The 140208-nt window shown below is 40.6% G+C and overlaps 50 non-coding genes and 5 pseudogenes across 50 annotated transcripts; all 55 read left to right on the plus strand.

Annotated features, from left to right (window-relative positions):
- Nucleotides 1-6317: 6317 nt before the first annotated feature.
- On the plus strand, nucleotides 6318-6389 carry LOC115517489. The gene has a single exon (XR_003969935.1). It is a non-coding gene; the product is annotated as a small nucleolar RNA SNORD113/SNORD114 family (small nucleolar RNA).
- A 2885-nt stretch (nucleotides 6390-9274) lies between these two features.
- On the plus strand, nucleotides 9275-9346 carry LOC115517490. The gene has a single exon (XR_003969936.1). It is a non-coding gene; the product is annotated as a small nucleolar RNA SNORD113/SNORD114 family (small nucleolar RNA).
- A 2598-nt stretch (nucleotides 9347-11944) lies between these two features.
- Nucleotides 11945-12016, plus strand: LOC115517497. Its single transcript, XR_003969943.1, has one exon. It is a non-coding gene; the product is annotated as a small nucleolar RNA SNORD113/SNORD114 family (small nucleolar RNA).
- Nucleotides 12017-16783: 4767 nt separating this feature from the next.
- On the plus strand, nucleotides 16784-16855 carry LOC115517500. Its single transcript, XR_003969945.1, has one exon. It is a non-coding gene; the product is annotated as a small nucleolar RNA SNORD113/SNORD114 family (small nucleolar RNA).
- A 1736-nt stretch (nucleotides 16856-18591) lies between these two features.
- On the plus strand, nucleotides 18592-18663 carry LOC115517485. Its single transcript, XR_003969931.1, has one exon. It is a non-coding gene; the product is annotated as a small nucleolar RNA SNORD113/SNORD114 family (small nucleolar RNA).
- An 8702-nt stretch (nucleotides 18664-27365) lies between these two features.
- On the plus strand, nucleotides 27366-27440 carry LOC115517486. Its single transcript, XR_003969932.1, has one exon. It is a non-coding gene; the product is annotated as a small nucleolar RNA SNORD113/SNORD114 family (small nucleolar RNA).
- A 3418-nt stretch (nucleotides 27441-30858) lies between these two features.
- LOC115517481 lies at nucleotides 30859-30933 on the plus strand. The gene has a single exon (XR_003969927.1). It is a non-coding gene; the product is annotated as a small nucleolar RNA SNORD113/SNORD114 family (small nucleolar RNA).
- Nucleotides 30934-33862: 2929 nt separating this feature from the next.
- Nucleotides 33863-33938, plus strand: LOC115517487. Its single transcript, XR_003969933.1, has one exon. It is a non-coding gene; the product is annotated as a small nucleolar RNA SNORD113/SNORD114 family (small nucleolar RNA).
- Nucleotides 33939-36414: 2476 nt separating this feature from the next.
- On the plus strand, nucleotides 36415-36488 carry LOC115517479. Its single transcript, XR_003969925.1, has one exon. It is a non-coding gene; the product is annotated as a small nucleolar RNA SNORD113/SNORD114 family (small nucleolar RNA).
- A 2115-nt stretch (nucleotides 36489-38603) lies between these two features.
- Nucleotides 38604-38676, plus strand: LOC115517484. Its single transcript, XR_003969930.1, has one exon. It is a non-coding gene; the product is annotated as a small nucleolar RNA SNORD113/SNORD114 family (small nucleolar RNA).
- Nucleotides 38677-40551: 1875 nt separating this feature from the next.
- On the plus strand, nucleotides 40552-40626 carry LOC115517466. The gene has a single exon (XR_003969914.1). It is a non-coding gene; the product is annotated as a small nucleolar RNA SNORD113/SNORD114 family (small nucleolar RNA).
- An 859-nt stretch (nucleotides 40627-41485) lies between these two features.
- LOC115517441 lies at nucleotides 41486-41560 on the plus strand. Its single transcript, XR_003969890.1, has one exon. It is a non-coding gene; the product is annotated as a small nucleolar RNA SNORD113/SNORD114 family (small nucleolar RNA).
- A 933-nt stretch (nucleotides 41561-42493) lies between these two features.
- On the plus strand, nucleotides 42494-42567 carry LOC115517470. Its single transcript, XR_003969917.1, has one exon. It is a non-coding gene; the product is annotated as a small nucleolar RNA SNORD113/SNORD114 family (small nucleolar RNA).
- Nucleotides 42568-43714: 1147 nt separating this feature from the next.
- Nucleotides 43715-43789, plus strand: LOC115517444. Its single transcript, XR_003969894.1, has one exon. It is a non-coding gene; the product is annotated as a small nucleolar RNA SNORD113/SNORD114 family (small nucleolar RNA).
- A 965-nt stretch (nucleotides 43790-44754) lies between these two features.
- Nucleotides 44755-44826, plus strand: LOC115517464. Its single transcript, XR_003969913.1, has one exon. It is a non-coding gene; the product is annotated as a small nucleolar RNA SNORD113/SNORD114 family (small nucleolar RNA).
- Nucleotides 44827-46158: 1332 nt separating this feature from the next.
- LOC115517442 lies at nucleotides 46159-46233 on the plus strand. The gene has a single exon (XR_003969891.1). It is a non-coding gene; the product is annotated as a small nucleolar RNA SNORD113/SNORD114 family (small nucleolar RNA).
- An 841-nt stretch (nucleotides 46234-47074) lies between these two features.
- LOC115517443 lies at nucleotides 47075-47149 on the plus strand. Its single transcript, XR_003969892.1, has one exon. It is a non-coding gene; the product is annotated as a small nucleolar RNA SNORD113/SNORD114 family (small nucleolar RNA).
- Nucleotides 47150-48057: 908 nt separating this feature from the next.
- LOC115517454 lies at nucleotides 48058-48132 on the plus strand. Its single transcript, XR_003969903.1, has one exon. It is a non-coding gene; the product is annotated as a small nucleolar RNA SNORD113/SNORD114 family (small nucleolar RNA).
- A 3448-nt stretch (nucleotides 48133-51580) lies between these two features.
- Nucleotides 51581-51655, plus strand: LOC115517456. Its single transcript, XR_003969905.1, has one exon. It is a non-coding gene; the product is annotated as a small nucleolar RNA SNORD113/SNORD114 family (small nucleolar RNA).
- Nucleotides 51656-52563: 908 nt separating this feature from the next.
- Nucleotides 52564-52638, plus strand: LOC115517459. Its single transcript, XR_003969908.1, has one exon. It is a non-coding gene; the product is annotated as a small nucleolar RNA SNORD113/SNORD114 family (small nucleolar RNA).
- Nucleotides 52639-54127: 1489 nt separating this feature from the next.
- LOC115517461 lies at nucleotides 54128-54202 on the plus strand. Its single transcript, XR_003969910.1, has one exon. It is a non-coding gene; the product is annotated as a small nucleolar RNA SNORD113/SNORD114 family (small nucleolar RNA).
- Nucleotides 54203-55101: 899 nt separating this feature from the next.
- Nucleotides 55102-55173, plus strand: LOC115517493. Its single transcript, XR_003969939.1, has one exon. It is a non-coding gene; the product is annotated as a small nucleolar RNA SNORD113/SNORD114 family (small nucleolar RNA).
- A 936-nt stretch (nucleotides 55174-56109) lies between these two features.
- On the plus strand, nucleotides 56110-56177 carry LOC115517498 (annotated as a pseudogene).
- A 922-nt stretch (nucleotides 56178-57099) lies between these two features.
- Nucleotides 57100-57171, plus strand: LOC115517455. The gene has a single exon (XR_003969904.1). It is a non-coding gene; the product is annotated as a small nucleolar RNA SNORD113/SNORD114 family (small nucleolar RNA).
- A 5059-nt stretch (nucleotides 57172-62230) lies between these two features.
- LOC115517495 lies at nucleotides 62231-62305 on the plus strand. Its single transcript, XR_003969941.1, has one exon. It is a non-coding gene; the product is annotated as a small nucleolar RNA SNORD113/SNORD114 family (small nucleolar RNA).
- Nucleotides 62306-63541: 1236 nt separating this feature from the next.
- On the plus strand, nucleotides 63542-63619 carry LOC115517463. The gene has a single exon (XR_003969912.1). It is a non-coding gene; the product is annotated as a small nucleolar RNA SNORD113/SNORD114 family (small nucleolar RNA).
- Nucleotides 63620-64830: 1211 nt separating this feature from the next.
- LOC115517469 lies at nucleotides 64831-64908 on the plus strand. Its single transcript, XR_003969916.1, has one exon. It is a non-coding gene; the product is annotated as a small nucleolar RNA SNORD113/SNORD114 family (small nucleolar RNA).
- Nucleotides 64909-66474: 1566 nt separating this feature from the next.
- LOC115517499 lies at nucleotides 66475-66549 on the plus strand. The gene has a single exon (XR_003969944.1). It is a non-coding gene; the product is annotated as a small nucleolar RNA SNORD113/SNORD114 family (small nucleolar RNA).
- A 910-nt stretch (nucleotides 66550-67459) lies between these two features.
- Nucleotides 67460-67532, plus strand: LOC115517496. Its single transcript, XR_003969942.1, has one exon. It is a non-coding gene; the product is annotated as a small nucleolar RNA SNORD113/SNORD114 family (small nucleolar RNA).
- A 1348-nt stretch (nucleotides 67533-68880) lies between these two features.
- On the plus strand, nucleotides 68881-68952 carry LOC115517445. The gene has a single exon (XR_003969895.1). It is a non-coding gene; the product is annotated as a small nucleolar RNA SNORD113/SNORD114 family (small nucleolar RNA).
- Nucleotides 68953-69882: 930 nt separating this feature from the next.
- Nucleotides 69883-69957, plus strand: LOC115517482. Its single transcript, XR_003969928.1, has one exon. It is a non-coding gene; the product is annotated as a small nucleolar RNA SNORD113/SNORD114 family (small nucleolar RNA).
- Nucleotides 69958-70833: 876 nt separating this feature from the next.
- On the plus strand, nucleotides 70834-70904 carry LOC115517477 (annotated as a pseudogene).
- Nucleotides 70905-71808: 904 nt separating this feature from the next.
- Nucleotides 71809-71880, plus strand: LOC115517457. The gene has a single exon (XR_003969906.1). It is a non-coding gene; the product is annotated as a small nucleolar RNA SNORD113/SNORD114 family (small nucleolar RNA).
- A 907-nt stretch (nucleotides 71881-72787) lies between these two features.
- LOC115517501 lies at nucleotides 72788-72850 on the plus strand (annotated as a pseudogene).
- A 557-nt stretch (nucleotides 72851-73407) lies between these two features.
- Nucleotides 73408-73471, plus strand: LOC115517502 (annotated as a pseudogene).
- A 903-nt stretch (nucleotides 73472-74374) lies between these two features.
- LOC115517467 lies at nucleotides 74375-74442 on the plus strand (annotated as a pseudogene).
- A 931-nt stretch (nucleotides 74443-75373) lies between these two features.
- On the plus strand, nucleotides 75374-75448 carry LOC115517468. Its single transcript, XR_003969915.1, has one exon. It is a non-coding gene; the product is annotated as a small nucleolar RNA SNORD113/SNORD114 family (small nucleolar RNA).
- A 2050-nt stretch (nucleotides 75449-77498) lies between these two features.
- Nucleotides 77499-77570, plus strand: LOC115517447. The gene has a single exon (XR_003969897.1). It is a non-coding gene; the product is annotated as a small nucleolar RNA SNORD113/SNORD114 family (small nucleolar RNA).
- Nucleotides 77571-78471: 901 nt separating this feature from the next.
- On the plus strand, nucleotides 78472-78543 carry LOC115517446. Its single transcript, XR_003969896.1, has one exon. It is a non-coding gene; the product is annotated as a small nucleolar RNA SNORD113/SNORD114 family (small nucleolar RNA).
- A 905-nt stretch (nucleotides 78544-79448) lies between these two features.
- Nucleotides 79449-79523, plus strand: LOC115517473. Its single transcript, XR_003969920.1, has one exon. It is a non-coding gene; the product is annotated as a small nucleolar RNA SNORD113/SNORD114 family (small nucleolar RNA).
- Nucleotides 79524-81077: 1554 nt separating this feature from the next.
- On the plus strand, nucleotides 81078-81150 carry LOC115517476. Its single transcript, XR_003969923.1, has one exon. It is a non-coding gene; the product is annotated as a small nucleolar RNA SNORD113/SNORD114 family (small nucleolar RNA).
- Nucleotides 81151-82230: 1080 nt separating this feature from the next.
- Nucleotides 82231-82305, plus strand: LOC115517491. The gene has a single exon (XR_003969937.1). It is a non-coding gene; the product is annotated as a small nucleolar RNA SNORD113/SNORD114 family (small nucleolar RNA).
- Nucleotides 82306-83444: 1139 nt separating this feature from the next.
- LOC115517480 lies at nucleotides 83445-83521 on the plus strand. The gene has a single exon (XR_003969926.1). It is a non-coding gene; the product is annotated as a small nucleolar RNA SNORD113/SNORD114 family (small nucleolar RNA).
- Nucleotides 83522-85448: 1927 nt separating this feature from the next.
- Nucleotides 85449-85523, plus strand: LOC115517471. Its single transcript, XR_003969918.1, has one exon. It is a non-coding gene; the product is annotated as a small nucleolar RNA SNORD113/SNORD114 family (small nucleolar RNA).
- A 1172-nt stretch (nucleotides 85524-86695) lies between these two features.
- Nucleotides 86696-86768, plus strand: LOC115517475. The gene has a single exon (XR_003969922.1). It is a non-coding gene; the product is annotated as a small nucleolar RNA SNORD113/SNORD114 family (small nucleolar RNA).
- Nucleotides 86769-89180: 2412 nt separating this feature from the next.
- On the plus strand, nucleotides 89181-89252 carry LOC115517453. The gene has a single exon (XR_003969902.1). It is a non-coding gene; the product is annotated as a small nucleolar RNA SNORD113/SNORD114 family (small nucleolar RNA).
- Nucleotides 89253-90168: 916 nt separating this feature from the next.
- On the plus strand, nucleotides 90169-90243 carry LOC115517488. Its single transcript, XR_003969934.1, has one exon. It is a non-coding gene; the product is annotated as a small nucleolar RNA SNORD113/SNORD114 family (small nucleolar RNA).
- Nucleotides 90244-91656: 1413 nt separating this feature from the next.
- Nucleotides 91657-91728, plus strand: LOC115517451. Its single transcript, XR_003969900.1, has one exon. It is a non-coding gene; the product is annotated as a small nucleolar RNA SNORD113/SNORD114 family (small nucleolar RNA).
- A 1108-nt stretch (nucleotides 91729-92836) lies between these two features.
- LOC115517474 lies at nucleotides 92837-92911 on the plus strand. Its single transcript, XR_003969921.1, has one exon. It is a non-coding gene; the product is annotated as a small nucleolar RNA SNORD113/SNORD114 family (small nucleolar RNA).
- Nucleotides 92912-94302: 1391 nt separating this feature from the next.
- LOC115517492 lies at nucleotides 94303-94376 on the plus strand. Its single transcript, XR_003969938.1, has one exon. It is a non-coding gene; the product is annotated as a small nucleolar RNA SNORD113/SNORD114 family (small nucleolar RNA).
- Nucleotides 94377-95274: 898 nt separating this feature from the next.
- On the plus strand, nucleotides 95275-95346 carry LOC115517458. The gene has a single exon (XR_003969907.1). It is a non-coding gene; the product is annotated as a small nucleolar RNA SNORD113/SNORD114 family (small nucleolar RNA).
- A 715-nt stretch (nucleotides 95347-96061) lies between these two features.
- Nucleotides 96062-96134, plus strand: LOC115517478. Its single transcript, XR_003969924.1, has one exon. It is a non-coding gene; the product is annotated as a small nucleolar RNA SNORD113/SNORD114 family (small nucleolar RNA).
- Nucleotides 96135-98152: 2018 nt separating this feature from the next.
- On the plus strand, nucleotides 98153-98224 carry LOC115517462. Its single transcript, XR_003969911.1, has one exon. It is a non-coding gene; the product is annotated as a small nucleolar RNA SNORD113/SNORD114 family (small nucleolar RNA).
- A 1200-nt stretch (nucleotides 98225-99424) lies between these two features.
- Nucleotides 99425-99499, plus strand: LOC115517452. Its single transcript, XR_003969901.1, has one exon. It is a non-coding gene; the product is annotated as a small nucleolar RNA SNORD113/SNORD114 family (small nucleolar RNA).
- Nucleotides 99500-100392: 893 nt separating this feature from the next.
- On the plus strand, nucleotides 100393-100468 carry LOC115517450. Its single transcript, XR_003969899.1, has one exon. It is a non-coding gene; the product is annotated as a small nucleolar RNA SNORD113/SNORD114 family (small nucleolar RNA).
- The last annotated feature ends 39740 nt before the right edge of the window (nucleotides 100469-140208 follow it).

The following is a 140208-nucleotide window of genomic DNA, read 5'->3' on the forward strand; positions in this document are numbered from 1 at the left end:
CCAATGGTAGTTATTAAAAAACAAAACAAAACAAAACAGAGACAAAGCCCAGTAAATACAAAGGTGTTGGGATGGCGGTAGGAAGTGTATCAATAGTCCTATAGACCAGTCATTGGTCTTGAGCTAAATGGTGGATTCAAGTGTGTTCGTTGTATAGTTAAATATGAATTAGATGAGTAAATAAAAGAAATGACAGAATGAAAGAGGGCTGATAATGAACCACCAAAGATGATGTTTTATGAATTATGGATTCAGATGAATCCACTTAGGTATAATTGTGGACCACTTAAAACCATAAAACGAAAACAAAGCTCTTACCTCTGTGGATAAGAAGCATTGGTATATAAGTACTAACATAAGTATGGATCGCTGTTTTGGTTCTGCATTAGTGCTGACCTGATGTGTTTATTGTATTTTAAAAAATAACTAAAAACAGTAAAAGGGATAAGTAGAAAACAATGACGCGATTATACCTGGAATCAAAGATTGTTATTACTTCAACTCTGCATATCTGAGTCCATTAGGAAGAAGATCTGGGCTGTTTCCTTTGTGGGTAAGAGCATAGAGACAGATACTCGTAATGGGCGTCATTCTTTTTTTTTTTTTTTGATTAGGTCTTGCATGTGTCTTATAAAATTGTTAAGTAAGAAGATGTGTACAATGAGACCTACGCTTAGGCCAATGGTGATCCTGTGTCATGAACCAAACTGTGATTTAGTCCTGTGCTGCTCACCTGATGACCATTAAAAAATACCTGGGTTGTTTCATCCTTTTTAATAACTGTCTTGTGTTCCACAGAACAGAGGCCCCAGAGTGGGTCTATTGATGCTCTGTTGATCAAGATCTTGGCTATGACCTCTCTGGCGAGTGAACCATGGATCAACCAACATGAGTGATGGTTCGTGTTGTTGTTGTAAGCTGGGTGGTTGGCTGATGGATGTGTCTGTATTATTAAACGTGAATAGGCACAAATGAAATCCAAGATGGCCAAGCATAGACCAACGGGGAGACTGTCACGAACCAACGTGATGGATCTCATTTGGCGTAAATCATTGCTATCTGTAAAAAGAAACAGTTATATTCATGTACATTAATTGTAGATATGTGTATATGTGTACACAACATGTATATCTCTTTATATAAATATAATTGTTGCCTTTTCTTATTAATCTTGGGTTGAGGGGTGAGTTCATGTGTGTTTATTGATTTATTAAAAATAAATGAATGCATGCCTAAATAAAATAGGAAAGGATTAAGAGTGGACTAATGAAGACAAGATTTGTGATTTATGATTACATAATCATACATATTTGAAGGACATTAAAACAAAAAAATCTATGCTATTTTACCTAACTTAATAGCATTTTACTATTAATTCATACATTATGGTTTATATAGACACTTCCGCCTGGATAAATTTGGGGTGTTTACTTGGTGAAAGCGATGCTCGTAGAGGCATAGATATTTGTAGTTTTTCTATTTGTTGGGTAAGATTCATAAGTATTGTTTTGTGATTTTTTAAAGGCTTAAATTAAAAAGGGCCAAGTGTAGATGAATGAGGATAATGTTTCATAAACTAAGGCTGATTTTTTTAATTCTATACAGGTGAAAGCCATTGAAAATGATCCAGGCTGTTCCTTTTTTAAACGGTTACTTTCTCTTGCACGAAATGGGCATGCCATAGTTCATTTAACCATGCAATATTTATGAGAATTTTGAATCTTATTTGGATGGATAAGGTACATTAAGAAATGTAAGTAACAGTTGATGTTCTTAAATCTTTGGCTGGAAAGTTTTTGAGGGTGTTCAGAAATAAGTAAATGAATGAATGAAATGAACAGATGAAGGAATAAAACCAGAGATGGCAAACATGGGCCTATGACAATAATCTCTCATTATCCCAGAATTAAGATTATTCAGATTCTGTGCAGTCGGTGCTTCAGTTCAAAGTCCAGACCATCATGACTCACTTCTGGTTTGGATGTGACTCTCCTCATGCAGAAACTTCTAGAGATGGGATCTCTGTCCTCATGGGGTAAACAGGTTGTGTTGGAAACACCTCCATACTTCCCTGTTGGAAAGGAAGAGAATAGGAGACAGAGAAGTGTGGAACCCTACCGGGGAAATGATGTGAGGTCTCCCTACCTGTGGCTGTCACTGTATAGGAAAAAAAGAATAAAGACAGATGTTGGTAATAGCCATCATTCTTTTTTTTTTTTTTTTGTCCTTCTTTTTTTGTCCATCAAATTTGGAATTAGTGGGGTTTTTTGTTTATTTATTTTTGGTCATGGTCATCATTCTTATTTTAGGTGATCAATTCTATGGTATTCACCAGAATAACCATTGAGAACCATTAATCGGTCAAGTCAATTAAAAATAGAGTGCTGTTTTTGGGTCAATGATGAGAAGGAGGGCCAAGCATGGACCAATATTGAGAATGTGGTACAAACCATGGATTATAGCTAATCTGGGATTTCACAATTAACATTGATTTACAAAGTTTTAAATCTAATACCTTTCATTTTTTTTAATGCTTGGTTTCTGTTCTACAGAAAGAATGCACTAGAGCTGGTTAGTCATCTGTAATGATAAACAGCTTGCCTCTGTGGGTAAGAAGCCTGGAGGCTGATGTAAGTGACAGTTCTTGCTCTTGGTTGGAATGGTTTGCTCATGGATGTTGACTGTATTACTTAAAAGAAACAGATAATTTCATATGTTGGTAATACAGGAGGCCATGCATGAACCGATGATAAGTGTGCTATGAACCAAAGATCATGGGGAATCCAATTCAATACGACTTAATTCCATTAAAAATATGCTAACGCCTTTACTTGTGTTATTGGTATTTTAATGTTTCAGTATTAAATATTGTACCACTGTTGATTTAAACATTCCCCTATTGATATAAAAACTCTATGCCGTTAAGTGGTTGAGAGGATGGCCCATGGAGAGATGGACAAATATTATCAGTTTTCTATTCTGAACGATGGTGGATTCATAATAGTTCATTGTGTTATCTTTGAAATACAAATGAATTAAAACAAAGAGGTATGAACAGGCCAGTAATGAATGTGGGATTGGTATGTAGAAAGCATGTTAATAGACTCATCTGCTGTTGACCTTTATAGAGAGATATATAGCATATTATTTCTGTGGGAAATTAGCCTATGGACATGTGCCATCCAATAGAGTGGCCACTAGCCACAGGTGGCTACCAAGCACCTAGAATGTGGCTAGTCTGAATTGAGATGTTGATCTATTTTGAAAATACATACCAAATTTAGAAGATGCACTCCAAAAAATGTAAAACATTTCATTAAAATGTGTTTATATAGATTACACGTTTTATTTTTAAATTTTTAAATATTTTTTTGTTTTTGAGAGAGAGAACACGAACAGGGGAGGGGCAGAGAGAGAGAGGGAGACACAGAATCCGAAGCGGGCTCCAGGCTCTGAGCTGTCAGCACAGAACCCGATGCGGGGCTCAAACTCACAAACTGTGAAATCATGACCTGAGTTGGAAGTCAGATACCCAACCAGCTGAGCCACCCAGGCACCCATATAGATTACATGTTGAAATGATAGCATTTTAAGTTTAAATAAATTTGGGTTAAACATACAATTATAACTGATTTCATCTTTTTCTTTTTACTTTTAAAAATGTAAAAGATGTAGATTCTACTATTTTATTTTAATTTTTTTATTTGAGAGAGAGAGAGAGACAGAGAGATAGAGAGAGACAGAGAGAGATGGGGAAGGGCAGAGAGAGGGAGAGACAGAATCCCAAGTACGCTCTGTGCCTTTAGTGCACAGCCTGATGCGGTGCTCGAACTCATGAACTGTGAGATCGTGACCTGAGCCAAGATCAGGAGTTGGTCGCTTAATCGACTGAGCCACCCAGGCACCCCTAAAATATAGATTCTAGAAAACTGACAAGTTTATGGGTGGCTTGCATTATGTTTTATTGGCCGGCACTACTATGCAACAATGATAGCAATAGTCAAGGATCTTTTCCTTTATGTTTTTCTGACCCACGGATATTGATTTATTATTGGTCAATTAATGGATCAGTGGAAAGTAAATAGACAAATGGGAAAAACAGGGAAAAGCACACACTTACTATTAATGTATTGAAGTGAGCATTATTTTAAAATTTTTTATGAGGCACCGGAACCGTAAAAACAATGTGCATCGGTTAATCCCCGTGGTTAATGAACATATGAATAGATGTGTGTACTAATCAGTGCTGTTGTATTGGGTTGTTGGTGTCCTGCTGTGTTTCGTTTTTGTTTTTAAGGAAAATGACCTGCAAGGAACAAGTAGCTGAGTAAATAACTAGATAGAAGAGACTGAAACATGGTAAGTGCTGAGTGAGCACAGCATTGTGAGCAAAGGTGTTGGTTAATGCAGATGGGCACCAATGGAATCCACTGCAATAAATGCCTGGTCTCGGTTTTGTGGGAAATGAGCCTGTCATCAGAGGTTAGAGAGATTGCAGGGTCTTAATCTTAGACTTTTGAGGCTTGTGGGTATTGATTATGTTATTATTGTGTAAGTGAGTCAATGAGTAAATCATTTAAATAAATGTATAAATGAATGAAAAGAGAGGCCAAGTATGGACCGATGATGAGTGTGTAACACGGACCAAGAAGTATTATTAATATGTTTTTGAAATACTGAAGTCCATTAAGAAAAGAAAGCACTGATGTCTGTTTGTTAAAAAGGGATGTGAGAAATAAAGAAGAAATAAAGAAGAGAAATACATAAGACAATTGAAGATGACCAATGTTGAAATTATGTCACATGATAAGAATTATGATTAATCCAATTTATTTATTGAGTGCATTAAATGACAACAAAGGTCTGGTTGGTTGCCTCTGTAGGTAATGAACAAGTGGACAGATACTAGTTTTATTGAGAGTTTTTGACCAGTTTCTTTAGATTCCAAGCTAGGGATTGTAAGGGAATGAATATGTTTATGACACGTTCGGTTAATTAAATTTTTTTTTTTTCAACGTTTATTTATTTTTGGGACAGAGAGAGACAGAGCATGAACGGGGGAGGGGCAGAGAGAGAGGGAGACACAGAATCGGAAACAGGCTCCAGGCTCTGAGCCATCAGCCCAGAGCCTGACGCGGGGCTCGAACTCACGGACCGCGAGATCGTGACCTGGCTGAAGTCGGACGCTTAACCGACTGCGCCACCCAGGCGCCCCTCACGTTCGGTTAATTAAAAGGGGACAAATCATAGACCAGTGATGGACATAACTCATAAAGCGAGGGTTAGGATAAATACAGTCTTTGTTACCAGTGTCCATATAAAAAACAAAAAGTCTAGGCTCCAACCTATTTATTTCAGGTTGACAGATAGATTCATGTCATATTATTTCACTTTGGGCTGCAGATAGATTTACTCTTGTTAATTATCTTCTCAAAGATAGATAAATCATGAGTTAATCCATAACTACTCAAATTAAATAATAAATAAGCAAATAGACAAATACGTAAAGAGGCTTAAGAATGAGCCCTTGTGAAATGTGCCATGAAACAAAATTTCATATTAATCTAACTTTGAACACACAAGGTCCTTTTTTGTTTGTTTGTTTATTATTTTTTAACTTAAATTTTCATTTGTTAACATTGATGGGTATTAAGCAAGGTCCTTTTTTTTTTTTTTAATTTTTTTTTTCAACGTTTTTTATTTATTTTTGGGACAGAGAGAGACAGAGCATGAACGGGGGAGGGGCAGAGAGAGAGGGAGACACAGAATCGGAAACAGGCTCCAGGCTCCGAGCCATCAGCCCAGAGCCCGACGCGGGGCTCGAACTCACGGACCGCGAGATCGTGACCTGGCTGAAGTCGGACGCTCAACCCACTGTGCCACCCAGGCGCCCCAAGCAAGGTCCTTTTTAAAGTGCCCCAGAGATTTGGATTTCTAACATGTTGAGAGAGATACACAAGTAAAGATGGAAAATTACTGGTAAAGTAAAATGAGATGTTCCTGGGTTTTCTTTGTTATGTATTTTAAAATTTGAACAAATTAAAGAAAAGGAGGGCCATGCAGGGTTATGATGAATGTGGGTTTGCAGAAAGAATGACTGATCTGTATGTGCGACATTAAGTCCACTGTAGAAAGAGATCTGGGGGATTAGCTCTGGGGGAAATTAGACAAAAGACAGACATTAGTAATATTCTTACATCTTATTCTTGCTTTGTTGTGATTTATGAATATGAACAAGTGATTTTTAGTCAATGAATGAATGAATGGATGGATGAATAAACAAATGTATAAATGAGTAAATGAAAAAGTCCCAAGCCTAGACCAATGATGAGTACCCTGGGGTGTCTGAACCAAGGATTTTGATTAAACCCTATAACTCTGAGGTCTATCATAAAAACAAACCTAATTTCTTTCCTTGGTGGGACATGAACCGGGGCAGAAATCAGGAATATAGGTGTCTTGCTTGTGGCTTTGTACACCTTGGGTAAGGGTCTTTTTATTAGTGACTCATTGTTTCAGTACGTAAAGAAATGTATCTATGAACAAAGACAACGAGGGCTAGGTCTTTACCAATTATGAGAGTATCTAATGAGAAATAAATTATTATTAAAACATTTCTGAGGAGCTGAGTTCCAGTAGGTTAAGAGTCTAAGACTTTTTTTTACCACGTTTCATCAGGAATATGTAGGCAGGTATCAGTATTGCTTCTGGGTTGGTGGTTGTTAATTTTATTACAAATTTTATTAAGAAAAGGCGGGGGGGGAAGGGAAACATAATAAATGATTGATTACAGATGTACTTAAAGAAGATCGAGCATGGGCCAATGAGAGATACGGTTAGATGAGTTATTCTCAATCAGTATCATTTTTGAAAATGACCCATTTAATTGTTTTTCTGCGGGTATGGAGTTTATGGGAAGATGTTAGTATTATTTAGGTATGTCCAGAGATGTAGTTTCACAGAGTATCGAGGATACTATTATAAGTGAGCCAAGGAAGAGATTATTTAAAAGAGGGCAAACATGTATCAATGAGGATAATACGTTATTACAAGAAGATAATTATTACTTTTGTTCTACCCTTCAGTATCCATATAAGTAAAAGGGGTTTCTTTGAGGCCCTGCTCACTTTAGGTAAAGGGTGTAGAGATGATTACTTTTCATATTTAGACCATTTTGCATTTTTTTGAAAAAAAAAAGAGAACAAATTTTTACATGAGTAAATAAATAAAAAATCAGAATAAATTTATAAAGTAAGGCCAGGCACAGATCATTGATGAAAATATGTGAAGAAATGAAGATATAAATTTATAAAATTCTTATCAAGGAAGAACCATAAAAAAAGACAGTTTAGACGAGGACCTATGCGGTTGGGGTTTAACAGACAGAATATGGAACAGGTATAGTTCTGAATGTGGAACAGGTGTCGTTCTGAATTCTTCCACTAGGTTGTCGGTTTAAGCAGTTGTCATTGTATTACATGCATTATAACTAAAGAGGTCAGTAAGGGGTGCCTGGGGGGCTCAGTCGGTTAAGCATCTGACTTAGGCTCAGGTCATGATCTCACAGTTCGTGGGTTCGAGCCCCGTGTTGGGCTCTGTGTTGACAGCGCAGAGCCTGGAGCTGCTTTGGATTCTCTCTCTCTCTCTCTCTCTCTCTCTCTCTCTCTCTGCTCCTCCCCTGTTCACACTAATGTGTGTGTCTCTCTCTCTCAAAAAATAAACATTAAAAACTTAAAGAAGTCAGGAAGTAAGAAGGCCATTTGTGGGCTAATAATCAGAATATGGTAAAAAAGGGATTTATGAGAAATCTACAGTAGGACTGAGGTGTCTTGAAAAAAATCTAAATCCATACTGCTTCTTCCATTTTCTAAAATCTGCTTGTTACTCTGCAGAGTCAGCATACCCAGTCTGATTTATCCACTATCCCGTGATGAAGATCTTGGCTGTCACTTTTATGGATAAGGAGCAAAGTGACTCATGTAAGTGACAGAGTTTGTGTTCTTGGTTTGGAGGGAATTCCTGTGGTCCATGGGATTGTTTCAAAGGAGCAATGGCCTGTGGACACATAAATGCAATCAAAGCACACCACACGTGCAACACGACTGGGAATGTGTATGAACCATGAATTAAGAGTAGCCCACTTCAGGGGCACCTGGGTGGCTCAGTCGGTTGAGCGTCCGACTTCGGCTCAGGTCATGATCTCACGGTTTGTGAGTTTGGGCCCCGCATCGGGCTCTGTGCTGACGGCTCAGAGCCTGGAGCCTGCTTCCGATTCTGTGTCTCCTCTCTCTCTGGCCTTCCCCCACACGTGCTCTCTCTCTCTCTCTCTCTCTCTCTCTCTGCCTCTCAAAATAAAGAAAACTAATGAAAGAAATGTAAAAAAAAAAGATAAGCCCATTTCAGATGGAACTGGAGAGTGTTATGCTAAGTGAAATAAGTCATACAGAGAAAGACAGATACCATATGTTTTCACTCTTATGTAGATCCTGAGAATCTTAAGACCATGGGGGAGGGGAAGGAAAAAAAAAGGTTAGAGAGGGAGGGAGCCAAAACATAAGAGACTCTCAAAAACTGAGAATAAACTGAGGGTTGATGGGGGTGGGAGGAGGGGAGGGCGGGTGATGGGTATGGAGGAGGGCACCTGTTGGGAAGAGCACTGGGTGTTGTATGGAAAACAATACGACAGTAAATTTCATGTTAAAGAAAAAAAAAAGATTAGCCCACTTCAGTATAATTGAGATCCATTGAAAACAAAGTTTGAGGGTTTTGCGTTGACTTTCACAGCTGCTTTAATATTCTGTTTTATTTTTGCACCCCGTTTTAAGAACATTCTCTATTGATAGCTCTCTAGGTTGTTACGTCTTTGAGGAAGGAGCACCCGGGAAGCTAGAGAGTATTGTCCGCATTCTAGTTCTGGAGTCAAATGGTAGGTTCAGGGCACTAGTTTCAAAATACGAAGAGCGTAAGCGAAAGATGAGCAAGCAGAGAGCAGTGAAGTGCGTGGGATGGATGGCAAGTTCATTGATTAATCCATATGTGCAGCACTGAGGTCCAATTAAAAAGAGATCTTGTTTAGTAGCTCTGTGGGAAATAAGCTCGTACACAGCTCTCTGCAATATTCAAAGATCTTGTCCCTGGGTTTCCGTGATTCATAGGAAGTAATTTTTTTTTTTTTTGAACCAGTGAGGCCATGAAGGAAATAATCAGTAAGTAATGCATAAACAGTCAATACACAATATATACATAAATAAATGAGGAAAAAGAATGTTAAGCTTGGATCAATGATGAGTGGTTCTGGGGTATATGAATCAAGAATTTTGATTAAACCCTAAACTCTGAGGTCCATAGAACACTGTGTATTAACTGTAGAGGAACTAGAATTTACAAAAAAAGGAAAGAAAAAAGAAAGAAAGAAAGAAAGAAAGAAAGAAAGAAAGAAAGGGAAAGAACGAAAGAACGAAAGAACGAACGAAAGAAAGAAAGAAAGAAAGGGAAAGAAAAGAGACCTAGTCATTCTCTCTAAGGGAATAGAGTCCAGGGCAGAAGTTCAAGCCCATTGGGGATCTGGTTCTTGGGTCTTAGTGATTTTTGGGTATGGATTGTATCGGTATAAGTGAATCAGTGAATGCATGAATAAATAAATGTGTCATTGAATGAAGACAAACATGATCACACGTGAGTGTCATGGAACAAGTATCACTGGTGATATGTTTGTTTAACACCATGTTTCAATAGAATACATGGGTAAGACCTGTTGCCCTCTTCAGAACACACGGGAGGTCCAGAAGCGTAAGAGTGCACCCAACTATATGTACATGGGCATGTAAGTCTGGATTGCTGGGAGTTTGCTGGTGGTTGGTTTCATTAAGAAGAAGGAAGGGTCACCTGGGTGGCTCAGTTGGTTAAGCGTCCACCTCTTGGCTTCGGCTCAGGTCATGATCTCATGGTTTGTGAGTTCGAGCCCCGTGTTGGGCTCTGTGCTCACAACGTGGACCCTGCTTGGGATTCTCTCTCTCTCCCTCTCTCTCTCTGCCATGTAAAAGTTATAAGCCTTATTCTTTTTCTTTCTTTTTTTTTATAAGAAAGATTTTCTTTTCTTATTTTAATTTTTTAATTTTTTGTTTTATTTTTTAAGTTTATTTATTTTGAGAGAGAGAGAGCGAGCGAGCAAGCAAGAGGGAGAGTGAGCGTGTGAACACAGTTGGGGAGGGGCAGACAGAGACAGAAAGAGAGAATCCCAAGCAGGCTCAGTGCTGTCAGTGCAGAGCCCCAAAGAAGGGCTGGAACTCATGAACTGTGAGATCATGACCTGAGCTGAGACCAAGAGTCAGACGCTTAACTGACTGAGCCACCCAGGTGCCTCAATTTCCTTTCCTTTCCTTTCCTTTCCTTTCCTTTCCTTTCCTTTCCTTTCCTTTCCTTTCCTTTCCTTTTAACATTTATTTATTTTCAAGAGACAGAGTGCAAGTGGGGGAGGGGCAGAGAGAGAGGGAGATACAGAATTGGAAGCAGGCTCCAGGCTCTGAGCTGTCAGCACAGAGCCTGACGCGGGGCTTGAACCCACCAACAGGGAGATCATGACCTGAGCTGAAGTTGGATGCCTAACCAACTGAGCCATCGAGGTGCCCCTCAACTTTCTTTTTTTAATATTTATTTATTTTATTGGGGAGAGTGGCAGAGGGAGGGAGGGAGGGAGAGAGAGAGAGAGAGAGAGAGAGAGAGAGAGAGAGAGAAAATCCCAAGCAGGCTCCACGTCTAGCTGTGATGTGGGGCTCGATCCCACGACTGTGAGATCATGGCCTGAGCCAACATCAAGAGCTGGGCGCTTAACTGACTGAGTCACCCAGGCTTTATTCTTGAGTTGAGTCTTAGATTCAATGATATTTACTACATTGCTAAAGAATGAAAATAAAATAAGCTGATAAAATAGAAGGGAGTTGAGTCTTTGCACCAGTAATGAGAATGTGATATGATCCAGCTTTGTTATTAATTTGGCAGTGTGAAACTCATGTCCACTTAAAAACATCTCATAGAGACTGTTTAGAATTGGCTTTTAATTTACAGCATGAACGCACCACAGCCAACTGAATAATTCTCTAATGAGGAAGATCTTAGTTGTTGCCTCTGTGGGTAAAGAGCGTAGAGACCAACATAAATGTTACAGTCCCTGGTCTCTGGCAAGTTTGTTCATGAATTTTCCAAGGACTTATTTTACAAAATTTAAAATAGCATATTAATAATAGCATAATAATAAATATATTAAATATATAAAATATACTTATATGTAATAAGTATATATAAATACATATGTAATGAAATATATAAACATAAAACTGGTTATAAAATATGTAAATGTGTATTATTTATATATATAATATGTAAACTATAAAACATTTGTATATATATAAAATTAAAGAACACCAAGCATTGGCCAAGGATATGAATATGTTATGAACTGTTCATGATTAGTCATTTTCAGGGCCACATGATAATATATATCATTTTAGTTTGGCACCAAAGTACATTTAGAAGTATATCCCTTCCTTGCTAAAGCTCGAGGTTATTTACTTGTTGAGGGAGGGGGATGTAGGATGATGGAGAAAATTACACGTTCTAGTTGTGAGGGAAGACGATGGTTCATAGTTGTTTATTTCACCCTCTTTACAATGAGGATACGTAAAGAGACGAGCAGAAACTTCTTATCAATATGATGTTGATGTGAAACAGCTGTCAATCCCTATGTGCAACCCAGAGGTGCACTAATAAAAAGATATCAAGTGTATTAGCTTCGTGGGACAAATGCAAATAGACTTACCTTGGTAAAAACCATTCATCTTATTCTTGGCATTTGTGATTCATGGATATTGACCGTGTTATAATTTATGCATGTAAAAATGATCCAGAAAGGAAGATATGAATGAAGAAGGCAAAAAAATGCCAAGTTTGGATCAATGATGAGTACCCTGGGGTGTCTGGATTAAAGATTTTGATTAAGCTCTGTAACTCTAATGTCATTACGAGAAGAAATGTAGCCATTCCCTCTATGGTGAAAGTGTTTACAAAGCAAGAAGGGAATAGTAGGGATCCTGTTGTTAGGTTTTGTGTTCCTAGGATGTGGGATATTTTTAATTACACATGAAATGATGCCTGGTTAGGAAAGAAATGAAGGAGTGAATGAGGACGAGGAAAGCCACACATTGTTTAATGATGAGACTATGTTTTGAAACATTTCTGAAGTAATGAGGTCTAGGAAAGTAAGTAGACTTCATTCTGTTCAGAGGGAGCAGATAGGAAAGTATGCCCAAGATTGAATGTTGTCATTATGAATTGATGGCAGGTTGCTGATTTATTTTATTAAGGGAAACAGGTTGGCATCGGTAAATAATCGGTAAATAATTGAAGATCTAATTGAAAAAAAAAAGATTATGGACCACTCATGAGAATGGGTCCCATGACAAGATGGTTTGCTCTGAGCATATGATCTCCTGTTAGTGTTATTTAAAGCGTTGTCCAGTGACTTATAATAATGACATATTATATGTTATTATAACCGAATGAATGGATTCATATCTTATTTAAAAGGTGAAAATCATACACCAGTGAGGAAGGACTCTGATTATCCTGTTTTATTCTACTGCATCTATATTTTTAAAAAGCCAGGCTTTTCCCAGTTTGTATAATGTACAGACAGATGCTTCCCATTTTAATTCACTTTTCTTTTTCTTTTTTTTTTTTGTAAGTCAAAGTGCAGTTAACACACAATGTTACATTAGTTTCAGGTGCACAACATAGTGATTTGACATCTGTGGATGTTATACTGTGCTCACCATAGGTGAAGGTACTGTCTGTGCCTTTATATAATGAACAACAGGTGAAATTATTCTATGAGTAATTGAATGAGTGAATGAATGAATGGATGAATAAGTTAAGTAGAGCCAACCATGGACCATTGTTAAAAATATGCCGTGAAACAAGGATTTAAATTTATCCGATCGGTTTAAGAAAGATCCATGGAGAAGGGTAATGTAGATTTTAGCTATGTAAAGTACCCGGATATGTTTGTAAGAGTCACAGTTATCAGTTGTGAGTGGAGCGATGGATTCAGTGGTGTTCATTTTATTGTTGAAAATTAAAATTAGGGGTGCCTGGCTGGCGCATTCGGCAGAACATGCGTCTCTTGATCTCAGGATTGTGAGTTCGAGCCCTCGGTGGGTAGAGAGATGACTTAAAAATAAAATCTTAAACAACTCAAAATGAATGGAGTAAGTAAACAGTAGTAATATTCTTGAGCCAACGAAAAGAAGCAAGTTTTATGTTTGATCGAGAACTCTACGATTAGTATCTTTCACACATACCTAAATGTGTGTTTTTTTCATTATTTCTAAAGCCTGATTTTTCCCTCAGAATGAAGACACCACGGTTGATTTAATCCTATCTAATGGTGAAGACTGTGGCTCTGTGGGGAAGGAGCATTGAATTCTGAGGTGAGTAACAGTCAAAGTCTATGTACTTGGTTAGGGGAACTTGTTCATGGCTGTGCACTGAAGTATTTCAAGTAATAAAAAGCTATGTAGGAGTGCAAAATTAAAGAACGCTGTACATTACCAATGGCAGGACTAGATTATGAACCAGAGATAATGAGGAGTAATTCAATTCTGCGCAACTGATGACTCCTTTAAAAAGGTGGCAGATGTTTCATACGTTTTCAGGGATACTTACACGACTGCGGATTTTAACATTCATCCCTTCACAAGAGTCAGTGAGAGGGAGCACATGGCCTACGCTGAAGACCACTGCAAAAAGAGACGTAATGGATTAGCTCCACGGGAAATGAGCTTATCAGTAGATCTTAGTGATATTTAAGGATCTTATTTTTGAGCTTTAGTGATTTCTGTGCATTGATTCTATTGTTGGAACAGTGAGCATATCAATAAACCTAAAGGATAAAGGACTGAAGGAAAAGAGTGCAAAGCTTAGGACAATGGTGAGTCCTGGGGTGGGGGTTGAGTCTGAGTCCAGAATTGTGTGGGATGTGGGGAGAGGGAGACCCTCCTGCACTGCCGGTGGGAATGCACACTGGTGCAGCCGCTCTGGAGAACAGCACGGAGGGTCCGCGAAAAATTAAAAATAGAACTACCCTACGACCCAGCCATTGCACTACTAGGTACTTACCCAAAGGATACGAAAATACAGATTTGAAGGAGGACAGGCATTCTGATGTTTATAGCAGCTCTATCTATGATAGACAAATTATGGAAGCAGCCCAAGTGCCCATTGACGGATGAATAGATAAAGAAGATGTGGTATAGATCTGCAATGGAATATTACTCAGCCATCAAAATGAATGAAATCTTGCCGTTTGCAAGGACAGGGGGGAGCTAGAGTGTACTATGCTAAGCGAAATGGGTCAGAGAAAAACAAATGCCATAGGGTTTCACTCATGTGTGGAACTTAAGAAACAAAAATGAGCATGGGGGGAAAAAAAGAGTGAGAGTGGCAAAACAATAATTAACTATAGAGAGCAAACTGATGATTACCAGAGGGGAGGCAGGGACGGGTAGGGGAAATAGGTGATGAGGATTAAGGAGGGCACTTGTTGTGATGAGCGCTGGGTATTGTATGGCAGTGTTGAATTCACTATATTGTACACCTGAAACTAATATTACACTGTATGTTAACTATACTGGAATTTAAATAAAAACTTAAGAAATTAAAAAAAAAATAGAAAAAACAAGTAAATGAAATTGTGTTAATCCCTGTCTAGAAATCTGTGGACTATTGCAAAAAAAAAAAATAATAAAATCAAAGAGAGAGAGAGAGGGATAAAATAAACTTGTAGAGAAGTGAATTCATGAATGAATAAGGAAATGTGTAAATGAATGAAGATAAGGAGGGCCATATGTGGACGAGCTATGAAGTTATGTAATAAAGCAGAAATGATTATTAGTGTATATTTGAAACATCAGGTTCTATAGATGAATCAAAGCTCTGAGCCCTTCCATAAGGACAGTATGGACAGATGTACCCAAGAGTTCATGTTGCTGCCTTGATTCTTTGTTTGGTGGTTTTAATTAAGAAGGACAAAAAAAAATGTTTACATAAATAAACAATTGCTTAAATATTGTCTTATTGAGAGAGGGCCAAATGTGAACCCATACTGAGGATATGTCATGTGACCAGGGTTACAATTAATATAACTGTATTCACTAGTTTAATTAAAAAAATTCAAAAGATGATTTAGTAATCATTTATGTCTATCGGCCATGAGCGTGTAGACTGGATACTTAATATTCCTGTTCCGTGCCTTGGTTTTCATTGGTACTGACATCTTGTCATAAGGGAATGAAGGAGTGCATTTCCCTGTAGATTAATTATTCAAAAGAAGGCTGAGCAAGGGCCAATGAGGAATGTGTGTTGTGAACCAAAGATAATGATTACTCCCGTTATACGCAAAAGTTGTCCAGATGAAGAAATAGAACTCTAAGTTCCTTCCATTTTGGACAAAGTACACATAGAAATATTTTTTAAATTCCAGTTAGCTAACATTAACAGTGTAATGTTAGTTTCAGGTGTACATAGAAATTTGCATGAAGAAATTCTTTAGAAAAATGGGAAGATAATTGATTTATTTTATGCCTAATTATATACACGAATAAGTAAATGAATCAGTAGACATAAATCAGAAAAATGTGTGCTTCATTGGTGAGAATATGCCATAAAACAAAGATTTACATTTATCCAATTTTGTACAAGTGAGGTCCATTAAAAGTAATCACTGAGTTGTTAAATTTATGGATAGGGAGTATGTAGACAGATATTTATGATAGATAATGGTTCTTATTCTCATGTTGGTGTTCATTGTACTGCTTAAAAAGAAAAGTTAAACAAGTCAATGAATAAGAGTGCGATTCATCGGCAATGATGACATTCTTTCTGAAATGACCCGTGTTTATGATTGATCTAATACTACAAGTCTAGCCTCCATTTAAAAAAAAATCTAACTATGGACTCTTTCTTTCTCTTGAAAGTCTGCATTTTCACTAAGCGAACACACCACAGATGAAGTAATCATTCTCTAATGCTAAAGATCTTGGCTTTAGCAAGCTGTGGGGGTAAGGACAGAAGAAATTGATGTAAGTAGCAGAGTTTATATTCTTGGGTTGGGAGGGTGGTTTGTGAGTGTTGCTTGGATTTTTCAAAGTAATCAACGAGTATATTAAAAAATAAAGCCAAATGAGCCCAGCACAGACCCGAATTGAGATTTAGGATGAATCAGATGCAGGACTAGTAAAACCCAATTAAAAAGATGCTGGACGTTTCATTCAGTTTTAGGATTGCTTCACATTGTGTTTTATTTTTGCGTTGCAATGCATTTAAGTACTTCTCCATTGATAAAGATTTAAGCTATGAATTCCTTGAGGGAGAAACACACAAGAAGATGGACAAAATTGTTGTCTCTCTAGATGTGGAGAAAGATTAAAGTTCCCATGGTTACTCACTGCATCATCTTTAAATGTAAAAGGGCCAGGCGTGGACCATTGAAGCTGACATGGAGCGAGAATGTTGGTTAATTTATATATGCAAACAGCATACGTATATATTGCAAAGAATACCCTTGTTTATTAGCACTGTGGGAAATGGGTGTAGAGCCGGTTCTTAGTGATATTCAAGGATGTCGTTTTTGGGCTTTTTGATGCATGAGAATAAATTATATTGTTATGAGTGAGTCCATGAATGAAGGAACAAGGAATGTGTAAATAAAGGAAGAACAAGATGTTCGGTGTAGATTAATGATGAGGATTCTGAGATGTATGAATCAAAGATTTTAATTAAACTCTGTACCTTTGAGGTCCACTGAGAAAAAGAAATCTAGCTATTTCTTCCGTGAGAGAGGGGCTTACAGCACAAGTTAGGACGAGTTAAGATCCGGTTCCTGAGCTTTGAGTTCTTAATGTCTGTGAAATGTATCATTATATTATTTCCCCAGACACTGAATTTCGTAATCTAAATCGATCAAGTCTATCTTACATTTGTCCTTAAAGGATAGATATCCTATTCCATGAGAGTCCCTGTTGTTTCAGATTGGTGGTAGCTAGCTGGTTGTTGGTTCTATTTAGAAAAGGAGCAAATCTGGGGCAGCTGGGTGGCTCAGTCGGTTAAGCGTCCGACTTCAGCTCAGGTCATGATCTCGTAGTTCATGAGTTCGGGTCCCGCGTTGGGCTCTGTGCTGACAGCTCGGAGCCTGGAGCTGCTTTAGATTTTGTGTCTCCCTCTTTCTCTGCTCCTCCCCTGTTCATGCTCTGTCTCTGTCTCAAAAATAAATAAATATTAAAAAAATTAAAAAAAAAAAAAAAGAAAAGGAGCAAATGCTCGACATTACCAACAATTGCTTACATAAGTGCCTAATGGAAAGAAAGCCAAGCAAGGACTAATACTGAGAATATAGTATTATTTAAAAAAATAAAGAAGACTCTAACAGGTTATATCTGTGGACAGTGACGTAGGGACAGATACTAGTATTAGTCAATGTTCTTATCCAGCGTCTTCGCTTGCATTCACTTTGAATGCATCGTTAAAAGTCGATGAACAAATGAGTTCATATATTGGTCAGTTATTTACTTATTTTTTATTTTTTTATGAAAAAAAATTTTTTTTAATGTTTATTTATTTTTGAGAGAGACAGAATGCGAGTGGGTTGGGACAGAGAGAAGAGGGAGACAGAATCTGAAACAGGCTCCAGGCTCTGGGCTGTCAGCACACAGCCTGATGCAGGGCTCGAACTCACGAGCTGCGAGATCATGACCTGAGCTGAAGTCAGACGCTCAACCGACTGAGCCACCCAGGCGCCCTGGTTTGGTCAGTTATTTAAAAGAAGGCAGAGGAGTAGGTGTCATGAAACAATATAATGACTAAACCATTTTAGATGAAGAGGAAGAAATCTAGACTTAATCCCACTTTGGACAAGTGGATATCAGCAATGGCATGACATGGTATTTCAGTTCTGGAGTACTGGTGGGTTTTACTCTTTTTCTTTTAAAAAAATGAGTAGATGATCAAATTATGCTTTGAGTAATTAACTAAGAGAACAACATGAGTGAATCAGTGAATGTATAAAGTAGGGTAAATCTTAGACCAATGCTTCATGGGATACTCTTAGCCATGTGTGAATACGGAACCTTAAAAAAGAATAATGAGGCTACGAACCATGTGGTTAGGGAGTATACAGATGGACAGTAAATAAGTCAGTAAATAAAAAATAGTGTCCTTTTTGAGTCAATAATGAGAATGTGATAGCAACTAAAGTTTATGATTAATCGAGTACCTCATGACTCCAGCCCATTAAAAAAAGGTGTCTATGCTGGTTCGTTCTTTACAAAAAGTGTATTTTAATATCTACAGAACAAAATGCTATAGCTGATTGAATTATTCGACAGTAATGAGAATTTTAGTTTTTACCTTTGTGGGTAAGGAGCCTAGAGACTGTAGTAGGTTATAGTCAAAATTCACGTCCTTGCCTTTGTTATTATTAGTGACTTAATGAGGGAATCAATAAACAAAGGTATTAATGAATGGAGGAAATGTTGCCAAGTTTGGACCAATGATGAGTATCCTGGGGTGTCTGAATCAATGATTTTGATTAAACCCTGTAACTCTGAGGTCAGAGACCTAGTTAATGCCTATATGGTAAATCAGCTTACAGTAGAGGTTAGTAATATTCGGGATTTTGCTCTTAGGTTATGAAGGTTCATAGGTCTGGATTGTGTTGGTAGAAGTGAATTGATAAATGAATAAATAAATTTATAAATAAAGACAAGGAGAGCCACATGTGGCTTAATTATGAGAATGTATAATATTATTATTAATATTTTCTGAAGCACTCAGCTCCAACATAAATTGATTAAATCTGATACCTATGTGGGTCAGGAACATGGAGAGATAAGTACCGGCAAGCAGCGTTATGTTGTTCTGCGTTGTCTTCAAGGTGCTGTTTGCGAGAAAATAGGATCCGGTTGGTTGTATCTGGGAGTAATGAGCATATGAACAGCTGTTAATTCCATACAAGTTTCTAATCCAGTTTGCATGTTCGTAGCTATTGATGATATTGTGAGTGAATGTATATTGCATTCATGTCCCAACCAGTTATTTTGAAGAGGGTGCAGCAGGATTTTCTCAGCCCTTCATGACTGATGTTTTGGGCTGGATAATTCATTGTTGGGAAGGCGGTCCCGTATGTAGTAGAATGTTGAATAACCTCATGGGCTGTGCTAGACGTCAGTATTAACCCCTCCCTCCCAGTTGTGGCAATCAAAAATGTCTCCGGACATTGACAAATGTCCTCTGGTAGCAGATTTTTTCTTTTTGTTTCAGTTGTGTGTGTGTGTGTGTGTGTGTGTTCGTGTGTGCGCGTGCACACACACACACACACGCACACGCACACGTGTTGGCCTCCTTTTTTAAAAGACTATTTTTTTTTCAATATATGAAATCTATTGTCAGATTGGTTTCCATACAACACCCAGTGCTCATCCCAACAGGTGCCCTCCTCAATACCCATCACCCACCCTCCCTTTCCTCCCACCCCCCGTCAACCCTCAGTTTGTTCTCAGTTCTTAAGAGTCTCTTATGCTTTGGCTCTCTCCCACTCTAACCTCTTTTTTTTCTTCCCTCCCCCATGGGTTTCTGTTAAGTTTCTCAGGATCCACCTAAGAGTGAAACCATATGGTATCTGTCTTTTCACTGAACATCACACTCTCCAGTTCCATCCACGTGGCTCCAAAGGGCCATATTTCATTCTTTCTCATTGCCATGTAGTACTCCATTGTGTATATAAACCACAATTTCTTTATCCAATCATCAGTTGATGGACATTTAGGCTCTTTCCATAATTTGGCTATTGTTGAGAGTGCTGCTATAAACATTGGGGTACAAGTGCCCCTATGCATCAGTACTCCTGTATCCCTTGGGTAAATTCCTAGCAGTGCTACTGCTGGGTTTAAAAGACTATTTTTTAGAGCAGTTTTAGGTTCATGACAAAATTGGATGGAGCATACAGAGATTTCCCATAATCCCCAAACCCCCGCACGTGCATAACCTTCCCACTATCAACTGACATCCCCAACCATGGTGGTACATTTGTTACAATTGATGAACCTACACTGATGCATCATTATCACCCAAAGTCCATAGTTTGACTAGAATTCACTCTTGGTTGTAACTTCAGTGGCTTTGGACAAATGTGCAATGACATGAATCCAACATGAAGGTATCACACAGACCATTTCACTAAAAATCTCCTGGGCTCTGCCTGTTCACCCCTCTGTCCTCTCTAACCCCTGGCAACCTCTGATCTTTCTACTGTCTCCATAGTTTTGCCTTTTCCAGAATGTCGTGTGATTAGAATCACTACTATGTAGCCTTTTCATATTGTCTTCCCTCACTTTAGAATATACCCTTGAGATTCCTCCGTGTCTTTTCATTTCTCATTTCTTTTTAGCACTGGATAATCTTCTGTCAGAAGATTATAGCAGTTTATTTTTCCATTCACCTACGGGAGGCCATTTTGGGTGGTTCCAAATTTGGGCAATTATGAATAAGGCTGCTGTAAACATTCACGTGCAGGTTTTTGTGCAGATATTAGTTTTCAGCCCCTTTGGGTAGATACCAAGGAGTGTGATTGCTGGATCACGTGGTAAGAACATGTCTAGTTTTGAAAGAAACTGCCAAACACCTATTGTAATAGGTAGGTAGTGGAATCTCATTGTTGTTTTAATTTGCATTTCCCTGATGACATAGGATGTGGCGAATCTTTTCATATGTGTCTTCTTTAGTGAGGTGTTTGTTACATTCTTTGACTCATTTTTTTTCTTTTTTTTTGATGGCTTAATTAACATATATTGTGAAATGATTATAGTAGGTTTAGCTAACAATCGTCTTCTCATAGAAATACTATTAAAAAAAGGAAAGGAAAAGAAATTTGTTCTTAGGAAGAGAATTCTTAGCATTTAGTCTTAACAACTTCCCTACATATTACACAACAGCATTAGGTATAGTCCTTGAATTGTACACTGTATCCCTAATAGTTATAACTGGAATCTTGTATCTTTTTGTTTTCTTCTTTTAAGTTTTTGTTTTTTCTTTTTTTAAAATTTACATCCAAATTAGTTAGCATACAGTGAAACAGTGATTTCAGGAGTAGATTCCTTAATGCCCCTTAGCCATTTAGCCCATCCCTCCTCCCACAACTCCTCCTGTAACCCTAAGTTTGTTCTCCATATTTATGAGTCTCTTCTGTTTTGGCCCCCTCCCAGTTTTTATATTATTTTTGTTTCCCTTCCCTTATGTTCATCGGTTTTGTCTCTTAAAGTCCTCATATGAGTGAAGTTATATGAGTTTTGTCTTTCTCTGACTAATTTCACTTGGCATAATACCCTCCAGTTCCATCCACATAGTTGCAAATGGCCAGATTTCATTCTTTTTGATTGCCGAGTAATACTCCATGGTGCGTGTATATACATATATATATATATATATGTATATACACACACACACACCACATCTTCTTTTTTTTATTTTTTAAAAAAAATTTTTTTTTCAACGTTTATTTATTTTTGGGACAGAGAGAGACAGAGCATGAGCGGGCGAGGGGCAGAGAGAGAGGGAGACACAGAATCGGAAACAGGCTCCAGGCTCTGAGCCATCAGCCCAGAGCCCGACGCGGGGCTCGAACTCACGGACCGCGAGATCGTGACCTGGCTGAAGTCGGACGCTTAACCGACTGCGCCACCCAGGCGCCCCTACCACATCTTCTTTATCCATTCATCCATAGGTGGACATTTGGACTCTTTCCAGACTTTGGCTATTGTCGATAGGGCTGCTATAAACATGGGGGTGCATGTGCCCCTTTGAAACAGCACACCTGTATCCCTTGGATAAATGCCTAGTAGTGCAATTGCTGGGTCATAGGGTAGTTTTATTTTTATTTTTTTGAGGAATCTCCATACTGTTTTCCAGAGTGGCTGCACCAGGTTGCAGTCCCATTCTTTGACTCATTTTTAAATCAGGTTGTTTCTTTTTTTTTTTTTTTAATTTTTTTAACATTTATTCATTTTTTTGAGAGATGGAGAGAGAGCAAGTTGGGTAGGGGCAGAGAGGGAGAGACACACACACAGAATCCGAAGTAGGCTCCAGGCTCTGAGCTGTCAGCACAGAGCCCGACGCGGGGCTCGAATTCACAGACCGCGAGATCATGACCTGAGCCGAAGTTGGCTGCTTAACCGACTGAGCCTCTCTTTTCTGAGGCGCCCCTCTTTTTTTTTAAGGGTTCTTTGTGTGTTTTGGATAAAAGTCATTTATCAGGTATATCTTTTATAAATATTTTTTTCTGTCTGCGGTTTGTATTTTGTTATCTTGACCGTTTATTTGCAGAACAGAAACTCTTAATTTTAACGAAGTCATGCTCATCAATTATTTCTTTCCTGTATTGTGTCTTTGGTGAAAAGTCATCACCAAACCTGAGGTCATCTAGATTTTCTCCTGTTAACTTTTAGGAGTTTTATTGTTTTAGATTGGGATTGTTTTGAATCTATAAATTGCATTGGAAAGAACTGACATCTCAATAATACTGAATCTTCCTATCCATGAACATGGAATACCTGTCCATTTGTTTAGTTACTCTTTGATTACTTTCATCAGAGTTTTGCTGTTTTCCTTCATATGTTTTGTTGGGTTTATAACTGCATATTTAATTTTATTGGTACTATTGTAAATAGTATTGTATTTTTTAATTTAATTTTTATTTATTTTTTATTTTATTAAATTTATTTTATTTTATTTTATTTTATTTTATTAACTTTTATTTATTTATTTTTATTTTGTATTGTCAAATTGGTTTCCATACAACACCCAGTGCTCATCCCAACAGGTGCCCTCCTCAGTGCCCATCACCCACTTTCCCCCTGTGCATCGTATTGTATTTTTAATTTCAAATCCCGCTTGTTCTTTGCTGGTATCTAAGAAAATGATAGACTTATATATATATGTTTTCTACATTGATGAGCATGTAATCTGTCAACAAACACAGTTTCATTTCTTCCTTCACTAATAATATACTTTTTATTTATTTCTCTTACTCTTATTCTTATAGAGTATATCTCTTATTTCTTTATTCTTGTTCTTGTACTGCAAGTTACAACTTCCAGTACAATGTTGTAAAGTAGTGTTGAGAGGGAACACCTTTGCTTTACATCTCAGTGGGAAGCCTTCGAATTTCTTACCATTAAGTATGTTAGCTGTAGGTTATTTGTAGTTATTGTTTGTCAAGTTGAGGAAATTACTTTCTATTCCTAGTTTGCTGAGAGGTTTCTTTTAAATCATGAATGCGTGTCATAGTTTGTCAAATGTGCTTTTTCTCATCTATTGATGTGATGAGATGAAAAACACATCTTTTGAGGGAAAAAAAATCTTTTGTTTTTCTGAGTTGCCGCTTGGCATTTTACAGTATGATAATCCTGCTCACACTCAGAGTTTGAGCATTTGCGGGGAGGGAGAGGCAGAGAGAGAGAGAGAGAGAGAGAGAGACAGAGAGAGACAGAGAGAATCTGAAGTAGGCTCTGGATGGTCAGCGCAGAGCCCGATGCGGGGCTTGAACTCATGAACCGTGAGATCATGACCTGAGTTGAAATCAAGAGTTAAGACGCTTAACTGACTGAGTCACCCAGGAGCCTCAGAGTTTGGTTTAGATAAGAACTTGACTTTAGGATGTTTGCCCTAAGTTCCTGCTTTACTTTTCCCAGACACCATTAGAGTGTCTGGGAAAAACCACTTAGAGTTAAGCCCACAAAAAGTTAGTGATTTCTGCCCCAAACATCTTTTAAGTAGTAGGTGCTTGTCACCATGTTCTCTGTCTTGTGCTTGCTGGTCACCTGGGAAGAAGGACTGCCCTTCTCCCTGCTCAGTTGTGTCCCCTCTCCTTCTCTTACACTCACTTTTGTTTTCTTTCTCTCTCTCTCTTTCCTTCCTTCCTTCCTTCCTTCCTTCCTTCCTTCCTTCCTTCCTCTTCCTTCCTTCCGTTTTCTTTCTTTCTTTCTTTCTTTCTTTCTTTCTTTCTTTCTTTCTCTTTCCTTTTGGTGTGGCTAGAGGCTTATTAATTTTATTGGTCTCTTCAAAGAACAATTTTTTTGATTCATTGATTTTCTCTGTTAATTTCTTATTTCCTATTCCTATTTCTGCTCTAATTATTGTTGTTTCTTTTCTTCTTTGTATTCGATTTGTCGAACTTAGATTGCTGATTTTAAATCTTTCTTATTTTCTTTAAGTAAAAATTGTAGGGGTGTCTGGGGAGCTCAGTAGGTTGAGCATCTGACTCTGGATTTCGGTTCAGGTCATGATCCCAGGGTTGTGGGATCGAGCTCTACATTGGGCTCCGTGCTGAGCATGGAGACTGCTTAAGATTCTCTCTCTCTCTCTCTCTCTCTCTCTCTCTCTCTCCCTCTCTCTCTGTGTCTCTTTCTCTTCCCTCCCTTTGCCCCTCTCTTCCACTTGCATGCTCTCTCTCACTAAAATAAAAAAGAAATAATGTATATTTGAGTTGGACAATATGATGTTTTGATATTGATATACATGTACCTAGTGAAATAGTTACTACCGTCAAGCTAACACATGCATCTCCTCACAGTTATTCTTTTTTTTTACTTTTTTATTTTCGTGATAAAAGCACCTGAAATCTACTCTCTCAGCAGATTTTCCAGTACACCATACGATGTTATCAGCTATAGTCATGATGCAGTACATTAAATCTCTAGAACTTTTTCGTCTTTCGTAATAGCAACTTTGTACCCTTGACCAGCATCTCCCTTTCCTCCCCCTCCCCACTCCTGGTAACTGCCAGTCTGCTTTCGGCTTCTGTGAATTCAACTTTTTTAGATTCCTCATATAAGTGAAATCACGCAACAGTTTTCTTTCTTTTCCTGGCTTATTTCACCTAGCATAACGCCTTTGAGGTGCTCATTTTTGTTGCAAATGACAAGATCTCCCTTTCAAAGGCTGAATAATATTCCATTGTACTTATATTCCATAGTTTCTTTATCCATTCATCCATCAACACACACTTAGGTCTTCATTTGTGACATATGCATTCAATGTTATAAATTTCCCTCCAAGCACTGCTCTGGCTGTCATTTTCATTTGTTTGTTTTTTAGGAAACAGGAAAGATTAACATAAGTGGATAATGGATTAAGTATATATCTCATTGAATAAGAAGCAGTTATGGACACATGTCGACAATGTGTCATATGAGAAGCATTAGGATTGATCTGATCGTGTTCACTAAATTTTATTAAAACTCAAAATGATCTTGTCAATTATTTTTGTGACTACCAAGCAGATAGATGGATGTTAGTATCACTCAGGATTTGTTTCTAAGTCTTTGCATTCACAAATTTTGATGTGTCGTTATAACTGCATAAGTGAATAAAATCCTATCTTAATTATTTAAAATAAGAGACAGCACAGATCAATGAGGAGCATGTTTTATGAGACAATAACAATGATTGATTTGGGTTTTCGCTACTGATGTTTGTAGAAAGAAAAAAAATTCCTGTTCTACTCCCATCTTTGGTAAGGGACATGTATATCATTGCATTGAATAGTATTTCTGTTCTGGATTATTTCTGTTCTGGTTTACCATTTTGACTTTCTTTATATAATGAGTGTATGGTTAAATCATCCCATAAGTAAGTAAATAAATGATTAAGTGAATAAATAAGTGAGCATATAAAATGGGATCAGGCATGAGTCATCCCACAGAATGTAAAATAAAGATTTAAAATTTTTTTTTTCAACGTTTATTTATTTTTGGGACAGAGAGAGATAGAGCATGAACGGGGGAGGGGCAGAGGGAGAGGGACACACAGAATCGGAAACAGTCTCCAGGCTCCAAGCCATCAGCCCAGAGCCTGATGCGGGGCTCGAACTCCCGGACCGAGAGATTGTGACCTGGCTGAAGTCGGACCTTAACCGACTGCGCCACCCAGGCGCCCCTAAAATAAAGATTTAAACGTAACCAGTTCTGCAAAGGCAACATCCATTAAAGTTATCTTGTATTCTCTTAAAACTATTACGATATAAAGATACTTTCGATATGCTTATTCCTGTGTCGTGTAGTTGACAGTGGCTAATACCTTATTTAAAAGTGAAAGTAAAATGCTAGACTAATGAAGAAGTGCCCAAGTTTATTCTAGTTCCACCTAATTCACATGCATTAAAAATCTAGATTAATTGTACTTTTTCCTTCACAGAATGACCATGAGACAGCAGATGTATTCATTTTCTTTTTTTTTTTTTTTAATTTTTTTTCAACGTTTATTTATTTTTTTTGGGACAGAGAGAGACAGAGCATGAACGGGGGAGGGGCAGAGAGAGAGGGAGACACAGAATCGGAAACAGGCTCCAGGCTCCGAGCCATCAGCCCAGAGCCCGACGCGGGGCTCGAACTCACGGACCGCGAGATCGTGACCTGGCTGAAGTCGGACGCTTAACCGACTGCGCCACCCAGGCGCCCCTGTATTCATTTTCTAAGAAACAAAATATTGGCAGTTAGCTCTGTATGTAGAGCTAGACAGATGTAGAGACAAGTGTAAGTAACACTCACTGTTCCCATCCTTGGTTGGGATGCTTTGGTTGATGAGTGTTTAGTGGTATAGCAAAAGAATCAATGTCTATAAAAGTAATAAAAATCTCCAAATATGGGCCGGTGATGGGAATATGTCATGAATCAAAAACTATGTTTAATCTAATTTGGCACCAATGAAGTGATTAAAAAAACCGTCATTTCATTCATTTTCAGAAGTATTTGGTATTGCAGTTTATTTCCCTCCCCGGAGGACTTAACCATTTCCGTATTGGGATAGTCCCGGCTGATAACTGTTTTGTGTTGCAACCTGTAAGCAAGTAGAATGCTTTGTTTTGAGATGTGAATAAAGATGGTGTGGTGTCATCACTTTTCACTGAGCCATCTTCATGGGGAAATTAGGGGCATTCGCTTTCAAGTGTCCCCTCTCTGAAAGACAGCTTTCATACTGTTCTTCCTTTCTGATCTTCTACTCTAATAAACATCTGTCTGCTGCTCAATTAAATAGAAGAAAGCCACAGAAGGACCAGTGGTGAATGTGGATTTGGTATGAAGCATGGATATTAATTGACGACACATATTCTCTGAGGTCCATTGTAAAAGGAGATTTAGTCTATTCGCTTTATGGGGAAAGAGCCATTAATGCGAAGATCTTATCCTGGAACTTTATGATAGTGTTGTATTCATGGATCAATCAATCAACCAATCAATGAAGATATAAAGGAAGAAAAACGTGCCTGGACCAATGATGAGTACCATGGGGTATCTGAAACAGGAGTTTTGATTAAACCCATATGCAACTCTGAGGTCCATTACAAAGAGACACGTAGTTATTTCCCCTCTGCGGGAAAGGAGCACATGTTACCTTTTGTGGTTCTTGGAGATGGATTGTATTTTATTATTATTATTTAAAAAAATTTTTAACATTTATTTACTTTTGAGAGAGAGAGAGAGAGAGAGAGAGAGAGAGAGAGAGAAACAGAGTGCAAGTGGGGAGGGGCAGAGAGAGAGGGAGACACAGAGTCCTAAGCAGCCTCCAGGCTCCGAGCTGTCAGCACAGAGCCCGACGCAGGGCTCAAACCCACAAACCGTGAGATCATGACGTGAGCTGAAGTTGGATGCTTAACCGACAGAGCCACCCGGGCGCCCTGGATTGTATTTTTTTTTTTTATAGAATCGATTCACAAATAAATAAAATGTATCAATGAATGAAAAAAAGAGGACAATTTATACGCTTATTAAGGGAAGTAATGCAACATGGAGTAGTAATATGAAAATCTGAAACTCCGACTTCCAAGAAATGGTCATGAAAGGAGTATATGGTTACTTGCACATAATACTCAACAATGTTTGCTGGTTGCTCAAGGGTTGCGGAGGGATTCTTTTATTAAGGAAATGGCAACACACTGACTCTATAATAACCACACAATTGAGAGCCAAGCAGAGGCCAGCGATGAGAATGATTTATATGGCAACACTCATCATTACTCTTTTTTAAACTGATTTTCATTAAAACAATAAAAAAGAAGCAAGTATGTTATTGACAGTGGTGACTGTGACCTAAAGTTGGCTCAGTCTTCTTGTCCAGTGGATGTGATCACAGATACCCGTGATTTTGTGTAACAGCAAGAAGGTGTAATTTTATGTCTCGATCTATTTTTTAAAAGTCAGCAGACTATGGACCAATCAGGAACGCGTGTTTTAATACGAGGATACCGATTCATCTTAGTTTGCCAATGACAAATATTCTAGGAACAATTTTAGGCTCTTCCATTTTTTGCAAGGTGCATCTGGACCTTTCCAAGTTGTGGTAATTTGGTTCCGGGCTGGTGTTTGACCATTCTGAGTTTCCGTTAGAAAAATGGTATTGTTATTCCCTGAATAATAAAATAAACCAGTGAGTGAGTGAATCCATGAATCTCCATAAGTGCATGTAGTGGAGGACTGGGAGATTGTGCCAGGAAACAAATATGTTAAATTCTACACAGCCAAGTCCAATAAAGAGATGATCGCGGCTTTCCCTATGTAGGTAGCAAGAAAAGTCAGATGTCTCTGATTGTTAATAGTTTTTATTTCGTGTTGAGCGATGAATTCAATAGTATTCCTGTCAACTAGTAGAAGCTTAACTCAGTAAGAGTACCACCCTTGAGAAATTGGTAAGAATGTGATATGAAGTAGGGCTTCTGATTAACGGTTCCTCTTGGCACATTTCAATTTAAAAAAAAGCGCACTCTGTCTTCATTGTTTTTACAAGTTGGCTTCCCTCCCCCCTTTTTCCTTTGTTCATAGAATGAACACACAGCTGATTTAATCGTTCTATGATCGTGAAGACATGGCTGTGAATTCTGGGACTGAGAAACATAAAGACCGAGGTAAGTAAATATCAGTGTTTGCGTTTAAGGCTTAGATGGGGTTTATTTATGGGAGCCCACTAAATTATTTCAATAAAATAAAGGGTTAAACAGTGTAGGCAATTCAGGCATGCCAGTCATGAGCCCCAAGTCTAGAATGTGTCACAAACTAAAATTTATGATTACTTTGATTCATCCCAACTAAGAGCCGTTGTTGAAGTGATGGGGGGCATCTCACATATTCTCAAAGCAGTCTGCCTTCTCAACTCATGCTCTTGTCCCATTTGCCTAAAACATACCTTCTCTGGGGAAGATCTTAGCTGTTAACTCTCTGAGGCTGGAGCACCCCGAAAGATGGCAGATGTCAGTTTTGTCAGTTGTGGGTTAAGATGACAGGTCTGTGGGTGTTGATGACACTAACTTTACTGTATGGGCAAGTCAAGGGAGAAAGGAGAAGGTGGTCACCAGTCCCTAAGTAAGGGACTGATATGAAGGGAGCGTCTCGATTGACTCCTGTGTGCAAAACAGAGGTTCACTATGAAAAGCGAGTGACCGTTCGCTTTCCATGAATGGGGGCGGTGAGCAGATCTCGGTTGTATGTAAGGCTTTTGTTCTCAGTTTTGTGTCATTAAAGGGTATTGAGTGTGTAATTCGGATTCATGAATCTATGAATGAATCCTTGCAAGAAGGCATAAATGAACGAAGAACTCGAAAGCTGTGCCCAGATCAATGATGAGTATCGGTGGAGTTACCTGAATCAACACCTTTGATGAAGTCCTCTGTGTAGCTTTGAGGTCCGTTACAGGAAAAGAACCAGTCAATCTTCTCTGTAGAAATTAGCTAATAGTGGAAGTTAGGAAAATTCAATAAGCTTGCCCCAGGCTTTTGTGGTTCGTGGATACGGATTATGTGATTTCAAGTGAATCAATGCATGAGTAAAGAAAGAAATGAATCCATGAGACGCTAAAAGCCTCCTCATGGAACAATTAACAGAGTGCAGCAAACGCTGTTAATATCGATACAATTCTGAAGGAAAACGGCAAGGCTCACTCGGTAATCCTCTTTTATATGGAACATACTAGTATCTGCAGTTAAGACCCAGTGTCTTGAGTGTCTGTAGTTTGCTGGGGAGTTTTTAAGCTAAGAGAAGGGGAAGTGTTTGCATCAGTCAGTAATCTATGAGATAACCGTCTCTTTAATAGGCGTTGATACAGGTGGAGATTTGTAATCGTTATAGCTCTTAATCTTGGGCTAGGTGTTGGACTCGATCGTGTTTATTGTATTATTTATAAGTAAGAATTCCATACGGGTTTAATAAAGAATAGGATGCTGGGGCCAAAGTTTATTGCTATCTAGCTCTGCCTGATGAACAGCCATTAAAAATTTTTTTGAATGTAGCCTTAGTCTGCTTTTTCTTACCCAGAGTGAACAATGGCATAGCTGACTCAGTCATTTAGTAAGGAGTTATTGTAGTGAACCAGGAGCATGAAGAATAATTTAAGTAAGTCCCTTAGTTTACATTCTTTGTTTGGATGGGTTGTTCCCGGATGTCACCTGAAGAGTTTCGAAGCAAATAATTGTGCACCACACACACACGAATAAATAAAACACTCCCAAGTATGGATCAATGATGGGAATGTATTATAGACCCAAAATTATGTGTAATCTAAATCAGCACCGCAGAGGTAATTTTAGAAGAAAATATAATGTTATTTAATTTGTTTTCAGAGCAGTTTCATATTATTTCTTTCTTTACGTTTATTAGCTCTGCAGGAGAAAAGCCTAAAATTCAAGGATCTTGTTTTTGGGATTTTGTGATTGTGTTATTATTATTTGTGAATCAGAAAATGAATCAATAAACAAAAAAAATTTTCCTAGCATGGACCAGTGATGAATGTCATGGGGTTTCTGAAACAAGAATTTTGATTAAACCCATCTGCAACTCTGAGGTCCATTACAAAGGAACACCTTATTATTCTCTTCGTGGGAAATAAAAGCCTTCAGCATCTCATTCGTGGGCTTTTGTGGTTTGGGGTATGAATTGCATTATTATAATACAATTAGCCCATGAATAAAGAAATACATCAATGAATAAAGAATAAGAAGGATATGCATGCACTACTTTTAGGGCACACAATGAAACAGGGATCATTATTACAACAATTTTGAGATTCTTAGCCCTAATAAATTAGCAGTTAAGGCTTTTATCACTTTGGTGAGGGGCATATGGTCAACTGTGCCTAAGAGTCAATGGTTTGTTCTGTGTTGAGGCACATTGCCAATTGATCATTCTATTAAGGAGAGGAAAATACATTTACATAAATAGTTGATTGAATAAACTATCTAATTGAGAGAGAGAGAGCATGGTGATACTGTTTCATACGGCCACACTCATGATTAATGCCGTCTTCTTAGGCCGTTTTGTGTAAGCAAACAAACACTAAAGAATCAGTTTGGTATTCTTCCGGGTAATGACATAAGGACAAATGTAAATATTATTCAAGGTACTTCTCCAGTGTGGGTGGGCTGACACATATTGAAGTATAATTATAAGTGAACAAATGCATATGCATTTAGATCTCAGTGTTTTTTTAAGTCAGCCAACAATACATTAAAGGAAAGCATGCAGTTGAATTTAAAGGTCATGATGTGTCATGTTTTACCCAACTCATATCCATAGGAAGGAAAAGAGTTCTAGGCCTTTCTGCTGGTGCATGTAGACATTTGTAAATAGTGAGCATTTTGCTTCTGTTTTGATGGTTGTTTAATTTGGGGGATTCTTTTAGAAAAATGAAGGGATGATCTTACTATCCCGTGAGTAATTAAATAGGATAATTAGTGAGTGAATTAATAAATATATTAAGTAGGGTCAGATTTGGATCACTGGTGAGATTGTGCCCTGAATGGAATCTCCCAGGTATCCAGTGCTGCACAAATAAATTTCTTTCTTTTTTTTTCTGGAATAAAGTTTTTAAATATGCAATTTATTGTCAAATTGGTTTCCATACAACACCCAGTGCTCATCCCAACAAGTGCCCTCCTCAATGCCCATCACCCACTTTCCCCTCCCTCCCAACCACCCCCCCCCCATCAACCCTCAGTTTATTCTCAGTTTTTAAGAGTCTCTTATGGTTTGGTTCCCTCCCTCTCTAACTTTTTTTTTTCTTCCCCATCCCCCATGGTCTTCTGTTAAGTTTCTCAGGATCCACATAAGAGTGAAAACATATGGTATCTGTCTTTCTCTGTATGACTTATTTCACTTAGCATCACACTCTCCAGTTCCATCCACGTTGTGACAAAGGCCATATTTCATTCTTTCTCATTGCCAGGTAGTATTCCATTGTGTACATAAACCACATCTTCTTTATCCATTCATCAGTTGATGGACATTTAGGCTCTTTCCATAATTTGGCTATTGTTGAGAGTGCTGCTATAAACATTGGGGTACAAGTGCCCCTATGCATCAGTACTCCTGTATCCCTTGGATAAATTCCTAGCAGTGCTATTGCTGCGTCATAGGGTAGGTCTATTTTTAATTTTCTGAGGAACCTCCACACTGTTTTCCAGAGCGGCTGCACCAGTTTGCATTCCCACCAACAGTGCAAGAGGGTTCCCGTTTCTCCACATCCTCTCCGGCATCTATGGTCTCCTGATTTGTTCATTGTAGCCACTCTGACTGGCATGAGGTGATACCTCAGTGTGGTTTTGATTTGTATTTCCCTGATGAGGAGTGACATTGAGCATCTTTTCATGTGCCTGTTGGCCATCTGGGTGTCTTCTTTAGAGAAGTGTCTGCTCATGTGTTCTGCCCATTTCTTCACTGGATTATTTATAAATTTCAACAAAAAAGATGATCTTGGCTCTTACCTACATGGGTGGCAAGTACAGACAGATATTCCTGATAATTTTCAGATATTCCTGAACCTGACCACTAGGTTCAGTGGTGGTCATTGTATTATTTAAAATAAAAAAAATTCCACAAATTAGTAAATATTAAGTAGAGCTCTGTCTTTCCAATGTTTAGGAAAGTATGCAAACTCAGGTTTATGGTTACTTGATTTTTGATCATTTAGGATAGTTAAATGTAGACTGATTCTTTTTAAAGTTTGCTTTTTACTCCTCAGAATGAACACACTCTACCAGATTTGATTATTATCTCATGGTGAAGATCTTGCCTTTTACCTCTTTGGGAAAGACAGAAGAGATAAGTGTAAGCAATAATCAATGTTCATGTATTGCTTGCGGGGCTTAGTCATGGGTATTCATTGAGATGTTTGGAAAGAGTAAGTGGCCATATACATGGACAATTCAAAGGTGATCTTGCATTGACCGAAGACTAAAATGCGTTTATGAATTCAGAATTATGATTAATCCATTCCAGCCATTACTGAATTCATTAGGACAAAGGATGAAAGGCATGTTAGCAATTTTCAAAACATTTTAATATTCCATTTCATTTTTGTTCCACGGTGGATTCAAACACTTCTCCACTGGTTGATATTATTATAGACTGTGAACCCGGCAAGGGCGGGGAACCATAGGAAAATGGAAAATGTTGCCTTTTCCTTAGTTGTGGTACAGAATGGCAGTTCACTGTACCATCTTTGAAGTATGGATGTTAAATGAAAGAGGCCCAAGCAGGGACCAATGACTAACGGAATTAGGATGATGCAAAGAAATGGATTGATTCATATTGGCAATGCTGCGGTGCATGGCACAAGGAGAATTAGTCTTGTAGCTCTGTAGGAAGTAAACTTTCATGGACTTCATCTCTTCAAGGATGTTGATCTTATTTTCCTAACTCTTGCTCGTTGACCGTATTATTAATGAGTCAAGGAATAAGTCAAGAACAATATATTAAGTGAAGGCACAGAATACCAAGTCTGGATCAATGATGAGTGTGCGTGGGGCATCTGAATAAAATTTTTGATTAAACCCAGTCTGTAACTCTGAGGTCCATTGCATCTATGGGAAATGTGCTTATAGAGGAAGTTAGAAATAGTCAAGAATCGTGTTCTTGATTTTTTTTGTTGTTCACAGATAGGGATTGTATTATTATAAGTTAATCGATGCATGAATGAGTAAAGTTTAAGTGAAGAGATGGGTTGTACCTTATTTAATTATGAGAGGAGCTAATGAACCAAGGATTACTGTTAATATAACTTTTTGGAATTTTGAGTTAAAATAAAATGGTATAAGGCTGCTCCTCCTTTGGGAATGTATAGATAGATATTTGTGAACATCAGTGTTGTTGTTCTGAAGTGGCAGTGAGTTGGTGGCCTATCTCATCTTAAAAAGGGACAAAAAACTCATATGATTACATAGCAATCAGCAATACGTAATATAATACATGTATTCAACTGTAATAGAGCAAATCATGATAAACCCATTAGTGTAAAATGAGTTTTAATAAGCAATAATTTAATACAATCAATAATAAAAAATAAAAGACATTATTCAATAACTGTTGAAACTTAGAAAAGGTCAAGGGGCGCCTGGGTGGCGCAGTCGGTTAAGCGTCCGACTTCAGCCAGGTCACGATCTCGCGGTCCGTGAGTTCGAGCCCCGCGTCGGGCTCTGGGCTGATGGCTCAGAGCCTGGAGCCTGTTTCCGATTCTGTGTCTCCCTCTCTCTCTGCCCCTCCCCCGTTCATGCTCTGTCTCTCTCTGTCCCAAAAATAAATAAACGTTGAGAAAAGGTCTAAGCATGAACACCAAGAAGGTGAATATAGTAATTGTGTTCATTGATTTTTATTTGAAAAAAAGTAAATGTGTTTTGTTGATGATTTCTGTGAGTGAAAAGCCAATGGATACATTTAGTATCACTCAGCCTTCTTGGGAAGTATCCTTAGGGCTCACCATTATCGGTGCTATTATTATTAGTGAGTAAAAGAATGATTTTATATCACCATCTGTTATCTAAAAGAACATAAGTCATAGGTCAGTGAGGAGCATATATAATGTATAAAGGAGCATGACTAACTCTGTTTTACCCTCTTCAAGTCCACGGGCCCCTCCTTCTTTGGGGAAGGATCATATAAACCCACTCTCTAAAGTACATCTTGCTGTCAACACTTAAATCCAAATTAATGAAAAATAAAAACTCAGTTCCTTAGCAACGCTAGTCACATTTCAGGCCCTATGTGACCAGTGGCTACCACACTGAGTAGTGCTAATAGAGAATGTTTCCATCACTGCAGCAAGTTCTACCAGTGCAGACAGTGCTGAGATAGAAAGTTGTATGTAGTAGTATTTAGTTTTGGGGAGTTGATGGCTCTACCACTTTGTGTTTTTTGTAGGCAAAAAAAGAGTATCTAATTAAATTATCCTTAGAGTTATGTAAAAAGTGAGTACATAGATTAATCGAAAAACACGAGAATTAAAGTACAGTACGGCTCATTGGTCAGATCGTTTCATGAAAGAAGAATTTAAATTCAACCCATTTTGCTAACGTGTTCTCACTGAATGACTCTGTGGACTTTTTACTATTTGGTAGGTTATATAGACAGATATCCATAATAGTTATAGTTCTTTTAGTGTTGGGCAGAAGATTATAAAAGGTCTTCAGTGTATTAATTCCTCCTAAAAATTGAATCAGTCGGTAAGGGCAAAGGATGATCCTGTTGTATTGATGAAAATGTGGCACAAACCAATATTTATGATTCATCTACTAATGCAGAACCAATTTTTATTTAAAAATATAAATTTATACTTTTTATTCTTTAAAAAAATCTGTCTTATCCTCCTGAACGAATACTCCACATTGGATTCAGCCATTGTCCAATGAAGAAGCTCTTGACTGTTACTTCTGTGGGTAAGGGGCAAATAACAATCAAAGTTTGTGCTTGGTTTGTATGGTTTGTCCATGTGTGGTCACTAAGGTAGTTGAATAGAACAAAAGGCTATATACACGAAAATAAAATCTGAGAACACCAAGTAAGGACCAATGGTGGGAATATGTTCTGGGCCAAGGAGTAGAAGTAACCTATTTCAGCACAACTGAGATGCATTTTTTGTTTTTAAAGATGGAAGGCATGTACTTGATTTTTGGAACTGTTTGCTATTCTGTATTGTTTCTAAACACAGTTGATTTAAGCGTTTCCATTTTGAGAGAGATCCAGGCTATATTAACTGTTTAGAAGAAGGAAGCTCTCAGAAGGTGGAGCATATTGTGTGTGTTCTAGAAAAACCATTGTGGTTTTTTGTTGTTAATTACACTGCGCTTAAAATTGGACAAATTAAAACATGGCCCAATCCTGGGACATTTTTAATGATGGTATTGATACAAAGCAAGGTTCACACTAAGATCTAGGCTAAAAGCTCTGTGGGAAATCAGTCTAGAGACCGATCATCGTACTACCAACTATCTTGTTCCAGGAGTTGGTAATTCCTGGGAAAATGAAGATAGAAATGAATGAAGAAAAAGAGTGCCAAGTCTGGACCAATGATGAGATTGGAGGGTGTCTGAATCAAAAACTTTGATTAAAGCCATCTGTGACTCTGAGGTCCATTATTTAAAAGTGGCCTCATATTTTCCTCTATGGAAATGAGCTTAGAGCAGAATTTCTGAATGTTCAAATACCTTGATCATGGGTATACACACTATGGGAATAGCTTGAATTCTTGTAAGTAAATCATGAGTGAATACATGAAGAAATATATAAATGAGTAAATATAAAGAAACCTGGGTATAGGCCAATTATGAGAGTAGGTAATGAAACTGGGATTATTACACGTTTCTGAGGCATTGAATTCCAGTGAAATCTATTTGGAAGGGCTGTTGCCCCCTTTTTTGGAAGGAGTGGGTAGACAGATGCATGTAAGATTCAGCATCTTTGTTTGATATAGGTGGTTGCCTGCTGGTTGGTTGTTTGTATTTAGAAAAGGAAAAATTGCATACATAAATAATTCATTAAATGTTTAATTGGAAGAAGAATGAGCATAGTTCATATTAGAATGTACCTTATGAACAGAGTTATTATTAATGTACCTCTGTTCATTGAGTTTTATTAAAAACAAGGAAAAAGATCTCATGTTTAAAGTTCTGTGGCTAATGTAGTAGACATGTGGAGACAAAACAATGCTATTCAAGTTTCCTGTCTAATATTAGTTAATTTCCAGATATTGATGAATTGTTACATTTGAGTGGATTAAATGCTAATCACAGTTTTTAAAAGGGGGCAAAATGTGGCCCAGTAAGAAGCAAAAATAATCCTTATCTATACTTCTGATCCTCTCTTCCTAACTTGGTTATGGGCATGTAGTCACTTGTACATGAAGGGCATTTCTATTCTGGGTTGTTCATGGATTTACCATTTTGTTTGTGTGTGTGTGTGTATAGGTGTGTGTGTTAGTATACTTGAATGTATGATCAACTATTCCACAAGGCATTCCATAAATGAATAAATAAAACAACGAACAATTGAATTAACATATGAGTAGGGTGAAAGCATAGATCTTGGTGACAATATGCCATGAGTCACAAATTTAATGTCATCTATTTCTACACAAATTGAGTTCTTCAAAAAAAAGATTGTCTAGGCTCTTGCCTATATGGATAAGGGGTGTGTAGACAGATATGTGCAATAGTTTTTATTTTTATGTGATGAACTCAACAGTGTTCATTGTATTATTTAAAATTTATAGTTAAATCAGCAAATTAAAAAGGAGTGATGTTCTTGGATCAGTGATGACAGTGAGAAGTGAATCAGCTTCCTGAGTAATTTTGTACCACACAACTGTTGTCCTTTAAATCAATCTAAATCTGGACTGTTCATTCTTTCGAATATTGACACTTGACTCCAGAATGGAGACCATGGCTGATTTAACCAGTCTCTACTGATGAAGAGCTTGGCTGTTATCTTTCTGGGTAAGGAACCTAATGACTAAAGTAAAGAAGAGGCAAAAGATCTTGTCAATTGGGGTGAATTTTTCATTAGTGTTCACTGAATTATTTAAATGAAGTCATAGAGAAATCAGTGATATGAATGTGCTATGAAGCAAAGATTATGATTAACCTGATTCAGTACAATTGGGGTTAAAAATAAGACAGAAGACATTTTATTCATTTTCAAAGTAGATTAATAATCCATCTTATTTTTGCACTGCATCTGGCTTCAACTTGTATCCAGTACTAAAATCTACGACCGCACTGTTGAACGTGGTTGTCCCTAGCCACATGTGGCTATTTAAATCTAAAATAATTAAAGTCCAGTGAATCTTAAATTCAGCTCTTCAGTTGCACTAGCCCCATTTCAAGTACCCAGGAGCTACATGTGGCTTATAGTGACCATATTAGAGAATGCAATTTAGCACATTCGTATTCTGATGCAGAGTGCTATTGGGTAGCTCCTTGGTGAAGGAGTACACAGAAAGATGGCAGACGGTTGGAATAAGACGCAAGGATGTTAATTGATCCATACATACCTCACTGAGGGCCACTACTAAGGATATTTTTAGTTTATGGGAAAAGAGTCTGTAAATAGACCTTGGTCATATCCAAGGATCTTGTTCTTGTTTTTGTTTTTTTTTTAAAGTCATGGACATTGATTTTATTACTGTTGATGAATCAATGTTGATGGATCAATGAATGGATCCATAAACAAAGGTATAAATGAAGAAAAAAATGGATCAATGATGAGTACCCTGGGGTGTCTGAAATCAAGGATTTTGATTAAACCCTATAACTCTGAGGTCCATTACAAGAAGATTCCTCTCTTTGGTCTCTATGGGAAATGAGTTTATTCTAGGAGTTAAAAATACTCAGGAGTTTGCTCTTGGGCTTTTAAGTATTGTATTTTCAGTAAATCAATGCATGAATAAATCAAGAAACAAATAAATGAATAAAGACAAAATGGGTTATTTCTGGTCCAAATAGGAGAGTATGTAATGTAATATATATAATATAAAAATCAATGTTAATAAATTTCTGAAGCACTGCGTTCCAGTAAAATAAATGGATTAAAGCTGACCCTTTTGGGTAAAGAGAATTTAGATAAATGGATGTAAGAACCCATGTTGTTTTGCTGGGTTGGGTTGTTGTTTTTTTGTTTTACTAAGAGAAGAGCAAAACATGTACTTAAAATTAATTATCAATTAAATAACTACGTAATTGAAAGAGGGCTTACACATGGACTTTTGTTGAGAATGTGTCCCATGGCCAGTTACAATTAATCCAACGATCTTCGCTATGTTTTTAATTAAAAAAAAAAAACAGGAAAAAAATCATCTGGTTTTTTTTCTGTGCCTAAGGAGCATATGGACAGGCGTTAATATTGTCTTGTTTCTGTTGATTCACAAATATTGATGATATTATTAAAAATGAATAAAAGAACAAGTAAATATATTAATCAATTATTTGAAGGAAGACAAAGCATGGACCATGAGGAGCATGTGTTCTGGAACAAGGAGACTGATTAATCCAGTTCTACCAAACTGCTCTCCAGATAAAGAAAATAAGACTTACGCTCTTAGATTTTGGGAATGGTGAATATGCTTAGATTGACTTTCTTTTTGTGGCTTGGTGCAATTTCTTTAAAACAGCACAAGATAAGTGACTCCATATGTGACTATGTTAATACATACCTATAGAAAGGTGGGACAAGCATGGGCAATTGCTGAGAATGTGCCTGAATCTAGGATTCAGATTAATATAGTTCTTTCCAAGCAAGATTCGTTTAGAAGAAAGATATAGCTCTTGCCTGGCCGAGTAGGGGGTGTATAAACAGACAGGAGTGGTTGTCGTGGTTCTTATTATTTTTAACTGGTGTTGGTTTCCAAGGCATTCATTATATCAGTTAAATTTAATGCTTGAATCAATCAAGCAATAAATATGCTATTCAGAGTTTTAATACATAATGAGCACTAAGGTTTATTTCTAATCATTTATTGTTGACTTGAACGCAATTAAAATATTGGAATCTAGACTGTTCTATATCTATCGGTCCACCTATCATCTACATAATTGAACCTTTTTATTTTCATATTTGCTTTATACTCTACAGAATGGATGAACGATGAATCAATTATGGAGTATAGAAACATGTAAGTAACAGTCAAGGTAATTGCTTTTGGCTTGGTGGTTTGTCATGGGTGTTAACTCCGTTATTGAAAGGGAATAAATGGCTACATATACTAATAAAATGAATGAAGGTCATGTGTGGGCCAGTTCAGCACATCTGTGGTCAATTAAGGAGAAGAAAGCAAAACGATTTTATTCATTTTCACAGTTGATTATTCAATTAATGAATGGAAAACGTATTATTCAATTTGAATTTTGAGTCACAGTTGATTTAAAACTCCCTTTATTTACAGAGGCATAGTTTGGTCACAGTGAAATAGTAAAATGGGGTTAATATGAAGTATCATATTAATCTATACAGGAAACATTGTGGACAACTAGTGAAAGATATATATCAGGGAGGTCGGGGGGATGTAATTCTATACAGAAATGTTAGAGATATCCAAGGATCTTGTCTCAAGTTTACATGACCTTTAGGCATTTTATTATTATTAGGGAATTGATGAATTAATCATTTAGACATGTATATGACTGAACATAGTGAAGGCCAATCCTGGACCAATGATGATGATTGGTGGAGTATGAGTTCTGGATGATGGATACTATGTAACTGGAACTCTGAGGTCCAGCACGATCCGAAATCTGGTCTATACCTTCTTTTGGAAATGATCCAATGGACAGATGTTAAGAATATTTAAGGTTCTTGTTCTTAGTTTGTGTGTTCATGGAATTTGATTCTATTATTGTGAAGGGATCAACAAAAAGAATCAAACAAGTCTATAAATAAAGCAAGAAAGTGAAGCCTTGTCCAGTTATGAAAATATATGGCAACGTCAGAAATAATATTTATATATTGTAAACACTAAATTCCATTAAGAAGTAAACGTCCTAAAGGTATTATCTCTTTGGCTAAGGTTAATATATGTACGGTGCAAATAATAGCCCATTTTCTTGTTTGGTCAGGGCCTTGTTCAACGTTGTTTGTTATCTCAAGAAAAAAAGCATCACGGTTTAATACATATCTAAATGACAAGTTAAATGCAAGGAGGCATATAAGGATAATGGATAGAGAGAATATTTCAGTCTTTTTTATCATCTGTTTTTGTACTCTCAGAATGGATGTGCCAGGCCAGTTGAAGCATCTCCATGGTCATGAGCTGTTTGTTGCCTAGGAGCATAGGGACCAGTGTGAGTATCATCAAATCTTGGTCTTGGTCTGAGAGGTTTTTAAAGGTCCAAGAAGGCCAACCATGGAGTAGTGTAAATACGGCATTGCCATGAGCAGTGTGTTGACGATGGCAAAATTCAGAATGATTAATGAGAGATACCATCAATGTGGTAAATGATCCTGTAGGTAGATATTACAGATACTTAAGACTATTATTCTTAAGGTTTTGCGATTCAGAGTTATTTACTTAATTATTAATGAAATGAGGAATTAATCAATAAGCAAATGTGGAAACGAGTGGAGAAGAAGAGGGCCACTTCTGGACCAATGATGACTACTGGTGGCGTATGAATCACGGATGATGAATATTACGTGTCTGAAACTCTGAGGTCCAACCAATAAGAAATATAATGTGTTCCTCCTGTTGGAAATAATTCCGTGGACAGATGTAAGGAGTACACAGGATTTCGTTCTTTTCCTACATGTACATAGTTTTGATTTCATATTTATAAATGGATCAATGATAGAACCATAAAGAAATATATAAATCAGTAAATATAAAAAGAAGAAGCATTGTTAAACTCCAAAAAAATGTGGTGAAGCAAGGAATACTATTAATATGAATTGAAATCACAGAAGTCCATTAAGAATTAATGGACCAACTGTGTTATCTCTGTGCAGGGATCATACAGGCACTGATTAATCACGGTCACTTTTGTTGTTACAGACCAGTCTCATGGGTGAGGTTGTTCATTTTGTTAAGGGGAGAATGTGTAAATATTATGAAAAAATAATAATCAAATGAATGAGTGAATGGAGTGTGAAAGCAAGGCTGAATGGAGAGACTGTCTCAATTTTTAAAATCATTTCTCCTGCTTTGTACTCCTCAGAATGGATGCAGTTAAGCTGATTCTCTGTGGTTGCCTCCATTGTCAGGAACACAGACACTAATGTGAGTAATGGTTACAGGGGTTTTAGTTTGAATGGTTACTTTTTAAAAAGTGCCTTAATAAGATGTATTTTGTCTGAGCAGAGAAAGCCAACTGAGGCCCAATGATATTGGGTATATATATATGCTATTATATGAGACAATGTGTTGATAAACCATGTATGACACATTGCAAATAATTAATATAAGAAATATACTGATGTGGTAAGTGATTGTATAGGCGGATGGAAGGACATTTGATTGTATAGGGCGGATGGAAGGGACATTTAGTTCTTTTTATTTATTTTTTTAATTCATAGGTATCTGTTTTATTATCACCAGGGAATTGGTAAATTAGTTAATAAACATTGATGGCAATGAAGAAAAAGAGGCCCAAGCTTGGATCGATGATGAGGCTGGTGCCGTATGAATCACGCATGATGAATGATACGTGTCTGGAACTCTGAGGTCCAACACATAGGGAAATCTGTCTACTGCCTCTTTTGGAAATGATCCTATAGGCAGATGTTGAGAATATACAAGGATCACGTTCTTGGCCTCTGTGCACACGGATTCTGGTTCTGTTATTATTATTGGCTATATTAAAATTATAACTAGCCAATAAACAAATAGAAATAAATATAAATAAGTAAAACATTGGCGAATTATGAAAATGTGTCATGAAGTAAGAGAATCTATTAACATATGTTGAAAACACTGAGCTGCTTAAGAAGACATGGTTCAAAGGTGTTACTTCTTTGGCTAATGATTATACAGGAAGTACAAGTAACCATCATTGTTCCTGTTCTGGCTCAGTGGCAAATTTGACGTTCGCCTTTTTTTTTTTTTTTAATGTTTATTTATTTTTGAGAGACAGAGTGTGAGTGGGGGAGGGGCAGAGAGACAGGGAGACACAGAATCCGAAGCAGGATCCAGGCTCTGAGCCGTCAGGGCCCACGCGGAGCTTGAACTCACGAGTGTGAGATCATGACCTGAGCCGAAGTCGGCCGCCCAACTGACTGAGCCACCCCAGGCACCCCCGATATTCACTTTCTTAAGAGAAATATTAATACATATTACCACCAAATAATTAACACCTAAATTACTCACTAAATAAGAGGTTAAATGCAAGGATTGCATAGAGAGGTGGAGAGATTGTGTCTCAGTTGTTTTTTTTTTTTGGTTTGTTTTTCTGTTCTGTCTGCTTTGTACTTCTCAGAGTGGGCACACCAAGGTGATGAAAGCCATCTGCCATGGTTACAGGCTCTATATGTAGGAGATGGAGACCAGTGTGAGTACAAAGTTCTCATCTTATTTTTGCTGATTTGTTTAGCATGTTGACTGTAATATTAAAAATATTTAAATATATAAAAAAAGGCCAGCCCCATGATAAATATGAAATTGACATGAGACATTATATTGATTAACCAGTGTTTGCAACATGGTAGATGATTGATAAAATATATATTCAAGGAGGTGGCAGTGATTCTATGGACAGATGTTAGGGATACTTGGGGGTGTTATTTTCAAGTGTTTTTGATTCATAGATATTTTATAGTTATGGATTTATTGATAATCACTGATAAATGTAGAAGTGAGTGAAGAAAAAGAGGGCCAGTTCTGGACCAATGATGACCACTGGTGGCGTAGGAGTCATGGATGATGAATACTACGTGTCGGGAACTCTGAGGTCCAACAAAATAAGAAATCTAGTCTCTCTTCTCTGTTGCAAGTGACCATATTGACAGGTGTTAGTAACAGACAAGGATCATGTTCTTGTTCCTTGTATTCATGGATTTTAATTCTTTTAGTATAGAGAAGTGAAAGAATCAATAATCAAATACAAATAAACATGAATAAGGAAAGGATTGTAAAATATGTAAGTTAAGAAATACCTAAGTGGTTGAGTAAATGAAATGTGGAATGCAAAGCCAAAGAAAATAAGGTCTAAGGGTTTTTTTGTTTTTTTTTTTATTGTTTTTATTTTTAAATTTTTTTTTTTACCGTTTATTTATTTTTGAGACAGAGAGAGACAGAGCATGAACAGGGGAGGGGCAGAGAGAGAGGGAGACACAGAATCGGAAACAGGCTCCAGGCTCCGGGCTGTCAGCACAGAGCCTGACGCGGGGCTCGAACTCACGGACCGCGAGATCGTGACCTGGCTGAAGTCGGACGCTCAACCGACTGCGCCACCCAGGCGCCCCTAAGGGTTTTTTTTTTTTTTAATATCACCTTCTGTGTTTTGCACTTCTCAGAGTGGATGCCCTGGAGCTAATTTAAGGATTCTTCCATGGTCACAAGGCGTCTGCTTGTCTCTGTGTGTTTGGTGTATAGAAATGTGAGTTTTTATGGGTATATACTTTGTATTTGAAAGTTATGAAATATAATAAAAGAAAGCCACCCATGGTCCATTGATAAATATGGAATTGATATTGCATTGCATTATATTGATTAATCCCCGTATGAAACTTTGAGGGTGATTAATCAAGAACATATATTGATATAGTAAATGATTGTATGGACAGATAAAGGACTATTCAAGGCCTGTAGTCTAGGGTTTTTTTTTCTTTTTTTTACTTATAGGTATTTATTTTATTATTTATTATTTGATGAATTAATTAATAGACAAAGGTAGATAAAAATGGAAAAAAAGGCCAAGGGTGGACCAATGATGATGGCTGGTGGCGTATGACTCGTGGTTGATGATTACGTGTCTGGAACTCTGAGGTCCAGCGTAAAAAGAAATCTAGTTGATTATCTCTGTTGGAAATGATCCTATAGACAATTTTAGGATTTCACAAAGATCTTGTTTGGGGGTCCTTATGTTCATGAATTTTGATTCTATGGTAGTAAGTGAATCAACAAAAAGATCAATATACAAATATATATAAAGGAAGATGAAGGGGTGAAGCATTGTATAGTTATGAAAAATGTAGTAAGACAAGAATAAGAGAGAAATAGTTCAAGGTGTTACCTCTAGATAACGATGTTATAGATAATATAAACAATGGCCAATATTCTTGTTCTGGGTTAATGGAAAGCTCAACGTTTTTCTCGATAAAAAGTAAAATGCATATTACCCCAAATTAATATACAGCTTAATTACCGGGTAATGAAATGTAGACACAAGGATCAATAGAGAAAATGTATCAATCATGTTATTATCTACTCTGCTTTCTACTTTTTAGAATGGACACATCCAAGGTGGTTTAAATAGTATGCCTGTAGGAACATGGAAACCAACGTGAGTAATAGTCAATGTTTTCATCTCACTTTGGGTGGTTTCTTTAGGGGATTCTCTGTAATATTTAAAAACAAGTATTCAGGGGCGCCTGGGTGGCGCAGTCGGTTAAGCGTCCGACTTCAGCCAGGTCACGATCTCGCAGTCTGTGAGTTCGAGCCCCGCGTCGGGCTCTGGGCTGATGGCTCAGAGCCTGGAGCCTGTTTCCGATTCTGTGTCTCCCTCTCTCTCTGCCCCTCCCCCGTTCATGCTCTGTCTCTCTCTGTCCCAAAAATAAATAAACGTTGAAAAAAAAAACAAAAAAAAAACAAGTATTCAATATAAGAGAAAAGACCAGTCATGACCCAGTCATGAAATTGGAAATTTATGAAACATGATGTTGATTAATCTACTTGTACAACAATGAGGATGAATAATGGGAGGCATTTTAACGAGGCAATGATTCTAAAATTTTTTTTTTTTCAACGTTTTTATTTATTTTTGGGACAGACAGAGACAGAGCATGAACGGGGGAGGGGCAGAGAGAGAGGGAGACACAGAATCGGAAACAGGCTCCAGGCTCCGAGCCATCAGCCCAGAGCCTGACGCGGGGCTCGAACTCACGGACCGTGAGATTGTGACCTGGCTGAAGTCGGACGCTTAACCGACTGCGCCACCCAGGCGCCCCTAACGAGGCAATGATTCTAAAGAAAAATGATAGGGATACCGAAGGCCCTTGTCCTTGGGCTTTTGTGATTCATAGTTAGTTACTTAATTACCGTAGTGAACTGATGAGTTAATTTTTAAAAAATGTATATGCGAATAAAGAAAAAGAGATCCAAGCGTGGACCAATGATGACAGCTGGTGGCGTATGAGTCATATACGATGACTGCTACGTGTCTGGAAGTCTGAGGTCCAACACGATTGATGTTAGGAATATACAAGGTTATTGCTCTAGTAATCATGGATTCGTGAATTTCTGTATTATTAATATAAATGAATGGATCAATGATAGAACGAATAAATAAATCTATAACTAAATAAAACCATGGAAGAAGTCTTATCAACCATGGATATATATGCAGTGAGGCAGGAACTACTATTAATGTAAACTGAAGAAACTGATAGAGGTTAAGAGATAAACGGATCAAGGGTGTTACCCCTTTTTCTAAGGATCATAACATTACATTTATATTTATGTTTGTTATATGTGTATAAATTAGGAAAAGTAATAAATACCTTTATGAATGAGTAAATGAAATGAGGAAAACAGGACCGTTTAGAGAAGTCCTCAATTTATTTTATCATTTTCTCTGCTCTGTACTCCTCAGAATAGGTACATGCGTGAAGTTGGGTTGAAGCATCTTTCATGGTCACGAGCTCTGTGGTTGTCTTGTCTAATGAGCATAGAGGCCAACGTGAGTAAGAGTTAAAGTTCATGTCTTTGAGAATTTATTTTCAGGTACTCACTGTATTGTTAAAAGTGTGAAATATAATAAGAAATGCCAGCCATCATGAATGATAAATACGGGTTTTATCTGCTGCGTGATAAGTATTAGTCCACATATGGAACTTTGATGATCATTCACGAAATAGATATATCAATGTGGCAGATGATCCTACAGGCAGATATAGAATATTCATTGCTCTTATCCTTGGGCGTTTGTGAATCACGGCATTTTAAGAGTTAATATTAGTGAATTCATGAATTGGTCAGTTACCTTATGCAGATGAGAATGAGGAGGAAGGAGGCCCAGATCTGGACCAATGATGATAGTTGGTGGCGTATGAGTCATGGATGATGAATATTACGTGTCTGAAACTCTGAGGTCCAATAAAAAGAAAGATCATCTCTTGCCTCTTTTTGCCATGATATCATAGACAAATATTAGGAAAAGAAAAGAATAATTTTCTTGTTTTGTGTTTGTGAGTTTTGATTTTGCTGTACAAAATAGCCCAAAGAGGTAATCAGTATACAAGTATAAATAAGTTGAAATGAAGAGAGTGAAGCAAGTTTGCTCTTAATATACATGGTGAGGCAATAAAAGCCATTAACATACACAGAAAATGCTGCAGTTCATTGAGAAAATGTAAGTGGTTCACATGTCTTACTCTTTGGCTAAGAATGATACAGAGACCACGAAGAACAGCCAAAGTTCTTATTCTGTGTTAGTGTTAGACTTGATATTGTTCATTTTTTAAAAGATAAATAATAAATACGATCCCAATTCACTGTATTCCTAAAGGACTCACTGAATGTAGATAGGATGTGTGGGTCGATAGAGAGAGTACCTCAGTCTCGTCGTTTTCTGTTCTGCTTTGTATTATTCCTCAGCATGGATGCACTTGAACTCACTTAGGTGTTTGGCCGTGATCGGATGCTCCACGGATGCCCCTTGCGTGTAAGAGGATGGAGACCAATGTGAGTGACAGTCAGATTCTCCTTCTAGTTTAGGTGGTTTGTACAGGATATTCAGTGTCATATTAAAAATTTGAGGAAGTCCAAACACAGCTCAATGGCAAATATGGCATTGTCATGAAACATGTTAACTAATCAATATTGTCCACGATGAGGATCATTAGTCAAATAACTGTAAAGATTCAATAGGCAGATGCTAGGGATACTTAAGGATCTTGTCCTTGAGTTTTGTGATTCCCAGATACTCGTTTTATTATTACTAATTGCGTAATAAATTGACATCAAGCAAATGCAAATGAGAATGAAGAAAAGGAGACCTGAGCGTGGACCCATGATGACAGCTGGTGGCGTATGAGTCACATACGATGACTGCTACGTGTCTGGAAGTCTGAGGTCCATCCAACACAAAAATATCTAGTCAGTTTCCTCTGCTCAAAGTGTTCCCATAGACAGATGTCAGGGATATACAACGACTTTGTTCTTATTCATGAGTTTCTAGAAATATTATAAAATACACATTTTATAATAAATAAACATTTTATACAAATGTATATATGAATGAATAAAGATGAAGAAGGTTAAGTATTGTTCATTATTAAAACAAGTTGTGGGAGAAATAGTAGTTTTTTTTCAAATATTTATTTATTTATTTATTTATTTATTTATTATTATTTATGTTTGTTTATTTTGAGAGAGGGAGAGAGAGAGAGAGAGGAAGAGAGGGGGAGAGAAAGAGCACGCATGAGTGAGCAGGGAAGGGACAGAGAGAGAATCCCAGGCAGGTGGAGCCTGATGCAGGGCTTGAACTCATGAATCATGAGATCATGATCTTAGCTGAATTCAAAAGTCAGATGCCCAACCGACTGAGCCACCCAGGTGGCCCTCAAATTTTTATTGAAATTCTAGCTAGTTAACATACAGTGTAATATGTTTCAGGAGTAGAATTTAGTGATAGAAATAATACTACTGTAAGTTAGAATGGATAATAAATGGATTCAGTGTATTTAATTAATTAATTAATTTATTTATTTACAGAAATAGAGAGACAAAGAGAGAGAAAGCACGAGTTGGGGAGGGGCAGACAGAGAGGGAGAGAGCGAATCCCAAGCAGGCTTCACCATGTCAGTGCAGAGCCCGACTCTGGGGCTCGATCTCAGGAATCGTGAGTTCATGACCTGAGCTGAAATCGAGAATTGGATGCTTCACCGACTGAGCCCCTATTTTATATTTTTGACTAAGGATGACGTAGACAGTGATCAGTGATAGTTAATTATGGAGTCATGGGAATAAAAGGAATATAGTCGATGATACCGTAGTAGTTTTGTGCGGTAGCTACACTTGGGGTGAGCACAGCGTGATGTAGAAAGAAATTGGATCACGTGTTCTGCCCCTGAAACGAATGTAAAGTTGCGTGTCAACTATACTCAAATAAAAAACAATTTCAATGCCGTGATGCAGATATACCTTGAAAACATTACGCTAAGTGATAAAAGGCAGACAGAGAGGGTCACGTCGTGCACGACTCCACTTATATGAAATATCCCAAACACATGAATCCACAGGGAGAGAATAAGGATTGGTGGTTGCCAGGGCCTGGGACCCAGACGAGTAGGGAGAGACTGCTTAACGCATATGGTATTTTATTTTGGAGTCATGAAAGTATTTTGAAACTAGGTAGAGGTGGTTGGTGGTTGCACGATATTGTGAAAATACTAAGTGCTGCTGTTTTGTTAACTTTATTTTTTATTATTATTATAATTTTTAAAGATTATTTATTTTGAGAGAAAAAGAGAGCGTGAGCAAGGGAAGGGCAGAGAGAGGGAGAGAGAGAATCCCGAGCAGGTTCCATGCCGATGGCATGGGGCTCAATCTCATGAACTGTGAGATCTTGACCTGAGCCAAAATCAAGAGCCAGATGCTTAACCACTGAGCCACCCAGGTGCCTCATGGTTTGGTAACTTTAAATAGCTAATTTTACCTAAATTAAGAAGAGAGACCTTTATAAGAAAAGTCGATTATTAAACTGAGAAACTTAGACATTTGATGTTTATTTTATAGAAGGAAAACGAAATGTTACCATACGTTGATAAATAACTAAATGACTACCTATATGAATGGTGGAAAGTATGGGTCAATGGAAAGGATGTCTCAATCTTGTTATCGCCTTTTCTACTTGGTACTATTCAGAATGGGACCCCAGGCTGATTTTAGCTTCTGCTCTGATCAAGATCGACATGTTGTTTCAGTGTTGGAGAGAGACCAAGGTGCGTACCGGTCAAAGAAGTCATCTTAGATTGGGCCATTTGTTAAAAGGTATACATTGAATTATTAAAAAGTATGGAACATAATTTGAAGAAGTTAACTATGTCCCAGTGAGAAATATGATACAAAACGTGATATTGATTCATCAGTGAAGTGCAACATAGAGGCCCGTTAATGAAATTAATGAAATAGAATCAGTCTATGTGGGAAATGACTCTACAGAGAGACTTTATTTTATTTTTAAAAATTTTTAATGTTTTATTTATTTTTCAGAAAGAGAGAGAGAGAGAGAGAGCGAGAGAGAGCGAGCACGTGTGCAAGGGAGGGAGGGCAGAGAGAGGAAGACACAGAATCCGAAGCTGGCTCCAGGCTCTGAGCTGTCAGCACAGAGCCCGATGCGGGGCTCAAACTCACAAACTGTGAGATCGTGACTTGAGCCAAAGTCAGATGCTTAACCGACGGAGCCACCCAGGCGCCCCGGTTCTCTGGGGAGATTTTAAACATTGGAAAGGATCTTCTTGGATTTTGGGAATCACGTGTTTATTTTATTATTCTTAACGGCTTAATGATTTATTTGATAGCAATGCAGACATGAATGAAGAAAAAGACATCCAAACCAGAGCCACTGATGGCAAATGGTGGCACGTGCATATGGATGATATGTGCCTGGAGTACTAAGGTCCAACACAAGACATAATTAGTCAGATCCCCCTTTTGGACGTGCTCCTGTAGACACGTACTAGAAACATACAAAGATCATGTTCTTACTCTGGTCTTTATCAATTTAGATTTATTATTATAAGTGGACCAATAATAGAACCACTAGTGAAATATAAACAAATAGATAAAGAAAAAGAGAGTGAAGCATTGTCCAGCTGTAAATGTATGTGGTAAGGCAAGAATTGTTACTACAGATTGAAAACACCGATGCCCCTTAAGGAATAAACGTATCAACAGTGTCACCTCTTTGACCAAGGGTCATAAAAACTCGTACGTAAGAGTCAGTTTGAGTTTTTAGGTCAGTCTCGAATCTGAGGTTGTTCCTTTGGTTCACAGAAAGAAAATTAATAAATATCTAAATGATAGGATGAATGAAATGTGGAAAAGAAGAATCGTTTCAGATCAGGTCTCATATATCACATACTCTGTTTTGTATTCCCCAGGATGGACATACTCAGGCTGATCGAAGAATTCTTCCATGGTCACAGTCCCTGTGGTTGCACCTGTGTTCCAGGTGTGCATAGCCCAACGTGAGTAGTAAAGCTCATGTTTTCATGTGACAGGCTTTAGAAATGGGGGTATTTACTGTATTGTTAATACAATGAATAGAATTCAAAAGGCTAGCCATGGCCGATGATAAATATGGAAGTATTACCAAGTATTATGTTTATGAACCCATTTATGATAGACTAAGACTAATGAATGAGAGATATCAATATGGTAGATGAATCTATGGACAGATATGGAATATTCAAGGTCCTTTATTCATTTTTGTGGTGAATCTTAGGGTTTTCAAAATTAATATTAGTGAATTCAGCCATTAATGAAATAACATCCAGAAAATGAAGAGGAAGAGACTGAAATACGGACCAGTGATGACGGCTGGTGGCGTAGGAGTCATGGACGATGAATACTACGTGTCTGGAACTCTGAGGTCCAACAGGAAAGGAAATACGGTCTCTTACCTCCGCTTGAAATTCTTCTATGGACTGATTTTAGGAATATAAAGGGACTGTTTTCTTAGATTGTTTTCTTGAATTTTGATTGTTTTACTATCAATGGATCAATTCAAGAATCAAGGTACAAATATTAATAAGTCAAAATGAGGCGCGTGGAACATATGCACTCAGTATACGTGGTGAGGCAATAGAAGCTATTCAAATATATTGAATATACTGAATCCCATTAAGGAGAATGAACGGCTCATGGGCCTCACCTCTTTAGTGAACGGTGATAGAGAAGTTCTCATTCTGGGTCTATAGCAAGTAGGAGGTTACTCATTTTTTTAATAAAAAAATACTAAACATTATTCTAAATTAGTGTATTTCCAAATGATTGACTCGATGTGACGTGGAATGTGCAGAACGATGGACATCATGTTTCAGTCTTGTTTATACCTACTTTGCTTTGTGCTTCTCAGAAAGAAAACACCTGAGCCGATTTAAGCATCAACATGTCTAGGCACTCCAGGGTAGCCTCTTGTGTGGGAGCATGAAGTCCAACGTGCGTAATCATCAAATTTCTTGTCTTGGTTTGGAGGGTTTGTTCAGGGTGTCACTGGAATTATTTACAAAGTCTTTAATATAAGAAAAAAGGCCAACTATGGCCCAGTGACAAAGTCGAAGCTGTATGAGACATTATGTTGATCAACCTACCATTACTGCAATGAGGATGGTTAATGAAGAAGTGTATTTAATTAGGCACCGATTCTCAAGAAAAATGATAGAAATACTGAAGGCTTTTGTCCTCGCTTTTTGAGATTCATAGACGCTTATTTAGTTACTATGAATAGATTGGTGAAGTAACATAGGAACAAATGGAGGTGAAAAGGACCAAGTGGACCAGTCCTGGACCGATGATGACAGCTGGTGGCGTAGGAGTCCTACACGATGAATGCTACGTGTCTGGAAGTCTGAGGTCCACCACAAAGGGAAATCTAGCCTATTTCCTCTTTTTTCAGATGATCCTATGGTTCGATGTTAGGAATATGCAAAGAAATGGTTCTTGTCATTTTGGATTCATGGATTTCTACATTATTAACCTAAATGGATCAGTGACAGAACCAATAAAAAAATCTCTAAATAAATAGAGGACGAAGACTTATCCACTGTGGATATATTTGGTGAGGCAAGGAATTCTGTTAATACAAACCAAGGAACCTGATACAGGCTGAGAAATAAACGGACCAAAGGTGTTAGCTCTTAGATGTTGGCAGGTAGATGCTGACACTGAGAAGCAATGTTCAATTTTGTAAGCCTGGGTCATTCTCAGGTTGCGGGTGTTAATTTTGTGATATGTATGCTTATAATTTCATATGTATACATGTTGTTAAAAAATAATACCCAGGCAGCTGGAAAGATGAAATGAGGAAAATAAGACTAGTAGAGAAGTTTCAGTTTTTAATTGTCCGCTCTGGGTTACACTCCTCAGAATCAACACATTCCAGCTGATTCAGATTTTTCACAGTCAAAAGGTCTGTGATTTCCTGTGTGTTCGGGCCCTGGGGATGAATGTGAGTAAAGGTTACAGTTCTTGTATTTGTTTAAGCAGTTTTTAATTTCAACGTTTTTTTGTTTTTTTTTTTATTTTTTTTATTTTTTTTTATTTTTGGGACAGAGAGAGACAGAGCATGAACGGGGGAGGGGCAGAGAGAGAGGGAGACACAGAATCAGAAACAGGCTCCAGGCCATCAGCCCAGAGCCTGACGCGGGGCTCGAACTCACGGACCGCGAGATCGTGACCTGGCTGAAGTCGGACGCTTAACCGACTGCGCCACCCAGGCGCCCCTTTTTTTTTCAACGTTTTTTTTTTTTTTTTTTTTTTTTATTTTTGGGACAGAGAGAGACAGAGCATGAACGGGGGAGGGGCAGAGAGAGAGGGAGACACAGAATCAGAAAGGCAGTTTTTAATTTCTATTTATTTATTAAAAAATTTTTTTTTAAATGTTTACTATTTTTGAGAGAGAGACAGAGCACGAGCGGGGGAGGGGAAGAGAAAGAGGGAGACAGAATCCGAAGCAGGCTCCAGGCTCCGAGCTGTCAGCACAGAGCCCAACATGGGGCTCGAACCCATGAACTGTGAGATCAGGACCTGAGCCGAAGTTAGTTGCTCAATGGACTGAGCCACCCGGGCGCCCCAAGCAGTTTTTTTCTTTAAAAAAGGTATTCACTGTATTGTTAAAGTGTGAAATATAATTTAAAACACTAAACACGGGAACCGATAAATATGGGCTATAACATTTGCTAATGCATATGTGAAGCGTTGATGATGATGATCCTATAGGCAGATGTAGAATATTCACTCCTTTTATTATTGGATTTTTGTGAATCCCAGGGTTTTAAAAATTATCATTAATAGGTTAAGGAATTAGTGAAGTTACATACATGAGAATGAAGAAAAAGAAGCTTAGATCTGGACCAATGATGATAGGTGGTGGCGTATGAGTCATGGATGATGAATATTACGTGTCTGAAACTCTGAGGCCCAATTAAAAAACCAAATAAAGTCTCTTCTGTGGGAAGCGGTCTTATGTACCGATGTTGGGGGGGGGGGAAGGGCCCTTTTATGGGTTTATTTTCATGACTTTTGATTCTACTGTAATAAATGGCTAAGAGTAGAATCAATCTGCAAGTGTAAATGAGATTAAGAGGGCGAAGCATGTCTATTCTTTGTAAAAATTATTAACGTTTATTGAGAATATTGAAGTTTATTAAGAAATGTAAGTGTTTCCAGTGTCTTACCTCTTTGGCTAAGAATGATACAGACAGTAAATCACAGTCAACATTCTCATTCTTAGTCTGTGTCAAGTTTGATACTGCCTCGTTTGTTTAGAGAAAATAATAAATATGACCCTAATGTATTATATTCCTAAGTGACAGACTAAGTGAAGTTAAAATAGTCACATCAACAGGGTGTCTCTCAATCTTGTTATGTGCTCTGCTTTTTATTCCTCAGGTGGACACACGTGATTAAGCACTTGGCTGTCAACAGGGGCTTCACTGGTCGTCCTTATGTTGGTGCATGTAGACCAAGGTGAGGACTAGTCAAATCTATCTCTTGGTTTGGGTTGTTTGTTTAGAGTGTTCATTGTAACATTGTGAAATGGTATTAAGTATATTCAAAGAGGCCTAGCCAGTGCTTTGAGGATAAATATGGACTTGATATGCAATGTTCTGTTGATTAACAGGTATTTGTATCAGTGAAGATATTTAATGAAGGAGGCATATTCAGGGAGGCGAATGATCCTATAGATAGACATTAGGGACATTAAGGCTCTTGTCCTTCAGTATTTGTGATAGATAGATATTTATTTTATTGTTATCAGTGAATTGATGAATCGAGGAATAAACAAATAAAGACAGAAGGAAGGAAAGGGAAAGTCAAGGCTGGACCACTGATGACCACTGGTGGCGAATGAGTCATAGCTGATGTCCATTCCTTCTGTTTGACGTGGTTCAATAGACACTTGTCAAGATTATACAAAGATCTTGTTCTTGGTCTTTGGGTTCGTGAATCTCACAAAATCTTATTATGAAGGAATGAATAAATGTATAAATTAAAATAAGGAGGAAGAGACTCAAGTAGTGTTCATTCTTAAAATGTATAGTATGGGAAATAATACTAATGTGAATTGAAATTGATATTAAATGGATTCAGTGTACTGCATCTTTGACTAAGGCTGATATAGACTATGATAAGTAATCATTACCTCTCTGAGTCAGAACTCTGATGTGTAATTTGTTAAGATGAAAATAACCTAAATGTTACCATTAATAAATAAATACCCAAATGACCATGTATATGACGGCTAGAAATAATGAATCAGTGGAGAGAATGTCTCAGTCTTTTTATCATTTTCTCTGCTGGCTACTCTTCAGAACAGATGCCCCAAGGAGATTTCAGCTTCTGTCATGGTAAAGATTGTCAAGAGACCAAGGTGAGTAGTGGTCAAAGTTCTAGTCTTCGTTTGGGTCATTTGTTTCCCATCCAAGTACTAACCAGGCCCGACCCTGCTTAGCTTCCGAGATCAGATGAGATCGGGCACGTTCAGGGTGGTACGGCCGTAGACATTGGGTCATTTGTTTAAAGGTATTTACGGTAGTATTAAAATGGAATAAATATAATAAAAATTTAATGATGTCCACATGTAAATATAATATGAAATATTATATTAATTCTTCAATAACGGAATATGTTAACCAATCGACCTTAAAGTTGATTACTCAAAGAGATATAGTTAGTCCATGTGGGAAATGATTCTATGGACTATGATCAGAATATTCAAATATCTTCTTGTTGGGTTTGGAAATCATATATTGATTATATTATTATCAATGAATTAATAGCCTATTCAATATAAATGTAGAAATGAATGAAGAAAAAGACATTCCAATATAGACCAATGATCACAACTGGTAGCATGTTAATTAGGAACAATGAATGTCTGGAGCTCCAAGGTCCAACACAAAACATAGTTAGTTGAGTTCCTTTCTTGGAAATGATACTATAGACAGATATCAGAAATATACAAAAATCATGTTTTTATTTGGGTTCATAGATTTGGATTTTATTATTACTAGTGGATCAATGATGGGACCATTAAACAAATAAAAAATAGAGAAAGAAGAAGAGTATTACACATTGCCCAACATGGGTGAGGCAAGAAATATTACTAATAACAATGAAAAAAGACACTGATGCCTCCTAAGAAATGAATGAATCTTTGCCTAAGGATCATATAAACTCTGATAAGTAAGAGTCAGTTGTATTTCCTGGGTTAGTCTCGAGTTTGTTTCCTCTGTTAAGAGAACAAAAATCTACATCATGAACATTTTACAGGTACCTGAATGACTAAGTAAATGAAATGTGGTTCGCAAAAAGCAATGGGATAAGGTCCCAGTTTCCTTCATCGTCTGCTCTGCTCTGTACTCCTCAGAATGGATGCACTCACGCTAATACAGGTGCTTCCATGGTTACATGCTTTCTGATTGCATACGTGTGTTTGGAGCATAGAGACCAATGTGAGTAGTGGTTGAAGTGTTTGTCTTTCTAGTGTCCTTTTTTTTTTTTTTAAGGTGTTAACTATATATCGTTAAAAAGTACAAATCGTAATCAAGTAGGGGCGACTATGGAATTGATTCTATTGATTAATAGGGGTTGATTGTATTGATTAATGCATACACGAAAAACACTAATTAATGAGAGCGATACATCGATCCTATTTGTCTCCTATATGAGAGTGAAAATGATCTTACAGACGGATTAGAGATATTAAGCCTCTTTTTGTGTTTTTGTGAATAAGAGGGTCTTAAAATTATTATTAGTGAAGTAATGAATTAGTCGATAAATAACGTACAACTGAATGAAGGAAAAGAGGGACAATAATGGATGGATGATGACCACTGGTGGCGTATGAGTCCTATACGATGAATACATGTCTGGAACTCTGAGGTCCAAATGAAAGGCAATCTAGTCCAGTGCCCTTTGTGAAGCGATACCATTAGACAGATACCATGAATTTAAAGGTATGAATTTAAAGGTATGAATTTAAATAATTCTCTATTTTTATAATCAGATCAAGGAGATAATCAATAATGTATAAACAAGCAAAGATTAAGGTCATGAAGCATTGTCCAATTACAAAAATATGTAGTGAGACAAGAAATGCTATTAATATATATTGAAAACGCACTCCCATCCACCAATAGTAAATGATAGAGAGGTGTTGCCTCTTGGGCTAAGGATTGTGTAGCTGTCGTGTTAAATAGTAATTGGCAATGTTCATAATCCATGTCAGCGGCAAGGTCATTATTGTTCTTTTATTAGGAGAAATTAAATAAACATTTCTCCCAACCGCAGATTCCCGAAATGACCCACTAAATGAAAGATGGAATGCAAAGACCAGTGGAAATTAGGTGTCTAGCTTTTTGTTATCATCTGCTCTGTTCTCTGCAGAGTGGATGCACTCAAGCTGATTTAAGCATCTTCCATGATCACAAGTTCTATGGCTGCATCTATGTGTTAGAGAGTGGAAATCAAGAGAAGTAAGAGTCAGTGTTCTCTCAGTTTGGGAGGTTTGTTTAAGGGTATTCACTGTGGTATTAAAAATGTGAAATATAATCAGCGAATGCCAACCATTGCCCCCGAATGCCATTAACGTGAAGCGTTGTGTTTATTAATCCATATACAACACATTGAGGTCAGTTAATGAAAGAAATGAATTGCTCGGGGAAATAATTCTATAGACGGATGTTACAGATCAGTTCATGCCAACCGTGCACTAATGATAAAGAGTTTGAAATGAGCATGTTGGCTAATCCATACTCAATACTGAGGTCAGTTAGCAAAGCAGATCTAGACTATTTTCCCTGTAGAAAATGATTTTATGTACCGAAGTTAGGGGTATTAAAGCTATTTTTAATAATCTCATGGGTATTTTTTATTAGTGAATTAGTGAATTAATCTCTAACAAAATTATAATTCAGTGAAGAAAAAGAGTGATATCTGGACCAATACTGAGGGCCAGTAGCATATGAGGCAAGGTTGAAGAAGGCTGATCTACAACTTTGTGATCCAATGCAAATCCAGTGCAAAAAGAAATCTACTAGTCTATTGCTTCTGTGATAAATGGTCCTGTAAGCAGTAGTTAGAGATATTCAAGAATATTATTCTTGGGCTTTTGAGTTTCACAAATATTGACTGCTTATTTAAAATTAATTAATGCAATAATAACTAAAAATGTATGAATGAAGGAAGGGAAAATAGGGCCAAATGTGGAATAGCTATAGCATATGTAATGAAACTAACATCATTACCAATCCATTTCTAAGGAACAGAAGTCCATTAAAAATTTATGAAGGCATTTACACCTCATCAGAAGGGATGTGTGGACAGAGGTGTGCAATTGTTGATGTTCACGTTCTGTGCTGTCTTTGGCTTGCAGGTGTTTTTGTTTTCATTTTTTAATTGAGAAATAGGGGAAACATGAAATTTTTCTATTTGCAACAACATGGATGGATCTATAGTGTACTATGCTAAGTGAAATAGGTCAATCAGAGAAAAACTATTACCATATGATCTCATTCATTTGTGGAATTTAAGAAATGAGACAGATGAGCATGGGGGACAAAAACAAAGAGGCAAACTATAAAACATACTCTTAACTCTAGAGAACAAACTGAGGGTGGCTGGAGGGGAGGTGGGTGGGGAGATAGGCTAAATGGGTGATGGGTATTAAGGAGGGCACCTGATGGGATGAGCATTGGGTGTTCTATGTAAGTGATGAATCACTAAACTCTACTCCTGAAACTAATATTACACTATATGTTAACTAATTGGAATTTGTATAAAAACTTGAAAAAAAAAAAAAAAGAGCCAAGCAAGGGCCAATGATGTGAATGGAATGCATTCTGAATGTGTCTTGTGGTTAAGTCACTTCTGTACTATTGAAGTTCATTTCAAAAGGAGATTTGGTATATTACATCCGCGAGAATAAATCTATAGCTAGACAGTAATTTGGAAGAATCTAATGATGGAATCCTGGGAATTTATTGCATTATTCTAAGGGAATAAATGAACAAAACCAGTAGATGACAGATAGGTAGGTAGATAGGTAAATAGATGAAGAGAGTAATTAATGCTGGATTAATTTGGAAAAATGTTGCAAGGTTGACATTTTTGTTTATACAATTGGGAAACATTGCAGTATATTAAGAAATCAGTAGGTTAAAGGTTAACCCCTCTGGATTGGCGTACTACAACTCACTTGAGTGAGCACCAAAATCACCTGCAAGAGTGGTTAAACTATAGATTTCCAGTCCCACCCTCAGCATTTCTGCTTTGGCAGGATTCAAGGTTGGGGGGGGCGGGATCCAAGGATCTGCATTGCAAATATGTTCGCACACTGATAATGCGTCATTTAGAAACAACGGTTTGAGAATCACTGCTTTAAGTCAGATGTATGTAATAGTTAATGCCCTTGCTTTGGATCAGTGGTAAGTACCAGGTTGTTTATTTTATTAAGACAAAAAAGAGAGGAAAACTAAGAAACAGACTCTTAACTACAGAGAACACACTGGTGGTTACCAGGGAGGAGGTGGTGGTGGGGGGGTGGGTAAAATAGGTGATGGGGATTAAGGAGTGCTCCTGCGATGAGCACCCAGTGTTGTAGGGAGGTGTTGAATCACTCAATTCCACACTTGAAACTAAGTAATAATGATAATGATGATGATAATAATAATAATAATAATAATAATGAAAAACAAGGAGCAAGGTAATAGATACATTAATTAATAAATATCTGAAACTTCAAGCAAATGAAAGGAGAAAGCATGATTCAATGGAGAAAATAGCTCATTCTTTTAACATCATCTTTATGCTCTGCAAACGGATGCACCTGAACTGATTACACATTCTGTGTAGACTCCAATGATGAGGAACCAACGTTTATGATTAATTTTTAAAAAATGTTTACTTATTTATTTTGAGAGAGAGAGAGGGAGAATGAGTGGGGGAGGGGCAGAGAGAGAGAGGAAGAGAGAATCCCAAGCAGGCTCCATGCTGTCAGCACAGAGCCCACTGCAGGACTCGATCTCATGAACCATGAGATCATAACCTGATCTGAAATCAAGAATCAGATGGTTAACCAACTGAGCCACCCGGGTGCCCCTAAAGTTTATGATTACTTTGATTTAGTATTACTTGGGATGATTTTATTTTATTTTTTAAGTTTTTATTTAAATTCCAGCTAGTTAACGTACAGTGTAGTATTAGCTTCAGGGGTACAGCATAGTGATTCAGCACCTCCATACGTCATCCTGGGCTCATCACAACGCGTGCCCTCCTTAATCCCCATCGCCTCTTTCTCCCATCCCCCACCCACCTCCCCTACTTGGGATGATTTTAAAAATAGATCAAATCCATGTCACTCCTTTTTATAACTCTTTAAATTTCTATCTCAGTGTCTCCCTAAACACTCCTTAACTGATAAAGTCATAAACTATTTTTGTTATGAGGACGAAGCACATAGGAGATGGAAGTAGTAGTCAGTGTCTTAGGTCTGATGGGAGTGGTCTAGATATATAAATATGCAAATTACACGTAAAAGGCAAACCATGGACCAATGATGGGAATGGAATGCATTCTGATCTATACCTTACGATCAACACATCTATGATGTACCGAGGTCCCGTGCAAAAAGGGATTGAAGCGTTTATACCTGTGGGAGTGAGCCTATATATAGATTACAGTAATAGTCAAGGATCATGTTCTTAGTCTTTGGTGCTTTGCGGATTTTGCTTTTATTTCTTTTTTTTAATTAAATTTTTTAAAATATTTATTTATTTTTGAGAGAGAGAGAGAGAGAGAGAGAGAGAGAGAGCAGGGGAGGGGCGGAGAGGGACAGAGTCACAGAATCCCAAGCAGGCTCCAGGCTCTGAGCTGTCAGCACAGAGCCTGGCGCGGGGCTTGAACTCACGAGTGGTGAGATCGTGACCTGAGCCTAAGTCAGGCACTCGACCAACTGAGCCACCCAGGTGCCGCCATTTTGCTTTTATTTTAATCAATAAATGAGAGGAACAAATATGTCAGTGCATAAAGATGAAAAGAGTGAGGCATATCCAACTATGAAAATACGTGGTGAGGCAAGAATTACTATGAATATAGCTTGGAACCACTGGACTTTGTTAATAAAGAGATCAAGGGGGTTACATTTTGGGTAGGGAGAATACAGATGATGATATGTAATAGTATGTGTTCTTGCTTTGAGTTAGTGGTGAGTTCAAGTGGTTCATTTACCAAGAGAAAAAGAAGGAAGTAACACTATAAAATAATAAATACCCAAGTGACTAAGAAAACGAATCAGAAAAGTATGTATTAATGGGAATATTGTCTCAGCATTTTATTATCTGCAGTGATAAGTAGAGGTTACTGAGTCGTGTATAAGTTTTATGTTTGATTAATATTAAGAGAAAAGTAAATAAATGTTATTATAAGTTAATAAATACCTAAATGACTTTGTATATGAATGGTGGAAATTCTGATCAATAGGATGTCTCAATCTTTCTAGCACCTTCTTTGCTTCATACTCTTGAGAAGGGAGGCTGGAGCTGATTTCTGTTTACGCGCGATCAAGATTATCACCTAGCCTCTGTGTCAGAGAAGAGACTAAAGTGAGTACCAGCCAAGATCTCGTTTTTATTCAGGTCATTTGTTTAAGGGCTTGTACAGTATTATTAAAAATTATTACATTAGTAAAAAAGTTGACTATTGTCCAATAACGAATAGGATATAAAACATGTTGATTGATAATGTGCAACATTGAGATTGATTAACAGAAGAAACATAGTCCATGTGGGAAATGGGTGTATAGGCAGATGCTAGGGACATTCAAGCATCTTGCCCTTGAGGTTGTTTTGTAAGTCATCTAATTTTTTATTATTGTCAGACAACTAATGATGCAATGGATAACAAATATAGACACAAATTAAGAGAAAAAAAAAGAAAAGAAACCCAAACATGGACCAGGGATGATGGCTGGTGGTATACAAGTTCATGGATGGTAAAAATAAGTATCTAAAACTCTGAGATCCAACACAAAACATAATTAGTTCAATCCCTCTTTTGGAAATGATCTTATGGACAGATGTGAGAAATATATAAAGGTCATGTTCTTATTTTGGATTTAAAGATTTAAATTTAGGGGCGCCTGGGTGGCGCAGTCGGTTAGGCGTCTGACTTCAGCCAGGTCACGATCTCGCGGTCCGTGGGTTCGAGCCCCGCGTCGGGCTCTGGGCTGACGGCTCAGAGCCCGGAGCCTGTTTCTGATTCTGTGTCTCCCTCTCTCTCTGCCCCTCCCCCGTTCATGCTCTGTCTCTCTCTGTCCCAAAAATAAAAATAAAAAACGTTGAAAAAAAAATAAAAAAAAAAGATTTAAATTTATTATCATCAGTGGATCAATGTTAGAACCATTTAAGAAATATAAATAGAGAGAGAATGAAGGACTGTCCAATTATGAACGTATGTGGTGAGGCAGGACATATTATTAATAAAAATTAAAAACGTTGATGCCCATTAAGAAATAAATGGATTGTGGGGCACCTGGGTGGCTCAGTCGGTTAAGTGTCCGACTTCAGCTCAGGTCATGATCTTGCAGTTTGTGAGTTCGAGCCCCGTGTCAGGCTCTGTGCTGACAGCTCAGAGCCTGGAGCCTGCTTGGATTCTCTTTCTCTCTCTCTCTCTCTCCTGCTCCTCTCCCTTGCTCGTGAGCATGCTCTCTTTCTTCAAGATAAAAAATTGAAATAAAAAAAAAAAGGAAGAATGGATCAAGGGTATTACTTCTTTGGCTAAGAATTACACAGACACAGGTAATTAAAAATCAATTTTTAAATTCTGGATCAGTTACAAGTTCAAGGTTGTTCCCTTTGTTAGTAGAAAAAAAACATATATATATATGTCTATGTATGTTATATATGTATATTATATATATATTACATTATATATGTATATATAAATGAAAAATTAACATACTCATAAAAATTGAGTAAATGAAATGTGGAAAGGAAGGGTAAGTGTAGATAAGGGCTTACGTTTCTTTATCAACTTCTCTGCTCTGTACTCCTCAGAATGGATGCACTTGGGGTGATGTGAGCATCGTCCATGGCCACGAGCTCTGTGGTTGCATGTATGCATTAGGAGCGTGGAGACCCATGTGAGTAATAGTCAAAGTTCTTGTGTGGCTTTGGGTGGTTTGCTTAAGAATATCCACTGTATGTGAATGAATGACTTAGGAAACAATTTAGAAGTGAACAGAGAGAAAGCCCGCCAATCCTGGACCGATGATGACGGCTGGTGGCGTATGAGTCATGGATGATGGTGAATAATGTGTGTCTGAAACTCTGAGGTCCAACTGGGCATTCTCTTTGTTTGACAGAATGCTGCAGGCAGAAGTCAGGACTATGCAAAGATCTTGTTTTTGGCCTCTGTGTTTGTTCATGCATTTTCATTCCGTTATTATAATTGGAGGAATGAAAATAAGCAACAGATAGACAAAGATCCATACGGCAAAGCATGCTCTAATTATAAAAATATGTGGTGAGGCAAGAAATAGTATTAATAAATTTGGAAAGAGTGAAGTCTGACAAGGAATAAATGGTTACATGACTGTTAAGTCTTTGGCTAAGGATCATCTAGACAAAATAAATAATAGTCAGTGTTCATTTTCTGGGTCAGGGGCAAGGTCTAAGTTGTTTATTTTCTTTCTTTTTTTTTTAATGTTTATTTCAGAGACAGAGAGAGACAGAACTTGAGCGGGGGAGGGGCAGAGAGAGAGGGAGACCCAGAATCCAAAGCAGGCTCCAGGCTCTGAGATGTCATCATGGAGCCTGATGCAGAGAGAGAGGGAGACCCAGAATCCGAAGCAGGCTCCAGGCTCTGAGATGTCATCATGGAGCCCCCTGAGATGTCATCACGGGGTTTGAACTCACGAACCGTGAGATCATGACCTGAGCTGCAGTTGGTTGCTCAACCGACTGAGCCACCCAGGCGGCCCTAAGTTGTTCATTTTCTTAAGAGAAAATGAAATATGTACAGGAGACTCTTCATGAGGGATTGCCTAGGTCACTGAGAAGTGAAATGCAGAAGCAAGGATCAATGACGAGGAGGCCGTAATGTGTTATCATCCTCTCTGCTCTGTACTCCTCAGAATGGACGCACTCAAGGTCATTCACGCGTCTTCAGGTTTAGTAGCTGTGTGCTTTGCATCTGCGTCTTAGGAGCCTGGACGACAATGTGAGTCGTAGTCAATGTGCTTCTCTTAGATTGAATGTTTTGGCTTTTTAAAATTACTGTATTATTAAAAAATGTTTAAGGTAATCAAGAAGCCCAAACATACCCATATCACATTATCACTAATGTGAACCAATATGATGTTAACCGATATGGAAAACACTGAGTTCAGTTAATGAAAGAGTTCATTCTCAGTGGAAATGATCTTATCAATAGATGTTAAGGCTATTCAAGGATTTTGTGATTTTTATTCTGGTGACTTGTGTTTATTTCTATATTAGGTAGTTAATCAATAAACATACCAATCAACAGATAGAAAAAAGAAGCCAGTCCTGGACCAATGATGATGACTGATGATGGCATAGGAGTCATGTGTGATGAATGCTATGTGTCTGGAACTCTGAGGTCCAACAAAAACAGATCTGTTCCACGTTGTTGAAATGGGCCTATACGGATGTCAGAATATACGAGGGTCTTGTTTTTGGTCTTGGCTTTTATTCGTTCTTATTCTACAAATATAATCCGATCAGTGAAAATAGCAATAAACATATTACAAATAAATAAAGGTGATGGGAGTAAAGCATGGTCTGATTATAAAAATATGTGGTGAGATATGAAGTACAATGAATATACTTTGCAAACATTGATGGCAAATGAAAATAAATGGTACAGGATGTTTCCCCTTTTTCTGAGTATGAGTAGCGGTCCATGTTCATACTCTTTGTCAGCAGCAATATTGATGTTATTTGGTCACTTAAGAGAACGTAAGATAGATATGATCACAACTTACTAATTGACCCCATGGCTGAATAAACAAAGGTGGAATTAAGGACCAAGGGAGAGGATGTCTTCATCTTTTTGTTGTTGTTGTTCTTCTGCTCTTTTGTTTTGTTTTTTTTTTTTTTTTAATTTTTTTTTCAACGTTTATTTATTTTTGGGACAGAGAGAGACAGAGCATGAACGGGGGAGGGGCAGAGAGAGAGGGAGACACAGAATCGGAAACAGGCTCCAGGCTCTGAGCCATCAGCCCAGAGCCCGATGCGGGGCTCGAACCCACGGACCGTGAGATCGTGACCTGGCTGAAGTCGGACACTTAACCGACTGCGCCACCCAGGCACCCCTCTTCTGCTCTTTTGTATTCCACAGAATGGATGTGTTCCAGCTGATAGAAGATCATCCATGGTCGGGTGCACTATGTTTTGGGGAGCATGGAGACCAGTGTGAGTAATGTTCTGTGTTCTTCTTGGCTAGACTATTGTTTTAAAAGAGATTTTCACGGTATTATTAAAAAGCATTAAATATAATCATACAAAATGAATGAAATCTCGCCATTTGGATTGACATTGATGGGGCTAGAGAGTGTTATGCTAAGCGAAATGTCAGTCCGAGAAAAACAGTTACCATATGATCTCACTCATATGTGGAATTTAAGAAACAAAACAAACATGAAGAGGGGGTGAGAGAGAGAGAGAGAGAGAGAGAGAGGCATACCAAGAAACAGACTCTTAAGTGTAGAGAACAAACTGATGGTTAGCAGAGGAGAGGTGGGCAGGGGTTGGGTGAAATAGTGGATGGGGATTAAGGAGGGCACCTGTGATGAGCACCGGGTCTTGTATGGAAGTGTTGAATCACTATATTGTACACCTGAAACTGAATGTTACATTCAGTTATACTGAATGTTAACTAAGTGGAATTTAAATAAATACTTGAAAAAATTATTTAATAAAATCAAAGAAGGTGAGACATACCAGTGTTAAATATCAGATTAATATGAAACGCTGTTGATTAGCGCATATGTGAAACACTAAACTGAGTTAATGAGAGGAATTAGGTCTCAGTGGAAATGATTGTGTAGATGGATGTTAGATATACTAAAGAATATTATTCTTGTTTCTTCATGTGATTTATTTATATTTCTTTATTAATGAATTAAACTATGAACGAATGTAGGTGGTCATGGAGAAAGAAAGCCAGTCCTGGACCCACCAGTGACAATGGGTGATATATATGACTCATATATTATGGAGATGTGTCTGGAACCCTGAGGTCCAACACAAATGGAATCTGGTCCAGTCTCCTTTATGAAGGGAACCTATAGATGGATGTCAGGAATGTACAAGGATTTTGTTCTTGGTCTTGAGTTCATGAAGCTTTAAAATATTATTATGAAAGTGTCAATGGAAGAATAAATAAACATATATAAATGACTAAAGATGGGAACAATGAACCTTTTTTTCATAAGCAAAATAAAATATATACTAAGGAAAATACATATTAGTATAAGGAATGGATAAAAAAAGGACTGTGTATATTATGTATTTGACTAATGGTGATTTAGACAGTGATAGGTAATAATAATAATCAGTATGTCTCTCAGTCAGGTATTAGTTTGAAGTTTATTTTATTAAGGAGAAAAAGAAATAAATATTACCAAAAACTAATACATGCTCAAATGACTATGTAAATGAATGGTGGAAACTATGGAGACAATAACTCAATCTTTTATCACATTGTCTGCTTGTCTCATATTTAATCATATCTTCAGAGTTAATTCATTGAGCTGATTTTAGTATCCATGGTGATTAAGACTGTTATGTTACCTTTGTGTTAGAAAAGACACCAAGGTGAATAATTGTCAAAGATCTTACCTTGGTGTGGGTGATTTAAGAGCATTCACAGCATTATCAAAAAGTAATAAATATCATCAAAAAATTAACTATGGCCCAATGACAAATGTGATATGAAGTATTAATGTTCGTTCATTGATACTGTGCAACTCTGAGGTTGATTAGTGAAAGATATAATCTATGTGTTATATGATTCTACGGATAGAAGTTAGTTAGGTTTATGCAAGGGTCTTTTTCTGTGATTTTATGAATTGCGTATTTATTTTTATTATCAAGGTATTAGCAATTTAATCATTACAAGTGTACAGACAAATGAAGAGAAACAGGTCCAAACATAGACCAGTGGTGATGACTGGTGGGGTAGGAATTGTACACGTGAGTGTTACCTGTCTGTAACTCTGAGTCCACATAAAATAAGATGTAGCCTATTTTCTGTTGTAAACGATCCCATGGGTCAATGTAGAAATATGCAAAGCTCATATTCTTTTTTTTAAAGATTATTTTATTTATTTTGAGAGAGAGAGAGTGCAGGGGATGGGGGCAGAGAGAGAGGGAGAATCCCAAGCAGGCTGGAGCCTGCTGTCAGCACAGAGCCCAACATGGGGCTCGACCCCATGAACCGTGAGATCATGACCTGAGCCAAAGTCGGACGCTTAACCGACTGAGCCACCCAGTCGTTCCACCAAGCGCATCTTCTTATTTTGGATTCATATGTTTACATTGATTATTATAAATAAACCAACAACCAAACCAGTAAAAATGTAAAATATAGATAAATAAGGTGAAACACTGTCCAGCTAGGAATATATGTGGTGACACGGAAGTCTTGCTAATAAAACTGAAAACATTCCTGCTCGTTAAGCAATAAAAAGAATAAGCATTTTTGCCTTTTTTACTTAAGAATTATATAGGCACTGGGGCGCCTGGGTGGCGCAGTCGGTTGGGCGTCCGACTTCAGCCAGGTCACGATCTCGCGGTCTGTGAGTTCGAGCCCCGCGTCAGGCTCTGGGCTGATGGCTCAGAGCCTGGAGCCTGTTTCTGATTCTGTGTCTCCCTCTCTCTCTGCCCCTTCCCCGTTCATGCTCTGTCTCTCTCTGTCCCCAAAATAAATAAAAACGTTGGAAAAAAAAATTAAAAAAAAAAAAAAAAAGAATTATATAGGCACTGACAAATAAGAGGCATTTGTATTGTTCTTGGTCAGTGTCAAGTTGAAGCTTTTCTTTAGCTAAAACAAATACCTCATTATGAAAAATTAATGAGCGTCCAAATGAATAAATGAAATGCGTTAGAGAAGAATCAATGGAGATAGGACCTGAAATTTTTTGTTTTCTGCTCTACTTTGCACTCCTTAGAATGGGACCCGTCGAGATTTAAGGATTCTTCCACGATCACATGATCTCGGGTTGCATTCATGTGTTAGGAACATGGAGACCATGTGAGTAATAGTCAGTTTCAGTCTTTGTTTCAGGGTGTTCAGTGCATTATTGAAAACTGCAGAGTATAACTGATGAAATCCAAATAGCCCACTGAGAGAAATGGGATTAGTATGAAGCATTATATTGATTACTGAATATAATAAAAATTGAGGATAATTAATGAAAGTGATATTGACATGAGAATGATTCTAAATAGATCCTAGGGATTTCTAGGCTCTTTGTGGGTTTCTGCGAATAAGTATTTTTAAAATTGTGATTACTGAATTATGAATTTATCAATAAATAATGTAGAAACAAATGGTGACAAACAGGGACAATATTGGATCGATGATGACCACTGGTGGCGTATGAGTCGTATACGATGAATACGTGTCTGGAACTCTGAGGTCCAAAACAGATGAAATCTAGTTCATTGTCCCCATTTGATGCTGTCTAGAGGCAAAGATCAGGAATATATAAAGATCGTGGTTTTGGTCATTATGTCCATGAATTTTCATCATTGGATCAATGAAATGATTAATACACAAATGTGTAAACAGATTTAAATGAAGAATATGAAGCCTTGTCCAGTTATGAAAATATGTGGCGAGGCAAAAATTACTATAATATAGTAGTAATTCATTACATTGCAAAAACTGGTATCCATTAGGAAAGAGACGCTATGAGGGTGTTACCTCTTTGGCTAAAGCTGATGGCAAGCGTTAAGTGATAGTGTTTATTTTCTTTGGCATGGGCAAGATCGGTATGGTTTGTTTACTTAATAGAAAATGAAATATATGTTGTCCCAAACCACTACCTACCTAAATGACTGACTGAAAGTTGGAACACAGGGATGAATGAACACAAGGTCTCAATCTTTTTATCATCCGCTCTGTCTTGTACCCCTTAGAATGGTCGCACTCGGCTGAATTAGACTTTCCACCATAGTCATGAGCCCTGTTTGCCTCTATGTGTTAAGAGCATGGATCACAACGTGAGTAATAGTGAAAATTCTTTTCTTGGTCTTGTGGTTTTTCAAAAAGGCTTTCACTGCCTTATTAAAAAGTTATGAAAAATAATTTATGATTGCCGGCATTGGCAAATAATTAGAATGAGGTTACTATGAAGCATTATGTTAATTAATCTATGTAGGAAACATTGAGGTCAATTAATGCACGGTATACATTGTCAGTGAGAATTCTGTAGACAATATTTGAGATATTCAAGGGACCTATATCGAGTTTTTGCGACCCCTCCCTAGGTATTGTTTGATTATTATTAGTGAACTGATGAAATAATCAATAAACTATGTAGACATGATTGAAGATAATCAGGGACATACCTGGATAAATGACAGCAGGTGTTGACATATGAGTCTTTGATGATGAACCCTACAGGTCTGGAACTCTGAGGTCCAGTACAGAAGAAATCCAGTCCTTCCCTCCCCCGCCCCCCGCCTCATTTGCAGTGATCCTTTAGAGAGATGTCAGGCATAAGTGAGTTCATGTTCTTGGCCTTTGTGTACATGAACGTTTAAATGTACCATTATAAGAAATAAATAGGATTAATAACATATAAACGAATAAATATGAAGAGGGCGAAGCATTGTCCATTGCCAAAATATATAATAGGTAAAATGTTAATGTAAGTCAGAATGGAAAATAAAAGATTCATGTGTCTATGTCTGAGTAAGAAGGATGTGGATAATGGAAAGGAATAGTTACTGAGTCAGTTATGGCTTCAACAGTTGATTTATTAAGGGAAAAATCACAACAGTGTCATCAATGCCGAAATGGTACAAGCAAGGAGTTGGGGATATATGAATCAATGGAGAGAATATCTCGATATTTTTGTCATCTTGTCTGCTTGTCACTCTTCAGAACAGATGCTTGAACTGATTTCAGCTTCTGCTGTGATCAAGGTTGTCATGCTTCCTTTGAGTATGGAGAGAGGTGAAGGCCAACATGGTCAAAGTGGCTATCTTGGAATGGGACATTTGTTTAAGGGTCATCAGGGTATCATGGAAGAGTACGAAATTAATAAAAAATTATCCATGGCCTCATGATAAATGTGGTAGGAAACACCGTGTTAATCAATAAAAAATGTACAGGATGGAGGTTGATTGAGACAAGAGTTAACAGTCCATTTGGATAATGATTCTGTAAACTGATGTTAGGGATATTCAAGGATCTTATTTTTGGCTTTTTGTGAACCATGTATTATTTTTACAATTATCAATGAAGTAATTATTTAATTTATAAAAAGTAGAAATGAAGTAAGAAGCGACTCAGTCGTGGACCAATGATGGCCAGTGGCGTAGGAGTCATGGACAATGAAACTATATGTCTGAAACTCTGAGGTCCAACACAGAACATAATGATTTGGTCTGTTCCTTCTGTTGAAATTGTTCTCCACAGAGAGATGTCAGGAGTAAAATCATATTCCTGTAATTTTTCATAGCTACAGATTTGTTATTATTAATGGATCAATGATAGAAACCATCAAGCAGATATAAATAAACATATAAGGAAGAGTAGGGTGAAGAATTGTCCAAAGACAAACCCATGTGGCGAGGCAGATGATATTATTACTAAAAGTTGAAAACACTGATGCCCATTAAATAAATAGATAAAAAGGTCATCTCTTTGAGCACGGTTATATAGACATGCCTAAGTGACAGTTGCTTTACTTCTTCCTCAGACCAAAGATTGAGTTTTTGTAAGATGAAAATATATAGAAAGAAAAAATAATAAATACTTAAATACTGGGTAAATGAAATATAGAAAGCAAGGATCAATCCAGATTATGTTCCAGTTTTCCTTATCATCTGCTCTGTTCTGCACGCCTCAGAATGAACTCCCTAGGGGTGATGCTCCGTGGGCAAACGTTCGCCTCTGTGTAATAGGGAGGATGGAGAGTAATGTAAGTAATAGTTGAAGTTTTTTCTCAGCTTAAGTGGGTTTAGGGTTATTCACTGTATTATTAAAAAGTGTAAAACATAATTAAGGAAGGCAGCTGTATCTCAGTGTTAAATATGGGATGTCCGAAACACATTGATTAGTGCACATAGGAAAAGCTGAGGATATTAATGAGAGAGCTGTATCGAGGTGAGATTAATTCTATATTTAGATTTGAGACTTCAAGTCTCTTTTTTAAAATTGTACTGCTTAAAAATTGTTGGTGAATTCATGAATTCACTAATTAGTGAGTTAGTGAATTATTTGATCAATAAACAAATACGAATCTATGTAGGAAAAAAGGGATGATACTGGATCAATGATGACCACTGGTGGCGTACGAGTCGTTCGCGATGAATACGTGTCTGGAACTCTGAGGTCCAACAGAAAATTGGTGTAGGCCATTCCTATTGTTTGAAGGCATCCTATGGACAGATTTCAGGAATAAATAAAGGGTTTATTTTTGGTCTTGGTATTCACGTATTTTTGTTTTATTATTATAATTGGATAAATGTGAGAATCAATAAATACATAAATAAACAAATGAATAGCGTGAAGCATTGTCCAATTATAAAAATATGTGGTGAGGCAAGGAATACTATTAATATTTTATGGAAACCTTGAAGTTTCATTAGAAATAAATGGCATTTGACTGTTGCCTCTTAGGGTAAGGATGATGTAGACAGTGTAAGTTATATAGACAGTGTTCGTATTCTGTCTTAGTGGTAAGATCCAAGTTGTTTGTTTTCTTAGCAGACTAAATATATACACTAAATTGATGATTGCCTAAATAACTATGTGAATGTTGAAGCAGAGCTCCATGGAGAGAATGTCTCAACCATTTTATCACCTGCTTTGCTTTGTAGTCCTTAGAAGAGACACACGGAACCTGATTTAAAGATTCTTCCTTGATCTCGAACTGCAGGGTTGCATCACCTGTTTTAAGAGACTGGAGACCAGTGTAAGCGTAAACAAATTTCTCTGTGTTGATTTGGGTTGTTTGTCTAAGGGTATTTACTCTAGTCATGAAATCGTTGAAATATAATCAGAGAAGGCCATCTTGATCCTTACTGATAAATAAGAGATTTATGGGAAATATGATCTAGATTAATGCATGTATGAAAAACTGATACGTGACTGAGATGTAATGATGTGAAAATGGCTCTAGAAGCATATTAGGGATATCAAAGCCTTTTCGGCATTTGTCAATAATAGAGGTTAAAAATTATAATTAGAGAATTAATAAATTAATAAACAGGATAGAAATAAATGAAGAGAAAGTGGTCTTTTCTGGATCAATGATGGTAACTGCTGGTATCTGAGTCCCAGGTGACGAGTAATACGTGTGGTCCAATACAAGAACAATGTGGTCTTTCTCTTCATTCATTTTCACTTCTTATTATAATTGAACCATGAAAGAAGCAATAAACAAATATATGGATCAATTGAGAGAAAGTCTCAATTTTTTTTTATCACTTCTGTTCGGTACTTTTCAGAATAGAAGCTCAAGGTGATTTCAGCCTCTCTTGTGATCAAGGTCACCATGTTTCCCTTCTCTAGGAGAGAGCCCAAGGCGAGTAATAGTCAAAGTTCTTTTCTTGGTGTGGGTCATGTGTTTAAGGGCTTTCGTGGTGTTACTCAGACATAATAAATACAGTGAAAAATTAACCATGGCTCAATGATAAATATGATTTGAGACATTACGTTGATTAATCGATAACATGTAACATTGCTACTTATTAATGAAAGAGGTATCTATTTTGGCAATAATTCTATCGGGAGAAGTTAGGGATGTTCAAGTATCATGTTCTTTGGTTTTTATTAATCGTGGGTGTATTTTATTATTCCCAGTGGAGGTATGACTTAATTGATACAGATATAAAAATGAATAAACTAAAAGTGGCCTCTAAGGGAACCAGTGGTGATGATGGGTCATGGACGTTGGATAGTAGGTGTCCGGAACCCTGAGGTTCAATACAATAAATATTCTGTTTTCTCTATTTACTTGGTCGTATGGGTAGATGTTAGGAAGTATAAAGATCATGTTCTTATTTTGGATGAATACGTTTAGATGTGTTGTTATGAATGGACCAATGATAGAACCACTAAAGGAAATATAAATAATAGAGTAAGAAGAAAAGGCAAATTATTGTCTCATTAGGAACGTAACATGGTGAAGCAAGAAATACTAACAAAATTTGCAAACACTGATGCCCATTATGAAATAGATGTTTCCAGGGTGTCTCTTCTTTTGCCAAGGATTATATAGATATGAATAATTAAGAGTCAGTTTTATTATTCTGGATCAGTGTCAAGTTTGAAGGTTTCCTTTTTGTTAAGAGAAAAAAATCTACATTATGAAAGATTTATAAATTCCTAAATGAGTAAGTTCAATGTGGAAAGCAAGAATCAATGGGAATAAAAATTTCATCATTTTTTTTCTGTCATCACTGTGGTTTGTACTTCTCAGAATGGACACATTCAAGCTAATCAGGCATTCCTCCCTGGTTGGTGAGCTTGGTGACAGCATCTGTGTGTCAGAAGCACAGAGATGGATGTGAGTAATGGGCAAATTTCTTGTCTTTGTTTCAGTGATTTCTTTTTCAGCACGTTCAGTGTATTATTCGAAAATTCCATATAGAATCACAGAAGGCCAATTGTGGCTCTGTGATAAATACTGAATTTTATAAAACAATATATTGATTAATGCATGTATGGAAAACTGATGATGAAAGAAAAGTGAGACTAAGTCTGTGTTCAGTTTAAGGACACAAAGGCTCATTTCAGTTTTTGTGAATAATAGGATTTTAAGTTATTAGCAAACCAATGATTTAATCAAAATACAAAGAGAGTATCACAAAGAGAAGAGGGACAATATTGGATCGATGATGACCACTGGTGGCGTATGAGTCGTATACGATGAATACGTGGAACTCTGAGGTCCAAGAGAAAATTAATCTAGTACATCCCTGTTATTTGAAGGCATCAAATAGACAGGTGTCAGGAATATACTAAGATCTTGTTTTTGGTCTTGGTGTTTGTGCGTTTATATGTATTGCTATAATTCGATACATAGATTCTATAAATATTCTAGAAATATCTAAATAAAAATGATGAATGAAGTGAAGCATTGTCTAATTATAAAAATGTGTGATTAAAAATAAAAATATGTGGTTAGGCAAGAAATACTATTATCAGACTCTGAAAACCCTGAAGTTCGATTAGAAGCAAGTTGTACAAGACTGTTACCTGTAGAGCTAAGGGTGATGCAGACAGGAGGAGTTACAGACAATGCTCATAGTCTGGGTCAGTGGGTTTGTTTTCTTAAAGGAAAAAATATATATACACCAAATTAATGATTGCCCAAATGTCTGACTACGTGTGAGGGAAAGGCCAAGACCAATGGAAATAATGTCCCAACCTTTCTTATGATTTGCTCTGCCTTGAACTCCTCAGAAACAGACATGCTGCACCTGATGTAAGGATCCTTCCCTGATCAGGAGCTCTAGGATTGCTCTGGAAGGAGTAGGAAGATCAGTGTGAGTAGAATCAAAATTCTTGTCTCGTTTGGGTGGTGCGTCTAAGGGTATTCACAGGAGCAATGAAAAAATATGAAACATACTCAAAGAGCATGAACTGTGTTCTGGTGACAAATATGGGGTTAAAATGAAGTATTATACTGATTTAAAGCATTTATGAAAAACTGATAATAAATATGACAGATATAATAATGTGGGAATGGTTCCAGATACATTATTATGGCAATAATAGGGAAAAGACTGTTTGGAGTTTTGGTGAATCAAACAGTTTTAAAATGATAATTAATGACTTGATCAATAAGCAATATAGAAATGAATGAAGAGAAAGTGGTCTTTTCTGGATCAGTGATGATAACTGCCAGCGTATGAGTCGTGGATGATGAAGGATACGTGTCTGGAACTCTGAGGTCCAAGGGATGTGGTCTTTCTCTTCATGAATTTTCACTATTATTATGGGATCGATGAAATATCAATGAGGAAATATATAGAAAATAACATAAGTTGTAGTAACCTTGCCCTATTTTAAAAATACGTGGGGAGGCAAAAATTACTATTGGTATAATTTGAAAACGCTGAAGTCCAAAGAGAAATAAACAGTATGTGACTGTCACCTTTTTGGCTAGGATGATACAGACAGGACAAACAATAGGCAACGTTTACATGGTAGGTCAGTGGGAAGTTCGAAGTGGTTTGCTTTTATGAAAGATAACGAAATAAATATGCTCCAAGAATGATTTCACAAGTGGCCGACTAAATGAAGATTGTAGAGCAAGGATCAGGGGAAGAATGTCTCATTTTTTATCATGTTCTCTGTTCAGTACTCTTCAGAACGGATGCTCTAGCTGATTTCAGCTTCTGCCCTGATGAAGAAAGATTGTTGTGTGGCCTGGGTCTTAGGAGGGTAAGTCAAGGTGAGTAGCAAGAGATTTTGTCTTGGTTTGGGTCATTTCCCTTAGGGTATTCACAGTGTTATTAAAAATTCATAAATACCATCAAAAAGTAAGGTGTTGCCCAATGGTAAACACAGATAGGAAACATACCGATTAAGTGATAATACGTAACATGGAGATTGACTGATGAGAGAGAGATAATCTATGTTGGCATTTATTCTATAGATAGAAGTTAGGGAATTCAACCTGCTGATTCTTCAGTTTTTGTTAATGATGTATTTTACTATAATCGATGAGTTAATGATGTAACTGGTATAAATGTTGAAATGAATGAAGAAAAAGTGGGTCTTTTATGTACCTGTGATAATGATTGGTGGCAGATGAGTTAGGGACGCTGAATGAGGTCCAGGTCAATATGTAGTCTTTCTCTCTGTTTATTTGATCCTAAGGACAGATTTTTGGATAGTACAAAGAATGTTTTTACTGGGTTCATAGATTTAGATGTATTATTAGAAATAGATCAGTAATAGAACCATTGAAGATAAAGAAACAGCAGATAAATACAAAAACGTGAGGCATTGTCCAGCTTTGAAGACCTGTTTTTAGGCAAGAAATATTAATAAAAATTGTGAACACTGACACCCATTAAGAATTAAATGGATCGAGAGTGTCACTTCTTTGGCCAAGGGTCATTTAGACATGAGCAATTTAGAGTCCATTTTATTGTTCTTGATCCATCTCAAGTTTGAGGATTTTTGGTGCTGTTGTTGTTAAAAGAAAAAAAAACAGTGTTATGAAATATTCATAAATATCTGAATGACTGAGTAAATGAAATGTGGAAAGCAAGCACCAATGTAAATAAATGTTTTGTTTTATTTTATTTTTTATCACCAACTCTGCTTTTCATTTCTCAAAATGGACACACCGCGAGCTGATTTAAGCAATATTCCATGGCAGTGAGCTCTGTGGTTGCATCTCTGTGTTAGAAGCACAGAGAACCATGTGAGTAATATCGGATTTCGTGTCTTAGTTTCAGTGATTTTTTTCCAGTGTATTCAGTGCATTATTTGAAAGTTCTATGTAGTAGAATCACAGAAAGCCAACTATAGCTCAGTGACAAATACTGAATTTTATGAAAACATTATATTGATTAATGCATGAATGACTAACAGCCTAATTTTAAAAAGATACATATTGATGTGAGGATGATTCTATTTACAGATTAAGGATATCATGATTTTCTTGGGCTTTTGTGAATGAGGGTTTTAATTTTTTTTTTTCAACGTCTATTTTTTTGGGGACAGAGAGAGACAGAGCATGAATGGGGGAGGGGCAGAGAGAGAGGGAGACACAGAATCGGAAACAGGCTCCAGGCTCCGAGCCATCAGCCCAGAGCCCGACGCGGGGCTCGAACTCCCGGACCGCGAGATCGTGACCTGGCTGAAGTCGGACGCTTAACCGACTGCGCCACCCAGGCGCCCCTGTGAATGAGGGTTTTAAAGTTATTAGTAGTGAATTAATGAATTAGCCGATAAACAATATAGAACTGAATGAAAGGAAAGAGGGACACTACTGGATCGATGATGACCACTGGTGGCGTATGAGTCGTTTACGATGAATACGTGTCTGGAACTCTGAGGTCCAACAGAAATGGAATCTGGCTTATTGTGCTGTTGGAGGTGATGGAATAGATAGATATTAAGAACATACAAGGGTCTTGTTTTGGGTTCTCATGTTCGTGCATTTTGTTTCAATTTTAATAATTGGATCAATGAAATAATCTATAAACAAACACATAAATAAATAAAGATGAAAGCAGTGAAATCTTGTCCAATTATAAAAATATGTGGTTAGGTAAGGAATAGTATTCATGTATATTTAAAATGCTGATGTCTATAAGGGAATATATGGTGTAAGAGTTGTTATTGGAGGACGCTACAGTTATTGATAAGTCATAGTCCATGTTCATATTCTTTATTAGTAGCTAGATCAATATTGTTCATTGGCTTATAAGACAATAAAATTCACTGCTTAGTAATCGACTAAATTCAAGATGGAATACGAGGACCAATGAACATAGTATCTCCTTCCTTTTTATCTCTTGTTCTGCTCAGTACTTTTCAGAATGGACACACTTGAGCTGATTTAACGTCTTCCACGATTATGGAGCTCTATGGTTGCCTCTATATAATGGGAGGATGGGGATTAATGTGAGTAACAGTTGAAATTATTTTCTCGGCATATGTGTTGTTTTTCTTTTAAGGTGATTCATTGTATTATTGAAAACTCTAAGATATAATGAAAGGAGGCACTGTATCTCAGTGATAAACGTGGGGTATGCAAGCTGTTATAATGATTAATCCATGCGTAGAAGACTGAGGATAACCAGTTAAAGAGATATTGATGTGAGAATTATCAAAGTAGAGCTCAGGGAGGTATACGTTCTTTCTCAGTTTTTGTGAATTATAGAATTTAAAATTATTAGTGAATTAATGGTTTACTCCATAAAAAAATTAGAACTGAATGAAGGAAAAGAGGAACAATATTGGATCGATGATGACCACTGGTGGCGTATGAGTCGTTCACGATGAATACGTGTCTGGAACTCTGAGGTCCAACAGAAGAGAAAACCTAGTTTATTCCCATTGTTTGCAGAGATCCTGTGTGGACAGATGTCAGGAATATATAAGGATCTTGTTTTTGGTCTTGGTCTTCATTCATTTCCTTTCAATTTTTATAATTGGACCAATGAAATAATCAATAAACAAACATAAATAAAGATGAAAGTGATGAAGCATTGTCCAATTTAAAAATCTGTGATTATACAAGAAATACTATTAACATACTCTGAAGTTCAATTAGAAGTAAGTGGTACGTGATTCTTCTTACATGTATGGCTAAGGATGTCATGGACAGTACAAGTCATAGACAAATGTTCAGCTTCTGGCTCAGTGGTAAAATCAAAGTTGTTTATTTTCTTATGAGAAAAAATATTTAGAGCAAATTAATAACTGAGCAATAACTGGTTAAATAAGAGATTAAAAGCAAGAGGGAGAGAATGTCTTGACTCGTTTTATCATATGCTCTGCTTTATATGCCTCAGGACAGACCATTGGACCTGCTTTAAGGATTCTCACCTGATCAAGAGCCCTTGGGTTGCATTTCTGTACTGGGGAGACAGGAGACCAATGTGAGTAATACTCAGAGTTATCATCTTGTTTCTGGTATTTTGTTTAAGGGTAATCATTGTATTAATACAAAGTATGAAATATCATCAAAGAAAGCCAACTGTGTCTCAGTGACAACTATAGGATTAAAATGAAGCAATACATTGATTAAAGTGTTTATGAAAAACAAGACACTTGATGAGAGAGATATTGATGTGTGCATGATTCTATGCCTATCGTGCATAAGAGTTCCATCTTGGAGTTTTGTGAATCATATAGTTTTAAATGGTAATTAGTGAATTAATGAATTAATCAATAGACAATGTAGAAATGAATGAAGAGAAAGTAGTCTTCTCTGGATCAGTGATGATAACTGCCAGTGTATGAGTCACGGGTGATAAATGATACGTGTCTGGAACTCTGAGGTCCAACACAAAAGAGATGTGGTCTCTCTCTTCATGAATTTCCATTCTTTATTATAATTAGGTCAATGAAATATCAATGAGGAAATATATAAAGAATAAAGTGAATTGTAGAAACATTGTCCAATTTTAAAAATATGTGAGGAGACAGGAAATACCATTAATGTAATTTGAAGCCACTGAAGTTTAAACAGAAATGAATTGTATATGACTGTCACCTCTTTGGATAGGATGATATAGACAGAACAAATTATAGACAGTTGTTTTTTTTTTAATTTTTTAATGTTTATTTATTTATTTATTTATTTATTTTTAAATTTTTTTTTTCAACGTTTATTTATTTTTGGGACAGAGAGAGACAGAGCATGAACGGGCGAGGGGCAGAGAGAGAGGGAGACACAGAATCGGAAACAGGCTCCAGGCTCTGAGCCATCAGCCCAGAGCCCGACGCGGGGCTCGAACTCACAGACCGCGAGATCGTGACCTGGCTGAAGTCGGACGCTTAACCGACTGCGCCACCCAGGCGCCCCAATGTTTATTTATTTTTGAGAGAGAGAGAGAGACAGAGCATGAGCAGGGGAGGGGCAGAGAGAGACGGAGACACAGAATCAGAAGCAGGCTCCAGGCTCTGAGCTGTCAGCACAGAGCCGGATGCGGGCCTCGAACCCACACACCACAGGATCATGATCAAGCTGAAGTCAGACGCTCAACTAACTGAGCCACCCAGGTGCCCATAGACAGTTTTTATATTCTGGGTCAGTGGGAAGTTTGAGGCAGTTCATTTTTATAAAAGACAATGAAATAAATACACTCCAATGATTTCCTAAATGCCTAAGTGAGAGATGTAGAGCAAAGAGCAGTGGAAGAATGTCTCTTTTTTTATCGTCTGCTCTGCTCCGTACCCCCCCCCCCCCGCCTGAGAATGGACACACTCAGGCTGATTGTAATGTTCTTCCAAGGTCACGAGCCCTTAGGTTGTGTCTATGTTGTAGAAGCATACAGACCAATGTGAGTAAGACTCAAAGCTTTTATCTTGGTTTGCTTAAGGCTATTCAGTATATTATTTATAAGTATTAAATATAATCAAAGAAGGCAAATATAACAATTAATTGCTTACTTAATGTTAACGTTTATTTATTTTTGAGAGAGAAAGAGCACAAGGGGGGTGTAGGGGCAGAGAGAGAGGGAGACACAGAATCTGAAGCAGGCTCTAGGCTCTGAGCTGTCAGCAGAGTCTGACGCGGGCGGGGCTCGAACCCATGAACTGTGAGATCATGACCCGAGTGGAAGTCAAATGCATGACCAACTGAGACACTCAGGTGCCCCAGGAATTTATTTATTAATTAATGAAGTTAGTATCAGATTGATAAGAAGCATTTTGTTTCCTAATCCGTAAATGAAACACTGAGGTCAGTTAATGAGAGTTAGTCTCTTTAATACTGTAGAGATAGATGTTAGGAATGTTGAAGGAATATATTCTTATATTTTTAATTCATGTGCATTTTTTGCTTAATGGCATAATGAATAAATGTTTATGAGAATGGAAAGAAAGAGGGCCAGCCTTAGATCAACGATGACAGCTGGTGGCATATGAGTCATATCTGATGACTGCTCTGTGTTTGGAACTCAGATCTGATAGAAAAGTAATCTAGTCTGTTTCTCACGCGTATAAGGATCCTATATACAGATGTCAGGAATATATAAGGATTTGTTGTCAGTCTTTGTGTTCATGAATTTTAATAATTAATAAAGTTATTAATGGTAGAATAAACAAATGAATAAATGGATAAAGGTGAAGAGGTTGAAGTATTGTTCTTTGGTAGATATATAGCAAGGGAGGGCCACCTGGGTGGCTCAGTCAGTTAAGTGTCCAACTTCAACTCAGGTCATGATCTCATAGTTCATGGGTTCGAGCCCTGCATCAGGCTCTGTGCTGACAGCTCAGAGCCTGGAGCCTGCTTTGGATTCTGTGTCTCCCTCTCTTTCTCTCTCTCTCTGTCCCTACCCTGCTCACACTGTCGCTTTCAAAAATAAATAAACATTAATATAGGGAAAAGTATTAATATACATTAGAATACATACAAAAGGACCAAGTGTATTATGTCTTCGACTACGGTTGATAGAAACAATAAAATGCAGTAGTCAGTTATTGTCTGAATTAGTTCCAGATTTGAAGTTTATTTTTAAGGTAAAAATAAGTAAATATTTCCGTAAGTTAATAAATACTTAAATGATTATGTGAGTGAGTGTTGGGGTCAGTGGAGAGAAAGTCTAAGCCTTTTCATCATCTTCTCTGGTTGTCTTCAGAATAGATGCTTGAGCTGATTCATTGTCCACTGCGGTCAAGATTATCACGTGACGTTGCTTTTGTGTTAGGAACAAGGAGAGTAATGGTCAAAAATTTCGTTTTGGTTTGGGTCATTTGTTTGTGTTTGTGGTATTATTCAAACGTGATAAATATAATAAAAAGGCTCGCCATGGCTAACTGATAAATACGATATAAAACATGGTGTTCATTAATTTAATACGGAGCATTGAGATTGATTAATGAAAGAAATAGAACCTATGTTGGCAACAATCCCATATTAGGAGTTAAGGGTGTTCCAGCATTTTATGCTTCGGTTTTTGCAAATTATACCCATTTTAATATTTTCAAAGAATTAATGATTTAATCACTGCCAGTGTAGAAAGGAAGGAAGCAAAAGTGGGCCTCTGATGGGCCAGTGATGGCGACTGGCAGTGGATGAGTGATGGGTGATGAGAAATATGTATCTGGATATCTGAGGGCCAACATAAGAAATCATCTACTCCTTCTGTTCTGTTGGATCCTGTAGGTAGATGTGAGGAACATACGAAGATCGTGTTCTTATTTTGAGTTTGTAGATTTGGGTTTGTCATTATTAGTAGATTCATGATAGAGCCATTAAAGAAATATACATAATAGGTAAAAGAGAGAGAGAGAGAAGGATTATTCAACTATGAACTATGTATATATGGTGAGGCAAGAAGTATTCATAAAATTGGAAATACATATGTTCATTAAGAAGTAAGTGGAAAAACGGTGTTATCTCCTTAGCTCAGAGTTTCGTAGACAAGTAAGGGTCTAGTCTTTCTCAGCCAGTGTCAAGTTTGAGGTTGTTCCTTTTATTAAGAGAAAAATCTATTCATGACATGAAATATTTATAAAGACCTAAATGAGTAAATGGGATGCGAGACACGAGGGTCAATGGAGAGACAAGGTCTTAAGTTTCTTTTTTTTAACCATTAACTGTGCTTTGTACTTCTCAGAATGGACACACCTGAGCTGACTAAGCATTGTTTCGTGGTGGCGAGCTCGTGATGGCGTCTGTGTGTTAGAAGCACAGAGACCAATGTGAGTCAAGTTCTTGTCTCAGTTTCAGCTATGTTTTTTTTTTTTTTAAAGGCTGGTCAGTATGCCATGTAGAGTCAAAAGTAGCGAACCATAGCCTAGGGATAATATTGAATTCATATGAAGCATTATGTTAATGATTACATGCAGGAAATTTAAGGTAATTAAGAGAGAATGATTCTATATACAAATGAGGAGTATTGTCACTCTTGAGTTTTCTGACTAATAGGATTTTATTTTATTTTATTTAATTTATTTTTTTTTTCAACGTTTATTTATTTTTGGGATAGAGAGAGACAGAGCATGAACGGGGGAGGGGCAGAGAGAGAGAGGGAGACACAGAATCGGAAACAGGCTCCAGGCTCTGAGCCATCAGCCCAGAGCCCGACGCGGGGCTCGAACTCCCGGACCGCGAGATCGTGACCTGGCTGAAGTCGGAAGCTTAACTGACTGCGCCACCCAGGCGCCCCTGACTAATAGGATTTTAAATTATTGTTAATGAATTTGTGAGTTGGTCCATGAACAATGTAGAGCTGAATGAAGGAAAAAAGGGACAATGTTGGATCGATGATGGCCACTGTTGGCATATGTTATGAGTCGTTTGCGATGAATACGTATCTGGAACTCTGACGTCCAACACAATAGAAATGTAGTCTGTTCCCATTGTTTGATGGGATTTTATACACAGATGTCAGAAATATATGAGGATCTTGTTTTTAGTTGTGTTCACGCATTTTTATACTACTACTATATTTGGATAAATGATTTGTTAGTAAATCTCATCTATAATCCTGTTTTTGGTCTTTTATGTTCATACATTCTATTTTTTAATTGGGCCAATGACATAATAAATAAATAAATGAATAAACAAACAAATAAATAAATAAGAAATGGGTGAAATATCATCTAATTACAAAAATATGTGGTTAAATAAGAAAGGCTATCAATATATTTTGAAAACAAATGCCTATTAGGGAATATACGGCATAATGGTGTTATTCTTTGAGTAGCAGTCAGTGTTCATGCTATCAGCTACAAGATTGATATGGTTTATTTTCCTAAGAAAAATAAAATATACATTATTCCAACTTAATGCTTATTAATGACTGGGTGAATGAAATGTGGAACGCAGGGGGACCAGTGATCATAAATTCTCAATCTTTTTATTGTCTGCTCTGTCTTGTACTCCTTAGAATGGTCCCACTTGGCTGGTTTAGCCATTCCACCATAGTCATGAGCTCTGTGGTTGCATCTATGTGTTACGAGCACAGAGAACAATGGAATAGTCAAAATTCTTTGCTTGGTTTTGTGGTCTTTTAAAAAAGGTTTTCATTGCATGATTGGATGTGTGATATAAAGTCAATGCTCACAACCGTAGTCAGATAGTAAATTTGAGGCTTATGTGAAGCCTTATATTAATTAGTCTATAAAGGAAACATTTTGGTTAATTAGTGAAAGATATCGTCAGTAGGAAATAATTCTAAAGGCAAAAGTTAGAGATATTTAAGGATCTTGTTTCAAGGTTTTGTGGTCTCTAAGCGTTCATTTTCTTGTTATTAGTTAACAAGATATATAATAAAAGATATATAAAAAAAGATATATAATTTGATGAATTAATCAATAAAAACATGTCGACCGCAATGATGAGGACCAAGCATGAGGCAGTGATGATGCCTGCTCATGTATGAGCCTGGAACCCTGGGGCGAACGTGAAAATTAATTAGTCTGTTTTTCCTTTTGGAATTCCTTCGGTGAAGGAATGTCTGGAATGTACAAAGATCATATTCTCATATAGTTATTTTGTGGGCATAGATTTGTCATTAGTAACGGAATAATGGCGGGACTATTGAAAAGCAACTATGTAAGGACCAAGAAGAGGGTGAAGCCTTGTCTACCTATTAAAGTTTGTGGTGAGGCAGGAGATGTTAGTAGTCACCACTGAAAACAGCGATGCCCGTTAAGAGATACATAGACAAAGGTCCCACCTCTTTGAGGCCACATATACTCTGTTAAGGAAGGGTGAATTTTCTTCTTTTTGGTAGTGAAATTGAGTGTTTCCTTGTGTAAGATAAGAATATATACATAATGAAAAAAAACAAATGCTGAATATATGAAATGTGGAGCGCAAGGATCAATGGCAGTTAGGTCTCAATTTTTTCTGTCACTTGCTCTGCTTTGTGGTCCTCAGAATGGATATCCCCGAGCTGATTAAAGCATCTTCCATGGCCATGATCTCCTGGTTGCCTCTAACGTGAGTAATAGTTAAAATTCTTTTCTCATTTCCCGGTGTTTTTGTAAAGGTAATTCACTTTATTGTTAAGATGTATGAAAGACAATTTAAAACGGCAGCCGTATCTCAGTGATAAATATGGAATATATGAAACATTGATTAATCCATGTTTAGAAAACTGAGGGTAATCAATAAAAGAGATACATTGATGTGGGTTAGGGGATACAGAGCCTCTCCTATCGTATCGGTTATCATAGCATTTAGAAACTACTAATGAGGTCATGTTTTGATCAATCAATAAACAGAAATGGATGAAGAAAAAGAGGGACAACATTGGATCGATGATGACCACTGGTGGCGTATGAGCCTTATGCGATGAATACCTGTCTGGAGGAACTCTGAGGTCCAACACAAGAGATGTGGTCCTTCTCTTCATGCATTTTCATTGTTTGCATTGGATGATCGAAATGCAATTACGATTACAATTGGATGATCGAAACATCAATGTGGAAATACATATTTCAAAACGCTGAATTGTAGAAGGCTTGTTCAATTTAAAAAATATGTGGGAGGCAAGAAATACTATTAATATATTTTGAAACACTGAGGTCCAAAGAGAAATAAATGGTACATGAATGTAAGCTCTTTGGAGAACAAATTATAACAATGTTTATGTTCTGGGTCAGTGGGAAGTTCAAAGTAGTTTCGTTTTCTTAAGAGGAAAATGAAATAGACTCCAAATAATGATTGCCTAAATGCCTGCCTAAATGAAAGATGTAAATCAAGGGTGAATGGAAGAATGTCTCATTTTTCATCATCTGCTCTGTTCCGTACTCCTCAGAATGGATGCACTCAAGCTGATCGTAACATTCCTCCAAGGTCGTGAGCCCTCAGGTTGCATCTATGTTGTAGGAGCGTGGAGACCACGTGAGTAATAGAGTTCTTATCTTGGGTTTGAGTGGCTCGTTTAAGGTTATTTACTGTATTCTTCAAAATATCCAAAAGTGTTATTGAAAAATTTATCAAAGAAGATAAAATATGCCAATGTTTTATATATATATATACACACACACACACACACACACACACATACACACACATGTGTGTGTGTGTGTGTATATATATATATATATATATATATATATATATATAATTAGGTTATATATATATGTATATTAGTCTCTGTAGAATATATATATATACACATATATACACACATACACACACACACACACACACACACATATTTCCACAGAGACTAATCTGTTTTACTAGCTGACCTTAGTGTTACATTTATAGATTGGTCAACATAACGCTTCATATCAACCTAATTATATATATATATATATATATAATGTAATGTTTTATATCTATATATAAGATTACATTGACTAATGCATAAATTTAATTTAGGATTATTAATGAAACAGGCATATTGATGTGAAAATGACTCTAGATACATATTCGGGATATTAATGCCTTCTTGGGGTTTTGTGAATCAGAGTTTTAAAATTATAGTGAATGAATTCATTAGTCAATAAACAATGGAGAAATAAAGAAAGAAGAGGGGAGGTACAGCATTGGATCCCTGATGACTACTGGTGGCGCATGAGTCCTACATGGTGAATGCGTGTCTGCAACTCTGAAGGTCCAGCAGAAAGAGGACTTGCTTCATTGCCCCTGTGGGAAATGATCCTGTAGACAGGTGTCAGGAATGTACAAGGATCTTGGTTTTGTTTTCATGTTCATGCGTTTTTGTTTCTATTTTTATAATTGGATCAATGAAATAATAAATATGAAAGTAAATCTAAAGGGGGTGAAATATTGTCCAATTATAAAAAATACGGGTTTAGGCAAGAAATGCTATCGATTTTAAAATTTTTTTTTCAACGTTTATTTATTTTTGGGACAGAGAGAGACAGAGCATGAACGGGGGAGGGGCAGAGAGAGAGGGAGACACAGAGTCGGAAACAGGCTCCAGGCTCTGAGCCATCAGCCCAGAGCCCGACGCGGGGCTCGAACTCCCGGACCGCGAGATCGTGACCTGGCTGAAGTCGGACGCTTAACCGACTGCGCCACCCAGGCGCCCCAAGAAATGCTATTGATTTTATAGACAAATGGTTTCTATAGAAGGAGGCCAAGGTCAATACAAATCATTACAAAGATCCTACTTCGGAATTGATTTCGTAGATGTAGATATGTTATTAATGGAATAATGATAGAAGTATTAAGTAAGTATAAATAAAAATTAAAGAAAAATAGGGTGAAACCTTGCCTAACTGGACATATGTGGTCAGGTAAAAAATATTAATAAACCCACAAACATTGATGCCCATGAAGAATAAGTAGATCACGGTGTATCACCTCTTTGTTTAAGAATCCTACAGGCATTGATTTGTAAGAGTCAGTTGTGTTGTTCTGGGTCAGTCTTAAGGTTAAGTTTTCATTATGTTGGGATAGATATATGATACATAATAAAATATAGATCTTATATATAAAACAATAAAATACATTGTCAGTCTCAAGGTTAAGTTTTCATTATGTTAGGACAGATATATAATATATGATATAGGATATATGGTACATAATAAAATATAGATCTTATATATAAAACAACGAAATGTATTGTCAGTCTCAAGGTTAAGTTTTTCATTACGTTAGGACAGATATATAATATATGATATATGATATATAATATATAATAAAATATAGATCTTATACATAAAAATAAAATGTATTTAGTTTTTATAAATATAAATACATAAAACAAAATATGTAAAAATATATTTTATTTTTTCATATATTTTATTTTATGTATTTATATATTTTATACTTTATATATGTAACATATATAACCATATTGAAAATATTTTTAACCATATTTGAAAATATTTAACAATTTATGCATTCTATATATTTATATAGTTATGTATGTTATTATTTATATACATCTTAGTATATATTTATGTATACTATAGAAAATTTTATTTACATTTTTTTTAAATTTTTTGTTTTTAACGTTTATTTTTGAGACAGAGAGAGACAGAGCATGAACGGGGGAGGGTCAGAGAGAGAGAGACACAGAATCTGAAACAGGCTCCAGGCTCTGAGCTGTCAGCACAGAGCCCGACGTGGGGCTCGAACCCACGGACCGCGAGATCATGACCCGAGCCGAAGTCGGCGGCTTAACCGACTGAGCCACCCAGGCGCCCCTTATTTACATTGAAAATATATATTTTATTCATTTACTTATTTATTTTTAAATGTTGATTTTTGAGAGAGAGAGCACACTTGTGTGGATGCGCATGTGCGTGTGGGCACACACACACACACACACACACACACACACACAAGCGGAGGAAGGGCAGGGAGAGAGGGAGACACAGAATCCAACGCAGGCTCCAAGCTCTGAGCTGTCAGCACAGAGCCCGAAATGGCGCTTGAACTCACGAACTGTGAGATCATGACCCGATCTGAAGTTGGATGCTTAAACCAATTGAGCCACCCAGGAGCCCCTAAAATATATATTTTATATATAATGATAAAAATTAAATATCTAAATCCTGAGTCTAGGAAATTAATAGCAAGTATCAATGGCAGTTCAATCTCAATTTTTTTCATCACTTGCTCTGCTCTGTTCTCAGAATGGGTGCATTTGGGCTAATTTCATATCTTCATGGGCACCAGCTCTGTGGTTGCCTCTGTATAGTTGGGGGATGCAGAGTCATGTGAGTTACAGTTGAAGTTCTTTTCTTGGTTACGTGGGTTTTTTTTCAACGGTAATTCACTGTCCTTTTCAAAAGGACAAAATATAATTAAAGAAGGCAGTGTATTTCAGTGATAAGTATGGGCTATATGAAAATTATATTAATTAACCCACCTGTGGAAAACTGAGGATAATTAATGAAAGAGATACACTGATATGGGAATAATCTATGTACAGATTAAGAATATAATAATTCTCTTTGGGGTTTGGTGAATCACAGTGTTTAGAAATTGTTAGTAGTGAATGAATAATTTAATCATTAGACAAATAGAAATGATTGAAGGCAAAGAGGGAGAATATTGGATCGATGATGACCACTGGTGGCATATGAGTCATTCATGATAAATGCGTGTCTGGAACTCTGAGGTCCAACAGAAGAAATTTAGTCCATTCCCGTATTTTGAAGGGGTCCTCTAGACACATGTCAGGAATATACAAGGATCTCATTTTGGTCTTATAGTTCATGCATTTTCATGCTATTATTATAATTGGATAAATGAGAGAATCTATAAATAAATCTATCAATTAATATGAATGGAGTGATGCATTGTCCAATTATAAAAATATGTGATTATGCAAGAAATACTATTAATGCACTGTGAAAACCCTGGGGCTCATTTGAAGTAAATGGTACATGACCTTTCCCGGAATGACTAATGATGCCATAGATAGTAGAAGTCATAGACAATGTTCAGATTCTGGGTCAGTGGTAAAATCACACTTGTTTGTTTTCTGAAGAGAAAAAAGTATTTATACCAAATTAATGCTGGCCTAAGTGCTTTACTAAATGAAAAGTGAAAAGCAACAATCACTGGAGAGAATGTCTCACACGTTTTTATCATCTGCCCTGCCCCGTACTCCTCAGAACAGACACGTTGCACCAGATTTAAGGATTCTTCCCTGATCACGAGCTCTATCTAGGGTTGCAGCTCTGTTACAGGAGTCTGGAGACCAACGTGAGTCATCATCAAAGTTCTTATCTTTGTTCCTCGGTTTTGTTTGAGGATATTCACTGTATTGGTAAAAGGTATGAAATATAATCAAAGCATGTGAACTGTATCCTGGTAACGATTACGGGATTAGTATGAAGTATTACTTTGATTAATACATACGTGAGAAGCTGATGATAGTTAATGACAGAGATCTTTTGTTGTGAGAATGATTCTAGTCACATAGGAGGGATAGCAAGGCCTTGTTTTTAATACTACAGTTTCAAAATTATAATTAGTGAATTACTGAATTAATCAATAAACAATGTAGAACTAAATGGAGAGACAGTGGTGCTCCTTGGATCAGTGATGATAACTGCCAGGGTAGGAGTCATGCGTGATGAAGGATGTGTGTGTGGAACCCCGAGGTCCAACAGAAAAGAAATGTGAGTTTTTTCCATGCAAAGAGTTCCTCACTTTATTGTTATCTGCTCTGATCTGTACTCCTCAGAATGGACCCACTTGAGCCGATGTAAGCCTCTTCCGAGGCATGCGGTCTCCAGTTGCATCTATGTTGTTAGGAACATTGGAGACCAGGGTGAGTAATGTCAATGCTTGTGCTTAGGTGGTTTCTTTAAGGGTATTCCCTGTGTTATTCCAAATATTAAATACAGTCAAAGAAGGCAAAATACACCAGTGTTAAATACCAGATTGATACGGCACATTAAGTTGATGAATCCATTAATGTAAATCTTGAGGTCAGCTTTTGAAACAAAGAGTTAGTCTCTGGAAAAGTTTGGAGAGATAAAGGCTGTTAAGGGATCTTGTATTTATGTGTTTTCAATTCTGTGTATTTATGAATTTTGTGAAGCCATAAGCAAATGTTTATGAGAATAACAAGAAAGAGGCCTAATCATGAACAGTGATGGTGAATGGTGGTGGATGAGCCACACATTCATTGGACAATGAATACTACGTGTCTGGATTCCGAGGTCCAGTATAATACGTAGTGTATTCTGTTTGTTTAATCCTATCGACAGATGTTAGGTTTATGTCCAATATAGGAACTTGGCTGATAGCCTTTGATTTATTATTGTTAATGGACAAATTGTAGGACTATGAAAGAAATACAAATAATAAATAAGAAAGGGTGAAGCATTGTTCAACTATGAACATATGTGGGCAGGCATGAGATATTATTAACACAATTGAAAACACTGAAACTCGTTAAGGAATATAGATGGATTAGGAGTGTCACCTGTTTGACCAAGGATCATGTTAGCACAGGTAGTTAAGAGTCAGTTTTTTGTTGTGGATCTATTTCAAGTTTGCTGCTGTTTATTTTGTTAAGATGAAAGTATTTACACAAGGAATCATTATAAATTCCTAAGTGAGTGGGTAAAAAAATGTGGAAATATAGGATCAATGGGAATAAAAATGTAACTTTTTTTTTAAATCAGTTATGCTTTGTTCTTCTCAGAATGGACACACTTGACCTGATTCAAGTAGCACGACCCGGTGGCAGAGGGACCGATGTGCGTAAGAGTCGGAGTTCTTGTCTGGCTTTCAGTGAGTTGTTTTTTTTTTTGCAGGGTGTTCACTGTGTTTTTGAAAAGTGCCATATTGAATAAAGATGGTCAGCTGTAGCCCTGCGTATAAACGTTGAAATGATGTGAAATGTAAAAACATAGGATATTTAAAGAAAGCGATATATAGACATGGAAACATTTCTATGTACAGAATAGGGACTTCAGGGCTGTCTTTGGTGATAACTGGGTTTCAAAAGAATTAGTGAATTAATGAATTAGCCAAGAAACACTGTAGAAATGAACGAATAGGGACAACACTGGATCAATGATGACCACTGATGGCATATGAGTCATCCATGATGAATATGTGTCTGGAACTCTGATGTCCAACACGGATGGATTCTGGCCCATTGCCCCTGTTTCGAGGGATCCTATAGACACATGTCAGGAATACACAAGCAACTTCTTTTGGCCTTTACATTCATGCACTTCTATTTTTATAATTAGTTCAATTAAATCATCAATAAGCATATGTATAAATAAAGATGAAGGTAATGGAACTTTGTCCAATTAATAAAATGTGTGGCTTGGCAAGAAATGCTATTACTACATATTGAAAACAAAGATCTATTATGAAAGGTACATACACATCTATTTTGTGACAATTAGATATTTGAAAGTAAGAGTTTCCTGTCAGGGGCAAGATCAGTATTGTTCATTCACTTCAGAAAAAATATAAAACATACATTATCCCAAATCACTACCTGCCTCCATGACTGAATGAAAGATGGACACAGGGATGAATGAACACAAGGTCTCCATCTTTTATCATCATCTGCTTTGTCTTGTCCACCTTAGAATGGTCCCACTCGGCTGATTTAGACATTCCTCCATAGTCACGAGCCCTATGGATGCATCTGTGTGTGAAGAGCACAGAACAAAACGTGAGCAATCGTCAGAATTCTTTTCTTGGTTTTGTGGTTTAAAAAAAAATGTCTTCGCATTATTAAAAAGTGTGAAATATGATCAGTAATTTCCAAACATGTTAAAAAGAAAAATGATATTAATAGGAAGCAGTATATTAACTCGGAAATTTTGAGGGCATTGAGGAAATATATGTCTGCGTGAAGCAATTCTATACACAGATATTAGAGATATTCAAGGGTCTAGTTTCAAATTTTTGACCTCCTAGGTACTCATTATTATTATTATTATTTTAATGTTTAGTTTATTTTTGAGAGAGAGAGAGAGACAGAGCACGAGCAGGGGAGGGGCAGAGAGAGAGGGAGACACAGAATCCGAAGCGGGCTCCAGGCTCTGAGCCGTTGGCAAAGAGCCTGATGTGGGGCTCAAACCCATGAGCCGTGAGATCATGACCTGAGCTGAAGTCGGAAGCTCAACCGACTGAGCCACCCAGGCGCCCCCTTATTTTATTATTAATAGTGAATTGAATTAATAAAAACACGTAGACATGATCGAAGATAATCAGGGATATCCCTGGATAAATGATAACAAGTGGAGGCATAGGAGTCTTGGATGATGAACCCTCCATGTCTGGAACTCTGAGGTCCAGCACAGAAGAAATCTAGTCCTTTCTCCCCATTTGAAGTGATCCTCTAGAGAGATGTCAGGCATATGCGAGGATCATGTTCCTGGCCTTTGTGTACATGAATATTTAAAAGTATTATTATAGGGGCGCCTGGGTGGCTCGGTCGGTTAAGTGTCCGACTTCGGCTCAGGTCATGATCTCACGGTCCGTGAGTTCGAGCCCCGCGTCGGGCTCTGTGCTGACAGCTCAGAGCCTGGAGCCTGTTTCAGATTCTGTGTCTCCCTCTCTCTCTGCCCCTCCCCTGTTCATGCTCTGTCTCTCTCTCTGTCTCAAAAATAAATAAATGTTAAAAAAAATTAAAAAAAAAATAAAAGTATTATTATAAAAAATAAATGGTGGAAATATAGAGACCAAACTGGTGGTTGCCAGAGGGGAGGGGGCTAAGGGAAGGGGTTGAGGGGAAAGGGGAGAGGGAGGTACAGGCTTCCAGTTATGGAATGAATAAGTCCCAGGAGGTACAGTGTAGGGAACACAGGCAACGTACACAGTATTGTAATGGCATTGGATGGTGACTGGTGGTATCTCCCATTGTGGTGAGCACAGTGTTACATATATAGAGTTGTAGAGAGTTATCGAAACACTATGTTGTATACCTGAAACTAAAGTAACATTGCGTGTCAACTGTACTTCAGTAGAAAAAAAAATCGATAGTAGGATAAATAAAAATGTAAATGAGCAAATATAAAGAGGGTTGAATACGATTTACGGTTAAGATATATAATAAGGAAATATAATTGGAATGGAAAATAAAATGATCAAATATGTATATGTTTTGAGCGAGAATGGCAAGACAGTGTTAATAGAGTCAGTTAGAACTTTGAGATTGAATTTATTAAGAGAAAAATAAATATTACCACAAATTAATACATGCCCAAGTGACTATGCAAACAAATAGTGGAACCTATGAATCAATGGAGAGAAAGTCTCGACATTTTAATCTGCTTGGACTGGGTGCTGGAAGCGATTTCAGCATCTGCAGTCATCAAAACAGTCATGGTGCCTCTGTGTAAGGAAAGAGACCAAAGTGAGTAATGGCCAACGTTGTCATCTTGGATTTGGTCATTGGTTTAAGGGTCTTTATGGTATTATTGACAATTATTAAATTAATTTAAAGGTTTATGATGACCTATGATAAATAAGATATAAAACATTATGTTGATTTATAACATACAGGAATGAGGTCTATTAATGAAAGAAGTATAGTCTGTGGGAAATGATTCTGTAAACTGATGGTAGGGATATTCAAGAATCTGTTCTTGTGTTTTGATGACATGTATTATTTTTATTATCATAAACAAATTCATAATTTAATTGATACAAATGTAGACATGAACAAAGAAGAATAGACTCAGGCAGGGATCAGTGAGGATGGCTGGAAGCATAGGAGTCAAGGATGATGAAAATATGTGTCTGGAACCCTGAGGTCTCATGTGGGACATAATCACTCTCCTTCTTCTGCTGAAACCGGCTCTATGAAGAGATGTCAGGAATACACAAAGATTGTATTCTTGTACTCATTTCATAGACTTAGATTCGTTATTATTAATGGAATAATGATAGAACTATTAAAGAAATGTAAGTGGAGAAAGTAAAGCCCGGTCCAGTTATGAATATATGTGGTGAGACAAAAGGTATCATTAATAATTTTAAAACCATTGATAATCATTAAGAAATTAATGGACCAAATGGCTAAAGATCATATAGACACTGATGAGGAAGACTGAATTTTGTTTTTCTGGGTCAATATTTAGATTGAGTTTTTCCTTTGTAAAGATAAAAATACACATTAAGAAGAAGTAATAAATACCTAATTAATAAAACTCAGAAAGCAAGGATCAATGGTGATTAGGTCTCATTTTTTTTTTTTTTTTTTACCATTACTCTGTTCTGTATTCCTCAGAATGATGCACTTGAGCTGAGTTAGCATCTTCCATGGTCAAGAGCTCTGTGGTTGCCTCTCTATAATAGGACGGAAATTAATGTGAGTAACGGTTGAGGTTATTTTCTTGGTTTCAGTATACTACTTTAAGGTTATTTGTATAAAAGTGCAAAGAATTTTTAAAGAACATAAGTATACAATTGTGTAAGTATGGGATACAGTTACAGTAATAAATATGGGATATAGTTAACATTATTTTGATTGATGTATATAAGAAAAACAGGTAATAATGAGAAATATGGATGTGAGAATAGTTCTATATATGGACTATGGACCCAAAGACTCTTCTTGTGTTTTTATGAATGATAGCATTTAAAATTGTTATTAGTGAAATAATTCTATAATCAATAAACCCATAGAAATGAATGAAGAAAATAAGGGACAACATTGGATCGATGATGACCAGTGATGGCGTATGAGTCATATATGATGAATACGTGTCTGGAACTCTGAGGTCCCATATGAAAGAAATCTAGTTCAGTACCTCTATTTGAATCGACCCTTCAAACTGGACATCAGGAATGTGCAAAGAAAAATCGCATCATTATGATTTGGAATTGACAGCAAATGGACCATTTTGTCAAGTGTGTTTTGTCTCTGATGCAAAGGTGGTAATAGAACATTATAAGTTACAGTCAGTTGTTGTGTGAGTCACTTTCACATTTGACATTTGATTTATTAAGAAGAAATATATTAACATAGTAAATACCTGAACGACTACATAAATGAATGGTATAATCTATGAATCAATGGATAAACATCTTGATTTTTTGTCATCTGCTCTGCTCTTTGCTCTCAGAATGGACACCCTTGAGCTGATTTAAGGATTAACCCACAGTCATCATGTTTATGTTGGCATCTCCCTGTTAGGAGCATGGAGATCAATGTGAGTAAGAGTCAAAATTCTTCTCTTGGTTTAAGCGGTACAGAGAAGGCCAACCATGCCAATGTGCAGTATTGGATTGATATGAAACATTAAAATGATCAATCCCTAAAGAAACAAACACTAAGTTCAGTTAATCAAAAGGATTTCGTCTATTTATATATGATATTATTGATAAATGTTAGGGATATTGAAGGATCTTCTTTTTTGGTGTGATGTCTGCATATTTCTTTATTAATGAATTAGTCAATAAAGAAGCGCAGATGAGAGTGGACAGAAAGACAGCCAATCATGGACCAGTGATGATGACTGCTGGTGTATGACTCATGGATGATGAATAATGAGTGTGGAACACTGAGGGCCAACCCGAAAGGAACCTAGTCTATTCCCCATATTTCCAGTCATACTATAGGCAGAGGTCTAGAGGCAGGGCTATAATCTTTTTCTTGGTCTTTGTGTTCATGAATTATAAAACTGTACCAAAGAATCAATGGCAGCATAAATTAGCAAATGTATAAATGAATAAAGGTGAAGAGGATGAAGCATTGTTCATTACTAAAATATATAGTCAGGGAAATGAATATTAATATTCACTGGAATGGATAATAAATGGGCCAAGTGTATTACATATTTGAGTAATTGTGACATGCATGGTGATAGGTAGTAGTCGGCATCACCCTGAGTCAGTTGTGAGCTTGAGGTTTGTTGTATTGAGAGGAAAATAAATATTACCACAAATTAATAAACGCTTAAATGACTAAGGACATGAAAGATGAAAATTGTGGGTCGGTGGGGACAGTGTCTCATTTTGTAAAAATCATTGTGTCTTCTTGGTACTCTTCAGAATGGACGCACTGATCTGATTTTAGCTTCTGCCGTGCTTAAAATTGTGTTGTCTCTGTCAGGAGAGAGAACAAAGTGAGTAATAGTCAAAGATCTTAGCTTGGTTTTAATCATTTGTTTAAGAGTGTTTCCGGCATTGTTAAAAAGCATTAAGCATCATAAAAAAGTTATCCAAGGCACAATAATAGATTTAATAGGAAACATTCTTCCTGTTGATTAATCAAAGAGATGGAAAAAATATGGTGTATATGGGAAAGGATTCTATAGAACAGCATTAAGGATATTCAAGGATCTCGTGCTCATGTTTTCTTGAATAATGTCTCTGAATTAATGATTTAATTGAGGACAAATGTGAAACAAATGAAGCGAGTGAGGATCTAGAATGGCCCAGTAATGATGACTGGTGGTGTACCTAGTCTGTTTCCTGTTTGAAATGATCCATTGGACAGATGTCAAGAATATACAGATACCAGGTTCTTATTTTAGATTCACAAATTTCGATTTACTATTACTAATGAATCCATGATAGAACCATTAAACAAATATAAATATATAAGTAAAGAAGAGGATGAAGTGATTTTCCATTATAAACATATGTAATGAGGCAAAAAATATTATTAATAAAAATTGAAAACACTGATGTTCATAAAGAAATAGATGGATTAAGAACGTTGTCTCTCATTTAAGATCATGTTGGGGCGCCTGGGTGGCTCAGTCGGTTGAGCAACCGACTTTGGCTCAGGTCATGATCTCACGGTTTGTGAGTTCGAGCCCCGCGTCGGGCCCTGTGCTGACAGCTCAGAGCCTGGAGCCTGCTTCGGATTCTGTATCTCCCTCTTTCTCTGCCCCTCCCCCACTCATGCTTTGTCTCTCTCTGTCTCGGAAATAAATAAACATAAAAAATAATTTAAAAAAGATCATGTAGACACTGTTTAGTAGGAGTCAATTTTCTTGTTCTCGATCATATCCAAGGTAGAGATGATTCCTCTTGTTAAGAGAAAAAACATATTTATGAAAAATTAATAAATGTATCAATGAGTAACTGAAATGCAGAACTCAAGGGTCAGTAGAGATAAGATCTGTTTTGTTTTTTGTTCTTTTGTTGTTAACTAATCACCTGTTCTGCTCTGTACTCCTTAGAATGGACACACCTGAGCTGATTTAACATCTTTCATGGTCATGAGCTCTATGGTTGCATATGTGTGTTAGGAGCATGGAGACCAGTGTGAGTAATAGTCAAAGTTTCTTGGTTTGGGTGGTCTGTTTAAGAGTAGTCACCATATTATTAAGAAAACTGTATAGTGGACTGTAGAGTAGTCGTAAGTGTGATATTGAGGTGGTGCCTTATATTGATTATTGCACGTACATAAAACTGAGGTTAATTACTGAAAGAGATTGATGTAAGAATGATTTTCTATACAGAGTTGGGACATAAAAACTCTTCTTGGGTTTTTGTGAATTGTAATGATTAGAAACTATTATTAGTGAAGTAATGACTAGTGAATAAATAGAAATAAATGAAGAAAAAGAAGGGCAATAACGGATCGATGACGACCACTGGTGGCGTATGAGTCATATGTGATGAATACGTGTCTGGAACTCTGAGGTCCAATAGAAGAGAAATCTAGTCCGTTCCTTTTGTTGAAAAGGATTCTACACGCAGATGTCAGGAATATACAAAGATTTTTTTTTTTTGGCGGGGGGGGGGGGGCTCTGTGCTCATGGTTTTTCATTCCATTATTTTAAAGTTTTTTTTTTGTTTTTTTTTTTAATGTTTATTTATTTTTGGGACAGAGAGGGACAGAAAATGAACGGGGGAGGGGCAGAGAGAGAGGGAGACACAGAATTGGAAGCAGGCTCCAGGCTCTGAGCCATCATCAGCCCAGAGCCCGACGCGGGGCTCGAACTCATGGACCGCAAGATCGTGACCCGGGCTGAAGTCGGATGCTTAACCGACTGAGCCACCCAGGCGCCCCCATTCCATTATTTTAATTGGATAAGTGAGTTGAAAAAAAAAAGAGAGAAAGAAAGAAGTAAAGAAAGATAAATGAAGTGAAGCAGTGTCTAATTATAAAAATACGTGATCAAACAAGAAATGCTTATTAATATATCTTGAAAACCCTGAAGTCCAATGAGACATGAGGTGCCTATGACTGTTACCTCTTGGGTTAGGGATAATATAGACAGTATAAGTTATAGACAATGTTTATGTTCTGGGTCTGTGGCGAGCTCAAAAGTGGTTTCTTAAGAGAAAAATGAAAGAAATATACTTTGAATTAATGATCGCATAAATGACCGTCTGAACTAAAGATGAAAAGCAAGCAACAATGGAGAGAAGGTATAATTTTTGTATCACCTGTTCTGATCTGTACTCCTCAGAATGGACTCGCTTGAACTGATGTAAGCATCTTCCATGGTCCTGAGCTCCTGGTTGCATCTATTTATTAGGAGCATAGAGACCAGTGTGAGTAATAAAGTTCTTGTCTTGGTTTGGGTTTTTTGTTTGTTTGTTTGTTTGTTTAAGAGTGTTCACTGTGTAACAAAGTTGGAAATAAAATCAGACAAGGCCACCTGTAGCCTAGTGATAAACCCAGGATAGATGGGAAGCATTGTATCGATGGAGGCATATATGAAAAACTGAAGATATTAATGAAAGACATATGCTGATATATGAGAATGACTCTATATACAGATTAAGGATACTAGAGCTCTTTCTCAGTGTTTTGTGAGTCATGGTGTTTAAAAGTACAATTAGTGAGTTAATGAATTAATAATTATTGTAGAAATGAAAGAAGAGGACGTGGATTAATCTTGGATCAATGATGACGACCAGTGGCATATGAGTCATATACCATGAATATTACGTGTCTGGAACTCTGAGGTCCAACACAAAAGAAATATGGTCCATTTTCTCTTTTTGAAATAATTCTATAAACAGATGTCAGGAGTATGCAAGGATTTTGTCTTGATCTTTGTGTTCATGCATTTTCAAACTATTATTATAACTGGACCAAAAGAAAACACATAAAAAATGTATACAGATGAATAAGGTTAAGCATTATCCAATTATAAAAAATGTATGGTAAGGCAAGAAATATTGTTGATATATATTCAAAACACTGATATTCACTAGGAAATAAATGGCATAAGGGTGTTACATTTTAAGGATGGTACGGGTGGTGTTACTGATAGTCAGTGTTCTGTGTCAGTGACAAGACTGATATTGTTTACTTACGTGAAGGTAAAATGTTATCCCAAATAACTGCCCAAATGATTGACTAAATAAAAAATTCAAGAACCAATGCAGATAATGTCTCAACCTATTTTATTACCGCCCCTGCTCTGCACTCCTTAGAATGAATACCCTCAAGCTGATGTAAGCATCTTCCACGGCCATGAACTCCATAGTTACATCTCTGCATTAGGAGCATGGAGATCAATGTAAGTCGTAGTCAAGGTTGTTGTCTTGGTTTCAGTCTTTTTTTTTAAGGCATTCAGGCATTCACTGTATCATTTTAAAAATGCGAAGTATAATTTTGGAAGATTAACCATGACCCCGTTATAAATAGGGGGTTGATATGAAGCATTGTTTTGGTTAATCCTTATATGCAACACTGAAATAAACCAATGAAAGAGATGTATTTCCGTGAGTAATAATTCTATAGACAGATATTTAAGGATCGTACTGTCATATTTTATGACTTCAGCTATTTATTATTATTAGTGGCTTGATGAATTAATAAAATTCATGTAGACCCAAATTACAATGAGGGCCAAGTCTGGATCAATGATGACTACTGGTGGCGGTATGAGTCATGGATGATGACTATTCCATGTCTGGAACTCTGAGGTCCAACACTAATACAACAGAAATCTAGTTTATACTATTCTATACTATGTGAGAGATACGTAAGAATCTTTTGCTTCTAATTTTATGGCTCATGGATTATGATTGTATCAATATAAAAGAATCGATGGAGGGCTCAATCAAGATGTTTAAATGATTAACCATGAAAGAGTGAGGTGTATTCCAAAGTATGAGAAGACGTAGTAAGGAAAGCAATACTATTAATATAGTCTGGAGTGGATAATAAAGAGACAAGTAAGCAAAAACACCGTAAATGAGTAAATATGAAATGCCTGGGGGAATGAAAGCAGAATACAAAGGACCAATGGATAGAAGATCTCAAACTTGATTTTCCACTTGTTCTTATACTCCTCAGAATGGGCACGGCCATGCCAATTTTGGCATTCTGTCATGGCCCCGAACTCATTGGTGTCTTTGGAGAACGGAGACCCTTGTGTGTGAGTAGCAGTCGAACTTTTTGTCTTGGTTTGGGCAATTTTTAAGAGTGGTCAAGGCATTTTTAAGAAGTAGGAAATAGAATCAGAGGCCAAACATGACCCAGTAATAAACACGGGACTGGTACAAAACATTATGTTGAGATGTCCATACGTGAAACACAGAGACCGATTTCAGAAACAGATCTAACGTCTGTGGGAAACGATTCCATAGATAGGTATTAGGGATATCGAGGCTCTTATTCTGGGTTTTTTGGATTCATGTATATTTCTTCATGAGTAAGTAGTGAATTAATGAATAAGTCAATAGACAAAATATAAAGGAAAAGAATTCACAAGCTTGGGCCATTGATGGTGCCTGGTAGTGTAAGAGTCAAGGATGACGAATGATACATGTCTGGACCCCTGTATGGAAGGTGTTGAATCAATACATTGTACACCTGAAACTAATATTACACTGTATGTTAATTAATCGGAATTGAAATAAAAACTTAAAAAATAAAATAGTTCATATTCATTTCCCCCTTTTTTTCCATCTACTTTCTACTTTACGGAATGGATACACTTAAGCCGATAATCATTCTGTAATGATCAGGACCTTGATGCTTCAATGTGAGTAATACTCCAAATTCTTGTTTTTGTCTATACAAACAACGGGGGTTGTCTATATAGGGTATTCAGAGTTGTCTGCGTGAGTGAAAAGTATGGAATATAACTTGTGGGGATGAGCCCTGGGTGTTATATGTAGGGGATGATCGCTGGAATTTACTCCTGAAATCATTATTGCCCTATACGCTAACTAACATGGATGTAAATAAATAAATAAATAAATAAATAAATAAATAGTATGGAATATAATCAAAGAAAGCCACATGAGGACCAGCGATGAGATTGTGTCACAAACCAAGGTTCATGATATATCTGATTTAGCACAACACATCCTTTTAAAAAAGGAGTTCTAATCTTTTAGCTCTGAAGGTATGGGACCCAGAGTAAACTGCCTGCCACTCCTAGTTCCTTTTCTTTTTTTAGTTTACTTATTTATTTTGAGAGAGAGAGAGAGAGAGAGAGAGAGAGAGAGAGAGAGAGAGTCAGAGAGACAGAATCCCAAACACGCTCTGCACTGACAGGACATGGGGTTTGAACTCACAAACCGTGAGATCATGACCTGAGCAGAATATCAAGAGTCGGACGCTTAACCAACTGAGCCACCCAGGCGGCCCAAAATAAATGTAAATAACTTCCAGAAAGTCGTGCGTAGGCCAGTAATGTGAATATGTTATGAACCACAGTTTGGATAATTAATCCAAATTAGCACAAATGAAGGACAAGTAAAGAACTTTGCTTTTTTCATTCATTTCAAAACTCAAAGTCTCATTTTATGTTTGTTCCACTGATTTTTTTTTAATTTATTCAGTCCCACTGATGATTTAAACATTTCCCTCTTGATAAAGATCTAGGCGGATACTCATTTCGAGAGTCGATATTCTAGTTGTTGAGCAGGATGGTGGGTTCATGGTTGGCCTCTGTAACACCTGACAATGGTTCAGTGTAATCTCTAAAAGTTAAATGCCGAAGGATTGCACCTGCACCAATGATGTGAATGGAATGCCTCTGAATAAAAATTATGATCAATCATTTTTTGAACCACGGAGGTCCAGCACTCACAAAGCGAACTAGTGTAGGACTTTTGGGGAGTGGTCTCAGGAAAGGTCAAGAATCTAGTTGAGAAAGGTTCATGGATTTGACTTTATATTATTAGTGAATAAATGAATGTATCAATAAGCAAATATACTCAAAGGTAAAGAAAATTAGGTCAAAACATGGACCAATTTAGAGGATATGTTATAAAACGGGAAATATTCTGTATTCAGTTCTGAAATACTTTGGTCAAGTAAGAAAAAAAAAAAACCATAGATTAAGGTTGTTACCACTTTGTGTAAGAAGCCGCTAGGTAGAGGGAGTTTATGAGTCGATGTTCTGCTGTCTATTTGCAGTGGGTTTCTATGTGTTTGTTTCGTGAAGGAAAAAAAAAGTTGAAATGAAAGAAATGGCTAACTGAATGAGTGAGTGCCAAGAATGAACCAATGATGACTATATTTTATTCTTTATTACATCTGCTTTGTGCCGAGAATGGCCACACATTGGCTGCTTTTGTCATTACACTTAATGGTGAGGATCCTGACTTACTGATGTGGCCAAAGAAAGCATAGATTAGGGTAAGTAGCAGATTAAGTTTTTATTCTTGGCTTGGTCATTTTGTTCATGGATGATGACATACTATTTTCAAAAAGAATAAATGGCTTCATGCAACCATAACATGAAATCAAAGAAGACCTTGTATGGACTGATGATAAGAATTTGTCCTGACAAGGTCGTGCTTTATTCATTTTGCAAAAATAAAAAAACAAAAACAAAAACAGATTTCCATTCAAAAAATCGATTGCTCCCTCTCAGCTTAAGAAGATTATAGACACACTCTAGTCATAGTCAAAGGTCTTGTCCTTGGATTGGTTGTGTTTTCCTTGTTTATTTTATTTTATTTTATTTTATTTTATTTTATTTTATTTTATTTTATTTTTATTTCATTTCATTTCATTTTATTTTATTTATTTTATTTTATTTCATTTCATTTCATTTCATTTATTTTATTTTATTTTATTTCATTTTATTTATTGTATTGTATTGTATTGTATTAAAATAACCCATAATTAAGCAAATTAAATGTAAATATGCTAGTGAAATTACAACGGTCACTCTTGACGAATGATGTGAGGATTCCCAACACAAAGATTTGTTTCACTTGGGTCGGTTATTTCAGCACTCTGCTTTAGGAGCCCATAGAGAAACTTGCTTGTAAAAAATCCCCCCTCTTGGTTGGAAATAAATTCTGTGCTGTTGACTTTTCCTTTGAAAAGGAGTAACTGACTAAATTAATAAACAAGGAAAAATCCATATGTAAAGACAATTAGAGTGGCAAAGCGTGTCCCAATGCTAGAATGTTATGAAACAAGAATTAGGATCAACCCCATTTTGCTTCTCTGAGACCTATGTAATGGCAAAGATTTACTCTTTCTCTCTGTGTATAATGAGGACAGGTACAGTTGTTAAAATATTCATTGTTTTCATTCTTGTACTTTGTTGGGTCCCTGGATGTTAGTGTTACTGTTGTGGCTGCTGTAGTTGTTTCGTAAATTGGTGTTTGAAAACCTGAATTGAAGGAGGCAGAATCCTGGACCAGTGATGAAAATGTGATTTGAAAGAAGGATTAAGGTCATTGCAGTTTTGCACCACTGACATTTATGAACTAAAGCATTTACCTTTTTTATCTTTGTTTTAGTAGCATGTAGTAGGTGGTACTAACTCTGCCTGTTGTACTGAAATAATTGAGATATTTTTTCTACTTCCCTAGATTATTTCTTTTCTCTATCTCGCAAATACTTATCACCTCATATATGTGGAGGTGGTGGCGGGAATTTCTATCCTATTAAAAAAATTTTTTTAACACTTGTTTATTTTTGAGAGAGAGACAGAGAACGAGGTGGGGAGGGGCAGAGAGAGAGGGAGACACGGAATCCAAAGCAGGCTCCAGGCTCAGAGCTGTCAGCACAGAGCCTGACTCGGGGTTCGAACCCACAAACCGTGAGATCATGACCTGAGCCGAAGTCGGACACCTAACCGACTGAGCCACCCAGGCGCCCCAAGAATTCCCTATTCTAAAATGTTTTGGGACTTAGTGTCTAAGACAGTGCTAAAATAACTTATGAGGTATTAATTTCAGCTCAACCTTGACCCAAATCCATGTGAGTCTGTGTGCTGGTCGTGGCATTTGTATCTGAATCCAGTCTAGTTCCAGCTGTCACGTAGCTCTTTGGGACTAGGTAGAGACCAACCTATAAATGCAACAATTCAATATAATGGGCAAGGACTTTCCAGAAGCACAGAAGGTGGGCCCTTGGCTCAATCTTAAGTATCAGATGCTTTACAAAGAGATGACGCTTGGGCCAATGAAAATCTCGCTAGGCTGTAAGCTCCGTGAAGTTAGGGGTCGTAACCCCCTTGTCCTCTGCACTGCCCATTATGCCTAGCTCACAGAGCACGAGTAATAGACCTTTGTGGAATGACAAATTGCATAAATGGTGAATGACTGGATGAAGCAGTGAGTTAGTGAATGAAGGAGTCTTTGAGTAAACAAAGGAAAACATATTGATGCAAATGTTGAGTATGCACACGTGTTAACAAATTGACAATGAGTTGACACGTCCACTTAACCAAATGCATACGTGCGTACATGTATGATGAAGTAATTATCGAATCAATGAGTGGATGAGATGATGTGTAAGGAAGAATGTCAAAAGGAGAATGAGTGATGAATAAATAAGTCAGTGGGCGAATGAATGAAAGACTAGTAGCTCAAGGAGTCAACAAGTGAAAGATGGGTGCACAAATAGACAAAAGAATAGGTAAGTGAGTCCCTGAATGAGTTTGTGAATTGAATTTCAAAGAGAATTGAAAGTTAATTAGTGATGAGGGAATGAATGAACCAGCGAGTCACTGAGTGAATGAGGAGCCAAATGCATTAATTGATTAGTAAGCCAAAAACTGAGTGAGTGAAGAAATGAACACATTGATGAAAGAAGGAAAAAGTGGGAGAATTTAACAAATTAATAGATAAATAAGTCCATGAATGAGACAAGTTAACGAGCAGACGAATAAGCCAGTGGATGGAGGGATGCATATAGTAGAGTGCGTGAATAAAATAACGAATTAGTGAGTGAGTAAATGAGTCAATGAATGGGAGTGCAGTCCAAGAACAGCTTAACTGCTCTGAATGAATGAGCGAATAAACAAATGGGTCAGTAAATGGGTGAGTGAGTCAGTGATCCGTGTGTGAGGCAATGAGTGAATGAAGTCACACTGGGATCCCTTCCCTGACCACTCAGGAGAGAGCTAGCCACACCCCAACCTCACGCCACTTTGTAAATGCTCCACCGGAGCACCCATTCTACTCTATCATGGGTATTTGTTTACGTGTTATCGCTAAGCCCATGTGCCCTGCGAGAGCCAGGAACCGGGTCAGATTCCACTCTGCATCCCAGCGCCTGCCCAGCCCCGAGCCTGGGAGGCGCCCAGTCAATTATTGCCGAACGAATTAATGAATAACTAAAAATACATGTGCTTTTGTGGAACCAGGCTGGCCCTTCTCAGAACGGTCTGGGAACCGTCCCGCGGGGAGGTGTGCTGTGTCAGATGGCCCGCGGCGTTCTCCGACGCAGGTCCAGATTCTCCCTTGAGGCCAGCTTCTAGTGTTCGGTGCCAGACAGACAGGATACTGGCAGTTCTGACTGCCCTGGACACTGGCCCATCCTTGGGCAACGTTGGCTTGGCATGGTGGAGTGGGAGCCCTGGGTCTTCCCGAAAGTTGCCCTTGCCTCTGCCAAGACAGGAGGTCAAAAATAACCTGGTCTTGTTTTTATGCCTCCAGCAAGTGGGCCTGCTCTTTGCCTTTGCAAGGAAACCGAGTTCCTCTTGTGGTTGTTGTGGGTTAGACGTGAAGGGCCTCTGGACCTCGAGCCTCAGCTCCACGTCTTCCACGAAGATAACAATTGTTACGGGAATTAACCTTGTCTAGCAAGAGCGTGTTAGAAGGCCCATACTGTGGGACCTGGGAGGGAATAAATGCTTCGAAACTTACCCGAAGTAGCTGTAATTGATGGTTTCAATTGCACTTCTTTAGAAAGTTCCCAAATGACACCCACGTAATACGCAGATTCCCCTGTCCAAGAAGAATGGCGAGTTCGACGAAGTTCTAGAACAATGCCAGTTTGGATGGGATGGGTCCAGACTATGCACCTTTAAGACAGCATAACATGCCGTTCTGCCAGGGACAGATGACGAGAAAAGTAAGTTGGCAACATCTTTGCCCTCTGTGGGTATTTGCCCAAGACCGCCCCCCCTCCACTGCCCCCTCCCTGTATTGCATCATTCCTCCCTCCTACAATTATGTGTTATAATTTTATACCCACTCTATGGCTGACACTGACCACTCCCCCTCCTCTCCTGTCTTGCCTGTTCCTGACCCTGGATTCCATCTCTCACTCCTGGTTTCGTGTCCTTCCTTTGGACTTGGCGATGTTACGGTCATTTGGCTTGGAATATAGCCTTCTCCTTCCTGAAGACTGGATTTCAGCTCAAATCATTGGCCTTTCTACTTCGGACTGAATCAGGTAGACCCCCGTCTCCTTCTTAATAGTGGACATCTGGGACCCTAATTTTGAGTCTTCTGGGTTGGCTGTCTTCCATCTGGGCAACCTCCAGCCCCTCCGGGCCCCCTGAATGCTGAGGGCGGGCGGCAGGATGAGCATCAGTGGCCTTCGTCTAGAATCTAATGTGTGACTGGAAAGTGTGTATGGACGCAGGACGTGGGACTTAGGTTCTCACATTCCCCAGGATTGTTGGGTAAACGAGGTGCTTGGACCTCATAGCGTTCAACAGCTTCTAGTTGATTCTAATCTGTGCTTTCCGTGGTTGCTCAGCTTTGTGCCATGCCCAACACACCTGTCACCTGCCTTGCACTCACATAGCCCCTTGTCTTCCTTCCTGGCTCCTCACCTCCCGTGGTTCAGATTCGTCCTGTCGTGCTCACGTATCCATCCTCCACACCCCCGACAGAGCCCTTGTTATGGTGTTCGTTATGACCTACTGGTTTCTCCCAAAGGGAATGAACTCCTTGGTGTCAGGTAACCCACCAGAAGGTCTAGGCTTCAGTAAATGTTTGGTGAACTACTCGTCCATTCTTTCATTTATTCAGAAAAAGATTGGGCTCTTTCTGTGGCACCAGAGGTTGGGTATAAGCAGCAAGAGGCAGGCCATATCCTATCTCTGCCCTCATGGAGCTTCAAGTCTTGAGTGGGAGATAGATTTCGAACAAATTTTCACTGTGGAATTACTTAATCACCCTCGCGACGAGCTCTATGAAGCCCGGGTGCCGTGGGCTTTGCTGACCTGCCACCTGGGCTGGTCTGGCCCTTATGACAAGCTCCCTCTGCTTTGTGGGGGACACTCTGGAAGGACAAGGCCATGGCCACGGTCAGAGCTGGCAGATGGCTGTGGGTCCCTGCGGGCAGGTCCTCGGACATCGTTGGAGGAAAGAGGGATGGGTGGACTTTGGGGTTTGTGCAGCGGCCCTTTGGTTATTACCTGGGCAGAGGCGACCAGCCAAACATTGCAGTCACTCGGGCCGCGTGCTTGTTAAGGAAGGCTCTGCGGAGGCTCAGGGTTTGAGCCACCCCGTCAACTTCCAGGTGGTTCTTCTTGATGTACTGCCAGATGACAAACTGGGGGTACACTGGAACATGTGTTGACCTTGTCTCCCTCCACCGCATTCCATTCTGAGTGTCTTCAAACGGCTGCCCAAGAAACCACCGTGGGGGGAGCATCACTGTGATGTTCTGCAGCGAACCTTGCAGTCCACACGCCTTGTTCCGGTCGCCTTCACCGATGCCACTCTCCCTCGGCCTCCAGCTTTGGTCCTGCCCCTTCCTCTGTCTCCAGAGAACCCAGGAGGCTACCTCTCTCGTGCCCGGCACCACGAAAGTCCAGACTTCCCTCATGTTGGCCTGGATCAGCCTCTGGATTGGTCTTTTTGCCCTTCCTTCAGTTTGTTCTCCGTGCTGCAGTCAATACAATCTTTCTAGATTTTTCTAGAATGCATGAGAAAGAGTCCCATGCTCCCTAAAGCCCTTTTGTGAGTTTCGGAAGCTCCAGGGGGAAGCCCAAGCTCCTTGCTTCTCACTCACGGTCTTTGTGACTTGGCCTCTTGCCCTGGCTCCCACCTTGGCCTGGCCCTATGTGTCACCCGGCAGACCCTCCCAGACTCTGTGTCTGCGTCTCTGTGCCTTTACACATGCTCCTGTTCTGACCCTGTCCTCACTGCTCAATAGCTGGACAGCCTGCCTCCCCCTGGTGGGTTGAGTCACCCCACATTTGGAACTGTTGCATGACCATGAACTTGACCTCCATTCAGAAACGTCTCCTGTGCTTGATTTAGGTGTCTGGCTTTCCAGCCCGGCTGTGCTCGGTCTGGGGTGTCTCGGACCACCCCCCACCCCCATAGAACCTGTGCAGAGTGGTGGGTCCATCCGTCAGAAAGCTGGTTGAATGAGACACTGAATGAACACACAAAAGAATGACTGGGAGGTCATTCTGGGGGGCAGATCCTATCCCCGGAAGAGAACCGGGGTCCTTGGCATTGGGGAGTAACACCTCCTCATGACTGAGGCCTGTACCCCTCCTCCAGCCAATTCCATTTTCCTTTTCGCCTGCGACTCATTAGGAGATATGTAACCTTAATCCTTGAAATTGCCTGGGACGGAGCGTGTTTTCACTCAAGGACATGAACATGGGGATTTTATTCCTTCTTAAATAAATCTCACTCCCCCAGGAAGTTTGGACAGGATGTGGGCAATCAGACCAGGGCTTGAAACTGAACATTTTGCAAAAGACCCGTTTCAAAATTTGAAACCCTGTGGCCACTGGCCAGAGCTGAGTCTGGTTGGCGGGGGTCGCTGGGGCCTCCTCGCAAAGAAGGGAAGCAGAGATTGAAAACAAACCTTCAGCTGTCACTGAGCAGGCTGATGGTTTTGTAAGGCAGAATTCTGTGGTTCGGTTTTGCTTGTCTGTGAAACTGGAGTGAGCTCGATCACCCCCATCAGCCTTCCTCCAAGCTCTGTGCGGAGGCCTCAGACCCTCCCGGAGCCAGCGTGGAGTCTGACTTCATCCCGACATGGATAGGACAAGCGTGTAGCACTAGCTGGGGCTGCATGCTTAGGGGCGGGCCCAGCTTAGGGCTCGCCCTTCCCCTGGGGGGTGCCCCCGGAGCCTGGGGAGAAAGAGTAATAACATTGCATTATGCCTGTCGTCACCAGGCACGGCCGAATGTTTCCCTGTTTCATCCAGAGACGGGTGACACTGATTCCTCATTGTGGCGACAAGGAAACTGAGGCCTGGGGAGGGCAGCCGTGCGTGACTCCGTGTTCAGGACTCCTCCCAGGCTTCTCCTGAGTGGGCTCCCGCCTCCCGGAGTGGTGGCTGAGGCTGGTGCCCCAGGGTCACAGGTGTGGCAGGATGGACCTTAGGGGGCGGAGGAACACATAGCCCCAGAGAGCAGTCCGCAGTGTTTGAGCCCTTGGGACTGGCTGTCCCGCCGTCCCCGCTGAGCTGTGAGCGAACCCAGGCCCTGGACTGGTCCCTTGGACAGGGAGATTCGTGGTCTCTCATTCTCTTTTGACTTTGCATCTTTTTTTTTTTTTTTTTGCCACGAAAGAGCAGTGTGTGCTTCGAAGTCACCAGAACCTTCCAGGCTTTGGGCTCCTCATCTGTGAGAGGGAAGTGAGTTTCATTCGTTTATCCTGCAGAAATCTTGCTGCGGGCTGTGCCCGGCGGGTGTGCCGCACGAGGCCTGGCAGGCAGACCCAGCAGGAAGCCACGGGAGTTGGGCTTCAGAGTGGCTGGCCTCCTCCGCGCCCCCAAACCTGTGGGCGCTGCCCGCTCCCCTTCCGCCAGCACCCCCCTGTGTTCTCTGGGCCTCAGCAGCCACCGAGGACCTTCAGGAAGGGTGACGTTTCCCTCTTCCCTACATCTGAGACTCGAGTTGGAGCCAACGCTGCCCAGCCTCAGTGTCCCCATCTGTAACCACGGGAGAAGGATGATGGCAGGGCGCTCTGCCGTTCCCATTTTGCCTGTCGTGGGGAAGGAATGGATAGCTCTCCCTTGGACTCGGGTCCCACCCCCCCTTCCCTCTGTCCTCCAGGCCCTTGATCTTCACTGGTCTCTTTGGGGCTGACTTGTTGTATTTTCTTTTCCCTCAGATCAGCAGGATAAAATAAAAGACAGTCCTGCCAGCTTGGCAGGGGCCTGACCCTGTCCCCGGCAGATGTTCCCGGGGACAGCAGGAGCTGGTGACCCCTGCCAGCAGGGGCTGCTGGCAGCTGCCCAGAGGGGACAAGGGCAGGCCTGGGCACATGTGTCCCTGCCGTGGCTTCTCTTTCCTCAGCTGGCCCCTCCCCTCCACTGTCCCCGGGCACCGCAGGGATTCTGGCCTCATTTTCTGATGGGCCCCCTCCGTGGGGTTCTCTGGGGAGCCCCCCCGGGCCAGAGTTCAGACTTCTAAAAGGGCTACTCGTCCAATCCCCTGCGCCCCTGGGGTCACTTGCTGCTTCCCTGCGACTCTGGGCCCCTGCCCTTCCTGTTCTTGTCAGTCCTCTCTATACATACCCTTTGCCCTGTCCCTCCTCCCGCCAGCGCCCCCCATCCCATGGCTCCACAGGTCACCTATCCAAATATTTAGTACCCTGGTGAGTTGTGGGCCCACATTCCTCGGTTTGGCTGTTTATGCAGCTGGTGGGCGCTCCTCGGCCTTGGGAAAGCCATACTTGAAGTGTGGGGGGTCACCCAAGGTGGGTAGCATTTCCTTCGAGCGGCCCGGGACCCTCTGGCCTGAGTCCTTCACTTTGTGGGTCTCCTGGTTTCTTCGCCAGCACACCCCTTCTCAGGGACTGCACCCTGTGCAGGCTTGGATCCCTACTGGGAAGAAGAACGAGGCAGAGTGGTGGATGGGAGGGGCTGGCGTTGGCCAGAGGCTGAGGCCTTGATGCAGGGTGGCCATTCTCTGGGGTGCAGCGGGGCACAAAGGAAAGGGGTTTTGTGAGCTAGAAAGCGCTGGGCAGCTATTGGAGAAAGAAGGGAGGGAGAGGGGCCCTACAGGGCCCCCCAGCCTACCTCTGCATAGCCCCCAGGGGGGCCGCTCCTCTCTTAAGGTCTCCCCTCTCCCCCAGCACTGGCTCGAGTTGATAGATGCTGTTACATTTGCATCTCACTGAGACCCCCGGTGCTGCAGAGGTCCTGTAGAGGCTCAGATGAGAACAGTGAGTGCCGCTCAGTGCCCAAGTCCAGGGCGTGTCCCATACCCCTGCAGCAGCTGTCACACTGGATTCCTCCCTGGGATGCACAGGACAGAGGGGTGCAGCAGAGAGATGCCCTGAGCACAGAGTCCGGATGTCTGTCATTCCCATCTGGGAGGCTGCTGGCCCCGTTCTTCGTGCGAAGGGGCTTGGGCCCTGAGGGTGTGGCAGCACATGTCTGTGGTTTGCTCATCAAGACTAAAGAACGTAACAAACTTTTATGGCTAAGTCTACCAATTCTGTGACATTTTGTAAAAGCCCTGCAAGGAAACATCTGGAAAACTCCCTTCCTGCTCCTGACAATTGTTGCAAACAGCACGTTTCAAAATACTCAGAACGTCTGGGCTGCAAAGCCCAGAGCTGACTCCTGGCCTGGCCTGACCGGCTAGGGGACGGGGTGGGTGCAGGGCCACCCTCGGCCCACCTGCGCTTGCCCCCTTCCCCAGAGCCCTCTGGGTGCCCGCTTGCCCTCTGCTGTGATCTCAGGGAGAACCTCAGTTTGGGAGGGTGTCCATCTGTCCTTGAGACCAGCCCATTTCTGTCCCAGCAGGGAGAGTGGCTAGGAATGGCCCAAGCAGGGCTCCAAATCCAGACGTAGTCAGGGGTGGGTCTCAGCCTGTGAGGTCAGGGCTGGCGGGGCCGCTGCATGACCATGGGGCTCTAGGAGCGTCCACCCGGCATGGTGGGGGTGGGGTGGATAAGTCACTTAGTGTCTGGCTCTGGGTTGGAGCTAGGCAGGGTTTACGGATGGGCATTAAATCCTTCAAAGGCTGAATAACGATAATAGGAGAGCCATTCATGGATCTTCGGTCACTGGTGTCATGGAATCAAGACTGTAATCAGTGTAGTCCCAGGGGTACAGAGGATGATGGTGTATTACTTAGTATGTAAGTATTTAATGAAATATTTAGTGTTTAAGGGCTGCAGTAACTCCCGGAGTCTGAAAGCACTGACCCGCTAGGCCAGGCCCAAGGCGCCCAGTGCTCCTCGTCCCCCTCCTCACTCTCCTCCACCCTGCTCCAGCCTGAGTTTCTTGTGATGCCAGGTCACCCTTCCCTTCAGCTCTGTCACTGTGGGAGGGTCTCCCCACCTGGAGGTGCTCGGGACCTGCCGCTTGGAACTCCCATGTGTGATTCCATGGCTGGCCACTTCCCGTGGAATTCTGAGTATCCGGAGGGCAGCCGCTGGCTCCTTCCAGCTCCACGTACCCCGTGCTGGCCTTGCCATTCTCAGAGTGCTCCCCAGGGAGTGTCTGCGAGGGACCCATGTGAGTCAGACACGCTCACGCAGGCTGCGTTTGGTCTTGTGACTCGGCCCTCTTGTCGTCGTAGGTCATTCTGCATGGAGCCGTGGAGGTGTGGTTTCCTGAGCACGAGTTTTCCCGAGGACGCTTCTGATGCGGGGAGCCCCTGCTTCACTGGGTGAGTTGTGCCTTTTTTGGTTGCCCTTTAAAAGGCATATGTGCCTGTGACTAAGGGCCACACACGGTCTAGATAATATAAAGACTGTAGGTGATCAAAGATGGCTGGAACATGTACGCAGGGCCTCAGAGGGCCCCGAATGCATGCACTACCCACCCAGAGCTGCTTCTCTGCGTGGAGGGCAGGCTGGCCAGATGAGCCACATGGAAGTCGCCCATGGCAACCCTAGGGAGAGTGCACGCAAGGAGGCTTGGCCCCAGACAGCTCTCCCTCGTCCCCGGTCCTATCCAAGCAGTAGGGACCGTGCTCACTTCACAGCTGACTGGGCACCAGAGTCCTTTTTGGCAGCTTGAGTTGGGACTTGAGTTTTACCTTCACCCTCCTGGCAGCAATGAGTCCTTTAAAAATTATGCATAGAATTGCATCTTGTTAACTCATTACTGTGACGGAAATTGCAATAAGCAAGGGGAGCCGTGCGAGTTTTTCCCATGAAAGACACTAAGCTAATAACTAAAATTTATTGTACTGGACGATTCCAAAAACTAGTGTTTTTCTCCTCATTGAAAACGAAATACATGTTTAGTGTAAAAGCTTGTGAAATACTGAAAACAAATAAAATGAAAAATGGGACGCCCCCTCATCCCAGCCGCTCAAAGATGAACATAAATTGCATAAATGTGTGTGCGTGTGTGCGCGCGCACGTTTTTGTACACATACGTTATGCATGTATATTTTTAACTGGGCTCCTTATTGTCATCCTAATTTTTTCACCTAACTGTGTATCCTGAATATCTTCTCCTGCCATTAAGTAATTTTCTAGCTTGTGATTTTTTAGCGGTTATGTAGTATCATAAGAACTGCTACCTCAAGCCCGATGTAATAGCTGCTCTCTTGTCAGATGTCTAGATAATTTTAAAAGCCGGATTGTGTAAGTTGGGGTGAGCACCTTTGTTCATCCCACGTACATACCTGATGTATTCCCTGAAGTTCATTCTAAAAGCGGAGCGGCCATCTCAGAAGGTGCAAACATTTGATGGCCACATTGCCCTCCTTAAACTTTGTGCCAATTTACAATCTCAGAATTAGTTTAACAAGTGACTTTTTCTATGGGGATTATCAAGGTTTTGATACTGGCCAATTTGTTACACACGTTATTGTCGATTTTATTACCTGGGATCACAACATTGCCCCCGTATCTTTATTGGGTCTTAGTACTTGAATTGCCGGTTCAGGTTCCTTGCATTTTGCATCTTTCCCTTGGTTTAATTTTTGTTGAAGTCCTGCACATGCTTCATTTAAGAATCAGGTAGTTCTAGAAGCCTGTTGTACAGGTGTCAGTGCCCACCCGCCCTCCGGTCTCCCTACTCCACCCCATGTCCTGCTCCACAGAACCAATGGCTGTTGACTCTTGTAACTCATTCTCTTGACATTTACATCCATGTTTCTAAGTAACATTCTTATTTTTCTACCTCTCAGTCTTTTTTTTTTAAGCTTGAGCGTTATCTTGATTTTTCAACCATCGAGCATATGTCCTTGGCCTCCCCATCCACAAGCATACCTCTGTGCCCCACCCCATTCTCTTAATATATATTTGGTTCATAGTTTTTGGTTTGGTCAGGATTCAGTGTTTACATTATTATAACCACGTAAACATTCTTAGGAGCTGAACAGCAGCATTATGATTATTTACCCCTTCTTCACAACTTTTTGTTTTCTTTGGAATTAATAGTTATCTGGGTTGTGTTTGTTTGCATTTTTTGTTTAGTTTTTAATGAATTTATCATAGATGTATTCTCAGCCTCTCAATACATTCAAACCCATTCAAACAATTTTTAAAATGCGTTTTATCTTTTTGAAGAAATCTCTTCCTGGAGCCTTCTTGTCTCTTCTGTTTTGGATTGGTTGATCTTTGGGATTCCTGTCCTCATCTACCCTCATTCTCTTCCCAGGGATTCCCCTGATCCTATCTTCTTGGTTGGATCTCTGATTTCATAAATTCTGGGTTATCTTTTTTTGTTTACTCTCTGTGCTGCTAGAGTGCACCCTCTAGCAGTTATCTCAGAAAGGGCTCATGGGAGGTATATTTTTGAAGACTTTCCACATCTGAAAAGGAGAACGTCTAGTTCACAATTGACATGGATAGTTTGGCTGGGTATAGAATTCTGGTTGGTCATCTTTCTTCCCCACAGATTTTGAAAGCATAAATAATTGTCTTCTAACTTCTAGTGCTGTTGCTGAGAGGCCTGAAACCTTTGTGATTCCTCATCCCTTGTGTGTGATCTTTTTTTCTCCCTTTCTGGAGTGTGCAGGATTTTCCTATTGTGTTCTAGTGTTTTAAATGTCATGTATACACATCTTGATGTGGATCTATATTCATCCATTTTGCTAGGCCCTTTTGATCTGAAATCTGTTGTAGACAGTTGTTTGTTTGTTTGTTTTTTTTTTGAACAATCCTTAGATAATTTCCTTCCATCTGTTTTTCTAGAACTTTTATTTTTTGCATGTTGGATCTCTGACTGGTTCTCTAATATTCCCAAATTTTTTTCTCTGATTTTCAAACTTTAATTTCTTCGTTCTCCAAGAAATTTCTGTCTTTATTTTTAACCTATTTTCATTGCTGCAATCTCTTATTTTCAAGATTTTTTTATTATACTCTAAATATTATAAAATTTTGTTTCATGGATGCAATTGCTTTGGTAGTCCTGATAACGTTTGATATCCCTGATAATATTAAGGATATTTTTTCTGAAATTTTCTTTTTCCTACAGTCTCCAAACTTTTTTTCCCATCCAGTTGTATGTGTCTCTGACTTCCATGTTATATGCTTTCTTCAACTCTACAGATATACGTATAGGTACACACACACACACACACACACACACACACACACACAAATACACTAATGAATGAGCTGTTTGAAAGCTCTTGGCATTCAAACTGATGATCCAGTTGGGATTTGTAGCTGTGGGCTTTACTGTAGAGTGAGCTAGTTGGTGTTTCTATTGGGTAACCCCATGTTTAGCATTTTAAAACCTTTTTTCTTTTGGACTGCTCAGATGCTCCAAAGGTCTTTTAGTTTCTGGCCTAGAGTATGTCTGGCTGCCACTGCTCTGAGAGGCTTGAGGAGGAAAATGGCAGAGGCTAGTGGTTCTCAGCATCCGCCTTGTAACATTTTGCTTTCTTCCTCTTTTTAATTTAGAGCTTTTACTCTCAGCTGTGCCTGCTGTTTCTGTATCAGTCACCTCTGCTTTACTTTCTCTGTGCAATACATTTTCAGTCTTTTCTCAAGATCAGGGAAGGCTCTGAAGTCTTGGTGAGGATTTGGGGGGATGTCTTCTTAAACAGACTTTCAGCCAATTCATCCTAGTTAGGCTCAGATTTTCCTGCCACGTTGGGGCACCTGGTGCTGTGAATGCCTGAGACTTTTGTGGGTCCCATGGAACACATCAGCCTTTATTTCAGCCTTCCTTACAGTCAGCTTAAGATTCGGTTTTCCCAGTTCCGAATCAGTTTTCACTCTTGTCTTGTCTGTGTCCTCGTGTGCTTACCTCAGAATGAAAACCTCTTCACCCTCATTTAGTGCAGTTTCAAGGGGGCAGGCAGGTGAACATCTGTATTTAATTCACTATATTGAACTGAAAGTCATTTACCCATTTTTCCCTGTTGGTGTGTTCCTCTTTGATTTTTTTTTATCTCATAAGACATTTTTCATAAGCACAGTAACTTTTTCTATCACGTATTTTCAGTGTCCCCCCACCTTTTTCATTTGCCATCCCATTTTACTCAGGGGGCTTTTCATTTTTTAATTTCAAACATTTTAAAAAATGTTCTAAAAAATGTTCTAAAAAACCTATCTCTAATTTCTCCTCATACTTTGTTTTTCCATAGAGAAACCTTTCCCACCCTGAGCTTATCTAGGCATTTTAATTTTTTTCTAGTTCTTTTATGATTTCATCTTTTATAGTTGAATCTTTAATCATTTGTTTATTGTGAGAGATAAACTATATGTTCTTTTTCCACGTGTACCACCTGCTAGATACTTTCGTAGTTTTTGTTTCTTGCTGTGGCTTTCTATGATTCAATTAATCTGTTTATTCTTATACTAGTATTGCTTTGTTTTAATACACTATTGTTGTAATATGTGTTATTATTTGTTAGTAATAGTCTTTCATTCTCATATTGCAATATTTTCTTCATTGGTCTCATTTGTTTATTTTTCTGGATGAATTTTGGTGATGTCAGGAAGTTAAAGACATAGATTTTCTGTGGAATTTTATTAAATTGAAAATTAAAGACAACTGATATTTTTTGATACTTGGCTTTGTATAATCTTCCACCGTAATATATATATAATATATAATATATATTATATATATATATTATATATGTATATTTTATATATATATTCACAATTTGTCAAATTTGACAAATTCACAATTCATCATTAAGTTCATTTTAAGAAAGTAAATATTGCTTACATATTTCTATTGTGAATTTGTTCCTTTCTGTTTTCTAAACTGGTTACTACTAGCATGTAGGAAAGAGATTGCATATTTATTGTTATTGGCTGTCTACTTGAATTCTTTCATTTTTTTCCTACAAGTTTTTATTTGAATGTTTTGGAACTTCTAGGTAACAAGTCCTGCATTTCTACAGAATATATATTTTGCCTTTTTTTTTTTTTCAGTATTTCATCTCTTCTATTTCTCTTGATTGTCTGATAGCATTGGCTAGATCTTCCAAAACATTAAATTATGGAAAATAGAAATCTTTATCTTGTTTCTGGTTCACTGTCAAGTATGATAACAAATAATTTTTTGAGGTATATGTTTTTTATAATGTTAATGAGATATTTATTTTTAGTTCATATGACCTTAAAATCAGGAATGGGTTTAGAAAAATGCTTTTTTGATTAATATATAGAGATGTTTGTGTTGTTTTGTCTGTTGACTTGTTGATGAAATGAATTATAATAATGTTTCATAACTTTGAAACATTTTTTGGATCAAATTCTACCTTGTTATAGAGTATTGTTCTTTTAATTTACCACGTGATTGTTTTGCTAGGATTTCACTTAGGCCTTTTCAAATTTATTTTTTGTTGCTTTTGGTATCCAAGTTATGTTGGCTTTGTAAACTGAATTAGGGAACATTTCATCTTTTTTCTGTATTCTGTACCATATATACATCATTTGAATGATCTATTCCATGAACGCTTGAAAGAACTCACCCATGTAACTCTCCTGGGATAATTCTTTGGCAACTTTTCATATTTCTTCTGTATTCATTGGATTCTTATGATTTTTTTGCATCTGTAGAATATTTGCTTCTTTTTCTGATGTAGCTCAGCATTTAAATGTGGAAGTACTGGAATCGGACAACTTGGGTTCAAACTCTTACAAGGTCATTTCCCTTGTGACCTTGGGAAAACTATGTCTCCTTCCTAATTCTTGGTTTCCTCAGTTGTTAAATAATTAAAATGAGAGCCTGTAGCTGAGAGTGCCACTGTGAGGATTAAAGAGATAAAGTAACTTGCACCTTGTCTGGCACATAGCGAGTGCTCAATGATTTTTCAAGACCTATTATTAATCCTGGAAAATAAGAGATTTTTTTGAGATTTAAAAGCTTCTTAGCATAGAGTCCATAAATAGTATTTGTATAACATTCCAATCTGTTTCTATGATTATATCACTTGTCATTCTTAATTTTGGGTATGTGTACTTTATCTCTTTTTTATTAGATGATCTTGAGGAGTGTCTGCTTTAGAAGTTTTGCAAAGAATCTGTTTTTGGAATAATTTATCAATTAAACTGTGTGTGTGTGTGTGTGTGTGTGTGTGTGCTCAAATTCAATAATATCTGCCTTTATCTTTATTGATTCCTTCTTTCTGCTTTTCCTGAAGTTTGTTTTGTGGATCTGTCCAAATATTCCTTATGTTATTCTTCTTAAATAATGAAAACATTTCATGGTATGAATTTGCCTCTGCTTGTGACTTTGACTGCACAAGTTTTAATATGTAGTTTTGAAAACATTTAAACAATATGTGTAAATATGCTTTTCATTTCTTCTTGTTCTTAGGAGAAATAATTATCTGAATTAAATGTGCAAAGTAGAGCTTGTTTTAAAATCAATTTCTAATTGATTTGGCTTGTGTGTTGTTGCTTATGCTGTTTTACTCAATTGTGGTTATATTTCATTGTGGCTTGGAGAATACGGATATGTAGATGCTACTTTGGAGAACTTATGGATGTGTTCTTTGTGCCTTATATAATCAATTCTGTAAACATTTCATGGACCTTCAAAAGTAAGGTGTACATCTGGTTTATAGGATATCGATTCTGATGTAAAGACATTTAGTTTTACTAGGTTTTCTGTTGATTCTTTTGGATTTTCTTAGTAAAGAAAGAAGTAATCGGTAAACATAACTTAATCTCATTCCAATACTTTGTAACATTTATCTATTTGCTTTATTACGTTGGCCAGAGCTTTGGGGACAGTGTAACCTAATATTACTGAAGTAAGCACCTTTTATTTCTTATTTCCTGTTAAAGATGATGTTGCTTGCCTCTGAATTTGGGGTATGTTTATCATTTACTTTTTTGCCCAATTGATGTCTTTATAACTGAGAGGGCGCTGGAAACTATCTCTATCTGTTTCCCTCATTTCCCTGGGATGCTATTTTATTCCTAATGTAAATGTCTGTGAATGTTCTATCATTGCTGTGGATTGTACCTTCCACCTCTGAGAGGTGGCTTTTATCGACCTATTTAATGATTTCGCTCTTGAGTACTGGACATTGCAGAGGCACCTCTGCTTTATTTTCATTTGTGTTCCGGAGTTAGGCAGCCCTACTCTCCCACGTGAGTGTTTCTAGAAGTCTGTATTCAAGGCAAAGTGTTTGGAAGTTGAACCAGAGACTGTCATGTTCCCAAGTATTCTGCTCCTCAAGAGTTCAGTATTCTGTATGTTTCCAGGCAATTTCTAGCATTCCACGGATGTTCTTTAATTGTGTTCTTTTCAAACACATAGTTGACTGCCTTAAATTCAATTCCTGGGGCTAGAGATGGGCCCCATTGGGTCTTCTGATGATTTCCATCTTTGTCTTAATTTCTTAAGTGTATATGAGATCTATGCTCTTAGAACGGGTATCAGCAACTTTATTTTTCCATTTTTCGTTTATTTTTACAAAGAAAAAAGAGCAAAGTGTCATTAAATACTGCTTCTCCAATGCAGCCACACCCTTTATTCAGACCAAATATTACCCAGAAGCCCAATAAAGTAAAATGGATCGAATCAATGCTGCCCTATTTGGAGCTGGGGGGGGGGGGGGACCTCGAGCCATGGGTATCATTGCAACAGAGGCATGGGGGGACCCCAAGGACACCTCGGGATACCCCGTGAAAGCCTCTGCAATGAGATAATTTAGGCAATTGCACAGATCGAACAACTTTGTGTATATGCAAAGGTGGGGGTGCCGTTGATTGATGGCAGTCAGCTGTTGTATGAATTTTGTGCGTTTTGAGGTGTCAGTGCATGATGGTGTGGGCTTCCTGAAAACCAAATGCATGATCATTGAGGCCTTCCTGTTTACCTGTGCCCATTCCTTGGATTTGAACTTTTTTGAGTTAATTATTTCAAGCGTGTCTCAAGTAGACGACAGATACTTTGGATTTGAGGCTTTGCCTTGACTCGAGACACCTCCTTTTTAAGGTGTATGTAACCCACTGACATTTTAATTTTTTGATTGTCTTGTTTGGACTTAAAATAATTGCACTAATGCTTGTCTCATATGTCCTGTCCTTGCTTTCCTGATATCTTTTACTGTAGAGACCACAGGTTTCATTTTAAAAATGTTCTCTGGTGATTCCTAGAGCACGCAAGCAGTTTCCAAGTGTGTTAGTGTTTACATTTCAGGGTTGTTGTTTTTTTTTAAACCATACTTACATCTGTATTTGTCCACGGTAAAAAAAAAAAAAAAAAAAAAGAAATAGCCTTCTCTGACTTTGTGTAATTATTAAGGTGAGTGTGTATCTGTTTTTTTTTTTTTTTTCCCCACTCCTCCTGTTCATATGCTTCCGATGATGAGGTCTGAGGGGTCTCATCACTGTCTCCTGTTTGCCTCCCCACCCTGTGTGCCCCAGTCTTTGGGAGGAGAGAGTTGCCTCTCTTTGCTTTCTCTGGGCCTGGCCCCTTCTGCAGGAGCTGAAGCTCCTTGCTGTTTCCGGGCTATGGATTGTGTAAGCCTGAAACCCTAGCACTTTGCGCACTGCCGTGATCTCCTGTCAACACGTGGGTCAAGTGACCGTCTCTTTCCCCCTGAGCCGGTGAGCTCTGGAGAGGCGGGACCGCTGAGTCAGGACAGCCTTGGCCTCCACACGGGGCGATGCCATGGGTGTGCTCATGGCCGAGTGTCTGCAAGGACGTGTGGACCATTGGTGCGTGGGAGAGCAGCTGAGGAGCAGACAAGCGCATGAGTGAACCTTTGAGGGGGATCAAGGAAGGCACACACGGGCAACAATTGAGAGAAGGGCCCAGCCAATGGACAGGTGGCGAGTGGGGCGTTGACTGGGGTCTGGGAGAGTGAGAGGGGCCTCCAGCCGCCGGCCATCTTTTTGGGGAACTGGGTGGGGAGGGTGAGCATGTCTGCTTCTCTAGAGCCCCAGGAGGGCAAGGATGCTTTCAGAGTTAATCCCTGCCGTTTGGAGCTGTCCATCCCTTCATTCTTCGCTATTCTTACTATTCGTTCTACAGAATGTCTGGTTCTGGTCACTGGGGATTCAAAGCAGAGGCCAGTGTGACCCCTTCCTGCCCAGAGGAGTTCCCATTCCAAGAGGAGACATGAGTGGCGTCCTCTCCAATCATGGACACAGAGAAACTAAAAGCCATCAAAAGGAACTCCCCACAGCGTCCCCCCATTAGCCTTGCCCCATTGCTTCTCTTTACCTGATGACCGGTGGAGGAAGCCACCTGCCGCTGGCCCATGGCACGCCGCCACCTGAGCACGGGCTCCACCCCGCCTCCCCCATCTCCTCTGGAGCCTTCCACTGTCATGGCCGGCCTCTCCCCTCTCCCGGGCCCTTCCCGTTGGGTCTTAGCATGCTGTAGTGCCTTCAGTCTTTAAAAAATCCCAGGAAGCTGCCTCCTCCCTCTATGTGCTACCCTCTTGGTGCTTTCTCTGTATCTCACTTTCAGCTGGCTTCCGCCTCTACTGCTCCACTGGGAGAGCTTTCATGAGGCTCACCAGGGGCCTCCAGCTGATGGCTCAGACTTCTCGCTGGCGCTTCAGACTTGGCGCCCTTCTCGCCTACTTTCCATGCCAGACCTCTGCACGGGTTCTTTCTGACCTTTTCTTACGGCTCACTATTCCTCGCCTGCATTCAGGGCATCGCCGAATCTCTCGCGTCCTTCTTCCTGACTGTTCTCAAGCGTGCCCCCCTCCCCACATCCATGACCCCTACCCTGCCCAGGGTGCAGCTCTCGATTTTGAACTCCTGTACTCTCTCCCTCTGCCACTCTTGCCCCTAGAAGCACTGTCTTTTCATATCAGCAAGAGGTATCGTAGAAAAAGCACGAAGCTCCCATCTTTCATCAGCTGATAATGGCTTTCCCGTGCCTGAGTATAAAATCTGTAATCTTTAACCTTCATTATAAGCCTCTGAACGATCCAGCCTCCGCCTAGCTCCTCAGCCTTATTTCTGGCACGTTTCTGGCTCTCTGCGCCCCATTCGCAGGCCTGCTCGTTTGGTTACCACGCTCCATCCAGACCATGCTTCCCCTGTCTGGTCCGTGCTCCACCTGGACCCTTCTCCACCCAGTCCTCCGCCCTCCACCCTGCATTTCCACTCCTGTCCCCTCTCTTCCTGTTTTCTTTTCCCGTCCTTCATCTTTTGCTTTAAACGGCTTCTGAGGAGCTCCCCCCGCCCCCACCCCGCCTCGGTTGGATCTTCTTCCTAAATGTTCCCAGCTCCTTCCCAACACTTTGGCCTCTTTTAATTTTGGAATTAATGTCCTGCGATAATTATATCAATGCGGGTCTCCCCTGCTAAGCTAGAGGCTGCAGGGGGGGAAGAGACGATGTTTTATATTCACAGTTCCAGCACCTCAGGAGCGTTTAAAAAACATGAACTTACTTCTCTGCCTGCTCACATGGAAGATGGGCTGGTGCTGGAAGAGGGACACAGGCGGGGTGCTGCGGAGGGTCGGGGCACGCCTAGGGCTGAGTTGGCTGAGGTGGGGTCAGGACTCGGGGAGCAGGGAAAGGGTGGGGGTCTAGGCGGGAGCCTTGAGCGCCATTCTAAGGGCTTTGGTCTTCAGCAACGGGGTTGTGAGCAGGGGGCTGACGTGCTCTGCACCGGGTTTCAAGACTTGGTGGGTTAGCTGTGTCCCCCCACCCTGCTGCCCGGGAGCCTGCTCTTGCCCCGTCTTTGGAGACCAACCGGTGTCATGGCTGTGTGTTCCATTTCTGCGGGGGGGGTGGGGGTTGACAGTTGGACCTCGAGAGGGGATGGAGAGACTCAAGGGAAGCCTCTTGGAGGAGGTGGAGATGTGGAGCAGGTGCAGGGGCTAGAAGAACCCCCCCGCCCCCCCCCCCCACTCCCGCTCACCGGGGTGCGGGACTGGCATATACCAGGGTGGGGTGGTTGCTGTATGGCAAGGACTGTCCTAGCACGGGTGAGCTCGGGCAGGTCGCTACCCCAGAAGCTGAGGGGCCCCCTGTCGCCTGTGAGCTCTGCCCTGGGGCGTCCCACGCTGCCGTGCAGAGCAGACCACTGCCCTTCACTTTGAGGAAGAGATAGCTGACCACGTGGCCGAAGCACGGTCAGCGTTGCGTGGTTTGCCTCTCCTCAGGCTCTCCGAGCTGGCATGGCCTTCCCGGGAGAGAGGCCACTTCAGGGTAGAGGCCCTGCCCCCCCATTTATGTTCACCACGTGTCTGCTTCCCAGTGCCAGATCAGGCCTCAGAAAGCTTTCTGGAGGTGACAGCAACTTCAGGGACAAGCCCCGGTCTGGGGTCAGCACCACTCCATGGTTCCTGAAGAGGTGGTAGACTATGGAACGTAGGCTTTATGATTTCTGACCTATGTAACATGGTCCACTAACTCTCAGTATCCACTCCATCCTCGGAGGGCACCCCGGAGGTGTTGCCAACGTGAGGGAAGAGAACACTGGGTTTAGCTCCGGCACCGCTCCGTGGTAGTTCCCGGTGCCTCTGCCCGGTGTCCGAATTGTGCCGGAGACTATGTGCCGAATTGTGCCGGAGGCCTTGTGCCAAGGCCTATTACTAACTGCACCCTCTGGGCGGTTGCTGGAGGGGAGGCAGCTCGGGGGCAAAGACGCCGATTCCAGCCTCAGCCGTGGTGCTCGAAGAGACGCTTTTCCGTGTGGCGTATGCACGAGGAAGCCTTTGCGTGGCGTGGTCCCCCACTTCCCGGAAGCCCCGCCAGCTTCGGGAGGGCTTCGTGGGACCAGTGCCGCCTTCGGGGGGAGCCACCGGCCCGGCCTCCGTCTTGCCGTGTGGTTTTGAAGAGCTGTCGCCCCTGTGTTGAAGTTCCCGTGTTTGTGCCCCTGCCCACCTCTGATCGATATTAAATTCAATCTCAGAGGGCTTTCTGGAGGCGGTGCCGAGATGGGGGAGGAAGCGGAGGTTCTGACCTTAGGGAGTCAGTTGGCCAGAACGACATCTGCTTTGCTTACGAAGATGGCGTGGTGGTTACCGCTCAGATCCAGTCCGGCCTGAGAGGACCTCTGGGAAGTGCCCCTGACTTTGAGGCGGAGGTGGCCGTGAGTCTTTCCTCGTGGCGTACGTGTGTATTTTCTAACGCCCGGTGCCAGGGTTTACAGCCTGGGCTTCACATGCCCTGGGACTGCCCGCTTGGCCTGCTCAGATGACTGGGCAGGCGTTCTTTCCGGTTGCACACAGGCCGTCCCAGAGCGGTCATTCGGCCCGCCGCTCCCCCACGCGGTCCCGTGGGCCGAACGCCATGGCCGCCCTCCCGCTGTGCCCGCCCACCCGTTCCCTCCGATCCGGCGCGGGGCCCGGCACGTAGTGAGCACTTGATCGGTATTTCTGGAACCGTGAAATCGGTCACGTCGTCCGCTCCTGCTCGGTGGGACTTGCGGCCTTGGAGGGCTTCCTGGAGGAGCTGCCAGCTTTGGGGATAAGCCACCAGTTCCAGCGTCGGCACCGACTCCTGACGGTGGAGACAAGACTCCTAGCCTGTTGTGTGCTTGTCGCATGATGCATGTGTTGTGCTCGACCTGCCTTCTGGTTCCCCCAGCTCTGGAAGGCTTTCTGGACCTGCCCGCAACCTCCGCCCTCGGCGTCCCTGTGTGGTACTTGGAGAGATAGTAGACCGTATAGCGTACGCTTTATCTGTGACGTATGTAACACGGTCCACTAACCCTCAGTATCAAATCCATCCTCGAGGCTCCTGGAGACGACGCTGTCTTCGGGGAGGCGCCGCCGGACCCAGCCGCAGGCCTCTTCGTGGCCCTCGAAGACCTGGTTTTCTGTGTGGCATGTTCTTTTCTGCATGATGCAAAATGACATACTCTCGCTCTTCTTGTACCAAGTTCTGCCTCGGGAACTCTCGCCACCTCTGGGGAGGAGATCTTGACTCCCTCTGGGATCAGTGCTGCTCTGTGGCGTTCAGCGACGCGGTCGACTGCGCAGCTCTCGTCTAGCGTGCATCATGGCCCGCCTCTTCTCAGCGTCAAGCGCAGCCTCGAAGAGGTCCCCCGGGGGCGCCCGTGCAGACGCGAGCCTCCTCCCGGCCGTCGCTGGCACCGTGCGGTACTTGAAGAAATGGTTTACCGTCCCACATACATTTTGAATATGTATGTGGGACGGTAAACCGCTTCTTGGTATCTAGCCCAGCCATCCAAACCATCCCGGAGAGAGCCTGAAGTCGGAGAAGCAACGCTGGCCTCGCTCGGCATCCTCTCTGCTCCGCGGTGCTTGGCCGAACGGTAGACTGTTAGGTGTGTGCTTAACCTGTTAATGCTTGCAACACGGTCTTCTCCTCAGTGTCAAGGGCAGCCTCCAAGGGCTCCCCCGGGACAAAGACGCCCTCTAGGGAGGCGCCCCGCGCCCACGTTGGCACACGCCGCCCCCCGCGGACTCGAAGAAACGGTGGCCGGTGCCGCAAGCGCGCGCGAAGGAGGGACGTTGCGCGTTCTGCCGCTTGCCTTCCTCAAAGCCATCCGCAGGTGGCCTCAAGACCCGGCGCCCATGCGGAGGCAGGTGTGGGTGCTCGCGAGACGATGGCCACTCCAGGTACCGGAAGGCACGCTGACCCGTTCTTTTCACTGACGATGCGTGTGCAGTCTATCTCTTTCCCGTGTCGAGTCTAGTCATCTCGGGGAGGGTGCCCTGGCTCTGGGCTCGGCACCCACGCTCCGCGAAGATCCGATTGGCCCTGCCGGGTGTGCTCGCAGACGATGCACGCTCCACGGCTCGCTTCTTCCCTCTCTGCAGTCCGGCCTCAGAGTCGAGTTGGAGCGCTGGTTCTGATGGCGGCACCGACCTCACGGTACCTGGAAAGGGTTCGACCGCACTGCATGTATTTTAATTAACAGCGTATGTAACATGGTCTGCTTCTGGTCGGTATCAAATTCAGCCTTTGAAGGTCTCCGGGGAGGTCACGCCGGCCTCTGGAGACGAGGGGACCCGTGGCGGCACCGGCACCGCTTCGGGAGACTCGGGAGAAGTTGACCATGCTTCATACGTTTTCCTTAACAACGCATGTCACCCGGTCCACCTTCTCGTAACAGCAGGTGCACCCTGGGGGGCTTCCCGTAGGCGATACTAAGCACCGGGCGTAGTGCTCGTTCCGGCGTTCACCTCCACTCTGGGTCCTCGAGGGGTGTCTGCTGCGTGCACTGCATCTGTGGCACACATTGCATGGTGGCTTCTTCTCAACACTGCATCTGGCCTCAGAGGGCTTCCCGGAGGTGGTGCTAACGAGAGGAGAGAGACGCCAGTTCTGACATCAGCCCTTTCCACGGTACCTGAAAAGATGGTTGACCATAGAACATGCGCTATCTCTATGTCGTATGTAATATGGTCCACGTCTTCTCAATATCAAATTCAGTCGCAGAGGGCTTCCCAGAGGCAAAGCCAACTTCGTGGGAGACGCACCGGCCTGGCTCCGGTACCGTCCCACAGCGCGCGGAGAGATGCTAGACCGTAGAGCGTGCGTGCTGTTTAGGACGCGTGTAGCACGGTCCGCTAAGTCTCAGCATCCGCCAGCCGTAGGGCCTTCCCGGGGGCCACGCTAGCTCGAGAGCGAGGCCCGCCCGTGTGGCAGGTGCCGCCCCGCGTAGATCACCGGGCAGTGCGCCGGGCGGTTGGCTGCGGGCCGCGTGCTCTATTCACGACGTCGGCCCCTCAGTCCCCCACCCGGTATTCAGCACCCGATCCCAGCCTCCCCGGGCATCCTGGAGGGCGTGGGTTGGCGGTCGTCGCCTCGTTTGCCGACCGGCGACAATTCAGGGCGCTCGTTGATGGCGGGGGGCTTCCGCCAAGTTAAGGGAGGAGAGGCGGGGTCGGCGTCACTTCACGGTATTTGAAGACGCGGTTGACCATGGTGTGTACGCTTTATTTATGACGTAGGACACATGGTCTGCTTCTTCTCAATATCACATCTCGCCTTGGAAGACCCCCAGGAGGCGATATCAGCTTTGAGGAAGAGCCACTGTCCTGGTGTCAGGGCCGCTGCTGCTTGGTACTTGGAGAGAGGTGGTCCGTGGCGCGTTCGCTTTATTTATGGCGCACATTACACGGTCGACCTCTCTGCAGTATCTCATCCCGCCTCGCAAGCTTTCCTGGAGCTAACATCAACTGCGGGGTGGGGGGACTCGATGTGCGCTCACTGCAACTCCGCGGGGTCTCTGGTGCGTTCCTCTGTCTTGCGTGTGGTGCTGACTCCTGTGTGGCAGCCTTTTTCTCAGCAAACCGCTCTGGCTTGGCGGCTTCGAGGGCGGGGGTAACTGGCGGACGAGGAGAGCGGCATCCACGTGTGTCTGGGTACATGAGATGGTTGACCAGAGAGCACACGCTTTATTTGTGCCGTTTGTGACCTGGTCCACTAACCCTCAGTATCTGATCCCCTCTTGGAGAACTTCCGGAGATGCCAACTTTGGGGAAAGAGGCGAGAAACCAGGGCCGGCCGGGCTCCTCTAGAGTCGGAAGAGAGAGCGTCTGTGGGGCGTCCGCCACACAAGGGCCCCATATGGCAAACGTGGACTCGTGGCAAACGAGTAGGATCTCGTTCCTTGGAGGGCTTCCGGAAAGTGAGGCCATCCGAATGCAGGCAAAGGAGCGTGCTGTCTGCACCACCCCAGAGTACCCGAGAGTGATCAGCCGTGCGCTTTATTTACGACCAAGGTCACTTGGCCCACGGCACCTGTCATCCAGGGAGTCTTGGGAAGACCTTTTGGGGAGCCAGCCTTGGCTTTGGGGGCATCTGTGTCTCTCTCTGGTAACTGAGAATAGTTGGCCCCGGGGGTTACCCATAAACGTGACAGCTCTCGCGACCAGCCTCTCTGTGCTGGTCCCCATCGTCTGGCCATGATGCCAACCTCGGGAAGTTCAGGCTATCGTTGGGGTGTGCTCCACTGGGGTGCTTGGCTAGATGGTTGACGGACAGTATGCATTCCACTGATGGTTCCCACCAGCAAACTGACTAAATGCACAGTGCCCAAGCCCATAGTGACAGGGCTTCCAGAACTGAGTGTCAAGTCGGGGGGAGAATCGCTGATGTTCACGGCAGTGCTAATCAGTGGTACCTGAAGAGAGGTTTTCCAGGTTTCTGTTTCTTTAATGAGGATGAAACACACCTGGTTAACCTCTTTTCCAGTATCAGATCCCATCTTGGAGACCTTCTGGTCCAGGCCCCAGCTTCAGGGAATGGGGGCCGTGGACGTGAACAAACGGTTGACCACAACGCCTGTCCCAGATCTCCGACTTTTGTCACCTATTCTACTAACCTTCAATATCTCATCCATTCTTAGGAGGATTCCCCAAGGTGACGCCACCCTAGAGGAAGACAGCGGTCCGGTGACAGCTCCATGCCCCAGAACGTGCAGGTGGGTCATCAGGGGTTGCACTCCTCTTGCTTCTGAGGAGTCACACACAGTCAGCCTAGTTCAGTGTCCGGCCCCACTTTGGAGGGATGGCTGGTCTTGGTCGCCTTCGGGGATGGGTTTGGAGTTAGCCCAGCCCGTGTCAGGTGGATGCCTCTTGCACCGAGAGCGCACCCCGGAGAGTCCGTGTAGGTGGCCTGGACCACTGCCCTCAGCCTTCAGTTCGTTCTGGAAAGATGTCCCGGACGAAATGACATCTCTGGGAAGGAGAGATTATGCTCCGATCAAGACAAGGCCTTTGTATGTGTGGGTTGGGTCCCCGACGTTGGTCTGGGGTGGGACCCGTTTATTTCTAACAAGAATTCTGCTGTGGATTTATTTTAAATCTGGAGGAATGTTGGCTGCTATGCCAGTTTAGGGGAAAGGCTTTTGTCCTCGTCCCTGGTCCGGGAGAAGCGAGCAGATAGCTAACCACAGGCCATGGGATTTACCAAGGACACACCTGGGCCGCTGACCACCGTATCCGATCCACCCTCAGGAGGCGACGCTAATGTTAGGGAAGAAGCTAGGTTTCTGTGGACGGTTCTTCCATGTGGTCCTCGAGGAGAGGTTTCCTCTAGTGTGTTTGTTTCTTCTAGGGCAAGTCAGTCCCCCGACCACTCTTCGGTATCAGGTGCCAGCTTGGGAGACTTCCTGCGCAAGACGGAAGTGGTCAGCCCCGGTCCTGGGCAAGCGAGCCAAGACTTAGGCTTCCCTCGCTCTGCACGTTGTGGCTGACCCCGGTGCTCCTTGCTGGTGGTTCTCAGGAAGACTTTGTGAAGGCAACGTCAACCTTTGGGAGAGGAAATCCTTCTTGGCCAGCTCTAAAGCCAAGGCACAGAGGTAGATCGTTGGTGCTGCGTGGGTTTTGATGACGGTATGCCATGACTCTTGGTTGGCTCTGGGGTCTTTTGTGGCATCTGGGGAAGGGGCGTCGGGTTCTTAAGAGGACCCCACGTTGTTTGTTGAGAGCCGGAACACATGCGGGGGGCAACAGTGACTGGAACGACCCAATTTTTCACACTAGCTGATGCTCAAATGCCATTCCTTCCACCTGGAGAGAGCCCCAAGCAGAGAAAGACAAGATGTGACAGAGGAAAGGTGCTGTTGCTTCTGATGCATCTGCACAGGGAGCCGCCGAGTTCCCTCACTCTAGTAGTAGAGCAGCAGTCGAAAGGCAGATTGTGGGATCTAAGGGGGCAGCGTGGCTCGGTGACTCTCCTTGTCCTCCGCTCACCGGGCCAGCCTGGAGAGAAGGGAGGGCACGGCCCTACAGCTTGGTGAGAGGAAGCCTAGCATCTGCTTTCCCTCGATGAGTGACTTCTCTCTCTCCAGTCCGAACTGAAATCTGGTTTCATTCCTCGATGGTACCAACATAAATGGAAGGCGGTGGAGGGCACCAAATAGCGTCTCGTCTGGAGGGCAGGGGCCTGGCCCTGTTCCCCGCCTTCCTCCCCTACCTCGGCAAGAGGTTGCAGCGGGCGCTCACTTTGCTTCCCACTGACCCCGTGCTGGGCATCTGGTTTTAGAATCCCACCTCGGCCTGGAAGACTGTTTGGCCGGTGCCATGCCGGGCCCTGGGTGTCAGTCCACTTACAGGCCCCATCGTCTGCCTCTTGACCACAAAATGCGGGGTTTATCTGTGAACGACTCTCTCCTGATGCACCGACCTCACTCGGGGTGCCAGCTGTAGCTGGAGGCACTTGTGGCCTGTGGACTTCTGGAAGGAGACCGTGGCCCCTTCACGAGGAAGGCTTCGGTAACCGGAGGGAGGTCGTGCACTGAGCGTTCTCTGTATTGGAAAATGTTTCGCGCGTGACCTCTTTCAGCAGCGTTTTAAAGGGTTTCTTGGGCTGACATCCAGAAACCGCTCCAGGACGCTTGAATCAGACTCTCTGTTTGTATATGACACATGACATCGGGTGTACCGGGTGTGGCATAAACTCAGGAAAAGTTCCCAGAGGTCACAGCAGCGTCGGTGAAGATCCAGCAGTTTTGGTTTTGTGTTTTCTGTTTTTCTTTTCTTTTTTCTTTTTTTTCCCGTTTTTCTTTCTTTTCTTTTCTTTTTTCTTTTTTCTCGTCTTTCTTTTCTTTTTTCTTTTTTTCCCCGTTTTTGTTTTATTTTTTCCATTTTTCTTTTCTTTTTTCCGTTTTTTTCTTTTCTTTTTTCTTTTTTTGTCTTTCCTTTTTTCTTTTTTTCCCTGTTTTTGTTTTCTTTTTTCCGTTTTTCTTTTTTCTGTTTTTCTTTCCTTTTTTTCTTTCTTTTTTTGTCTTTCTTTTCTTTTTTCTTTTTTCCCCGTTTTTGTTTTCTTTTTTCCGTTTTCTTTTTTCCTTTATTCTTTTCTTTTTTCCGTTTTTCTTTTCTTTTTTCTTTTTTTCCATTTTTCTTTTCTTTTTTTCTTTTTTTTTCCGTTTTTCTTCTCTTTCCTTTTCTTTTTTTTTCGATCAGTGCTCATCTTCAATACTCGAGGGAGAGGTTGTCCACGTTGTCTTCTCTTTATTTATGATGAAACATACACAGGAAACCTCTCTTTTAGTACCAAATCCCACCCTGGGGGCACTTTCTGTTCCTGATGCGGCCTTCAGGGAAGGGACGTTACCAGCTCCACTCTGAGTAGGCTCAGGGAAAACGGACCGTGTGGAGGGTGATGTGATGTGGTGTGTGTGTGACCCTCAGGCTCCAACCCTCCCGTGGACAGCTCCTTGGACAGGAAGCCAAGTTGGAAAAGGGCCCGTGTTTTCGTGCCGGAGGGAGGTGGCTCGTGGTGGCTTTCGTCCATTCCGTGACTCGTGGTGGGTGGTGGCTCTGCACGCGTGGGGTTTCGCTCGGGTGGCTTTCTGGACACATCAGCAGCATCCTTGATGGGACCGTAATGCCGGCCGCTCTCCAGGGTAGCTGGGAGGACGGTAGGCTGGTGACGTGCACTTCATTTATGATGTAGGTCACCCGTTTGGCCATCCATCAGCGCCCAGCTCGTCTGTGAGATGCCAGCTTGGCGCATCTGGAAGCTTTGGGAGGATTTGGGGCCACCAGTGTGAATGCAGCATTCAAAGAGGGGTCTCCCTTTGGGTGTACCCGCCTTGCATCCCTTTAAAATAAATACGAGCGGATTTCTTCTGTTTCAGTGTCAAATCCGGCCCCCGAGGACTGTCTGCCTGACTACGGGGACTGTCAGGGAAGAGGCCGCGCTCTCAGCGCCCCCACCGGGGCAAGGCCCACCCCACAGCATGTTTTGAGTGCAGGATGTGGGGATTACCCGGTTCAGGGCTCCGGGCTCTCCGTGGGAGGGTTTGGGCGAGGGTGTGTGTGTGCAGTAGAGCCCGTGTTGGGAGCGTCTGTGGCACCTGAACACAGCCAGTCTGATGAGCTGGCCACGTACACGCTGAAGGTGACACGACCCATCTCCTTCCAGTAGGAAATGCCACCCCGGAGGGGTTCCCGGACGTGAACCAGATCACAGGCACGGCCATTGGTGTGTGCACCACTGCGGGCGAAGCGGGGGGACCGAGGGGCTCCAAGTGTGGTTTGGATGAGTGCCTTCTGGGTCATTACCACTTACAGTCCAGCCCCTCTCTGGGTGGGTTTCCTATCCATGCCCATTACTTGGGGAAACAGGCTTTGTTGTCATACTCAACGGTGTCTCCTGTGCAGCTTTGCTCGACCGGTGGGGACCCAAGCAGACCGGAAGCTTTTCAGCGGCAGCATCTGCCTCGGCTGCGTTCTGGCCGTGACAGCGGCTTGAGGGAAGGGACCTCATCGGTGGAGGTATATGGGTGTGCGTGTTTCACCCAGGAGCGCACGTTCTGTTCAGCATGTGTCTCCTGCTCCTCTAACTAGAGGGCTCCCCTCCTCACCTAGCACAGCTTCCGGAGGCGAGACCTACTCTGGGAGGCAAAGCCGGGAGTGGACATCTATCCCCTCCTCTGGGGCTGGCTGGCACACGCTCCTCACAGCGACGGCGGGCGCACACGAGAGCAAGGGGCTACTTGAGGCTGCCGCCGGGGGGCAGCACGTCTCTGCCCGTGTGCACTTGGCCGGAGCAGGTCAGACGGCCAAGTGCGAAGACAAGGGTGAGAGAGCCCTGCACCTGCGAGGAGGTCATGGCGAGTCTGTGGATGTGGGGCCGATGGGCCGGTAGTCCTCACGGGCCCCTGGGAACTTGGGTTTCACCCATTCCTCACAGCTCAGTAACCTCCGGTGTCCTGTCTGCAGTGGGAACACTGGATTGAGCTGGGGCCAATCGGCAATGGTGACCCTGGCAGGGCCCAGGCTCCTTCCGTCCCATTCCAGGCCATGCTGTCCAGCAGCCATTCTCGGTGTTTTTGACAAACGTTAGACATCCACGGCACCCGTGGCGTGGAGGCGTGCTGCCTGGCACGCTGACGGGGCCCGTGTGCTCCCAGCAACTCTGCCGGAGCGACGCCGACCGCGGACGAGCAGTGTGGCCCGACGGCTCTGACATGCGGTACTTAATGAGAAGTTGCCCGTGTTTTTTTCGCTTTATTTGTGACGAAACATTCGCGGTGCACTTCTTTTTCAGTATCCAAATCCGCCTCGAGGACTTCTCGGCTCGGGCGCCAACCTGAGGGAAGGCACCTTTGCTCTCGTAGTGGACTTTGGTCACGACTTTGGCCACCCTGCGTGTTCTCTCCCTTCCTCGGCATCCCCTGGTTTCCCTCCCGAAAGCTCCCTTCCTGTCTTGTGGCTCGGGTTGGATCGAACCCCCGACCCCACCCCATCACCACCACACACCAGCCCAGGGTTAATTAAGAAAGTTGAGCTTTATCCCTCTCCGTTGGCTGTTGGGATTGAATCACAGACGGGCCCCTGACTCCGCTGAGCTATCAGATGCAAGATGTTTGCTGAGGCTTCTGGAACAGGAAATATCTCCCTCTCTCCTATGAGACCCCCAGAGGAGGCCCCCTGTGTTCCCTTCAACCATGTGCCACGGTGGCGAGCCTTGATGCTCCCGCGGCCATTGAATGAGTTAGGACATTCCAATTCCTAATTCATTGTGTGTGGCAGAGCTGTACAGACCCGGAGAGGGAAATGTGTAGCATACAAGGCCTATATGGGGGAGTTAGAGGAGAACCGAGAGACCTGGATCAAACCCTGCCTGAAGCTCGCCCTGCCTCTTCACTTTTAGCTACCAGCTTATATAAAGCCTGAAAACGTCTTTCCTGTTTAAGCCAGTTTGCGTTGGGTTTTATCTTACTTGGGATATAAGCAGACGATAGCCTCGTGTGGTTTTTTTTCACCGATGTGTGCCTCTGGGTTCAGCTAGCCTCAGTATCCTATCTAGGGCAGGTTCTTGGTAAAGAGTGACTTTTTCTTGTGGACTTACTATGTACTTCAAGAGTGTTAATTTATGAATGGCAAATAATTCCGGATTAATGTGCTTTGTATCCAGGGCAGGGCCCCTGGCGTGGGCCCCTCTCCGGAAGACCTGAAAGATGGTAGACGAGAAAGCACCTCCCTTGACCTGTTCAACCTCAGACTCCCTCTTCCCTGGCCGTGCCGCTGACTTTGGGGAAGACGTTGCCGTTCCTCCTACCTGCTGCTTTTTGGCTGTCTGGGATGGGTTTGCCCTATTTATCACAAGTCATGGGGAGCTGCTCGTGTCTTGCAACAAAGCCTTGCCTTGAAGAAACAAGGAGATCCCTTAAGGAGGGGATGCTTTCAGAACCCTGCACGGCCCATGAGAGCTGATGCTGCATTGGTGGCTCGTCTGCCTAATTCAATACCCTCGGTCTCCCACCCCCCAAGAGGAGGCTATTAGAGCCACTGACTCACGGAGGAAACTCTGCATCGGGGCCCAGGACTCTGGGCATCTCTGGAGTGATGCTCTCCACGAGCATTTGTGGAGTTACTGGTAAATACTCCGGAACCCGTCTGCCCTGCTGGTGATTCCCGCCCTGAAGGACTCTCTGGGGTCCAGTGTGCTTTATGCACAGGGACAACCACACACCCTGCCTCCGCTGGGTGTCAGCCTCGCCCGCGAGGGCGTCCTGGGCGTGCTGTCCCCCCCGCCAAGGTGAGCCAGCGCCCCATCTCTTTCAAGCACACATTTGCTGGATGGTGCTAGCCTGGCTCGCCGCCACGCCCTGACCCTCAGCGTCCCTTCCCACGCAGGTGGACGGCGGCCGGAAGGAGTGAGTGCGAACGCGTGCCCGGCAGCCCCAGCCTCTGGTGCCTGGAAAGAAGTTGCCCATGTTATTTTCGCTTGATATGTGTCGAAACAAACATGGTGCACTTCTTTCTTGGCGTCAAAATTCGCCTCGATGAGCCCCCTGGCCCCGACGGAACTTCGGAAAGCTTCCTGTCTCGGTGTGTATGCGGACTGTCCGCCCCTTCGCCCGTGTGTTGGTGGGTTCAGGGACACTCGGCGTCTGGCCACCTGCCACTCAACCGTGGGTAAGGTCCGCCTCTAAGAACAGGCATGGCTGGGGGGGCCTTGACCAAGGGGGCGGGGAAGACGTATTTGCAGGCTCTGTCGTGAGAAGTTGCCCCAGCATTTGAAAGGGGCCCTGGCGACAGCAGCCAAAACGCGGTACGGCCATAAAGACAGACAGCCAGGGGCGACCATGCACCAGCTCCCTCCAGAGATGTGAGTGGATGGCCGCCGGGCGTATGTAGTTTAGCTGTGACATGTCACCTGGTGGACTGTCACCCACACCCCACACATCCATGGTAGAACTGACTGGGGACACCAGCTGTGACAGAAGGCGGTGGTCCCTGTGGCTCTGGGAGAGGGGTTTTCCCAGGGCAGTCGTTTTTATCAGGACTAATCCCCGGCCCCCCGCCCCAACCTGGCTCTTTCCAGCTCCCAGTTTTGCCTCAGAGGGATGTGCAGCTTGATGTCGGCCGAGAAGGGATGTCGGCCCCCAGTCGGGACCAGAGAATGGATGTGACTGCAGAACATGGGCCTCGTGAAGGACGCCGCTGTCCGGGCGGGCCTCCCAGCCTGGAGGCCGTCTTCCCGGAAGACGGGCCGTGGGGCTCCGCGGACGGCTCTATTCCGTGGTGCTCGAAGAGAGGTTTTCCCAAATGAATTCGTGTTATTCACGATGTGTCATCCTTGGCCAGCCTCTTTTCAGTATCAAAGCTGAGGGGCCGCAAAGGCCGTTGGAGCTGCGACTGTTGGTGTCCATCGCTCTCTGAGGTAAGTGATGGGTCGTCGTCCAGAGAGCGCGCGTGTGGCAGTCACGGCGGCTTCGGCCACTCACCCTCCATATCCGTCTTCCCCAGGAGTCCCTGGAGCCCTGCCAGCTGGGACGAGATGCCATGGCGTCGCCCTCAGGGCTGCCCTTTGGTTCTAGAAAAGAGGTTACCCGTGTTTCTTCGCTTTATTCATGACGAAGAATACGGGTGCACTTCTGTTTGAGTATCACACCCCCTCACTGAAGCCCAGCGCCGACTCCCGGGGGAAGATGTTGACGGCAGCCCTGTCTGTGGGTCACCCTGGCCTTGCTGGCCCCGGCAGATGCCTGCGTGATGGCGGCTCCCGTTCCACCCATCCTCCGGGGCCAGTCCTCCCTTCAGAGACCTTCCTGGAGGCGAGAACACCTTTGGAAGAGAAGCAGGTGTCTCCACGCCAGGCTCGTCTGCAGCCCATCAAGAAAGGCAGTCCAAGATGGGGCACACAGTTAACCTGTTGCACCGGTTCGGGTCCCGTCCCTCTAGCCAATGAGGTGCCAACTTTAGGGAAGGCACAGCCATGGGAGCACCTGCCCAGGGTTTCGGAACTGAAGAGAGGGCGGGCCCTGTATGCATCCTGTGTGTGACAGGTGCCACCTGGCCCACAGACCCTCGGGATATCTTCAGCCCAGCAGGCCTCCAAGATGGGATTCTGGTTCTGAGGCACCTGTTGAACGTGAAGAATGGTTGTCCCGTGACACCTTTGCTTTATGCCCGAGGCAACGTGAGAGGTACAGTACTCTTTGAGTTGATCGTCATCTTCCGTGTTGGAGAGCTTCTGACCCCTGCTGCTAATGCCAGGAAGGGCCACTGTCCCTTGCACCAGCCCAGGTACGTCAGGGAGAGGCCTTGAGGGCTCGTCACCTGGTTGATGGCACCTGTTCTCTGTGCGTTAACCGCCCCCATCTATTTCCCTTGCAGGAGGACACCCTGATGGCTGGAGGAGAAGGAAGGTCCCAGAAGCTGGTCTGAGATGTTCGAAAGGAGGTTGTCCGTGATGTATTTGCTTTGTTCATGGCAGATATTGCACGGTTGATCTCTTTTCATCATCAAATGCCTTCTTGAAGGACCCGCGGCCCGTGGTGTCAGGTTCAGGAATGGGATGTGAGTGGTAGCCCCTCCCTCTCGGAGGGTGTCACAACAGATGGTTGACCAGATGGCCAGTGTTTTCCTCCATTTATTTATTTTGAGATTTGAGAATTTATTGAAGGAATCACCGTAGAGTCCTGTTTCCTAAGGTAAAGCTAGAGGTGCAAAAAATTAGGGTCCGCGACACCAATTTCTTGTAAAAATTGACAAAGAAATGTGAACAGAAAAATGTTTAACGTGGTTTTCAGTATTTTAGAAGAATCCCAAATTTACCCTCTCCAGCCCCTTGGTTTCAAAAACATAACTTCTACAGAAAGAGATAAAACAGATATACGCTGAAAAATTTTAAATGCCAAATAGATGATTGTGGGGAGTTTTATAATTATGTGGCAGGTATACCCATGTTTTAGTATGTAACTTAGTTTAATGTAACTTTATTTTAAAGATAACTTAAAAAAATTTTAATGTTTATTTTTTTTTGAGAGAGAGAGAGAGAGAGAGAGAGAGAGACAGAGTGACAAAGCATGAGCAGGGGAGGGACAGAGAGACAGAGAGGGAGACACAGAATCAGGGGGAGGGACAGAGAGAGAAAGAGAGAGGGAGACACAGAATCCGAAGCAGGCTCCAGGCTCTGAGCTGTCAGCACAGAGCCTGATGCGGGGCTCAAATTCACAAACCACGAGATCATGACCTGAGCCGAAGTCAGACGCTTAATGGACTGAGCCACCCAGGCGACCCCATAAAAACTTTTTTTTTTAAAGGTGCAAAATACCAGCTTGCTTGGGGAGGTTACCAAATGGGTACCAGAAAGAGAGACTGTGATGGCTTTATACTCCTCAACTGTCCCCGTCTCCAGTCTCACCTAATGGCCGGGGAGGCGAGGTGGGGTGGGGGGCGGTTCCCCAGGTCCCCGGGACGTAGGCTCTGACTTAATCTTTCTGTCGTCTTCCCGGAGGCCATACTGCTACGATGAGCACATATTTTTTGCTTAAACTTGTCAGGGACTCCTTGGGATTTGTGGGCAAGTGGTTTATTCAAGAAGCGCTCTAAGGAAGGCCATTCCAGGGAGAAACGGGGGTTTGGGAGGGGAGGGGATGAAACCATGCGATGAGCAGACATGACCCCCAGCTCACTGACCTTGGGTACCCCAACCAACACAGTAGCCTTAGCAGGACACTCGGGGAGGGGTGCGGACTTCTCGGAAGGGACAACAGGTGGGTTGACATTGCTGTCCCACGATATCTGAAACAGATGCTCATTGGCTAGTCACGACACGTATCCCAGATCCTCCCTGGCCGCCTGGATTTCAATTAAAGAAAAAAAAAAGATGCCCAGCCAGTGATTTCTCCTCTGTGGCACTCCCTCCTCGTTCAAGTCCCTGCTTGCAAGAACCACCTGCTTGCAAGAACCAGGCACATGCGTGAGCTTGACCACAGAGGCTACCGACTGTATTTGGGACTTAGACCGTCGGACCCCCTAACCAGCCACGTCTCTTTATTCCTGACAGGGCTTCACAGAGGTAGTGCCCACCTGGGGAGCGCGGCAGAGCTCCTGATGGTATGTGGACAGTACTTGGTCCTGTGTAAGAGGAATGCCTAACCCCACCCTTGTGACGGGCAGTGGCTTCCAACTACAAGACTTGGTGGAAACGGTTCCAACTTGCGGAAGGGCCGTGTTGGTGCCGGCACCCCTTTGTGGGATAGGAGTGGAGGGTTGACCACAGAGTGCAGGCTTTGTACTGAATCCGTTTTCAGGAGGACTTCCTGGAGGTGATGACAACCTTGCAGGCCAGGGACTGAGCCTGGGATCATCGGTGCTTTAGTTTTCGCTTTTGGAGGCAATGCTTTACCAGAGGTTGGTAGCACCTACTTCGGTAAGTCTGTGTGCCCAATCCACCTGAAGAGTGACTTTTCCAGAAGCTGTGCGGTTTTCTTCCAGGGGGTGGTGGCATTGGCGGGAAAACGTCACGCCTTGCTGCGACTTCATTGTATTTGAAGAGATCCTGTCTGTGATCTGTGTCTCTAATATCCTCCTAACAGCCTATCACGTTGCCTTGCTGAATCCTGGCTGTTGGGACCTTTTGGATACAAGACTCCCTTTCTGGAAGGTTCTTTGGTGCCCTCCTGCCTCTAATAAGGTATGTGAAAGGATGCTCGACTCTCAGCACACACTTTCACGTGACCTTTGCCATCCAGTGCCTTAGGTGGGTTTCACGGAGTTGAAGCTGACTTTAAGGACTTTGGAGAGCTTTTGGCTTCTGTCTGTGATGTTTCTGGAACTTTTAAAGGATGGTCACCCCTACTGTACTTGCTTTACTTATGGTGAATTTTTGAAGTACATCCATGTTTTCGGAACCAGACCCTGCTTTGGAAATACTCGTGGCCGTGGAATCCCCATCCGGGAAGAGACACTAGGGTGACCCCTCCCCAGGGTGAGTGACAGTGGGGCACACCCCTCATTGCGTGCCCGTTAACCAGTCTGTCATCTGGACGTGACCGGGTC

Source organism: Lynx canadensis, chromosome B3 (assembly GCF_007474595.2).
Source record: "Lynx canadensis isolate LIC74 chromosome B3, mLynCan4.pri.v2, whole genome shotgun sequence".
Taxonomy (NCBI): Eukaryota; Metazoa; Chordata; class Mammalia; order Carnivora; family Felidae; genus Lynx; species Lynx canadensis.